Source organism: Pipistrellus kuhlii, unplaced genomic scaffold (assembly GCF_014108245.1).
Source record: "Pipistrellus kuhlii isolate mPipKuh1 unplaced genomic scaffold, mPipKuh1.p scaffold_m20_p_5, whole genome shotgun sequence".
Classification (NCBI taxonomy): domain Eukaryota; kingdom Metazoa; phylum Chordata; class Mammalia; order Chiroptera; family Vespertilionidae; genus Pipistrellus; species Pipistrellus kuhlii.
In genome coordinates, this window is record NW_023425551.1 from 13101453 (window position 1) to 13204434 (window position 102982).

General features: G+C 40.9%; 2 protein-coding genes and 1 pseudogene across 5 annotated transcripts; all 3 read right to left on the reverse strand.

Annotated features, from left to right (window-relative positions):
- Positions 1-17307: 17307 nt before the first annotated feature.
- LOC118706293 lies at positions 17308-17406 on the reverse strand (annotated as a pseudogene).
- A 24097-nt stretch (positions 17407-41503) lies between these two features.
- Positions 41504-56571, reverse strand: KIAA0408 (KIAA0408 ortholog). Its single transcript, XM_036414374.2, has 6 exons — positions 56437-56571; positions 54042-54398; positions 53876-53955; positions 50182-51517; positions 45463-47170; positions 41504-45241 (listed from the first exon to the last, which is right to left on the reverse strand). The coding sequence occupies exons 1-5, from the start codon at positions 56569-56571 to the stop codon at positions 46997-46999; spliced, it is 2082 nt and encodes a 693-aa protein (XP_036270267.1). The 3' UTR covers positions 41504-45241; positions 45463-46996.
- A 15369-nt stretch (positions 56572-71940) lies between these two features.
- Positions 71941-102496, reverse strand: SOGA3 (SOGA family member 3). Of its 4 annotated transcripts, none has more exons than XM_045572785.1 (6): positions 101020-102496; positions 100324-100548; positions 98341-98499; positions 76782-76853; positions 73941-75134; positions 71941-72049 (listed from the first exon to the last, which is right to left on the reverse strand). In XM_045572785.1, exons 1-6 carry the CDS (start codon positions 102178-102180, stop codon positions 71984-71986), a joined length of 2877 nt encoding a protein of 958 aa, XP_045428741.1. In that variant the 5' UTR covers positions 102181-102496; the 3' UTR covers positions 71941-71983. The 4 variants fall into 4 exon arrangements, with proteins under 4 accessions (XP_045428741.1, XP_036270266.1, XP_036270265.1 ...); XM_036414373.2 differs by lacking the exon at positions 71941-72049 and adding an exon at positions 72085-72223 and having other exon boundaries at positions 73950-75134; XM_036414372.2 differs by lacking the exon at positions 71941-72049 and adding an exon at positions 72092-72223 and having other exon boundaries at positions 73941-75131.
- Positions 102497-102982: the final 486 nt, after the last annotated feature.

The following is a 102982-nucleotide window of genomic DNA, read 5'->3' on the forward strand; positions in this document are numbered from 1 at the left end:
AATCTGAGGACTCCGAGTAGATATACACCAGTAGCAAAAGAAACTTTTGTTTTGTAGAAATAGTCCTGAAAATGTTTGGTTTCTCTCTTGTTGCTGTGTTGCATTGGCATTGTGAAAGAAAAGAACCACATGCTAACCTGACAAGCTCAGGGGAGCCCTGCGTGGCAGTCTTGCAAACTTAGAGACCTAAAATAACCACAAAAGATGGTTTGAAAATTAAACATCTAACTACAGACAGGTTATAGTGGGTAGTCATGTTCTAGGCAGATATTTTCCCAAAGATCAACTTCGATCTTTTTACTGAGCCCATTTGCCTTTTTGCCTCTAAGATAACATATTTATGAGATGTCTAGGTAACTTGTAACTTCCCTTTATCCGGAGCCCCTGGGGCACAACCAAATGTGGTGGGCAAAAAACAGATGCCTCAAATTCCTTCTTTATCATATTAATTGTTCCTGCACTCACCTGAGTGAACGTCCATCATTTTACTTTTTATCCAATCACAGGAGTTTCCCACCTCTTTGCTTTCTCCCGCCTCTTTACTCCATCACCAATGAATTTCATGTAACCCACCTATGTCCCTCCTTTGATTTCAGTGTATAAATAGAGAAATGTAACCCGCCATTCTTCGGAGCATTATCTCAATCCCTTGGGTTCTGCTTCTCGGCATATGTCGAAAGTTTGGCTCAAATAAACTCACAAAAATTCTTTACAGGTTTCATTGTTGTTGTTTTTTTCGTTAAAAGCATTGTTTTGTTAATAGCCAGAGTTTTGTTCTGTGGACGTGTTATGCCCAGACTTCATGATCCCCAAGGACCACCAGGGAGCCGAGTCCGATGCAATAAACAAAAGAGCCTTCACCATGCTAGCATAGGCTGCCCCACTCACGCCGGCAGCATGGCGGAAGAGAGTGAACTTCTCCCAGTCCAGGGGTTTTACTCTGGTCCGTGGTGATGTCACTGCCTCGGCTAACCCTGATTGGTTGGGTGAGGGCTAGGGATAACTCCGCCCTGTGGGGCAGAGTCGGGAGCTCATCCTCGCCCCGCCCTGCCCTGCCCTTTCAGACGAAAGGGACCTATGTTAACCTGACTAATTCAGGGAAGGCCTACATGGTGGTTGTGCAAGCTCAAAGATCTAAAAGAACCACAAAAGATGCTCTGAAAATTAAATATTTAACTAAACAGGTTAAAGTGCTGCCAAAACAAGGCTTGAGTAACAAAATAGATTTAAAAACTGACAAAATATCTTGATTTAAAATATGTTGACCACTCCCCTTGCTTTGCTTTGTGTAATCTGACTATAAAGTAAAGCTTCGGCTTACAGGCTGTCACTGTTTCCTTATCCAGGCAGTGATCCCAACTGGCCCCAACTGTATTCTCTTGTCTGTCTTCTTTAATCATTCACGGCCCCTCCTCAGGTTCACCCCGGCTGTGCTGGATGTGGTTCAAGAAAAGAACATTAAATTGCTTCTGTGAACAAAAAAGGGCCACATGCTAACCTGACTAACTCAAGGAAGGCCTGCTGGTGGCCTCAGAAATTCAAGAGACCTAAAGTAACCATAAAGGGTGGTCTGAAATTAAAACCTTTTCATTAAAAAGAAGTTTATAATGGGCAGTCATGTCCTAGGCCAGTATCTTCCCTGACAAAGATCAACTTTGATCTTTACTCAAGCCTATTGTCCTTTTGCATCTAAGATAACATACCTGTGGAATGTCAGGGTAACTTGTAACCTACCCTTTTCCCGGACCCCTCAGACACAACAAATGGCACCAGGGCAAAGATCACAAATTCCCTCATGGTTAGTTATCTTGTTAATTGTTGACTGTTAACTATTCTGTACCCACCTATAAAAAAGTAAAATGATCTACACATGAAAGAAGTATGTGTAGTATGTGTAGTAATCATTTTACTTCTTATCCAATCCCAGAGGTTTCCCCACTTTACTTTCTCCTACCTCCCTAATCTATCACCAATGTATTTCATGTAACACACTGACATCTTCTCCTTTGATTGCAATATATAAAACAAGGTGAAAAACTGCCATTCTCTCAAACATTATCCCACTATGTAGAGATTCTGCTGTCCAGTAGTTGTCCAGAGTTTGGCTCAAATAGACTCATACAAGTGAACTTATATGAGACCTTGACTGCACTGTGAAAAGCCCACTTAATAATGCAATTAAAGCATGCACCTTTATTGAAAAAGCAAAGCAGGCAAATCTCTCTTATTCCGTCCAGTGTGGAGGGCAGATGGGTTTTCCCGACAAATTCCAAAAAGCCAATGTCTGGAGCAGGCTCTAGGAGTGATATACCCTCCTGCCTATAGGTTTTAAAGATTCTTTTGCTGAATATCTGGGTAAAGATTATGTCTCAAGTTCTCTTTATCGTGGTCTTCCCAGAATTCTGGTAACTTTATCTTGCCAAGCCCTAAGACTGCTGACTTGGCCATTAGGGAGTAAAACTGTCCTTTCTCCCTTTCCCCTTCCCTCCTCCCTTTCTCCATCCTTTCCTTAGGGACATCTTGAACAAATTGCTCTCAAGGTTCCTTGTTATTCAGCTGCAAATTGCTCACACAGTTTGGCCTTGTTTTAATTTTCCTGTCTTAGTTTCCCCTGTTCCTCCTGCCCTGGAATCCTGTAACAAGACTGACTGAAATGAAATGAAGATCAAAGTTTGGGAAATCTGGAACTTGAGAAATAGTGAGGCCAGGCTTTCTAATGACATATATATATGTCATTATATATATATATATATATATATATATATATATATATATATATATATTCGGGGGATAAAAAGAAAAAGATAATTGTCAATCTCGTATTAAAAGTTACGAAAGAAGATGATGTGGGAGGGATATTGTGTAACAACTGGGAGACGCTGCAATAAAGATTTGGAAAGAATAACATAAAATTTTCAAAATTATATTTCATCTTTAAAATTATTTTGATATTTAACACAGAGATACAATTTGTCTTATTTTGTGTTACCTACAACTATAAATATTTCTCTCTTTTCTGAGTCCAGGGCGGCTAGAGAGTGGTCTGGTTCCTGAGTAGGGGCGATGGGGGATTGAGAAAATGAAAGAGGCAGACACAAATACAGTAGGGACAGCTGGGACTGGGTGGGACCACTGTCCTCTGATGGAGAGACAGGGACCCAGAACCAACACAGCATGTTTATTTTATACATAAAAAACCAGGAAGTTTTACTAAAAGTTGAGACGAAGGAGATTATGTGCATTCTTGGGTGGGCCCGAGTCATATTCATTCCTGGTGCTTGGCCAGATTTAGAAAACGAAACCCTCCACCTGGTACCTGGGCTGAAGGTCAAGCTGACAACACTCCCGCCTCTGGCAAGGTGTGTTTTCAGGACGTGGCTCTGCCAACACCACTGGAGTCAGCTGACAGTAATTAAAGAAATGCTCATGTGCTTTCCCAGGCCCTGTCTACACACAACATCCGTCTTTCTGATTCCCACAGAAGGAACTCACCTGGGAATAAGCTCTTCTTTAGTGTTAACCGTTGTTTTAAGGTTTGCTGTGACAACTGTTGGAATTTTATAGTAAGCTCCTATTAGACTGTCTGTTGCCTAAGTTGACCCTGAGTGTTGTTTCCATAAAGTATTTGTTCAAATATGAAAACAATAGGCTTACTCTTTCATCTATGAAGGCATGCTGGGAAGCAGTCTTTACATTTTGAACTCTTCCTATCAGCAATCTAATTATTTCAGAATTACAGTTAAGTAATCAATTACTAAAACAGTATTTCAATGTGACTTCAAGACTGAGTGCCCTGTCCTATGACACTGATGATCTAGCAGGGAATAAGGTTTCCATGAGGAGGTGGAGGTGACAACCATTGAACAAATAGTCACAAATGTGATTTCTGTTGAGAAAGAAGAAATGGAGATTTTTCTTGTTTGTTTTACATAACTTTTTAGCTTATTCTAAGCGGCAAGAAATAGGCAAACAGAAAGATTAAGAAAAAACAAATTATTTTCCTGGCAACATCTACCTGAATTCCAAATGAATAAACATCGCAGTTTTACTTAATGATTTATAAATATAACTCTAGGCCCATGCACAAAAATCATGCATGGGTGTGTGTGTGTGTGTGTGTGTGTGTGTGTGTGTCCCTCAGCCCAGCCTACACCCTCTCCAATCTGGGATCCCTCTCACAATCCAGGACTTGTGGTTCCCAACTGTTTGCCTGCCTGCCTTCCTCATTGCCCCTTACCACTTCTGCCTGTCAGCCTGATCACCCTCCAACCACTTCCCTGCCAGCCTGATCGATGCCTAATTACTCCCCTGCCAGCCTGACTGCCCCTAACTGCCCTCCCCTGCAGGCCTGGTTGCCCTTAACTTCCCTCCCCTACTGGCTCTGTCACCCCTAACTTCCTCCCTTGCCAGCCTGGTCATTCCCAACTACCCTCCTATGCAGGCCTAGTCTCCCCCAACTGCCCTCCCCTGTAGGTCTGGTCACCCCCAACTGCCCTCCACTGCCAGCCTGGTCACCCCTAACTGCCCTCCTTTGCTAGCCCAGTCACCCCTGACTGCCCTCCCTTTCAGTCCTGGTCCCCTCCAACTTCCCTCCCCTGCAGACCTAATCAGCCCTAACTTCCCTTCCCTGCCAGGCTGGTCACCCCTAACTGCCCTCCCCTACAGGCCTGGTTGCCCCAACTGCCCTCCCCTGTTGGCATCATTGCCCACAACTGCCCTCTTTTGCCAGCCATCTTGTGGTGGCCATCTTGTGTCTTCATGGGGGTGGCCATCTTTGACCACATGGGGACAGCCATCTTGTGTGTTGGAGTTATGGTCAATTTGCATATTAGCCTTTTATTAGATAGGATAAAAATGCTTATTGAGTATCTACTATGTATCCAAGTGGTTAACATGCATGAACTCTAATTGGTGGTCATCAAAGTCACCTAAGGAATGCAGTTGAGCGTGACTACTTATCCAGGACATTGCTATTTTCTATGCAAATGAGGTTAAGGCCTTACTCACTCCCCCACCTCCAACCAGCTTTCCATCCCTGAGTCACTGCCATATATTGATAGAAATCCTGTACTCAATGCAGGTGTTATTAACTTCATTTTATAGGTGAGGAAACAAGTTAATTGAATAATTGCCAAAGCCTGACAGTTTATAAATGCAGAATATATAATCTGAACCCAAATCTTGTAGGGATTTTTTTTTCTTTATAGAGCTTCAATAATGGTTACTTTTGTTCTTTGTGTCTATATTGATCACTCAGCCATATTAAAAAAAGAAAATCCCTTCTCCATTTGGTTTCTTATATCATATTTAGAGCTTTTTTTCTTTATTTGGATTTATGTCTGAGTATTCTAAGACTGCCAGCAAACATTTTTGATTTAAGTTGCTATACAGTCTGGCTAATGCAGAGGAGGGAGTAGAGAGTTCAAAGCTAATATTCCCACTCCTCGTTTATATAGTCCTACTTCTTGTTTTATATTCCTGTACAGGTCCTGGGCCAATTTGTCCTCAAACACTGTCTTGGTCTGCTCTGTTTTGCAAAAGGATGAACCCCATGCCAGTTGGTTTGTTGACAGTAACAATGACTGGAGAGAAACTGAAGAGTGGGAGGAAGGTGCAAGCCCTGGCTTCTGTCCATCTCCTTGCCGCAGTTGGTGTTGTAATTGGCAGCAGTTTTCTAATGTGGCTCCAGCTTCTGCCAGATGACCCTTGTGCTCTGATAATGTTACTTCTGCCTTTTGCCTTTTAGACTGAGATGGGGAAAGTAATTAGAAACTACTGTTGCTAATCCCTGAGTCTTCTTAACGGCCCCCCTCTGTTGGGCTTATCTGTTTTTTGTTGGTGTTTTCTTTTTAACCATTGCTCTGCAGAAAGTCCTGCTGTTTTAAATACTAGATGAGCAAGGAACAGACTGTTGAACCTTGGAGGGAAGGCAGGGGAGGATGATGGGAAGAGATACAACCAGTGAACCTGTTTGCCTATATGCATCACCTCTGGACAGACAATGGGGCAGGGAGGACTTGGAGGGCAGGGTGGGGCAGGAGAGAAGAGGTCAATGGGGGAAAATGGGACTTATGTAATATTGTACTTTCAACAATAAAGATTTCAAAACAAATACTCAGATTTTGTTTTTGTTTTTCTAATCAAATATTTTAATATACCCCATATACTTTAAATTTCATTATAAAGATCAGTGCACTTGTGAATATCTATTTAATAAATGTCTTCTTTGCCAAGCTCTTAGTTTCATAAGGGCAGAGATCAGGCCCGTCTTTTTCACCTTGGTATTGTGTAGTGACTGCCAGATGAGAAGTGCTCGAAAGAATGAATGGATGAATGAGACATGCAAAAAAGTTTTTCTCTCCTCAAACCATCTGTCTTGTCCTCACTTCTTATTGTTGTCCTGAAAAAAATGAGGTGAAATAGCAGCAGAAAAAGCAAAGCTGTTCTTGTTTTGTTTTGTATTTCCTCAGCTGGTTCAAGCACCAAGTCAAGTCACACACACAAAAACAGGTAACATCTGCTCAAATAAAGTACAAGTGGAATATTTGAATGTACAAAAGAAAAAACTTTATGAAACTAACTTGAGAGGCGGACAGTGGGGATGTTATACCTGGTGTGGCCTTTTAGAACCAGAGGAAAACCAAGTGAGCATTGAACAAGTTGTATTTTAACTTGAAAGTTGTTTTTTCTGCCCCCTTTTTTTTTCTGTCAAATGACTCAGCATTTTGAAAAGCATTAATATTTACTTAATTCGGTAGGAAAGAAGGAATAATTAACTTTGAAGTTTCACAAATCATATATATATATATATACACACACACACACACACACACACACACACACACCATATTTTTCAGACCATAAGACGCACCGGACCATAAGACGCACCAGTTTTTAGAGAAGGGAAATGAAGAAAAAAAGATTCTGAAACAAATAGTGTCCTAAAATATTTTATGTGCATTAAAACCCAACATCACAGTCATAAACACATGTAATCAACCCTGAAAAGTAAACAGCAGCATTTAGAACCATTTTAGAGCCGGGCAAGCACACAGAGACCACACAGAGCCGGGCAAGTAAAAAAACTTTTTTTTTAAAGTATATGTGTAGGCTATATTTGGACCATAAGACAGAGGGACTTTTTCCCCCCACTTCTAGGGGAAAAAAAGTGTGTCTTATGGTCCGAAAAACACGGTGTATATATATATATATATATATATATATATATATATATATATATATATTTTTTTTTTTTTTTTTTTTTTTTTTTTTTTTTTTTTTCTTAAATTGATTTCAGAGAGAGGAAGGGAAAGGGAGAGACAGAAACATCTGAAAGAGAACCATTGATCGGCTGCCTCCTGCATGCTCCCTACTGGGGATGGAGCCCACAAACTAAGCACGTTCCTTGACTGGGAATCAAACTGTGACCTCCTGCTCCAGGGCTCCCACACTCAACCATGGAGACACACGGGCCGGGCACAGACATTGATTTTTAACAATGCTCTCTCCAGAGGTCATGGTTTGGACAGCCCCTGCAGATTTTTCAGATCTGTTTTCATCATGAAAGAGGTCACTGTGTATCTCCCTGGCATTTCTGGAGGAATTTCTGTTCTTTCTTTTCCTTCTTTTTTGGGGTTAACAGGAGGGAACCAGTTAAGGAAAAGGAGGGAGTTGTCAGTTCAGTCGTTTGTTGCCATGATTGTGAGAAAGTAACTCATTTCCTGCACACACACACACACACACACACACACACACACACAAAGAGTGGAAGAAAGTGAAGAAGTATTCAAAGCAGGCAAAAATCACCTCATCAGCATCCAAGAGCTGTGAGCTGAAAATAATGACTTTGTGTAAAAAAATTGCACAACATTAAGTATTCCTCTGGAATCCAAATTCTCTTATGTCAGTAACATATCTGAAATGCTTTTATGCGGTGTTCTTAGGATCAACTTAGGAGAAGGGACAGAGAAATTCCAGCTGCTGTTTTCATGGAAAATATCCACACAAAATTAAAATAGGTGAGCGGCAGACAGCCCGGAAAAGAGCATGACCTAGTGTGTCACTATTGTAGTTCCAATTAGAACAGGAGATGTGAAGCCATGGAGGACTATAGAAAAGGAACTCTCTCATAGCACATTTTATAGTACACAGCAGTATGGTTTGGGCGGGGGACTGGAAATACAGCTCTGTAACTGAAGTGGGAAAGCATGGCCGACACCTCCATGCCTACTAAGCTGCCTGCATTTCTCTTTTCTTCTTTATTATAGTTGTTGAGCATTTTAGAGTCTGGAAGATTGAATTATTAACTCTATTCTTTTTTTAAAAAAATATTTTGTATTGATTTCAGAGAGGAAGGTTAAGGGAGAGAGAGATAGAAACATCAATGATGAGAGAGTGAGAGATAATTGTAACCCCGGCAATGTGCCCTTGACCAGAACAGGCAGATGCTCTGTCCATTGAGCCAAACCAGCCAGGACTATTAACTCTATTCTTATCTCTCCCTGTACCCACCCCTGTGTCATGTAAGCGAACATTTCCTTTCTCTAAAGCAGAGTGTGCTTCCCAGCGTCCGCTTTGGCCTGTAGAATGCAGGTGGATGAAAGGCAGGCAGGAAGCTGACATACACTTGAGGATGTGGATCTGACCTCTTGCTTCTCCAAATCTCTGCTTTTACTATGGGGGGAAATTCTTTTGAGTGGCTGCTGCCTCTTTTGCCTGGACACCGGAATGGACACACAGGGCTGAGCCACACCGTCTGACCAACGGATTCAGGGGTGAAACACATGCTCGTTGATTTCAGGTCACTGAGACTCTGCAGTTCGTTTTTGGGGCAGTGATGGTTGCAATGGTTAGCTGACACATAAGGAAGCAATACATAACACCTCTTTTTGCTGCACAATTGCAGAAACAGTTGAAAGAGAGAGGGAGAGGAATTGGGCAAGTAGAAAGCAAATGCCATCTTTATTATAAAAATCCTTCTTTAAAGGATTAGGCTTAGGTGTGTTTCAACACTCACTGGCTTTATAAAACCACTCAGGAATCACATCCAACTATAACTGAATTGGCACGGAGAGGCAGAGCCTTTTCCCTTGATGCTCTGCCAGGAAGCCTGCAGAATGGTTGTACTTGGCAGGCAGAGACTAAAGGTAGGGGCGTGAAAGGAGGTGAGCTATGTGTAGTTAGTTTCCACTCTCAGGTGCACCTATAAGATCGTTTCCATCTTTAAAACCGACTAATCAATTAATCAGGGTCCTATGAGGGTTAAATTAAGATATAAATAAAGAACCAATATAGGCCCTAGTCATTTTTGCTCAGTGGGTAGGTAGCGCATTGGCCTGTGGACTGAAGGGTCTCAGGTTCAATTCCAGTCAAGTATCTTGGTTGCAGAGAACTTGCTCAAGTTTAAAATGTTTTTGAGCTGGTTGTACTTTTGATTACAAACATTTTTAGATAGTTATAAACCAAAATAGTATGTAGGCAACTAAACAACACGGTTATATTTCAATTTTCAATGCATCTCTCTCTCTCTCTCTCTCTCTCTCTCTCTCTTGATTTTAAAAGTAAATGTTGAGGATTGACACAAGAGAAAGTATACAAAAGCTCAGCACAGGGCCTACATGAAATAGTTACTCAACAGCTGGGTGAAAAGAAGAAAGGAAGGAAGGAGGGAGGGAGGGAAGAAGGGGTGGAGAGAGAAAAGAATAAATTTGAGAACTGTTACTTGGCTGGGTGATATAAATGTGAAAAGGGCGAATAAAGACTGCTTGTTCTGAGAAAACAAAGGGACACCCAGTCCCACTTGCCTTAGAACAGGGAGTCATGAGCAAGGCCAGGGCATCGCCTGTCACATGATGGGGGCGAGGGAGCCATCAGCTGGAGTCCACCCACAAGACACGCTGTGTGAAGGTGATAAACATGAAACTTCTGAGGCCATCTCCACTTGTCATTTCCAAATTACTCATGATCCAGAAAAAGCAATGGAGTGAGGAAACACTAAGATAACTTCAAAACTTTATGTACCAAAACTCTTTAGAGCGGGGAAGCAGTAGTCACAGGATGAAAATTTCAAACTATCATCAACGTGTCTTTGGGAAGCCCTTTATTAGGGTAAGGTATTTCCCAAGATGTGAGGAAAATGCGTGGTTTTGCTCTGTGACTCATTTTGTTAGCCTTTAAAGGATGGAGCTCCTTTCACCCCCTTTTGCACACAGTCTTCTCTGGAAGGTCTCAGCACCCGGAGCATTGGGAAAGGAAAGGCAAGCCTTCATTCTGCAAGAGCAGCAACATCTACTGCTGGTAGGGAACGGCTTCCCTGATCTTCCCATATTTAGTAAAGCAGAGGGTAACAGAGAGAGAGAGGCATTAACGACACTGGCAGGTTTACACAGCAGCTCCCGAAGGAAAAGGAGGAAACAGTGGAGTACAGTGTGCATTTTAGCCAGATCAAAAGAAACATTTTATTTGAACTGTTTAGGGAGTACTTTTTGAAATATACCCCTGACAGTAGCAAATATTAATTTCCAGTGTGTGGGAATTGTGATTTGATCTGTCTCTGCTCTGTGTGGCTTGGGTTCATTGTGATATCATAAATGGCCTAGAATTATGGGTAAATATATATAGATATAGATATAGATATAGATATAGATATAGATATAGATATAGATATAGATATAGATATATATAGATATATATAGATATATATAGATATATATAGATATATATAGATATATATAGATATATATAGATATATATTAGAGGCCCAGTGAACAAAATTCATGCAAGAGTAGGCCTTCCTTCCCCCAGCTGCTGGCACCAGCTTCACTCTGGCACCCGGGACTGGGGCTTCCCTCTCAGCCCCGGCTTCTTCCAGAAGTTCATCCAAAAGGACATCCAGTCTAATTAGCATATTGCACTTTCATTATTAAAGATTGTACTGGTCTCCTGAGTACAGTAACTGGAGGGAGTTGTGCTCTGCTTTATTTCAATGAAGACTTCCACTTCCTCTTGTCTGAGGAGGAAACCTTGAAGCCATCATACAGAATACGCAGGAGGGGGTCAGAAGCAAACTAAAATGAGTTTACCCACAGCCCACAGCCAGCTCACTCAGCAATATCATTGCAGTGCATATCTAATGCATTTTATATTCTTTAAAAATATAATTTTGTACTGACTTCAAAGAGGAAGGGAGAGGAAAAAAATAGAAACATCAATGATGAGAGAGAATCATTGATTAGCCCCCCACTGGGGATAACCTGGGCATGTACTCTGACAGGGAATCAAACATAGGTCAATGCTCAACCACTGAGCCACACTGGCTGAGCCATTTTATATTCTTATCCAGCTTTTCCCTAGTTCTTGGTAAGAGATCTAGTCTATTAGTATTGCTATGAAGGAATCAAAACTCCATGTAATTCAGTAAATCTTTTGCTGAAAAGCTTTGTTCTCTGTGTGTAAGTCGGCACAGTCCATTCTGATGATTATCTCTAAACTGGTCAAGTGGAGGTCTGGTTTTTGTGGTTGAGAGTCAGCAAGTCTCTCAGTTGCTAGAGGCAGCGAAGCTAGTTCCTAGAAGTCTTACCCAAATAGGCCGCTTACCCACAGGTTACATATTAATTAACAACTCATCTTTAACAAAACCCTTTTAACAGAAACAATATTAAGAGAATAGAGGGGTGGGTTACAAAAGGAGTGAGATTTCCTGGCAGCACTAGCCTTGCATATAAGATTTCCTTTTGGTTAATTATGAATGATTCATTCAAATTGCTGCTTAATTGCTATTTACAAGACTCAATGATGATGGTTAGTGCTTATGCTGCACCTTATACCACTGAGGATGCTTTTCTCTCTTTTTAAAAAATATATTTTTATTGATTTCCGAGAGGAAAGGAGAGGGAGAAAGAGATAGAAACATCAATGATGAGAGAGAATCATTGATCGGCGGCTGCCTCCTGCATGTCCCCTACTGGGGATTGATCCCGCAACCCAGGCATGTGCCCTTGGCTGTAATTGAACCTGGGACCCTTCAGTCCGAAGGCCAAAGCTCTATCCACTGAGCCAAACCAGCTAGGGCCCACTTGGATTCTTGTTCTCCAAAGTCATAGTACATATTTGCCACCAGCCTATTAAGGTTTCTATTTATCCACATCCTTTTCAACACTTTATTTGTCAAATTCCAACTTCTGTTTTATCCCACACATGTGAAAGTGTAAGCATCTTTGGTATGTTCATAGCTCATTCTTTACCTCTCTGTGAACTATCTGTTCATGTTCTTTCCCCCCTTACTGTTTTTTGTTTTTTGTTTTTCCTTTTATTGATTTGTAGGAAACACTGTATTCTGGGTATTAACCATTTATAAATTATGTATTGTCTGGAGCTCAGCTCAATTAGGGGAGTGAGCTGAGCTGGCAGGTGCCAGAGTAATCGATTGAAACAAGTCCCAATGGAAAGAGCCAGGCTTTTAATGACGTACCGCAATGGGATAAACAAGAGGCTAAAAAAGCCTGAGAAAGTGCTGACTCCCTGCTTCCCTCCATTTCCTCCTCAGTGGGAAGGTGCCCTGGTCAAGGGTCAGGAGGACCAGCCTAGACACGAGAGGTTGCGAGGGTGGAGTATGTTTTTCTGACGAGGGAGCCCTCAATACAAGGCTCAGCCCGTTGTATGAACCTTGGGATGGGGAGAGGGGGAAAGTGAGGGGCTAGAAATAAAAAATACTGAGTCACTGTGAGACAAAATTCAAGGTTTCCTCCTCCTCTTCCAGATAAGGTCTTAGCAGAGAGAGAGAGAGAGAGAGAGAGAGAGAGAGAGAGAGAGAGAGAGAGAGAGAGAGAGAGAAAGAGAGAGAGAGAGAGAGAGAGAGAGAGAGAGAGAGAGAGAGAGAGAGAGAGAGAGATCTAAGCAGGAAGGGAAATATGCACAGAGCACCATCAGCCACAGGGGCCTGTGTCCCTGACTGCAACTCCCTGCAGACGCTGCCATGCAGCAAATCTGGTGAGGGAAGACGGCCTGTCTTCTCCAGATGACCGGTGGGTCAATCCTTTGTCATTGCCTGTGTCAGGCCTGAGAAATCCCACATAGGTTTCATGTTTAAAATATATGAAACTTATATATTTAGACTTAAGCACTTTGTTGTTTGTGGTCCCGCACACTCTGCACATACCTACAATAGGGCATGAACTTGTTTCGGTTAGACTACCACCCTCAGAGGATAAGGTTAATCTTACTAGCTCCCATTTCTGTCACAAGACACTTCATCAAAGTTAGTTTGGTAAATAAAGAGAAGGATGCATGTGTTAGTAGATGGAGCCAAACTTCATGAGTTTGGCTGCGTTATGTGACAAACAGTCCCCAGGTGGGGAGACAGGTGCACTCAGAGACTCAATTGGTAAATAATAAGGGATTCTGTGAGCTGGTTGATAGCCCATTGGTATCCGGACATTGACCGTGATAGAAGCAATGTACACCATGGAAGTCAGCAAGTGCTGCAACAAGGGTGTTTTTGTTTTCTCCAGAAAGCCGTGTAAAATATTTGCCCGCCCCCACATTCAGATCCCTTATCCTCATGTCAGATATTTTCACATGTCAGATCTTGGAAGGAAGGAAGAAAGGATTTGTGAATAGGCACGGCAGGATCCAGTTTCTCCATGGCTATTTCGATACAGACCCAAATCCCTCACTTAGACAATCAGCTCCCTCACTCCTTTCCACCAAGCCCAGGCTGCGAGGGCACTGATTCTAATGCTTGGCAAACTGCATTAGCCACGCTAGATGCCTACCAACAGATGCCTGATTTTCTCACGTGGACGAATGTGTGGGAAACCGCCTGTTGTCTTCACTAGCAGAGAGGTGTGGACAAGGATCCCAGAATGCTGGTGACCCTTAAGCCCTGGCAAAGGTCAGGGCTGTACACCCTCTGTTTAGTTGAGACAATGGTAGCTGAAGCAACTTCCCCACCAGATAGTCATGTAAATCCTTACTGATAAGATAGTCTGTCTATTACTGGAAATTGCCTAAAGGCTATAGGTGTATCCCAAACTGAATAAAAGGATCGCAAGGCCTGAGCCCAACCAGAGTCCTTCCTCTTGAGTTGGGCTCCTGCCTGGTCCCCCAATATTTCCAAGTTACTATTTTTTGACTCTTCTCTTTCATTTGCATGCAGCCTCTCTTCCAGAGTCTGAACCCTGAACCACGAGGGACGTGGGACTTCACAGGAATGGACCAGAAAAAATAATTTGTTCCGCAGGATGTTTGTGGTTCCTTGCAAGTTACATTACTTGTTACTTTTTTGTCAGTCTGTACTTCATTTTCTTCATTTTTTATATTTGAAACGCAGTTTTTGAGTAAAAGTCATGATCTTATGCTCATAGCATGGGCTCAGGATGAATTTGGCTGTACACAGCAAAGGAACTGACTTAGGTTTAAGATTTAGAAAAAGAAAAAATTGTAAGGCAATGTAAATGGAAGCCCTAAAATAAATAAGAAGAAAATAGTATTATATGAACAATAAAGATTTATTTTAAAAAAATAAAAAAATAAAAAACTGATCTCAATATGTTCTCCCATAAAAAAAAAAAGAAGAAGAAAATAGTATTAGTAGCCATATTGTGAAATACAAAATTAATTTAGCCAAGTTGGCCAAATAGACCATGATGAGGATGACAGGGTACCTAGGTCATTAAATCCTTCACTCAGTAAACAATATTGGCACAACTACGGTATGTCAGGCCCTGTGCTAAGTGCATGGGATTCACTGGTATGCACATTAGTCGTGTTCCATTTCTCGGTGAAGCTTACAGTCTACTGGGGGTTTTGACAAGGAAACATACAATTAAGATAAATAGAGGTGTAGTTAGGTGTCATCTTTTACAGATATAGCTTTTAGGAACCTTAACTTCCTACTTTTGGGTTGGCTCCCAGGAAAAGGTGACTTCAGAAGGTGCTGAAAGCCGAAACTGGTTTGGTTCAGTGGATAGAGAGTCAGCCTGTGGACTGAAAAGTCCTGGGTTTGATTCTGGTAAAGGGCATGTACCTTGGTTGCAGGCACATCCCCTGTAGAGGTTGTACAGGAGGCAGCTGATCAATGTTTCTCTCTCGTTGATGTTTCTGGCTCTCTATCTCTCTCCCTTCCTCTCTGTAAAAAATCAATAAAATATATTTTTTTAAAAAGAGCCAGGACTGGTTTGGCTCAATGGATAGAGCATTGGCTTGGGGACTGAAGGGTCCCGGGTTCGATTCTGGTCAAGGGCATGTACCTTGGTTGCGGGCATATCCTCAGTAGGGGGTGTGCAAGAGGCAGCTGATTGATGACTCTCTCTCATCGATGTTTCTAACTCTCTATCTCTCTCCCTTCCTCTCTATACAAAAATCAATAAAATATATTAAAAAAGAAAAGAAAAAGAAGGTGCTGAAAGTATCAAGGTTACTACTAGTAAGAATGCATGTAGTGAAGTAGCAGATAAGCAGATATGCTACACTGATCGGGGTGAAGCAGCGGGAGTGAAGGTGGAGAGCTCCTGCATAGCATTGTTGCTCCTGATGCACCCAGAAGGATCTAGCCATTCGCCATACTCAGGACAGCGTCACTCAGAACTCACTTCCGAAGCCCCTTTCTGAAGCAGGAAGCCGCACAAGCTTGTGGAGTCCACGTAGACCTCTCCTTGATATCAGTTGCATTCTTCAGACCAGCTCAGCTCATTCTGTCAGTTCTTGTTTTGCACACTACTGTGACTCACACCAAAAAATGGATACTTGAGGAGAAGAAAATAATAAAAATAATCTTGTATAAAACACAGGATTCTTCCCATGGACCCTGGGATGTGAAAACTTTAAATCTTCTGTAAATTGCTTGTGTTGTCACCCTAGATCAGGGGTGGAGAACATCTGGCCCATGGGTCATATAAGGCCTTCAAAATCATTTGGTTAACTAAATGTTTGACCAGATATAGCAGGCTAATTTTTAAGCTGGTAATTTTTTATGGCCCTGGAATGATGTCATAAATATCCAAGTATCTTGGCAGGAGAAACATTTCCCACCCCTGCATAGTGCACTGGGCTGGCCAATCACCAGTCAGCTAATACCTAACTCATTCCTCTGCATTGTGCTAAGGGTCAGCAAAATTCCCCAGACAATCAGGGATAGTGTGAAAGTTTATCCCTTCTTTCTTTCAGAGCTCCTTACCTTCCAATACTATCCTATATAATAAAGATGTAATATGTAAATTGACCATCACTCCAACACACAAGATGGCCACCTCCATGTGGTCAAAGATGGCCGCCCCCATGTGGACACAAGATAGCCAGCAGGGGAAAGCAGTTATGGATGATCAGGCCAGCAGGGGAGGGCAGTTAGGGTAACCAGGCCTGCAGGGGAGAGAAGTTGGGGGCGACCAGGCCTGTAATGGAGGGCAGTTGGGGGTGACCAGGCTGGTAGGGGAGGGTAGTTGGGGGGGACCAAGCTAGCAAGGGAGGGCAGTTAGTGGTAACCAGGCCAGCAGGGAAGACAATTAATGGTGACCAGACCTGCAGGGGAGGACAGTTAGGGGCGACCAGACTGGCAGGGAGGCAGTTAGGCATCAACCAAGCTGGCAAGGGAGCAGTTAAAGGTGATCAGGCTGGCAGACAGAAGTGGGTAGGGGCAATCAGACAGGCAGGCAGGCAGGCAAGTGGTTGGGAGCCAGCAGTCCTGAATTGTGAGAGGGATGGCCGAATGTCATTGGAAGGTTTCCAGATTGGAGAGGATGCAGGCTGGGATGAGGGACACACCCCACCCTTGTGTATGAATTTCATGCACTGGGCCTCTAGTTTCTTATATTTTTCCAATGGAAGTTGGGTTCCATTGTCTCCATTGAAACTTGCTAATTACTAAATTTGCTTTGGGTACAACTTTCCCCCAAGGCTCCATTAATAACCTTTTTCAAAGAAATGCCATCATTTTCTTAAGCAGTTTTAACTATTACTTTAGTTTTAATATTTATAGATTATTGATAGGTATCCTCACTTCTTTACCTGTAGTTTAGGCATCTCACGTTAGCGCTAAAAAAGCAATTAAATAAGTCTGATTGTCTATTCTCCCTAACATTTAAGTTCAGTAATTCCAGATAAAATTATAATTTTGCCTTGAAAATTCACTTCTGTTTTGCTGTTATTGTCTGTGGTCAGTCAATGCCTCTAAATACTTGTTTAAATAGTTAGATATTAGGTCTGACTGTGAAGTTAGATGTACACTGTGACATTTCATTGGCTCTCCAATGTCTCTCCATTGCCCTCAGGATAATATATATCCTTATCATGCTCTTTTTTTATTTTTTATTTTTTTTTATGGAACGCTTCACGAATTTGTGTGTCATCCTTGCGCAGGGGCCATGCTACTCTTCTCTCTATTTTTAGTATATGTGCTGCCGAAGCGAGCACTCATGGTCCTTTTAATTGGTCCTTACTAGTCTATATAACTCATCACAGCAGTCCTGTTACCAAGTAGTAAGGAGCTAGTATCTTGCAAATAATGCTCACATTTTAAACAACATTTCAAAATACATGACTCAAAGGCAATCACCTTTTCAACCTTTTTACACTTATTAAATTAAATGCAAATAGTTGCCTTGATTTGTTAGCATGTCCTATTCTTCGGGTACAGCTTAACTATGATTTGACAAAAAAACAACAACAAACAAACAAAAAAAAACAAACCAAAAAAAAAAACCTGTGAAATGACCATGTTTCCAAGTATGTTTTATATCACATATGATATTTTTGGATTTATGGAATTTTCTATGCTCATTCACTGGTTATAAATATATCTTAAAGAAAATTTTAAGAGTGAATTAGAGCTCTCCCTGTTGTTCAATAGGTAATCAGAGGGTTTGAGAGTGTAATTGTTGTGAAGGCTGAAACAAGCTCTTGCTTCCTGGATTGACCTCATGATTATTACTACATCAACTTGGCCTGTCTTTTTTTTTTTTTAAATATATTTTATTGATTTTTTACAGAGAGGAGGGAGAGAGATAGAGAGCTAGAAACTTCGATGAGAGAGAAACATCGATCAGCTGCCTCTTGCACACCCCCTACCGGGGATATGCCCGCAACCAATGTACATGCCCTTGACCGGAATCAAACCCGGGACCTTTCAGTCCACAGACCGACGCTCTACCACTGAGCCAAACGGTTTCGGCAACTTGGCCTGTCTTGCATCAAGAATAGTGGTAACAGCGGGAGTTAGCAGGAATCTCTCTTCTAACTGCTTTCTCCACACACTGCCCGAATGGTCACTACTGTCTCCCTACAGATCTGCGCATATCTGTTTGGGCAACCTACATCCCCTTCATAGTCTCTTTTCTCCCAGTCAAAGCTGAATCGCAGGCAGAGTTGTTGTATAAAGAGCACATTGTACGGAATGCTGGGCGAACAGCTTTTGAAAGCTATTCTCACTTAATCAGGTAATTAAATAATAACTGGCTTCCTCGAGTTTCTTGGCCAGAAACCAGAATAGCAACAACTTTGCAGGGAATGCTTCTGAGAATATTCTCAGCAGAGATGCAAGCCCATGCTCATTCTTCTTATTGCACAGCTTTACATCCGGGCTGTGCCCGTCTGAGAAACCCCGGCCGCAGTTCCATTTGTGAACTGATACAGAACGGTGACCCAGTTCTCCGGGCTCTGCTGCTTGGCACCTGGCTCCAAACCCATTTCTTTTGTGAAGCCCTTTGGCACAGAACAAAATAATGGGTACAGCCTAGTAACAGTTATCATTCTACTGGGTACAGAAACTAAAAGGGGAGAGAGATTTCTCATAACAAAATCTAAAGCTACTAAAAAAGGAACTAACATTTATTGATGCCCAATCTGTCCTTCAGTGCACTAGGAGTTTGACAGGTAACCACATTAAATCTTAAAAAGGATATTTTCCATGCAAAATAGTTTCCTCTTTATAAGATGATGAAACAGGTTTATAGAAGTGGCCACTTTTCCTATTGCACAGAGCTAGTAAGGTGCAAACTTAGAATTCAAAGCTAGAGATGCCTTATTTTAAAAATCACACTCTGTCTACCACGTGACTTTTTTACAAGATTTGTCTTAATTTTGGTTTTAGTTTCTTTCAAAACCTAAAAATCTCACTTAAAATTAACCCCCAAGGTTCATAAATTACCAATTAACTGCTAATTCCCTTCTGAGATAAATAAAATTTAATACAATAATATTTATAAGAGCTTCATGCTGATGTCATCCATTGCATAAATTATTTTGAAGTGAAGAGAAAAACTTGAACATGCCAGTTTTTAAAAAATATATATTTTATTGATTTTCCACAGAGGAAGGGAGAGGAATAGAGAATTAGAAACATTGATGAGAGAGAACATCGACGAGCTGCCTTCTGCACACCCCCCAATGGGGATGTGCCCGCAACCAAGGTACATGCCCTGGAGTGGAATTGAACCTGGGACCTTCAGTCCGCAGGCCTACGCTCTATCCACTGAGCCAAATCGGTTTTGGCAAATATGCCAGTTTTTTTAGATGTTGAAGAAAGAGATATATGGCAGAACATATTCCTGACTTATTAAATATTTCCATTATATAAAAATGTAGTAACAACGCTTCCCTTCTAACCTAATTCAACATCTCATACAGATTTTAAATACCGTATTTTCCGGCGTATAAGATGACCCCCTAATTTTACAGTTAAAACATAAGTTTAGGCCTATATTCGCTGTATAAGACTACCCCCCACTTCCGAGGCAACGCCAGTTGTTTTTTTTTAATAGACCGCCTCTCTGACTCTGGCCAATCTGAGCAGGCTTTTTTTCGTTTCAAAAGTCGTCTTATACGCTGGAAAATACGGTATTCTGTTCACTAAGAACTAATGCAATTTTGAGAACTAGTGATCTCAAAATACCTTTCTTGAGAAGTCAGAGACAAGCCAAAATTTTTCTTTGAATGAGAACACATACTTTCTAGGGCCAAGAAATCACTGGGCACTCTGATGTGACTGAATAAGGAACTAAAGTGGGCTAGAGAGTATCACACTCTTTTGCAATGCTGTTGCGATCTCCAAAACTAAGAATGTGATGTGTTGGCATCATCACATCGGCAGGAACCCCTTCACGTACAGACAAATCGCAGGACAGGCATGCACCTCATTGCAGTGACTGCGTGCTAGCAAGCTCGGTGGACATTGCACAGGAGGAGGGTCACCCCACCTCACACACAGCCCATTCCCCAGCCTGTCCAAAGCCCACAATGCCTTTGAGTGGCTCACCGCTAAGGCCACACCTGTGTAATGTCAGGAAAGATCTGTGTGAATATGTGAATTCCATAAAATATATAGGCTTTTGTAGAACATTCAAGGTATTCGTTTACCTTCCCATTCACAGATCACAAAAAGCTTTCTTTTCCCTTCTCATTTGGATGCCTGGAATCATTTACATATGATCCAACTCTTATTCAGAAATTAAAAACACTCCTTTCTTACAAAGTTCAAATTGCCAGCATGATATCACTGCCTGGATATAAATAAAAAACACACATATCAATTATCCTGCTCCCTCTTGCACACAAGGCAGATGACAAACTCTGACCCCTTCTTTCCAGTGGAAGCTTGTGCTTTGGTATTTTTCAGTTTATGGTTTAGGAAAGATCTAATCCAACACCGTTCTTCTGTCTTTCACTTTTGCAAAAACTGAGCCTCGGAGCCATAAGAGCTAAGATATTTTAGCTCTGCTGGGCCACACTGAGAGACCCAGTCTTCTGTGGGAACGCCCAGCACATGGTTTCTGACATGGCTTCCTACTCAGGCCAGGTGGCTCATTAGACATGTGGCTTCTCTCAGCTCCACCATTGCAAAAGTCACCTTGTATTATGTAACTATCAACCTCAGAACCCTTTATCCATGGTACAGACTGGTGATTTTTAGCTGGCAACCCACCGCGTAACCTGTGTTGTCATTATAACCCGACATTACCATTGTTAACATTAGAATCACAATATTTTATAGCTGGAAGGATGCCTCAGAATCATCAAAGTTTCTCTTCTTCATACTAGTCTAGGACATTCTGTGAAGTTGCTGTTACTCGGCAGCTCCTGTGCTGAGCATCATAGCTACCGGCCAGCCTGGTTGGTTGGTCAGTTAGTTGCTTAGGCACATATATATATATATTGCATTTATTAAATTTATGCTTTATATGATGCACATTCCACATCCTGGATGAGATACAGTGATAGATATGCTCCCTATTCTGAAGGATTTCACAGTCTCCTGTGCCAGACAGATATGTAAGCAGATAAATGACCATACCAGGATACCACAAAAATTACAGAGCTACTGTTGGAGCACAGGAGAGACTATTGCCAACTCTGCTTGGGGACATTTGGCACAGAACTTGAAGAACGAGAGAACTTGGCCAGACAGAAAGAAGAAAAATTCTCCCTTGCAAGTAATAGCATGTACAAAAGCACAAAGTTATAAAAGGGACCTGTGATGTTTGGAAAGGGATGTTTCACGTGGGCAGAATAAAGAGATACTTTTGATGTAACATCACCAGAATTTTTTGGGATAGATGTAGTAGATGTAAAAAAAAGAAGCTCCAAACTTTCTATCTTAGAAAACAGAATAAATTGTGCATATTGTAGATACATTTTCAAACAAGTCCAAGAATATAACATAGAGTTCAGTTGGAACATTGAGAATGTATGAAATCTAGAGGTCATTTGTAGGCCATTCGTTATCATGCCTTTTCTTTTTTTTTCCTCTATATTTTATTGTGAACATTTTCCAACATTCCTAGAAGTAGAGAGAAAAACATAATGAACTGTGATCTTACATCATCCAGCTTTGATAATATTAATAGATATTCTTGCTAATCTTCTGATATGCTTTTTTAAAAATGAACTTGTTGGGATATAATTTACACACAATTGTTATGCCTTTTCAATTATATAAAAGTAATTTCACAAAAACAGGTGGTCTTGCTTTGTTCTCAATAACAAGGAGATAAAAGAATAGTCAAATACAGTGGATGATACTAATTAAAAAAAAAAAAAGACTTCATTTCTGGCTAGTGATAGCAATACTGGAAAGCTGGGCCACAGTTCTATTGCACTAAGTTCATTGACCAAGGACTTCATTAAAAGTGTGGTCCAGCTTTCCAGTATTATCAATTTTTTAATTAATTGAAACAATTACACACGTAACTTGTAATATTTGTTATTAAAATGACTTGAAATAGAATGAATGCAGATGAATAGAGCCTGCATGAAGTTGAAGCACACATATAAAAAATAAATTAGATCTTGACAGTGGAAATAAAGGAAAATAAAGCCTTTATACAAAAAAAAGTTAATTGACTTACATTAGTGAGTAATTTGGTTTTCTGCTTATTTGGTTCAAATGCCTATTGTTTTTTGTATGTATCTACATAACCAAAGTATTATGTACCATTGGGTTAGAATAATATATGTTCTTTTTTTAAAAAAGTTTATTTTTAAATTATTTCAAATTTATAGACAAGTTGTCAGAAAATTTGAATAATTTATGTTACCACAGTATAGTCATCAAATTTAGTAAATTTAGCATTGATACAATAGTTTTATTAAATCTACCATTTGTATTACAATTTTGTTAATTTTCTCATAATGGTCATGTAGTATTTTTCCCTTCAGTACAAGATCAATCTAGAATTATACATTGATGAAAGTTTTCTTGTCCCTGTATACTATCATCTGGAATAGTTCTCCAGTCAATGACATTGAGATTTTGAACAATACAGGCAAACTATTTCATAGACATTCCTAAATATTTATTTTTCTGATGTCTTCTTATAGTTACATGTAGGTAAGAATGCTGCAAAAACAGTGATGTTCCTTTTTAGAGTGTCATATGTAAAGGCACAGGATATCCATCTATGCCCTCCTTGGAGATATTAATTTTTATAACTATTCAGAGTATTGCTTGGTTTCTGACTATATAATTACTAATTTTCCCATTGAAACCATTCAACAATCTTTGGGGAGATACTTTGAAACCATGAAAACACTGCTGTTTGTCAAATTTAATTGTTATACCCTGCCTTCATATCCACCCATTGATTATTCTTGCCTAAAGCAAATTTACTGTCATGGAGGCAAAATGATGATTTCATCTCTCTAGTATTCCCTCCAGGCTTATCAGTTGTCATTCTACTCTAAGGAAGAGCCATTTTCTCTCCTCTACTCATCCATCTCCATGTGGATCCATAGATTCCTATTTTATTTGAAGATATTTCTGTTCTCATAACTAAAATGCCTCAGATTGTCAAGGGGGATGGCACTGCAGGCTGGCCTCTCTGTTATTTAGTTATGCCTCCATTGTGTTTTGTTTTTGTTTGTTTGTTTTTGTTTTTATTTTGGCGAACACTTCTTAATTTCTGCTACAATAATGGGTTCCAGGCTCATCTTGCATGTTCTTTGCCAAACTTGAAATCAGTCATCTCATTTTATCAGCTTTATGGAGCCATTTAAAAGATTTTATTAGCTGCCAGGCTGGGAGCGGCCATGCCCGGAGCAGCCGGGTCTGGTGCGGCCAGGCCCGGAGCAGCGGTTGCCAGGCTGGGAGCGGCCAGGCCCGGAGCAGCCGGGTCTGGTGCAGCCAGGCCCGGAGCAGCGGTTGCCAGGCTGAGGCAGCCAGGCCCGGAGCAGCGGTTGCCAGGCTGGGAGCGGCCAGGCCCAGAGCAGCTGGGTCTGGTGTGGCCAGGCCCGGAGCAGCAGCTGCCAGGCTGGGAGCGGCCAGGCCTGGAGCAGCTGGGCCCAGAGCAGCCGGGTTGGGTGTGGCCAGGCCTGGAGCAGCCAGGTCTGGTGCGGCCAGGCCCGGAGCAGCGGTTGCCAGGCTGAGGCAGCCAGGCCCGGAGCAGCGGTTGCCAGGCTGGGAGCGGCCAGGCCCGGAGCAGCCAGGTCTGGTGCGGCCAGGCCCGGAGCAGCGGTTGCCAGGCTGGGAGCGGCCAGGCCCGGAGCAGCGGTTGCCAGGCTGGGAGCGGCAGGGCCTGAAGCAGCTGGGTCTGGTGCGGCCAGGCCCGGAGCAGCGGTTGTCAGGCTGGGAGCAGCCAGGCCCGGAGCAGCCGGGTCTGGTGCGGCCAGGTTCGGAGCAGCAGCTGCCAGGCTGGGAGCATCCAGGCCCGGAGCAGCCGGGTCTGGTGCGGCCAGGCCCGGAGCAGCGGTTGCCAGGCTGGGAGCGGCCAGGCCCAGAGCAGCTGGGTCTGGTGCGGCCAGGCCCGGAGCAGCAGCTGCCAGGCTGGGAGCGGCCAGGCCTGGAGCAGCTGGGCCCAGAGCAGCCGGGTTGGGTGCGGCCAGGCCCGGAGCAGCAGCAGCCAGGTCCAGAGCAACTAGGTCAGAAGCGGCGGCGACCAGACCCGGAGCAGCTGGTTGTGGAACGAACCAGAGCAACAGAGGCCAGGCCCGAAGCAGCCAGGCCCGAAACAGCTCGCTTCTCGCCTGCCCCTGCCCCATGGCGGCCTCTCAGACATGGCTGGAAACTTTTGTGGGAACTTGAGGGTCTGCTGAATCAAGTGATGAAGGCTTAGATCTGGATGTGTTGAGTTAGTATAGGGCTGGGGTGTTGATCTGTGAGTGCCTTGGGTGGGGCCTGGATGAGGCTGGTTGACCTATTTGGAAATGTCTTTTGTGTGAAATGTATCATTGGGCATGTGGTGGTATTATTGATATGAGAAAATGCTAAGTAACAGATTTACTATCTGAAAAGGGATTTACTATTGGGGAAAGGGAGGGAGGAAGAGACTGAACATAAACTGTGCACCTATAAATGAGGACAATGGGGGATGGGGAGGGGGCGGAGGGTGGGGTGGGAACCTGGTGGAGGGGGGAAGAAATGAGGAACCTTTGTAACAATATGAACAATAAAGATTGATTTAAAAAAAATTAAAAAAAAATTAAAAAAAGATTTTATTAATACTTTTTAACATTTAAAACATAACGCATTATTCTGTCATTTTGGATATATTCCTCATTTTGCTTGCTGTGCTAATGAGGAAATATATTAAAATGTTCTAATTTTATCAAATGAGCAGCTCATTTATAACATTTTATTTATTCACTTTCATTTATAAAAATTTTAGTCACATTCCTGTGGATTAAAATAATCAACACTAAGAGATCTCTAATAGAACTTGTAAATTAAATAAATGCTATGCTGGATCGAATATTTTCCTTGGCCTCTAAGGCATGTTAACAAGGACTGAGGCGCTAATCACACAGTTAAGTATTGCTGAAGTGAGGGGAGCAACTGTAAGATCTATATTTGTCTGCCTGACATCTGCTGAGCATTAGCTCAGCACACCGATCAGTTCTGGTGATACAAGTCTTTGCATTCTGTTACAACAGTCAGCAGTAAAAATTTGCTTTTATCTCTGATTTTTAAGTAATTTTAAGTAGCACTTGTTATTTTTCTTAATATGATCTTTTTGTTACATGATCCAATAATGACTTTCTGCTTTTCAAAATGAAATAGTGTATATTTATTGATCAAAAATATTTCACTTAAGTTACATTAGAATACAATGATGGGGTAAGTTTGGGAGTAATAATAACCATTTCATAGGATTATTTTGAAGTCTGAGATAAACTAATGAAAGTGCTTTTAATATTTTGAAGTGCTACATGTTTACTATTTTTTAATGTTAACATTACAGGTTTATCTTCATTATGTCTGGATGGTCAGTTAATAACTTTGGAATCAATGTGCTTAGGAAAAAAAAAATATATATATATATATGAAAGGCTAATATGCAAAGTGTCTCCTCGGGAGTTTAACCAGGAGACCGGGAGTTTGACCACCAGGGGGCAGCGTGGAACAAAGGAAGACCCTGATCAGCACTGACAACCAGCCAGACCTAGGGACCCTGCCTGTGCATGAATTTCATGCACTGGGCCTCTAGTAGTAAATAAATGATAATCATAATAAAACACCTTTAGTAAGAATTTCATTCCATCAAACACTATCAAAATACTTTTATAAATGTTCATTTATTCTGAACAACCCTATAAATTATCACTTATTCCCATTTTACAAATGAGAAAAATGAGTAATGGAAATGTTAAATAATGTATCCACGGTTTTTAAGTGGCAAAGCTGGTACCTGAACTAGACTTCTGTCTTCATCAATTTCTGTCTTCAGTGTTATCTTTGTTATGTGTCTTGCTCACTTTCATTCCCACCCAGAAGAAACCTGAGACATTGGAAGAAGAAAGAATTTCTCATGGGCTATAATAAACTGTGCGTGGGACTGGGAATGCTCATTGGTGAACTTTATTGTAAGCAACTGAAAATATTATCAGAGACAATTACCATGAAGGGGGAAAGGCCAAGGAGAGCCTAAACTCAAAACTCGGCTTTCTGTTTTTTTAGGTGGTGGGACTGAACCCAAAAGAACCTTGAGCCAATGCTCTATAAAGGGTTGTTCTTAAAAGATCAGTAAAGAATGCAGTCCCTTGTTTTCTTTTTTTTTAATTTTGTATATTAAAACAAAACATATCTACCAACCAACAACAAAACCTAGAACCAAATCATTATCAGTTACTCTGGAAACAAAAAAAAGTCTAATTACTAAACTCTAAGATACATAGTTCTTATTAAAGAGATAAATAACAGCCCAGTCTGTGTGGTTCAGTGGTTGTGCATTGACCTATGAGCCAGGAGATTACATTTCAATTGTTGGTCAGGGCACATGCTTTGGTTGTGATCAAAGGTTCTCTTTCGTCACTGATATCTTTATCTCTCTGTCCCTCAACTTTCCTCTGCAAAATCAATTAAAAATATATATTTTAAAAATAGAGTGAATAACAAGAGGAGATTAATAGTATATTTAGAAGTTGCTTACTGTCCCATACCATGTTGAGTTAAAGCTCACAAGAGAGACAACATACATGGTTGTGGTTAGATTTGCTTTAACTTGTTCATTTTTATTTCTTAGGCTTAAAATGTTAATTTTCTGATTATATCAGTTGGATTTTTGCTTTATGGCAAACCATACCACTACTGAGCACCATAAAGCAACAAACACTTATTTGGGTTTATGACATTTTGTTTGTGCTTCATTGGTCTGCAGGTCTTTCGAATGCCTGCTATCAGCCCAGTTTGGCTGGGGTTCGGTCTGGGAGGTCTCAGCTGTCTCTTCTCTATGAGACCTGTCATCCTTGACCTGAATAGCCTTGTGTGCTTGTTCTCATAGCCAAGCTCCAAGGTGCAAGTGCTTGTTATATTGCAATGACCTGGGTTCAGGAAGAGAAAGGATCTGTGGCCATTTTTGAATCCATCACATTGACCTATATTTCAGTATGAATAATGTAAAATTATAAATAAATTACTAATTATAAATACTTAATCTTTTATGTAAGTACAGATAACAGTGAATATATAGGGAGCAAGCCTATATAATAAAAGCCTAATATGCAAATCAACCAAACTGCAGAATGACTGGTGGAACAAACCGTCTCTATGATGTGCACTGACGACCAGTGGGCAGATGCTCAATGCAGAAGCTGCCCTGTGGTGGTCAGCGCGCTCCCACAGGGGGAGCGCTGCTCAGTCAGAAGCCAGGCTCATGGCTGGGGAGTGCAGTGGCAGTGATGGAAGCCTCTCCTCATGGTAGCGCTAAGGAGCTGCGAGCCAACCAGTAAGGAGCAGCGAGCAGGCAGGCAGTAAGGAGCGAGAGGTCACAGACTGTGAGAGGGAGGTCTGATTGCTGAGGGGTCCTGGACAGCAAGAGGGCACAGGCTCAGTTGAGGGATCCCCCCCCCCCCCAGTCCAGTGCACATATTTCATGCACTGGGCCTCTAGTAAAAAAAAAAAAAAAAAAAAAAATATATATATATATATATATATATATATATATATATATATATATATATAATAAATAAAAGACTAGAATAAAGCTTTAATCAAATCCATTATGGTGAGTGAAATTTCCTGGGAAATATACAAAAAGTACATAAAAATTGGAATATCTGTAATACTTTCAACAATAAAGATAAATTTTTTAAAAAGTATAAAAAGAAGAGATCTGAAAACTGTGGGCCATCTACATTTAAGGGAAGATCAGAGGAAGGGAAAAACATAATCTTGCAAGAAGAAGGGCAATGTCAGTGTTTTTAATGACTTATGCTGCAAAGAGAGGAGTATAATTTGAAAACTTTCCAAATTAATTCCAACAAGGAAATTACTGAAAGTCCTGGGGAAGAATATGTTTATAGAGTTAAAATGGGTGCATGCCAGAATGCTGTGCATCAAGGAACAGCTGCAAGGCAAACAAAGCTATAGAAATCACAGAAAGAGGAAAAGGAGAAGACTTGGGGCATGGTGCACGTTGAGTTGGGGGACATGCTTTAAAAAGAACATATTTGAAGACTCCCATGAAAATGACTATAGAGAAGGGGAAATTTGGGATACAGAAACATGACAGAGGACTTTGGAGATAGCGTTTAGGGCACAGGAGATGGAGGAAGGAGTCAAGGCTGGGTGGCTTGGCGTGAGTGTGGAAAGAAAGGCGATCCTGTTCTGGCAGGATAGCCTCTATTTTTTTTTTTTTTAATTTCAATCACAAATGAGGTGAGATAAACTGCTGGAAACAGGAGGGGCTATGAAGTAGAGGGTTTGGGAAAAGTGGAGGACTGAGATGTCCATAGGGCAGTTCAAGAGGGATGACTTGGGACAACCAAAGTCATGCCAGGCACTGAGGCCCAGGTAGACTTGATGGTTGGATGAGGTTCCTCATCAGATTCTTTCCTTCAGTCTTTTCACTACCTGCTGAGAGCTACACATAGCATTTTAGAGCGCAGGCAGAGGAGTCCTGTACCTTAGGAGTACCTTACCAATCGTGGTATCCTTTTGTCTCCCACTTGGACAAACAACATTCTCTTATAACAGCTGGTCTGCTACCATGTCAACAGCTTTTCTCTCTCTCTCTCTCTGCCACATCCTCGGCTGCTTGGCTTCCTGGCCTCTGACTCGACCTGTTAAAAGTTCCTGACTGTCACCACTGGGCCCTGAGCCTGGTGCCTTTGCTTTTAGTGGCCCGAGTCACCTCTGTGAGGTGTTGGTGCTCTCGAGCGAGCGTGGCCTTTTCGTTGAAGTACCTCATTAGCACTTGCTTAAGGGCCGTGTGTGTGTGTGTGTGTGTGTGTGTGTGTGTGTGTTTGCCAGTGTGCCATCGGATGGAAACCTAATTGTGTCCTGGATACAACCCTGATATTTTAACACTCAGGAAATACTTCTCCCATGAGGGGGTGTGTGCATGTGTTTTTTATTGGGTACAAGGCAGCAGGCAGAGACTGAGAAAGCAAGCAGACTTACTGTCTTCTTTGCTCCTGTTACCAATTTACCTTCTCCCCACTCAGTGCCAATCTCGCTCTGCTCTGAGGCCTGTGCTGAGAAAGTGCACTGACCCTCACTCTCCTCACTCCCCTGCAGTTCCATGAGAAGTTCCCACCCTACACAGATACCTCAGCACCTTTCTCCCAAGCATCCCATTTCTCCTGGGAAGGAAACTCACCTCCCTGTCCCTGTGAGCAAACCCCAGGCCCTAGCCTACACTCATCTGCCCTAAATGTTCTAAGTCCCTGGGTTACTTCCACACTCTAAGTAACTCCAATTAAAAAGAGAGAGAGACTTAAGGCTTTCAGGTTAGAATCATTGGCCAGATAGTTCATAGCAGTGCTGTGTGTAAAGATGGGGACCTATCTGACAGACACTAAGCCACTTACATTGTCTTCCGTTTCAGGGAACTCTGAAGTCCTTGGCTTCACAAGCTGCTCATTGACTTATAAATTAAATACAGTTGTGTGTGAAAGTAGTTCGGGGGCTCTCTCTTTGCTCTTGTGACTTTCATTTAGAAGGAGATTCTTCCTAGCGTTTCAGGTTTCTATGAGGAAGAAGGTTTATGGGTCTGGTGTTCTGGCAACTCTGAGACCATGACACGCGATGCAGGTTCTTCCCGCTCACAGAGCCGGTATTGATTCAGAGCCCTCCCGGCCTCCATAGTAACGCCGTAGGGAGGGACAAATCAGGGCAGAGCCTGGCCAAAGATGGGCTTGATTGAACCTAGGCTGCGGGATCCTGAGCCAGGTTCTTAACATCCTGCTCTGGCTCCCGCTGTGTTCTTCTCATGTCTGTTGAGGGAAAGAACTGAAGGACCAGTGATAACTAAGATTACTCTATCATCTCCCCTGTCTCAGAAGTAAAAGGAAAAGGGGAGTTACCCCAAACTAGCTTTAGCTTGCTCACTTTCTGGCATTATCTGAAACATGTGAAGTAAATGTGTGCTATATGACTTTTTAAATTTCAATAAGGTCTTATTTAATTAAATACATACAAAATATTATGTCAATATACAACCAATAAAGATTATTAATGAGATATACATTCATTTTTTGGTAGCAAGTCTTCAAATTGTGTATTTTATATTCAACACATCAAAATTAAAGCAAGAAAAATAAATTTAATGGAAATGTATGCTTATTTACTAATTATGTTTGTCTTTATTTTATGACTCAATGTATCACCAGTCTATAAACAGAATACCAAACATGAAACAGACTTTCAAGTCTTATAAACAAACCAGAGTTTTGCAATTTTGTTGTTATGAAGGTATGTGACATATAAATACGGACCTCCATTTGTGCTTTTGTCCCAAGCCCCACCAATGTGAGGGGTGGAACTGGTTACTTCCCACCATATGACAGGTACAGTGGCAGGAGAGTCCACAGGCAGCCACAGGTGTCCTCTGAGACAGTACTGACCACTGAGCTTTCCTAAATATCTTCTCACATTCCTCCAGTGTCCTCAGTCTTTTCTTTCCTTTCCTTTCCTTTTTTCTTTTCTTTTCTTTCCTTTTCTTCTTTTTCTTTTTTTAAAGACATATTTTCATTGATTTCTTTTTTAAATATATTTTCATTGATTTCAGAGAGAAAGAGAGAGGAAGAGAGAGATAGAAACATCAGTGTTGATCAGGTGCTTTCTGCACGCCCCACACTGGGGTTCAAGCCTGCAACTCGGTCATCGAACCATGATCACCTGGCTTATAGGTTGATGCTCAACCACTGAGCCATGCCGGCTGGCAGCCTTTCCCTTTCAAGGAAATACACATTTTTTGACTAAATAAATTGATGTGGTGTTTTTACTTCTGCAGTCTATAGGGACTTTCGCATGCATAATATAGCTGGTGTCTAATGCATTCTGTGAGATCGGTAATAACAGAGAGAGAATCAGGTTGAGGAAGTTTAAAGTAATGGCACCAGCTGAAACCGGTTTGGCTCAGCGGATAAAGCGTTGGCCTGTGGACTGGAAGGTTCCAGGTTCGATTCTGGTCAAGGGCATGTACACTGCTTGCGGGCACATCCCCGGAAGGGGGTGTGAAAGAGGCAGCTGATCGATGATTCTCTCTCATCCATGTTTCTAACTCTCTACCCCTCTCTTCCTCTCTTAAAAAACAAATAAAATATATTTTAAAAAATAAAGTAATGGCACGAAAATTTAAATTAGTCACCCAGGGCTTCTCATTTTAAGTTCTTGCTCTTTCCCCTTCATTTTGTTGCCTCATTTGGGGTCTGATTTGGCCCAGGAGAAAGGGGAGTTAGAAAAGCATGCTAAGTGCAGCAAATAGTATGAACAAAGAAACAGCTGTTCAGTTTGACTAAAGCTCACTGCCCGTGTTCAGGAAAAATGGAAAATGGAAAAAATAGAACGGGGCTGTATGGATGAAGCCTTGTGTGTTAGGTTGGGATTGTGCATTTTACTCTGATGATTTTGCAGTGTGTTTTTTTTTTTGTTTTTTTTTTTTTTAGAAAAAGTAATTGAAGTAAAGAAATCGTATTTTTATAAGTTGGTGAGTGGGAGCAGGAGGGAGATAAGCAGTACACCTTGCACTTTCTAATAATAAGCTGCTGAGGCCTACACCTTCCTCTCATTTCCCCGTGGGGGCAGGCCAGCTAAGCCCGACCAGCTGGCTCCTCAGGGTGCAGCCTGGAGGGTGGTGGGCTGGAGGGGTGGGTGGGTCCCCTCCCACACTACCACCATTTTTCAGCCAAGTGCTCAAGTGAGGGTGAATTTCCACTTCTGTGTGTGTGTATAAAGGACTAGGAATTTTTTTCTTTTCCAGTTGATATACAGGAGTGGGTAAAAGCAGGTTTACAGCTGCGATGACTCAAAACACAGTTTATTCTTATATTGTTATTTATTAATTATTCTGTTATTTTCCTTATGAACAACTGTAAAGTTACTTTTGCCAACCCCTGTATAATACTTTTATGGACTCATTGCTTTCATGGCAAAGGAGAATTTTGTGTTTCCATTAAAACACACACACACACACACACACACACACACACAAACAAAAACAAAACAACTCAACATAACAGTCAGAGCAATACCTTTAAAACATTGTAAGATCATGCCATTCCTTGATTTAAAGCCCTGCTGTGGCTTTCTGTTTTACTTGGAGGAGAAAAAACATAGGTCTTCACACCCACAGAGGTCCTTACACCACCCGGCTCCTCATTACTCTTTTTTTTTCTTTTTTTTTTTTCTATTTCTCTCTGTCTTGCTCGCTCCCTCCTACCTAACCGCATTAGCTTCTTTTCTGAGCCTGCAATACAGTACACACACTGCAGCCTCAGGACATGGGCACTTGTTATTCCCTCTCCCTAGAACACGCTATCCTCCAGATACCTGTACAGTCCGTCCCCCTGAGTTCTTACGCTCCTTACTCAAATATCGTCTTACCAATGACACCTGCCTAATCACACTATTTGAATGGAATCCCTGCTCCAGCACACCCTATCCTCTTTCTGTTTCATTTTCCAACATACTAGTTATCGTCACGTAGCACCCTATCTCTTTTACGAATATATCTACTGAGGGAAGGGATTTGATCAGTTTAGCTCATGGCTGGACTTGCCAAGACCCATAACAGTGCCCAGCACATAAAGGTGCTCAGTAAATATTTGTTAAATGAAATCAATGATGCCATTTATTCTCTGATAATAGTTCCGAGCATGTGGGGGATCTTTAGGGTTTGTTAAAGAAACTACTAACCTTCTTATGGATTTCCATGAATCCAGAGAAATTTCTTCCTCCCTCTGAAAATTTTGAATTACTGTGGAGAGATTTTCTTTTTTTAAGACTGACCAAAGATGACCTGTCTCTTCTAGGTCTAAAAATGGGGCTTGCCAAAGCCTGGGACCTTGAGAAACTCTCCATGTACTGGCTGGGATGTGGGCAACATCTGTGATCAGAAATATAATTACTCAAACTACCTCATCTGCCATTTCCACTCTAATTTTGTTTTATATGCTTGTATTTAACTTATGCTAATAGGGTGGTATTTTATGCTCACAGACTGATAACCCTGGAAATGCTTTGAAGATATGGGCATGCTATTTTCTTTGTAATCAATTTTTAAAACTTGAGGGTAAAGGGCCAGGTTTCTATGATGTCTAAATTGGTGGTGTACAGAGGCTCAATAAATATAGCTTGACTTGGTGCAGTGATGACTGCCTTTTAATTAAAGGAGCCAAATAATGCCAGAGAAATTATAGTCTTATCCATGGGTGTTAATTATAACAAGCTTTTCAAGATCCATTTAAGAACAAATAACTCCTGCATGCCCTTAAAATATCAAGAAACATAAACTCAGAGAATGGAAGGAAAGGATTAAGTGAAAATCATTTTCTATTAGATTTTTTCAACATTTATTGACAATATTTGAGTGTTGAGAACATTTTCACAATGCTAATTAGTTTTATTGACCGTGGTGTGTCTTGCTTCTATATGTTGTTATAAAAGTATTTGGTCTAATTTTCATAAGAATGAATCCATGGCCGAAACCGGTTTGGCTCAGTGGTCGCTCTGCGGACTGAGGGGTCCCGGGATCAATTCTGGTCAGGAGCATGTACGTTGGTTGCGGGGTGGGGGATGTGCAGGAGGCAGCTGGTTGATGTTTCTCTCTCATCGATGTTTCTAGCTATCTCTCTCCCTTCCTCTCTGTAAAAAAATCAATAAAATATATTTTTAAAAAAATGAATCCATGGACAGAGGGTAGTATAGCAAAGGTGGAGATTTATTGAAGAACAAGTACAGACTCCCACGTGGGGAAGTGGAGGGAAAGAGTCCTACAGAATGGACTCCCACGTGGAGAGGAGGAAAAGGTCCCATGACTTCTTATTTCCATGGTTTATAAAGGCTGCAGTTCCTCTGTCCTGACATCCAGTCTGATTGGTTAATATTCCCTTTTGAATTGGTTACCATAGTGATTCCTGAGGCCCTCCTCCCTCAAAGTCCTTACATTCCTTCTGGGCTTTCTTCCTTCTCTTTATTTTGTAAACATGGACCTTTTTGGGCTACTTTGAATCCCCTTGTCTTATGGGATTGTAGCTGCACCTGGCTTCCTTGTGTCATGGAGGTGTATCTTCTCCCAGTCTGTAGCCCTGTGTTTTTTCCCAGGGACCCCCAATTCTAAAAATTCTCCAAACCTGCCCATATTTCCCTAAAATTCCTGTTTCTTTAGGACCCAGCCTGGAGTCTCTGACTGCAAGGTAAGCTGTAATTCAGCCTGTTGGGGGCTGGCTGTGAATGAGAACACAGTGGTTTTAGTTAGCGCTTTCAAGCAGCTGACACAAGTGAACAAGCTGGAAAGTAGGATGGGAAGAGAAAAGATGCTTTGTTTTAGGGACCTATTTTTTTTTTTTTTTTTTTTTTTTTTTTTTTAATCCATTGATCGCAGACATCAGTGGCTGCCTCAGAAACTCAGGTCAGTGGAGTCTCTAGGTTTACTTTAGTAGCTCTCCAAGAGTAAACACAGCAGTTTGGAACAGAGCAAGAAAAATATATAATACAGCCAAACATCGTATTTGAAACTCCATCCTTTGGTTATTAATATGAGGTTATGCAATCTGTTTCTATATCCTATATAATCCTATTTAAGACTAATATGCAAATGAACCAGACAGAGGAACAACTGGTCGTTATGATGCATAGTGACCACCACCAGGGGGGCAGATGCTCAATGCAAGAGCTGCCCCCTGGTGGTCAGTGTGCTCCCACAGGGGGAGCGCCACTCAGCTGGAAGCTGGTCTCACGGCTGGTGAATGCAGCAGTGGTGGCGGGAGCCTCTTCTGCCTCCATAGCAGGCGGACTTCCCCCAAGGGGTCGCAGACTGCAAGAGGGCACAGGCCACCACTAGTATGATTATAAAATTATTACAAGTGTTCATTAAGGTTTCAAAGCATAATTGAAGGCAACCTGATATTCACCTAGTATTTCTCCTCTCATCTTTTTTTTTTTTTTTTTAAATATTTTATTGATTTTTTATAGAGAAGAAGAGACAGGGATAGAAAGTTAGAAACATTGATCAGCCACCTCCTGCACAGCCCCTATTAGGGATGTGCCCGAAAACAAGGTACGTGCCCTTGACCGGAATTGAACCTGGGACCTTTCAGTCTGCAGAACCACGCTCTATCCATTGAGCCAAACCGGCTAGGGCTGTCCTCTCATCTGCTGTTGGGTTGTTAGTGGTGGCTTGTTGTACTTCCAATGAGGGCAAAGACGGTAGGGAGAGAAAGATGGATGACGGGGTTGTTCTTTATCATGACTCCCAGTGGGTTTGAATTCTTTTAATTGCTATAAAAAGAAAAAATTATTGAAGTCAATTTAAAAATCTTAGGCACTGTACAATTGCTTGAAGAACAAGAGGATGAAAATTCTTTGATAAAACATTTTTGTTATTTAAAAAAGTAACTTGTAGTGATTCAGCAACATCTATTAAAAGCTTTAAAATGTTCATTTTTATTTACTCAAAAATCTAAACCTAATAATAATGTTTTAAAAGAATATAGCATATCTGAACCAGTAAAAGTTTTATTCACCAAGATATAACCAATTGTATAAAATGAACCATAATGCAAACATTAAAACGCTGACATTAAGAGTGATATTTAGCCGTAGCCAGTTTGGTTCAGTGTATAGAGCATTGGCTTGTGGACTGAAGGGTCCCAGTTTCAATTCTGGTCAAGGGCACAAGTCAGACATAAAATAATGTTTATTTGTATGATTAAAACTATAAAAACAAACAAAATAATATATAAAATATTAAAAAATACATCAAAGTGCTAATGGGATTATATTCAGGTATAGGTATCAACTCTCCTTAACTTTTTGGTAAGGGAAAAATACAATTTAAAAATAATAAAAGTGCTTTATCATCTTTTGGGTTGGAAAAATATTATGAACTAAATTTCTTGAACAATTTCAGATTTTATAAACTGAGTTTCATTATAATTATGAAGATAATTTTTAAATAAATTTACAATAATATTTTCCTAATTGATAGTTTCTTTGTCTTTTTGTTAGCAATCAGTTGATAACTACTTTATTAGTTTAATTCTACTGTAAGCTATATACTTCTCTCTGCTCTAGATTCTTTTCACTTGGAAAAGTCACAAGAATTCTTTTAACTTGGATTAGTGACAGACATTCTTTTGACTGTCATTTTCTTCTGAGCTGCGTGTTGTAAGATTTCAAGCCTGGAAAACACATGTCAGTACCATCTTGCTACAACCAAGAGCTCCACTAGTATCCCACGGAGATAAAATCTCTGCTTTTCAAACCATTTTTTTTAATTTATTTATTAGTTCTGCTTAGCCCTTTCTTTTGTTACCAGAAAGGGACTGGGACCCAGGTGGGTCTGCCTTGGCATCTCGAATGGGTTCTTGACCTTGTACAGGAAAGATTTCATAACACGAGTTCAGGTGATTTCGAGAGTATGTTTACTAAAGCTAGGGATATGAAATAAAGGAAGGGTTTTAATGGAAGAGGCAAAATCATATCGACAGGAGTGAGCCTAGGCAGAGCTGCCATGCCCCTTTGGAAATGTGCGGAAGAGTCAAGCCTAGGCCAGGCTGCCTTGGTCCTTTAGAAAGAAAGTCACAAAGGAAGAGGTGAGCCATTTGGACTGCAGGGACTCAAGGAACAAGTGACAGAGGCAAGAGGAGGGCCCTTGGGGACCAGCTGCCACTGCCTGCTGCTCCCCTGGTTACAAATCTCCTTGATACACCAACAGTGAAACTACAGAAACAGAGACTAAAAAAGCAATTCCATTTACCATCACACCAAAAAAATTAAGATACCTAGGAATAAATTTAACTAAGGAAGTAAAGGACCTATTTACGGAAAACTACGTAACACTGAAAAAAGAGATAGAGGAAGATGGAAGGAGATGAAAGAACACACCATGTTCATGGATTGGTAGAATCAACATCATCAAAATGGACATACTTCCTAAAGCAATCTATAGGTTCAATGCACTCCCCATTAAAATACCAATGACATATTTCACTGACCTAGAAAGAACTCTCCAAAAGTTCATTTGGAACAATAAAAGACCCCGAATAGCCACAGCAATCCTGAGAGAGAAGAGTAAAGTTGGAGGGATCTCAATACCAGACTTCAAACTATATTACAAAGCCACTGTTCTCAAAACAGCCTGGTACTGGCACAAGAACAGACATATAGATCAATGGAATAGAATCAAGAACCCAGATATCAACCCAAATCACTATGCTCAATTAATATTTGACAAAGGAGGCACGAATATACAATGGAGTCAAGACAGTCTCTTCAATAAATGGTGTTGGGAAAATTGGACAGACACATGCAAAAGAATGAAACTAGATCACCAACTTATACCATTCACAAAAATAAACTCAAAATGGATACAGGACTTAAACATCAGACAGGAAACCATAAAAATACTAGAAGCATCCACAGGCAGCAAAATCTCAGACGTATGCCAAAAGAACTTCTTCACTGATACTGCCCCTAGGGCAATGGAAGCTAAAGAGAAAATAAACAAATGGGACTACATCAAAATAAAAAGCTTTTGCACAGCAAAAGAAACCATCAACAAAACAACAAGAAAGCCCATGGTGTGGGAGAACATATTTGAAAATAACACCACTGATAAAGGTTTAATCTCCAACATCTACAGACAGCTGATACAACTAAATAAAAGGAAGATGAACGATCCAATTAAAAAATGGGCAATGGACCTAAATAGAATATTTTCAAAAGAAGACAGAAGGAAGGCCAAAAGGCACATGAAAACATGCTCAAAGTCACTAATTATCCGAGAGATGCAAATCAAAACAACAATGCGGTACCATCTCACACCTGTCAGAATGGCCAACATCAACAAATCAACAAATGACAAGTGTTGGCGAGGTTGCGGAGAAAAAGGAACCCTCGTGCACTGCTGGTGGGAATGCAGACTGGTGCAACCACTGTGGAGAACAGTGTGGAGTTTCCTCAAAAAACTGAAAATGGAACTCCCATTTGACCCAGTAATCCCACTTCTAGGAATATATCCCAAGAAACTAGAAACACCAATCAGAAAGGATTTATACACCCCTATGTTCATAGCAGCACAATCTACAATAGCCAGAATTTGGAAACAGCCTAGGTGCCCGTCAGCAGATGATTGAATCCAAAAACCATGGTACATCTACACAATGGAATACTATGCTGCCATAAAAAAGAAGGAATTCTCATCATTTGCAGCAACGTGGATGGAATTGGAGAACATCATGCTGAGTGAAATAAGCCAATCAATGAAAGAGAAACACCACATGACCTCACTCATTTGTGGATGATAAAGAACATTATAAACTGATGAACCAAGAGACAAATATAGAGACAGTAAAGCAACAGGCAGGCTGTCAAATTACTGTGGGGAGGGGAGGGAGATCTGGGGGAGATAATAGATCAACCGAAGGACTTGTGTACATGCATATAAGTACAACCAATGGACATAAAACTCTGGGGAGGGAGGGTATGTATGGAAGGGAGGGGGGCACAAAAAAAATCAATAAAATATATTGAAAAAATAAATAAATAAATAAATAAATAAATAAATAAAGTTTTGATATTTTGCTGATCGTGAAAACAAAACAAAACAAAACAAAAAACCCAAAAAACAAATCTCCTTCCTTGAGCCTTTAGATTAAGCTTAGGAGAAAGAAAGCAAAGATACATGCATGAGGAAATAAAATCTCCTATTTTTTTTTTTGGGGGGGGGGGAGGTGGGATGGTGGGTGGATAGAATACTTTTGTGGTGATTTATTTTTTGCTTTTCTCTGTCATACAAACAAGTTAACATCCTGAGCTCTCAATAAGTGATCTTACTACATATTGAGATGATTTTATTTTGCCCTAAAATATTGGGATAAACAGGAAGTTGCCCAACAGAACTATCTTCTCTCATTTTTCCTGATATTTAAGGAATTTGTTCTAAAGAAGCATCTTGCTTGTTTCCACTTGCCTTTGTATCCTCTGCCGTGTGGTCCGGTCTGGGAGATTACAGACTATATTTCCTAGGCTCTGTTGACACTAAAGACCAGAATGATACAGGAAGAGAAAGAAAGGCTTCTAGCTTCTGGCTCCTGCCCTAGGCAAACTGCTGGTAGTTTTGCAATGGTAATGAGGTGAGGTCATTCCAGACTCTACAGTACAAACAGAGGCAGCGTTCTTCTTTACAGGATGGTCCTTCCTTCGCATGTCCCTTCAGCCCTGACAGAGCTCCCAGCTGCGGAGCACCAGATGTGTGCTCCCAGCCAGGAGTATTAGCAACACCCGATCTCTTTGAAATTCTCTTTTTCCTTCTTGCTCCTATAGCCCCCATCGCATTTTGTTCTTCCAGATATTACGGTACCTGTGTTATCAATTTCTTGTTATGTGTTTAGATTCCTACTGTTATTTCTGTTCTCCTGATTGGACCCTGACTGATAAGCCACTAGAAATCCTCTACTACACACGGTGCACCTGTCTTTGACACCAGGAGGAAGAGGCACCTCAACAATGATACTCCTTTTGGAAGTTCCATGGTTTTACAAAAATGATGCAGTATATTCATGCTTCTGAAATGACAATGCGGTGCGGTGCCATACTATAAACTCAGCACCGTTTTTTGGAAAGTAAATTTCACTTGAAGATTGTATTTCAAAAGACAATGTATTTTTATTCTTAAAAGATTTGGGGCAGATCATTTTCGAGTAAATTCTACCAAACACCTAAGAAAAAAATTAACACAAATTCTTCACAAACTCTTAAAAACAAACAAACAAAAAACAGAAGGAGGGAGAACACTTTACATTTCAGTCTGTGAGGCCGATATTACCCTCAAGGAAAAAAAATCTTGGTCATGCTCCCTGGTGTGGTGATGGTCAAATACGTTTGGGGTTTACAAAGAAACTGGCAAGGTGTAAAAGACATGATGCTAATGATGCTCCATAGTTCTAACCTGCAGGAAGGGTATTCTGAGATGACTGGTTGAGAGATGAATGCCAATCTTGCTCTTCATTTTTAATGGAAACACAATTTTATTAGATATTGGTCTTTGTTCATTAATTTTATAAGGATACTTTATTTACTTATTTATTTTTGTTGTAGTTAATCCTCTCCTGAGGATAATTTTCTATTGACTCTTTTTTTAGGGAGGGAGAGAGACAGAGAGAAAAAACATTGATGTAAAAGAGAGACATGGATTGGTTGCCTCCTGAATTTCTCTTGATCAGGACCAGGGATTGAGCCTGTAACCTGGGTAAATGACCTTGACCAAATCGAACCCGGGACCCATCAGTCTGCGGGCTGATGTTCTATGCACTGAGCCAAACCTAGCTAAGGCTGTAAGAATAACTTATAGTAAAATTACCAAAAAATGAGTTTCAAAAGATAAGAGCTGTACTTTTAATAAATGGAAAAACCCACTCTGATTGGTGCATGCAGGAAAACAAGGTTACAGTGCTGATATTGGGGAAAGTCTCCTCTCAAAGCCTTGGTCTTCATTTTCTTTGTGTATCAATGGGCTGGAAAGAAATGCTGAGTTTTACTGAAAATTAACTAATTTTTTAAAAATCCTTACACGAGGATATTTTTCCATTGATTTTTAGAGAGAGTGGGAGAGAGAGGGAAAGACAGAAAAATATCGATGTGAGAGAGAGACAGCAATTGCTTGCCTCCTGCATGAGGACCGACTAGGGCCCTGGCCAAGGAGGAGCCTGCAACCGAGATATGTGCTCTTGACTGACTGGAATCGAACCTGGGGCCATTTGGTCTGCAGGTTGATGCTCTATTCACTAAGCAAAACCTGCTAGAGCAGAAATAATTATTTAGATGTCTATCTTTTTAGATATATATGCAAAGAATTAGAAAATTAGTTTGAAAACTTGCTCTTTAACAATTATGTGCTGGCTTAGGCAGAGGAAAATGAAGAACAGATTTTCAATTTAATGGAATTACTCTTTTTAGAGAGTTGAAATGTGTTATAACAATGTTTAAAACATGGGTTAAAATGATAAAATCATTGCTTTGCCTAAGGATAAACAGTAGTTCTCAAAGTTGGCTTATTCAGCAAAAACATTTTATGGGTGAATTCTTTAAGAGTGAGAGCTTTTGCTGGGTGTGTTAAGACTGCAGCAGAAATAGTGTGAGAATTGTGAAGAGTTGACTTTATTGACAATGGACTTTTGTAAACTTTAATTCAATTGTATGTGATAAAAGTCCACATATATACTTTTCTCCCTTTAAAAAGGCCCTTCAACAATTTTTCCCTTATGACAATAAAAGAGGCAGCCTTAAAATATTTCATATGACACGAGTCACTTGATTTTTCAACTAAAAGATACCCAACAAAATTTCTTTTAGTGCTCTGGTATTTTGCCTTATGGGTTGGATTATACTTATAAAGTCTGCAAAATAGTAAAAAAAAAAATAAAAAAAAAAAATAAAAAAAAATTACAATTTGCATGCACAGTTTTAAGTGGATTCACATTCTCAAAATATAAGGATGCTATGACAAGAAGCGAAATTACTATACAAAGTAAATTCAGGTTGGCTCAATTTTAAGAAATAAGTACATTCAGCCAAGCTGTGATTAAATAAGCAAGCAGAGAGGGAAACCGGTTTTGTTTTTCTGGACAGCACGCTTAAAACATTTTAAAATTTTGTTAATTTATTCAACAAATATTTATTTGAGCCTACTATCTGCCAACACTTCTGTAAGTACTTGGCATGATCAGTGAACAAAGACAAAAATCCCTACTTATAGACTAAAATTTTTCAAGTTAAACATTTCCCAAATTTAAAGAATTTTAGACGCCATCTAAGACGTTTGGATAGCCATTTACTGTCTCTGTTCTTAGAGAACTTACTGGAAACATTCCAGAAACACTAATCTAGATGCTTTCTTATTTCTATACATATGTAGGTAGTTCATTTGAGGACTAGAAGGCTGCTTGAGTGAGTGTCGAAAAAGTGAGCTGATGGAATTAGGTAACCTTGAGGGATATGTGTGACATAGATCAATCTGAGTGAATGTCCTGCTCCCATGACAGAACAGAACAGATCTGGAAGGAATTTCATGTTCTCAGACTCTGGTCTTTTCCACCAGACAGCAATGGATCAACACTAGATATTCTTATTCTTGAGTATCTGTGCTCACCCACTTCATGTATACTATTTTGTGATACTCTTATTCTAAAAATGGTCTTACTATTTGATTGTGTACCTATTTTTAATTTTTATTGGAGAAAAATATTACTTTTCATTTCTGGGGTGTCTAATTTTGCTCTTGTCTATTATATGAAGGTATAGATGGCCTACTTTATATATTTGATTATCTGGATACAATTTTAGATTCTTAAAAGAAAATAACAGTAACAGGAGCTGAAAAGAATAACTGTCTTCACCTCATTATCTTTGCTTATCTTTTTAAGTCCTCTAAAGTTTGGTCCCCTGATGGTCGCCTATCAATTCCAGTTCCTACAGATATCCCAGATGAGAGCTCAAGCTGCACAGACCCTTCACTTATTTCAACTTTGTGGTGATTACACTTCTGGTTGCCTCTAAGTGGGTCCTTCGCTGGCTACCCGAATCTTCTTGGTTCCCAAAATCCGTAAAGATTTTTTGTGGTGGTGAAGACGTCTCCATTCTCAGTCCTAATGGAAATGTCCCTCCCCACCAATAGCTGCATCTCCTAACTTTCTTGCATGCTGGATTCCAGGACTGGGCTTCTATATCTAGCATCACACTTATGCCAGTTTTGTTCCCTGGACACTTCATTTCTACCCTGGTCCTGGACCTACTCTCTGGCCTCAGCTCCTTTATGAAGAATATCCTTGAAGATGACCACCTGCCTGAGTTCTGAGCATGGTCCTGGAGTCTTTGATGCTGTGCTTTTCCAAGTCTCTTGCTTTGCCTGGGAAAGCCTCGTATTTGTATTTGTTAAGTTGGATTCATTTAGTGTTGGTTTCCTGGGCTATACCACCAAGGGCTTCTTTTTAAAGAGGTGATGTGCCTGGTCTCAACTTCTCTCTCCTTGCCAGGAATTTCCTAAGAAAAATCCATTATCCCCAGTGATTATCTTCTGAATCTTAACAAATAGAGACTTATTGTCCCCTTTCACTCCTACTGGTAACTTACTTTAAAAATAGAATAAATAGTCCTATGGCTATCATTGAAAATTAACTATTACACTCCAGATATCATTAACTCAGACAATAATTTAATGAGCTAATTGTAATACAGAACTTCTTGCAAATATTGAAATAAAAAACACACAACATATTTTAGGAGATGCCAGGTTGATTTGCATACATTTTGAGTTCAGACTTTATAAAAACTTTCAGCTTTAATGATAATCAATGTAGAAAAGAAGAAAAATAAAAATATTCTCACCATATTCAGATGCCACAGCAGGTGTTTCCACATCTATCCTATTTGGTAGCTTCCAATGACTGAAGGAGATCTCAATATCAAATAGTGGTTTGTCACAAATATGCCTCAAATAATTTAAAAAAATATTTGTAGGGAATCAAATTCTCTTTTCTTAGGTCCAGATGTGTTTTCAGAATGACATATAATCTGGCTAAATCCTCTATGTAGAAGATAATCATGTTTCGTGCATGATAATTTGGCCATCTTTATTGCAAAAACAAATAAAAATTATAAATAATTTTGATGAAGTGAATTATGCAAATACCATTTATATTTTTATATTTGGCTTTGACATAAGGGTTTATAGAGAACTTGTGCAAGTGTTATACACGTGCACACACACACACACACACACACACACACACACACACTAAAAGATTCTTCTCTGCCGCATTCTTAGTCCTTTCTGAGATAACCTATAATTCCAGTAATTTTCAGTTGAAATAATTAAGATTTCCCCTCCAAAGCCTGTTAGGGAAAACATCAATGAACCCAAGTGTTTCTAACCAAATATTTCGGAAACGTTTGCAAATCCCTTAAGTCACACAATGATGGCATAATGAAGGGTATGGTGTTGGGAAGAAAATGCCCATCTGAAATAAAAACTAATGGTTAAAAATCACAACACATCAAAAATATTTTTCAAGGGTAATTTCCTTAATAAGTTTTTCCATTAAAATTTATAAAATACTCTAAAAGAGAAAACTGAGCATTCATATAATCTTTGTTTTAGTTATTTTATCTTTACAACCAAGGAATTGTACTAGATGCTAAGTTTTCTCAGCTCTAGTTTTTTTATGATTTTTAGCCAACATGTTAAATTGTGTTCCATTATTTAAATCAATTGTTAATAGAAAACATGGCTTAAATTTAGAAAGCCTAATCTATAACCCTTTTAATTTATAGATAACAAAGGCAAGTCCCAAGGAAGTAACTTGGCTACCCAATGCTACCCATCCATTCGGGTATCAATGCCACTTCTTCCCTATCTTCCTAATCATCAAATCATTTTGCCTTTTTATTTGTTTTGTTTTATTAAAAACACCGCATTCCCACTCCCCACACATGGAAAATCTGCTTTAGTAATTATGGGGTGAGGTCCGAAATCTAATTTTGTAAGAGATCCTCGATATTCTGACTTGTAGGTAAAGGTCAGAACCACAGATCCACAGCCAACTGGGATATAGTGATGCAGAGGCACAGGTAAGGGGCACAGTTCTTGGGCAGGCTCTCCGATATCACACAGCAGCATCTTCCTAACAGGTCCATCATTTTCTGCTACCACCTCCCTAGTGTTTTCTCCCTTCCAGGTGAAATGCATATTACATGAATGACTCCACCTGTGTCTAGGTTATTTTTCTCTGATAGCCTTCCTAGGGTAAAGGATATTCCTAAAAGAAACAAGAATGAAAAGAGTAGATCGATATCATCTGCTCCAACCTCACATTCTAGAAACTGTGGTCGGCAAACTGCAGCTCGCAAGCCACATGTGGCTCTTTGGCCCCTTGAATGTGGCTCTTCCACAAAATACCACGGCCCGGGCGAGAGTCTATTTTGAAGAAGTGGCATTAGAAGAAGTTTAAGTTTAAAAAATTTGGTTCTCAAAAGAAATTTCAATTGTACTATTGATATTTGGCTCTGTTGACTAATGAGTTTGCCGACCACTGTTCTAGAACTTTAACTCTGCTCAACTCCTAGAAACTCCCTTACTGGAAAGTATAAATCTGTCCATCACCATGCAACAGTCTTGAGCCTGTTAAGGCAGTCTGGGATTTGGAAATTATTTACTTCTGTATTATGAAGTGAATTTCTCTAAATTGCTAGAATATATCATAAGGAGAAGGCTCTTTGGATACTTCTGTCATAAGAATTTCTTGACCTTTTTGGTAGTGAAAAAAAAGCTTAAATAGACTTAATATCTAATAATATAGTTGGTTTTATACAGACACAATGGAGAGCAAAATTGCTTCTCGGAGATTCCATGCACCTCAACATTTATATATCTGTCAGTTCCCAATACAGATTTTATGTGTCCACAGTATGCAAATTGTGGCAAAAAAAATGTTTCCACCCCTAATGCTACCCATGGGTGCCAAAGTTTAGTTTAAGGCTTTTTTTATGTAGCACACTGGAAGAAATACATTACAATTCAGCCCTCAATAGAACATCATTTCTTATCTTCCTTGTTCACAAAGAAGTAAATTAATATTTTATTTACTAATTTTAGGAAAAAAGTAAATGACTTACCTCTAAAGATGAGAGACTCCAAATAAAGTAGCTGAACTAAAGCTTACTACAATTCTAATAAAGGGTAGAATTCAACATCATTTCATTTCTTTTTATATCCTATTTAAAGGACATTTGTGATTGAATTTGACAAAACAATTCATTTTTAAGTCATGTTGTTTATAAGGCAGTCTCATGATACTGGCTCTGAGGATCAAGTATATATTTAAAGCCACAATAGACTACCAAATGGCATACAAAAGCTTTTGTGAACATTCTGTTTGCTTTAGAAGGCTGATTGAACCTGTGACAATTTTATTTATTTAAAAGAGTGAAATAGGAGATCAGTGGTATTATCCTTATATGAGTTAAGAAACTATTTAGGAGTTGCACATAGAAATCTACCAATGTTAGATATGTGTATAATTCTTATTTTTCAATGTAGTTGGGCCAAGGAAATTGTTAATATATGTACTTCAAATGCTTTTAGTGGATACCTAGGAAAAGGTATACAAAATATAAATAGTACTGTATATTTTCAAAAAATTTAAATAAACACAAAGAATATATAGGTGTACATGTTATAATTTCAAAGTCAACGCTAACACATACGTTTTCTTATCTAAATACACACTAGGATACTTCCTATTTCGACACATGCACCGACAAACACACGGCCATGCACATAACCTTGCTTCCTGCCACTTGGAAGAAAGTTAGTATATACAATATAGTACACTGTTCCAACTTAAATCATATTGGAAAATTAATGAGGATGGTATTAAAAAATTCTGGTCTAAGAAATCAACATGTAGGAAGGTAATCATTCCATACATTAAAAACACTGAAGACTGATGAGAAGCTAAGATTTAGATTGTCCCAGAAATCTTGAAAGACACCGTAGAGACAGGAGTGCCTGTAAACACTCAGAATCATCTGTTTGGCAATTGGGATCTTTGAAATCAAGCAATTCAGGCCAGAGACTCAGACCATCGGTGCTTCAGATCGCAGAGCAACAGTATAGCTTTGGGCAGTTCTCCGCAAGGCGGGGGGTGCTGATGGAGACCTCGACGCCCATCTGGACGGAAGACGGCGATTTGCTGGTCTAGCTGGACGGGAAAATCCTTTTCCGGGTGAACATTTCACTGCCATGGATTCCTACAACACCAAAGGGAACATTCATCTCACTATCCCAGCACCAGCCTTTGGTCTTGATATTTTATGATACAACAATGGGGTTAATGTATTAGCATATTTATAGGCAAGAAAAAGCATCACAAACTAATAAAGATTATCTAATATTTGTGATCTTGAATGTTTTCATCAAAGCAACTCACTTATAATGAGGGATATGACATTTAGTAATCTCTTCACATCGACAAATTTTAACACAACTGGTCTTTTTTTACAATAGATCTAACATTCAGTATTTAGAAGTTCATGTTAGGCAACTTGGATATAATGAAACTGCAGATGTTTCTTGGTGGAATTTCATAATGGCTTAGTGTTATTTGAAAACAAGGTAATTTATAGAAGCAACTGCATTTTTCTCAAGTTACTGACATTTTTAGAGGTCATAAGCAAAAAGCACACAAACCATCGAGTGATTTATCTGATGCTTTCGTTCTCCTCCACTAAGAGCCATTGTTACAAGTTCTCAAAAATTTCCAAATTGCTAATAGTTACTATCAATATTGGGCATCATTTAATGACATTTTTTTTTTTCCTTCCCCCCCTCTTCCCTTTCTTTCACGTCTTCCTTCTTGGCTTTCTTTTTATTTTAGTGGAAGAAAAAGCATTTTTAGATACTTGCAATTAAAAAGAAAATTAAAAAGCTTATGTGACCCATTTTATAACTTTGGTTGTTACTGATCTTTTTAACAAAGCCTTTGCTCTTTTATCTGGGGTAGGTAGTGAAAATGGCCTCAATTTCTATGATAGTAACCTGCATTTTCTTTGGAATTTGTTTTTCTGGAAAGAAGAAGGACCTTAAGGATCTACAGTAGAGCACTCCTCCCAAGCCTCCAGTCAATGCAAAAATGGTAAGTACTTAGTAATAGTTCTTGTTAGCTAATGAGAACTTGACTGGTTATTATATACACTAGAGGCCCAGTGTATGAAATTTGTGCACTTGTGTGTGTGGAGGGGTCCCTCAGCCTGGCCTGCACCCTCTTATAGTCTGAGATCCCTTGGCGGAAGTCTGACTTAGCACTGCCTTCTGTGGGAGCTACTGCATTGAGCATCTGCCCCCTGGTGGTCAGGATGCATCATAGCAATCGGTTGTTCCACCATGGGGCCAAAACCAGCTCTCTGGCATCCCCTGAAGGTCCTGGATTGGGAAAGGGTGCAGGCCAGATTGAGGAACCCCAGTGTTGCATGATCAGGGCAGGAGAGGGATGCAGGAGGTTGGCCAGTCAAGGAGGGACCATGAAAGGTGTGTCTGGCCTGTCTAGCTCAGTCCTGAATTAATAGTTACAAAACAGTCAAGGGGATGTAAAATACAGCATTGGAAATAAAGTCAATAACATTGTAATAACTATGAATGATGCCAGATGGGTACTAGAAATAATAGGAGGAACACTTTGTAAAGTATATGATTGTCTAACCAGTATGATGCACACTGGAAACTAATACAAAGTAATATTGAATGTAAACTGTAAATGAAAAAAATCTTTAATGTACCCGTATTTTCCAGCATATAAGATGACGTTTGAAACTAAAAAAAGCCTGCTCAGATTGGCCAGAGTCAGAGAGGCGGTCTATTAAAAAAAGAACTGGTGTTGCCTCGGAAGTGGGGGGTAGTCTTATACAGCGAATATAGGCCTAAACCTATGTTTTAACTGTAAAATTAGAGGGGTCGTCTTATATGCCAGAAAACATGGTAAAAAAAAAACAAAGATACAAAAACAGGATAATCATTTGTACATTGTGACAACTTGTACAAGTCTCTGATAAAATGAATGAAAACTGATATTTTTTTAGGGTTTGAAAGCCACTTAAAATATATTTTTTTACACAAGAAGAAAGTAATCTGCATAGGGTAGAACTATGCTGCCTGCACACTGCATTATGTAAAACAAGAACTTTTAAAGCATTAGCTAATGATTATAATATGTCACCTTATAAGCTTTTGTAAATTATGCATACAAAGGGACTATTGGATAACTCTTCATTGTAAATACCAATCTCTTCTTCTACATCTTTGTCACCTATAACTAATGAGGATTATACTCTTGCAAACTATCTGGAACAAAAAAAGAATACCACTTATTCAAATACTTTTTTTCGGGGGAGAAGTGGGGACAACTTCCATGCAAAGAATTTATACAAATATCAATGAACTTAACATTTGTTAAATGATATCATTTTTTTTTTATTTCAATGTGCTGCCTGTTAGCCCCACACATAAGATAACTTTGTAAGATGCTATTTTAAATGATACATTTTGCCCATATTTTCATTTATGAGGCCAATCTCATGAGAGAAAAAAAACATGAATCAAGTGCTGGGAATAATGTGTTAATAACTAAAAAGCACAAGCTATTTTTTAAAATATTTCCCACATACTTTAAAAGAATGAAATTCTATAAATCAACAAACGCATACTCAGAATACCTTTTCAAAAACCTTAAACATTTGATCTTCTGGATGTTCTTAAACTTATCTATATTATAAATGGCTAATATGCAAAGTGTCCCCTCAGGAGTTGGACCAGGAGATCGGGAGTTCATCCACTCCCTATGACCACCAGGGGCAGTGTGGAACATGGCAGGCAACCAGTGATGGTGGGGCACTGAGAGAGGGAGTGAAGGAGGGCAAGGAGGTGGGGAGGCAGGGAACCTGATCAGCTCTGATCACCAGCCAGGCCTAGGGACCCTACCCTTGCATGATTTCATGCACCAGGCCTCTAGTTTATATATTTATATTAGCCCATTTCAGAATTTTAAAAAGTTATAATGTGCTAACCCCAGTTTTGAAACTATACTTTGAAAAGTTCCTTTGAGATACAATCCTAAGGTTCATAGTTACGAACAAGCGCAGGATCAAAAAGTTAAATAGATGCTAAAACATGCACCTGCATTCTATTTATATGAATGTCAGGGACTGAGCCCTGAGCCATGGCTAATTGCGAATGCAGTTCTACCAAAGTAGGATCATTGCTTTCTCACCTCTGTTATCTTTTTCCAGTCCACTTCTTGCTTCACTTGTTGTGCCCTACACATAGCTGTTTTTCCTTGGAGCTCTTGTTCAATTTGGAGCATTTCTAAATGCTGACTTAATGTGGCCCCAACACTGACATCAGAATTACATTTGGTCCAATTAGCCTGGCAGCATTTAGAATTTTGCAACACGGGCCCTGTTGATGTCTCATAGGTTTTCAGCAGCTTTTCCACAACACCATAATTTGACCTAGGATCAGCTGATCTTGGTCGGCCAGACAAATTGCTAGGTCTCCAGTCATGCTCGTGGAGCATATTCCGATAACTACTGGGAGTTATGTGCTCCTGTGTTTGTCTGCCGGGGCCTGTTGTGGGTTTTTTGGAGGGGTTATCAGGCACATTTTCTCTAGGCACAGGCATGTGGGCACTGGATTTCAGAATACCAGACACACGGTCATTTTCTGGTATACTGCCTATAGGAGTATTTAAGGTATCACAGGGCTTAAGACCTTGAGACGATTCTGGGTAGCTTTGGTTTTGCTGCACTGCACGGCAATTTCTATCCGTTCTGAACACGGTTCTATTAAATTCATCAGTCTTTGCTGCCAGTGTTTCATTCCTAGTAGTCTTTTCAAAGCCACAACTGAAACTTCTATGCGGGCCACTGCTCTGCGTCACCAAGGAACTATAGTCATTGCTTACATGAAGGTCAGAGTGGAATTTAGCAGGATGATCTGGGGTCATCTTTTCATATTTTGACGTATTGGGAGTAGAACAGGTTTTCTGAAACCACAAGGTAGAAGGGCTGTTTTCTGTGCCTATCACAGTGTCGTAAGACCACATGCCAAATCCAGCATCTTCACGACACAGAGGCTTGTTAGCCATTTTGGCTCCAGATGCCAAAGAAGAAAACAGGGTACTATCCTTCAAAGTCTTCCCTTCCTTTAGACACAGTGAAGGCATCTCATCATGCCTCAGAAGGACATGTGGACTGCAGTTCCTTCCTCCTTGATCCTCTTGGACCACCTGGCTATTGTGGTCTAAACTTTCCTTCAAACTTTCATGGGCTTGTTCAGGATACACGCTGGGAAAACTCCGAGATGTACTTCTGGGAGGAGGAGCTGGTGGAGTTTCATTTCTTTGTATTGGATCAATTGTATCAACTCCACATTTTTTCATAAAATTGCTTTGGAGCATGTCAGCATAACTCAGATTCTTTCTATTTTTCTGTTTTTCTCTTTCTAAACTGATTGGAAGAACGCACTGGCCATTGTTGACCCCGTGGTCTCCAGGGGGCACGTTCATTTTATGTGGCATTTCCTGGAGAGAAGAATCTGACTTCATCCTAAACAATGATAAAGTGTGATATATTAGTGAAAACTTTATTTAGGATAAGCTCAAAACAACACAACATGGCGTAAGCAATAGACCTCTGCTATAAGAAAAGGAGTCCCAATTTCCTGAAAATTTTTAGGGTCAAAGCCTCTAAGTCTTTTTTACTGTAGGACGAAGCCCACCTCTCAGTGCTGCATTCAAGGCTCTGCTTACTCTGACCCAAATTATCCTTGCAATCTTGTCTCTCATTTTTTTCTATGTCCTAAAACTTCATCTATACTCAGACTCTTGAGTGTCTGCTATGTTTCCCCGAAAATAAGACATCCTCCAAAAATAAGACCTAGCGCATAGAAAGATAAGACATTCTCTGAAAATAAGACGTAGTGCAACTTTGGGAGAAAAAATTAATATAAGACACTGTCTTATTTTTGTGGAAACAGGGTAGCATTCCCATTTCTGCAGGTTTTCTTTAGATACTTCCTTACCTCCACTCTGCCTGCTGAATTCCTATGCATTATATCATCTGAGCCCTTGAATGTGAAGTAATTTTCTAGATAGTGTGACAGAAATCTGAATGAAAGTGCAGCAAGACCTGGGTAATACCAAATGGAAGGTGTTATTTGGGCTTGAAAGAAAAGTAAGAATTTTTTGGGTGAATCTAGGGTAAATCAGCAAAGGGAGCTGCAGAAAAAGCAGTGTGGTTACTCAAAAAACAGTGAGTACTCTGGTATGGATGGATTATAAAGCTGAGTGGGGAGAATGATGGAAAATAAGTGAGAAACATTAGGTAACTGAATGTTTTTGAATTACATGTTAAGGATTTTGAAATTTTTCCTAAATGCCATGAACTAACAAGGAGAATTTTATACTGATTTGTAAAAGAAAATTGGCAAGTATTCAGAGTTTATTGAAATAAAAACCTAAATATAGCAACAATGGGGATTCACAAATTAAAATTAATCATATTGATAAAATATAAATCATATTTATATCTCTTCAACTTATAAAATACTGTCTGCTCGTTCACAATAAAGTATAGATAAATACTAATTAATAGTAGACAAAAGCTAAATGGGCAAGTAGAGAGCAAAATTATGGATAAAACAAGGTTAAAGAAAATATGTTTTAAGTCAGTACAAAAATTCTCTCTAAGCTTCCGAAGAGCTCAAGAGAAATAAGGGTACACAGTGCTATAGCTTTTTTGTTGTTGTTGTTAATCCTCACCTGAGGATATTTTCCCATTGATTTTTAGAGAGAGTGGAAATGGAAGGGGAGAAATAGAAAGAAACATCAATGTGAATTGGTTGCCAGGGCTGGGGATAAAGCCTGCAACAAAGGTATGAGCCTTTGACCAGCATTGAACCTGGGACCCTTCATTCCACGGACTGATGCTCTCTCCATTGAGCCAAACCAACTGGGGCACATTGCTATAGCTTTCTAAGAGAATCATCCTGCCTCACCAGGAGATAAATGTTGATCCCAGGACAACCCACCATTACCTAACTTGTAGAAAATTCCAATTTATTTTTTAATTTGGCTAAAACTTGTTTTTACAATTATAGAGGTATTTCTGAATTGAAACACTATTTTTATAGCACTGTATAAATGTATACACATATTTCCAATATGTTCTGAAAATTATATATGCTTCCATTAACACATAATAAACTAGAGGTCTGGTGCACAAATTTGTGCACAGTGGGGACCCTCAGCCTGGCTGGTGATCAAGGTCTATCGGAGGGCCAGCCAACTGGTGTGAGGGACTACAGGAGGTTGGCTATGGGAGTGCCCTGACTACCAGCTCATTGAGTGTCTGCCCCCTGGTGGTCAGTGCAGATCATAGCGATTGGTCAACTGGCCATTCAGTCATAACTGTCACTTAGGCTTTTACATATATAAATGTAGATAAATAAATGACCCTTAGGTATAAAACATTTTAGTGCAACATTATTATGTAATTAAAACACAATGTTATTAAATCTGACATAGTTTGACCTTGTATTTAACTGGATTAGCCCAGTTGTATACTCTTCCATTGGCTAAATATTCAAAATGAGAGGGGAAAAAACCCCCACACTATTTAGAAGATACTTGCTAGTTTATGATGGATGGCATCTTTTAACTAAACACCAAAAGAGTAATGTATTCCTAATAGTCAAATTACAAAGAGAATTATAAGACCTGTTTTAAGAATTAGCAAACAGGGAAATAAATAATGATTAGATATTTTATCACTTAATCTAAGACAGCAGATTCCAATAACTCATTTCTAATTACCACTAACAAAGTGTACGGAATTCACTGACTGGAAGCAGTATTTTTCTTGATTTCCCAATGTAGATTTCCCAAGGTAGATGTCCCAGCCTACCTTCTATGGTGAGACCTCTTTCGGATTTCCTCTTGGAAGCAGCACAATTCTTCACTGACTTTGGCAAGTTCTTCAAGAGCCTTTATGTGTATAAGCAATAGCGTGTTAGCACTTTGAAATGTGAATCATTCCTTAGAAACAGTTCTAGGCCAGTCATGTTACTTACTGTGTTGAGGGCGCCAGAGCAGCCCTTGCTCACGTCCTCAGAAGTCCTCAGGTCAGGCCAGGCCTCACATTCCTTTTGGCTGTCTGTGGCCAGGGGATCCGCAAACCCTACCTTTTTGGTTGCTTTTTGTTCCTTACACATTTGACTTCCTTCACTGAGTAAGCTCTGCTCCGTTCTATTTTCTTTTTCCAGGCCATCCCTGTGGTTCCCCCCTGTAAATTCGCATTGTCCTGAATTGGGGTAATTTGGAGAAGGTTCCACCACTTTATCTCGCCTGGCTTTCTCATGATCAAGATCAATGACCTTGGCACGTTCACTCATGTTGAGCTTCCTCCGAAGCTTTACTTCCTGGCAAAGCTATAAGGAAAACAAAAGTAAGACTTTTTCCCCTCCTTTATTTACTTCGTCATATTTTTTAAGCTAAGCACAGTTGAGTTCTCTTTGTTATATGACTATATACTATATATGAAGAAAAAAGCAACATTACAGCCCTTCTCTCTCCTTGATGCAGAAAGGAACAGTATTTCTATGGACTATCAATCTAAGTTTAAAGTATGCTTCATGCCTGCTAATTGATAAGGCTAATATTTACCATAGATGGAGTCTACAGAGCTCTCAGAATAATTATTTTACAATAACAAATTTAACCAGACAGCAGATTGTGTTCATGACATGGCTTATCCCATTGGTTAGATTAATCCTGACATTATTTTGTTTGGATGCTAGAATTATCTGAGACTGTTACTAACTGGACCTTCCAAATTTTTGGGAGCCAATGACCCATGACTTCAGGTTTCTGATTGGAGCTGTGGATTCTGATTTGACCTAGGCATCTCCTTATTGATCCAATATGAGTCTCGGGATGGAGAAATGAAGAGTGAGCAAGCCCAGCCAGTGTGGCTCAGTGGTTGAGTGTCAAACTATGAACCAGGAGATCACGGTTCAATTCCTGGTCAGGGATCATATGTGGGTTGCAGGCTGGATTCCCAGTGTGGGGAGTGCAGTGATTCTCTCTCACTATTCATGTTTCTCTCTTTCCCTTCCTTTCTGAAATCTATCTATCATCTATCTATCTATCTATCTATCTATCTATCTATATATATTTTTTTTAAGAGAGGGAGCAAACACCTTTTCCAAGCTATCCAGAGATGAGTAAGGGATTCTCCGTTCAGTCCCTAATTATACACTACTAGGTACTTGCCTGCCTTCTCCCATCTACCTTCGAGGAATAGTTTAATAGCTACTCTTTTAAAAATGTTTTCTTGTAGCATGCCAATTTGTATTTTATTCACAACCAATTACACAGCTGTTAATATAAAAATATTTTCACTACAAACACATAAAGCATCAGCTTTTATTGTCTCTGAATAAAGGCCAAAAACTCTATGAAAATAATTGCTTTGGCAATGTGCACCAAACCATGTACCGTATTTTCCGGCGTATAAGACGACCCCCTAATTTTACAGTTAAAACATAGGTTTAGGCCTATATTCACTATATAAGACTACCCCCCAGATTGGCCAGAGTCAGAGAGGCGGTCTATTTAAAAAAGAACTGGTGTTGCCTCGGAAGTGGGGGGTAGTCTTATACAGCGAATACAGGCCTAAACCTATGTTTTAACTGTAAAATTAGGGGGTCGTCTTATACGCCGGAAAATATGGTAAGTCAATACCACCGATGTTACCAGAAGAAAGCAAAGTAAGTATGAATACTTTGCAGTTGTAACAAGCTCAAATACACATCAATGTGAATGCTTAAAGGGAATATTCTGGGCTCAGCATGCTGACGGAAGGTTAACAGGGGACTAAATGACTGTATTGGGTTCACATCATGCCATTTTTCATTGCCATGGTAAATGGGGCACAGCCTACCAGAATAAATACCATGTCCATTGCCTTTTTCTGTTTGAGAAATGGCTCTCCTTCTGATTTTACTGAATAACCTAATATATAATTTCCTTTAGTAGACATTACTCGTAAATCATCTCAGGAAAGATCTGCATTTTAATGCTCATTTATAATTTGGCTAATTTGTTTTATCAATTATGTCTTTCTTACATTTTCCTCCTGGATTTAATATTTGAAAATCATGGAAAAATACACGCTTACTTTTGATACCAAGACACTCTAGTCAGAAAAATAATAAAATGATATACTTTAGAGTGACATTTCAAGTTCTCAATTTTCATGCCAGGCTACAAAATAAGCTTAGAACACCTGATACCATTGGGTAAGGTGACACTATTTTTGGTGCAGTAAATGTCACTGAGACAAGCATCTCTTACGTGGGATATAGAAAATAAAAATAGTTTATAATGTTAAAAAAAAAATCTTCAACAGCATTTTCATTCTGAGCTTTAAGTTTCAAAATGTATTCAAAACAAATCAACCTGTACCTCTTCTATCTTCTTCTGCATAATCTTCCATTGGGTTTCCCATTCCTTCCTTTCATTGTCAAACTGGTCCAGTAACTCCATTTTTTCCTTGTGCCAGGCAGTCCCTGTGTTCTCCCACTGCTTGTGCAGGTCCATGGCAACCACGTGCGTGTGAGTGAAGCTGTGTTTCTGCTTGTCTCTGCCTTCTCTTAACTGTTTCTTGGAAGCTTAGAGTTGTTTTCTTTGAAGCAGTCTTACTTGCCTTTAAAATAAAGCCTATTATAAACACAAGAAGAGAGAGTTCCAAACCCATCTGCTTTCTGGCAATATTTTAGCACTTTGTCAAGAGCCATCGACATAAATTATAGGAAAATTGGACTTAGAAGAAAAGATATGGCCATCTATTAAAGAAGAAAAAAACACAGTAAAAAATAAATAAATAAATAAGTATTGCCTAAAGTTCTTCCTCCACCACTCCTGAGACCAGACAGCAAAATTAGAGTGGATAAGATGGTTAAATGTATTTGTGAGATATAATGGCTCCTTTAACTAACCGCCTAATCCAAACATAGAATTTTTCATGGGTATCTAAGCGCGGAAGCCTAAAATTCAATTGCATGGTCACATCTACACAACCATAGTAGTTTCTGCTGCAGCAGAATGACGCCTTCTGTTTGGATTACACAACAAGATTATATATTTCTGTGACTTAAAGTCCTGAGACAGTGCTGACCTAGAGTCTCAATTTTATATGCAGAGTTCAAGCCCATCCCAAATGTTATTAATAAGACCCCAAAGTTGGTAAGTCAATCTAGGACTGGTATATTAGCAAGAAACCAAACTAAATCACACAAAAAATATGTTCATTATTTTACTTCAAGAAAAATGTAAAAGCAGCAAAACTATTCTGAGAGTCAAATGTTAAAATGTATCTATGTGCTCTTTTCCTTCTAGTAGATTATAAATCAGAACCGTTTTTAGGACACTGAATACAGAGAACTAAAGAAAATATTTTGCTCAGTTTGCAGGGAAATCCTCGATCACATTAAACAGTACCTAAAATAATTAGATTTCTAGTATTTAGGGTTTAAACATGTAATTTAAAATATCAAATTAAGCCCAGTTGGCCTGGCTCAGTAGTTAAGCACTGACCTATGAACCAAGAGGTCAAGACTGGATTCCCGTCAGGGCACATACCCAGATTATGCAGCTCGATCCCCAGTGTGGGGCATGCAAGAGGCAGCTGATCAACGATTCTCTCTCATCATTGATGTTTCCATCTCTCTCTCCCTCTCTGAAATCAATAAAAATATTTTTAAAAAATACCAGATTAATAACTGTTACAGGTCATCTAAAATTTCTGAGATGGGGCTAATCACGGGGTTGTTCTAAAGATTAAATGACAAAGTAGTTTGAGAAATTGAAAACAGTTTCCTTTTTTTTTTTGCTTTAAAAATCTTTCTATGGCTTTCACTAAATTTTTTTTTATTTGTATAGTCATATACATGTTTAATGGGTAGAGAAGTATGTTTAAAATATTTGAATCTCAGTCTAAGATAATCGTTCCTAAAAGAAATATAACTCTTCAGGTTTCTAGGTCATGACCAACATGTCTTAACTTAGCAAGTGGCACTTTATGCTAATGATAAGCAATGGTCCCAAGAATTAATAGCTGCCGGGGTGCTGGAATTGTGGGCTAAAGCCAACATACCTATGCATTTAATTTAATAGAAGATGGTTGCATATCATAGCGCAAATATAAGAAAAACATTGAATCCTAATTTAAATTTTTGTCAAACTGTTCTGAACACGCATATCTGAGTGGTAAACTGTTCCAAGCATCTATTGAGTGAATTACTATCTAGCAATGAACTATAATAGACTAATAAGGATAAAAATGTTAGTGCTACATACAACACTCCACCTTCAAAAACATCCCAATAATATTGGGATCTGTATTATTATTTTTCCCCCCAACAACTTGCTACATACTTGGATCATTTTTACCTATTTCTGTGGCACATCAACATGCCTAATGCACTGAAAAAAAAAGAAGTATCTTCATATTTAACCAATGAAGTTTTTTTTCCAATTAGCCACGCTTTTCTTCTAACCTCATTTTCCACCCTTGACATCCTTCCTTCCTTTTTCAACCTTCTACACTTATGAGCCAATGATCATAAGTACCTGCTATAGCAAATATAAGTTGACCCCAACCAAATACATCAATGAAGACCTAACAAAATGAAGATAGTAAAGAATATACAGAATTTTGGTTTTTGTTTTGGTGCATCTGTCACTGATTTTGATCACATAGTAATCTTTTAGGTTAATTTAATAACTATGCACAGGATACGCAAGCAGTGATTATTTTTAGAGTCTAGCAGACTGCTTTAAAGCTGCATGTAATCAACTGTGAGCTGAAACTATGTTGTTTACTGGTAAGTATTTAACATTGGAACTTCTTAGGAAGAATGGAGTGGCTTAAGACATTAAGAGAGAGTTGCACATTTAACCCAAATCATAGAAAGGGGCCAGACTAATTTCAAAACACCTGGAAAAGATGTGTTATGAGAGTCTATATTTCATCCTGGTAATCTTTAAACACTGGGATGGGTAAGAGGTCACCATAAAGTTGCTCCTACAATTACATGGCAAGTGGCTTCAATTTTTCTTCCTATTCCCAGCTCTTCTTGAACCATTTCCAGACCAGGGTTAAAGGTGACACACTCTTTTCTATTTCACCTAACTGAAGATCACACAGGCAAACTCCAAATCAGGTGGCTCCTGGTAGGAGGCCGATACATGAACTCAGATGCATGCTTCCAAAGCAGACATAACCCTGCACCCAACTGCAAAGAGCCAAACTCATCGCTTACCATGGAGAAGGGCCGGTCTACAAAGCTTCCCAGAGCCAGAACAATTCTAAGCACCAGGAAACGTAATGGTTGTGGATAAAAAACAAGCCTTTGACAGAAAATTCCTATAGAGCAATATCTGCGCCAATTTGGTGGGGGAGGGGGATTTATCTTGCCCTCTTAGCATCTGTCTTACAAATGTCAAAGGTAAGATGATCAAACATGATGCTTTCAGCTATAAAAATAAAGTGTGGGGCATAGAGTTTTGAGGATCAAGTGAGCGAGCGAGAGAGAAAAAAAGCGTTTGGGATCATAGCAAGTGTTTGAGAAATGTCTGTTTCTTGGTTTCTTCTTTCTATCCCTTTCTCCCTCTGTCTTTTTTCTTGTCTTCCCTCCCTCACTGTTTTTTCCCCTAAAATGAAATTTATGGTTTTGATCTTTATTTAATTAGACAATTGATAGAAGCAAGTCTAATGTGTGAACTCTCATATTTTCAATAATTTTCCTATGAACTTAGTAGTTTTCTACAATAGTATTTTAAGGATTCATGGAAGGTTAAATATTAGAAAAAATTTTATTAGTAAACATTTGAATTAAAAAAATCTTATATAAAGCTGCTTTTGTTACTATTCTCATTAAGTATATATTTTATAAAAACCCAAATAATAAAGCAACTTGTAGGAACATAATGTTCTATAATGAGAAGTTATGGGATCAAGTGGTTCACCAGATTCAAAAACTCAATTTCAGTGTTCCACCGAGGCAAATATAAAAGTCCTCTTTGTTCCTTATTGTCACTCTTTTTCACCCACAGATGTTGGCATCCGTGTGGGAGAGAAGAAAGGATTTATGCTATGTGTACCCCTTCTTATTTCATTTCATCCCTCCCAGAATTTCATTCAGAATAAAAATTAATTAGGGCAAATGTAAAAGAGTAGAGTGAGCCGCACTACTCAGTCATGCACAAGCTTTCCCCCCAACAGCTCCAAGTCAGCATTACACAATCCATCTAAGCTACACCCCCTCCCCAAGGCTGCAAGCCAGAGCCGCAGAGCTGTGCGTGGGTTGCGGGTGACGGGAGGGAAATAGTTCTGTTAACCTTCCGGCCCAGTGCTCAGACTAACACAGGAATCTCCTGATAAATCATTGTCATTTCCTAATTTAGCCTCAACGGGTTGTGGCACCACTTCTTTGTCTGAGGGGAGCTCCATCCCTGCTCCTCCTGGCTATCACTAACTACCATGTCAGTCTCCCCAGAGAACACTGGACGTTAGCCAAGCACAAGAAACCCTGGTAGGGAACTTGACTCCATTGCTCCTTCTCTCTTCTGAGATTTTCTTTCAGAGTACTTGTTTCTTGCTCTCCTAGTTCCTCTTTCTAAACATATCGTGGACATTGTTTTCATTTGTAGGAGGTTACAAATTCCAATAGGAATACCACACGCAGTAGGTACCATCAATCTCACGATTCCTAGAATCATTTGCCCTGGAGATGCTCTGCTTCCTCTTAGCGTGAAGGGCTTAGACACTCCCACGTCAATACCCATCAGAGTAATGCACACTTACCTTGAAGATGCTCTAGCCCTATCTCTGGGCCATTAGAAATCGCTTGCATCATTTCCACTAACGAACAGACCTTGTTCCTCCCTGATTGCTCACTGGCAAATACATCTTTCCAAAGACAGCCACGGTTTGATTTTGTTACAGGGCAAAGGGGAATAATTGTTCTTGCTGTTTCAACATGTTCCTTGTGTTCCAGTAAGGTCAAAGATAAGATACTACCACATGCAATTCTCAAGAAATCAGTTTTGCCTTCTCATTTTGTGATCTTTTCTCCTTCCTCGTTTTCTCTCCAGTTCTATACTCAAACTACAAAACACCCAAGATATAGATGTACTGATCTTACATCTCCCATAAAACAAAGCTTTGAAAGAAACTGTTGGCTTGAGTACACAAAACTACCTAAAATTAACCTCCTTAAATGGAACATGTGGTGGTCAAGTTCCTAAGTTCCTACCTACCCACAGATTAATCCCTTATGAATGGCACACTCTTCAACTCAAATGACAGAAGCACTTATCATGCAATGAGCAAACCAATGCCTTGGATGAAACTACATTTGTTTATTACGTTTCACCACAATTTCCAAATACCAGCAACCTCAAGGGTTGTGAGATTTACTTGGCAAAGCGTAAAAAAAAAATCTTCACCCTACTGAAAATAGCAGGTTAGTAAATAAAGTCAGTGAACTCCGTGGCAGGCAAGGTGCTATTCGAAGTACTGAGAGGCAGTGTCTGAAAAACAGTGTCTGAGAGCGGATGGCCCTATCAGTCAGTCCTGAGTTGGGAAATCCGCTCACAGCAGCTGAAGCCTCTGTTACCCGGGAGTCGGTAAAATCTGTTAGGAACCCCGCCCCACTGTCTTTACGGCCAGACACAGACACTGAAACAGGCAGATGTGGAGACCAGCCTCCAATCAAACAGTATCCATAGTTTCAAACATGTCAACATAGCTTCAAAACAGACCCTTTACATTGTGCCAGAATTAGTCACTGGCTTTCCAGCTGCCAGAAAGACACATACCTTTCTTGCTCTGGGGAGGAATCCTATGGATGTCCGGCCACTGGCCACTCTGGCCGTGGAGGGATAGCTAGTTGTTTTAAGAGAGGAAAGTGTCCGCCTGGTGAAGCGTGCTTCTTTGCAAGAAAGGGAAAGGCAGAGTAAGTCCAACCATTCAACAGAGCGGTACTGACAGGTCCCTCTGAAACCTTCAGCACTCTCACAAATCAGAAAGCTGCTGGGCTCAGTCTCACTGCCACAGCCTGGACTCCTGTGACGTCAGGGACGGGGGGGGGGGGGGGGGAGGTGGCCTCCGGGCCATCTCTTCCAACCAGAGCTCTGTAACTAGAGCAGCTCCTTCCCTGGGTAAACAACTCCAGGTCCAGGACATTTTTAGCTCTTATAACGGAGCTCAGTATTTTCAAACTGGCTGAAAGAGCTGGTGCCAATTTCACGCGATGACAATGGCCAATTTTAGATTCCTTTTGTTTAGAAGATTCAACTCTTTCTTTTTTTTTTTTTTTTTCTTTTCTTTTTTTTTTTAAATAAGCAAGAATTATCTCCTTGCATGCCTCTCTTCCCCCTTTTTGGCTAGCATCAGAATGTGGGTGTGGCAGAACATGTGTAGCAATGATACACACACACACACACACAAATACAAACACAAACACACAAGCACACAAAACCTCAAAAGAGTTTTGAGAATGTATCAAATTTATATCTTTAAATGAAGCAAAAACGGGACACGTTTCAAGACCCACCTCCCAGCTCCCTGTGACTATGAGAGCGTGCATCCAGCGATAGTGATGGCTTTCTGCTGGAGGAAATCAGAGCCCCCGGGGAAAAGATGATCCTTGTTCCTGGAGGAAAAGAGCCAATGAGATACCCACCTGCTGTTTGCAACTGCCCAGGGCTACAGCAAGGCCCCCTGAGCCGGGACCAAAGGGTTCTGGCCTGGGAATGCCAGGAAACCTCTTTTCTCCAGCAACATCTCCAGACTGTGTGAGAACTTGCATGTCCACCCATCTGCTCATATTTGGTTTAATTACTTAAGGAGATGTCTAGGCCAGTGGTCTGCAAACTCATTAGTCAACAGAGCCAAATATTAACAGTACAACGATTGAAATTTCTTGTGAGAACCAAATTTTTAAAACTTAAACTTCTTCCAACGCCACTTCTTCAAAATAGATTCGCCCAGGCCGTGGTATTTTGTGGAAGAGCCACACTCAAGGGGCCAAAGAGCAGCATGTGGCTTGTGAGCCTTGGTTTGCCAACCACGGGTCTAGATCAATCCGGTGTCTAATTTAGCAAATAAGCTAGGTAATGAATTCAATAACAAGGCCTTATCCTCAAGTCTGTGGTTGTTCACCTTCTCACAATTTTTGCCTGCTTCCAGGTAAATACTTCCTGGAGAACTAAAAAGTTTAGTGATAGCAACCTGTTCATAGTAGGACTTTAGCATATTGGGGGCAACCGAACAAAATCATACTCTATGTTTTGAAAGCCTGGTATCATAATCTCAAAAGCAACAACAGCAATAATAGTTCTAATAGTGACTCAATGAAGAGACCGCTGTTGGCAAGGCTCTGTGCTACGTACTGTGAATATATCTTCCTTTTAGGCTATTCTCCCAGCAATGGCGTCTCTAGAAACCATTCACCCAACCTTCAAATGAAACCACAGCTCAGAGAGGTGCGGAGTATTGCCTAAACTCACAGAAATATGCTTATGCAGAAGAGTGGAACCAGTTTTTCCAACAGAAGACCCTGGAATTTTGTCACAGAGATCTTGTGACTGATCTGTGTGAAATGTGAGTTTCAGCTTCTCCCATGAAGGGATAATTATATTTCCTTTATGAGTTTGTTGTAAAAGCGTGAGAGATACTGACAGTGTGAGACATACAAGAAATGTCACCTCATTTCTGCCTATATGATTATGAGCACAGGAGGAAGATCTTGTGTGTGTGTGTGTGTGTGTGTGTGTGTGTGTGTGTGCACTGCCCCCAAACAGCATCTATACAGAATTATCTAGTAACACCATTCCCCCTTTCCCACTCAAAAACAAAGAAACAAAGAAACAAACAAAAAACAAGTAACATAGTTAGATGATAGCATACGAAGGCGATATTCAGCACAGGTTTCTTTTTAACCTTTCCACTAAAAACTTTGTTTGAAGAAAACCTTGCTGTAAGGAAAAGTCTCTGCTGCTATGCACATGAGTTAATGGATTTAAAGATCGATGCTGCTGCACTCAGCCCTGCAGTGGAATTCAGACATTCTGAAGTGCGGGACACTTTCAAGCCGCTGACTGAATGAATGGCTGAAAACTGTTTGGGGAAAAAATGTAATTTGCTGTATAATCCAGGCTAATTTTAAACCATTTAAATATTTAAACCTCCAAATATAAAATTGATCCAAATTATTGCTCTAGTGCCGTGATTGGCAAACTGTGGCTTGTGAGCCACATGCAGTTCTTTGGCCCCTTGAGTGTGGCTCTTCCACAATATACCATGGTCTGGGCTGGGCGAGTCCATTTTGAAGAAGTGGCATTAGAAGAAGTTAAGTTTAAAAATTTTGGCTCTCCAAAGAAATTTCAATCATTGTACTGTTGATATTTGGCTCTGTTGACTAATGAGTTTGCCGACCACTGCCTAGAGTAATTGCAAAGAATTTGGAAAAGTCATTCATATCAAATACATTATTCCTATTTCGATTGCTTACAAATATTTAAGAAGTGTGTACTTAATGTAAAGTAAATGACAAGACAGCAGCTGCTGTCAAGACACAAACAAGAAAATCCTAGAAAGGATTTGAAAAGCTTTATTTATCTGAGGGGTGATATGAAGCCACAAACTAGGACAGCTTGAAAAGAGTGAGAGAGGAGCACTGAGCACATCCAGACCGACAGACCTTCACAGCCAGAGAGACCTCTGGAATCACCCCGCCAACCTTCTCGTTTTACAGCCACAGAAAGAGGCCCTGATGTTGAGTCATTTGCTCAAGGTCACAAAACCATCTACTAGCAATGCCAGGAACAGAATCCAGGTCTTCTCATTCTTGTTGGGTGCCTGGACATTTAAAATTCCAGGGCATTCAAGGGAAGGGAGCAGAAGCCAGGGATAAGAGTTTGGGGTGTGAGAGGTTGATTTCTGGCTTTGTCAAATTTCAAATTCAGCTTTCTTATGAGTCCAAACAAGGAAGACGAGACTCCAGCTCCCAAGTGTATGTAACACAGGAGTCTTGGAGCAGACTAGTTATCTCCATGCCTACTTATTGAAAGAGGCTTGTGTCCTTAGATCATATAAATCCTAGGTCAAAACACAAGAACAAAAGGATTTGAACGTAGGGGTTGGAAAAAATCTGGGAATAAAAAAAGAAAAACAGATTTGCCTTTCACACGCCAGTACGCACTTACTTTCTAGGTTTTTGTCTGCAGGATGATCGTGAAGCATCACAAAGCAATTACTTATTTCATCTTTTTATGTTGACAACCCTAGCAGGGTATGAGACTGGGTGGTTTCTGACTTCTTGCTTGTGTAGTTGTTCAGTCCTCTTTTCCTATACTTTTTAAACATGTTCAGCAGAAAAAAGGGCTATCCTATTTCTATTTTCACTAGCCAGGAGATAGAAAAAAATGAAAAAGTGACTGGACTCTTTTTTATGCACATTAAAATGTAGAGGCTGCTCTACGTGATGCACCTAAATGAATCCTTCCTTCTAGAATCATGTTGCCCCTTTGCAATTTTCCAAGTACTGTAGGGTACATGATCTCAGTTGTTTAGAACTCTCTAGAATCCTAAATTACCTTCCACTTCTAAGGAGAGGTCTTTGGCCCTGCAATGAACACTTCATTTAATAAGTACCTGTGAGCACCAACTCGGTGACAGGTGTCGTGTTAGATCTGAGGACTGGAAGACAGGTCCTGGCCCTCAGCAAGCTCGGCCCACTCACAAGATCCCTGAGTACAGCCTGCAGCATGACCGCCCGCATCCTGCATAGCTCACTGTCTGGAAATCAGTCCATAAGCTAACGGGGAGAGCCGCCCTGCTGGTCCCAGAGCATCCCTCCAAGGGGACGGCCGTTCAGCACGACTCCCAGCCTCTGCAGACGCCACAGCCCCTCGGGATTATTGTGAAAGTCCCTGAAGCTATCACCTTCCCCCTGACTTTCCGACTGAGACCATCCAAGGGTGACACCTGGGCTTTTTGGTTTTTATCAAGTTCCACACCTGATTCTGTCCAATTTGGTCCTGTGTCGTTTTGAGTTCTAGAATGGCAGAAAGTGGACTCTGTACGATAAAAAAGTAGGAGAATTTTGATCCTTTTAAGAATCTGGTTTGGGTTATGAAATTCTGAGAGTCACACACACAGAGCTACAAATTTAGATGTTGTTTTTCGGCTTATGTGCTATTGTCCCAGTGCGGGCGTTTTTCCCCTGGGAGTCATGAGATGCTGGCTGAGGGCTGGTGACACGTCAACAGGTTTTCTTAGGCAAGCCGACCCACCTCGGGGCCATGTTCAGGAATTTCCAGATGACAGAACTATTCACAAGAAACGGTTTCAAACGGTGTTCTTTTTAAGAACTGATGCGTATTCTGAAGAAATAAAACATTTTAGAAATGTGGGCTATTTAAAACTAGAGTTTTACAAAGCATTTTCAAAATGTGTTTTTAGCATCTCATTATATTATTTCCAGATGCCTGACTTGAGAGAAATGGACAATGTTGACAACAAAATGTAAATAATACGGGGACTGTTCTGCTGCTGCATTTTATTCCAGAAAAGAGCCTTGGAAACGCCTATTCACCACCAGGGGGCCACCCTGAGTCACGTCTCTCGGGAAGTTCTGGCAGTAAGCAGGAATAAGAGAGGCTATTTAGTGAGTATAAATGGAAGGACACAGGAATTAATTCCTATTCTCTTTCACTCCCTAGATAGTTGCTAGCCAACTATATCTTCTACCAGAACTGTTCAATTATGCGCATTAGGTGATAGCATTATATTTTCAGTAATCGTCTAACAAAATGCCATTGACAGGAAGCAGTCGCAGCGTGGCACAGAAAAGAACAGCTAGCATACACAAAGGACTGGGAGAAAAACATGTCAGTATAAGCTTTCGTTAGAGCTCAGGAAAAGAATCTGTTTTATTCATGGGCCATGGAGTGGGGGCAGGGCGGGGAGATCAGAATGAGGAATTTTGATCTGGGTTTTGAGGGTTTAATGTGGCATCACGATGTGAGAGGCTCAGGCAGAAGATCTGGAGGTGAGGGCACAGGAGGGAGGCTTGAAGTCACACCTCCAGATAGCCGAGGACCCACTCCAATTAGAGGACGTCAGAGTCCGCCAGACCCATCGCCAAACTAGGGTTTTTAGTGCGTCCACCTGAGACTGCAAACACAATACCTTAATGGCTGTGCTGGCCCTTACACTGTATTCTTTTGTTGTTGCTGTCATTGAAATATTTTGAACAGTAGGAGTCCCACAACATCTTTCTTCCTTATCCAACACATTATATTCCCTCTAAAATGGGGAGCATAGTCAGGGACATACATTTCTCCTAGAGACCTTCTCACTTGATTTGTGAGTTCCAAAGCTAGGCATGCCCACTTTTTCTTCAATGATCTTAGGCCACTTCACTTGTGTGTTTTTTTCCACATAAGGAGTCTAAGCGGTTAGGGTAACGTTAACACTCTCCGGACAGTGCCCCTCGGACCTCTGCTGATACACATTTCCTTTCAGGCAAAGGAGCTCAGATTCCTAGGAGTCACCTAAAAATCCAGAATAAATTAATTTTGCTAACATGTTAACCTCTCCATCTGGAGTTCTAAAAGACTGATGTGGGCTGACACGTAGGATGTTCTACTTAAAAAGTCTAACTCTGGCCTGGCCAATGTGACTCATCGGACCTGCAGGGAAGGGAAGTTGGGGGACCCAGGCCTGCAGGGGAGGGCAGTTAAGGGCAAACAGGCTGGCAGACAGAAGCAGGTAGGGGCAATTAGGAAAGCAGTTGGGAGCCAGCAGTCCTGGATTGTGAGAGGGATGTCCGACTGCCCGTTTAGGCCCAATCTCTATGGGACATAGGGATCCCTCAAGGGGTCCCAGATTGGAGAGGGTGCAGGCTGGGGTGAGGGACACACCCCACCATGCACGAATTTTGTGCAGCGGGCCTTGAGTTTTGGAATAAGATAAAAACTTTTAATTACTTCATCTATCTAAAAATGTGCTGATAATTTAAAAGAAAAGTAATCAAGAGAAAAGCAAAATAATATAAACTGGGATTGAAACACCGTACCCAGGATGTTTGAATGTTGGCTACACCAGAATTCCTAACACACAAGTCAGTAAAGTTACATGGATATTTTGAATAACTGCTAGAAACCAGTGATATACAGGGTGTCCCCAAAACTGTATACACACAATTGAATAATTACAAAGGTAGTGTTTATTAAAACACATTTCATTTTCAAAACTGAGCTATCAGCAGTAAAGTGTATGTACATTTTTTGGGATACCAGTATATTCTTATGCCATAAATTTTATAAATTTATAAAATCATGCAATTTTATTTTCAGATGTTGGATTTTGATGGTGCCTTATTGTGATAAATAGCTAATTGTGATTAAACATACACACACACACACAAACACACACACAACTTGCTCTGGCGGTTTGGCTTAGAGGATGGAGTGTCAGCCTGAGGACTAAGGGGTCCCAGGTTCGATTATGGTCAAGGGCATGTACGTTGGTTGCGGGCACATCCCCAGTGGGAGTTGTGTATGAGGCAGCTGACTGATGTTTTTCTCTCCTTGATGTTTCTAACTAACCCTCTCCCTTTCTCTCTGTAAAAAATCAATAAAATATATTTTTAAAAATGTTTTATTGATTTTTTTTACAGAGAGGAAGGGAGAGGGTTAGTTAGAAACATCAAGGAGAGAAAATCATCGATCAGCTGCCTCACACACACCCCCTACTGGGGATGTGCCCGCAACCAAGGTACATGCCCTAGACTGGAATCAAACCCTGGACCTTTCAGTCCGCAGGCCAACGCTCTGTCCATGGAGCTAAACCAGTTCCAGCAATAAAATATTTTTTTAAAAACCCTAATAACTATAACCTAAAAAAACCTTTTCTAGTTCTAACAATGAAACTGAATAACCAGAAAATGTCAACACCTTTAGGCTTATAAACATAAACATCTGAGATATAAACAAGGCTCTTTAGAACAACACAGCCTGGTTTACCACTGGAGTGAGACAGGTGGAAACTTCCAAAGTCTCTCCTTTTTGAGAGGCGAGTGTTACACTGGCTGCTCCTATTTTCTGATCAAATGAGGCTTTAAGTGCCATACTTGAAGGTTGTTCCTGGTGGTGTTTTAACAACTACCCATCATTTCAAGAGGACAGCTGCAGAGTTATTTTAAAACTGAACTGAATACTTGAGAGTGAGTGAGCAGAGAAGGTGCAGACTGAGACGTATTAAGTTACATGGAAAGGACCGTTAGAGATTCAGTGATTTTGTACACACTTTCCGAATGGCCAATATTTGAAGTAGCTCCCTCCATGTCCTTCTCTCCCAACTGATCAGCACGAGTACTGAGAAGCATTAGTTTGCTGCCACATTTAATACAATCACTACAAAGGTTTTCCTGCCAAGCCCAGGCCATAAAGCTTTCTTTCTTTAAAAAAAAATATATTTTTTTTAATGATTTTTTACAGAGAGGAAGAGAGAGAGATAGTTAGAAACATCAATGAGAGAGAGTCATCGATCAGCTGCCTCTTGCACACCCCCTATTGGGGATGTGCCCACAACCAAGGTACATGCCCTTGACCAGAATCGAACCCGAGACCCTTCAGTCTGCAGGCCAACACTTTATCCACTGAGCCAAACCGGTTTCGGCCATAAAGCTTTCATACTCTGTATGTATTTCCCTCTGAAATTCCACAAGGAGGCTGGTGAGCGTACCAGGACCTACTCAGGAAATGTGTGTTCCATCCAAATGGGCATGTGATCACTTCACCTTGAAAAGCTCAATCAAAATTACACACAGAATTACACTTTCCTTAGTTCTAACTAATCTAAATATGATTTAAGCAGCAGCATCTACACAGATACAGTTTCCAATTGTTCCAAATACCAAGAGTTGAATGAACAGTCCACTTTTCTCACTTTCGAGCATTGTCCTCCACCACTTTTCTCTTCCATCCTTACACTCAATGAGGGTATCTGACCCATCGCATGACCCTGCCAGATGAAAGGGGGCTGTGGTTCTGTAAGAACAGAGCGACACGCACTGCGTGAGTGTTGGAGGTGAAGGCTGAGCTACCAAACTTCACTGGCAGCTGATTAAACAATCGTATCCTACTCCACCAAGCAAACACTCAAACGGGAGTGAAGGATGGGGAATGCAGGCCAATACACATTCTGGGCTCAGCACTGAATCTCCCTTTGTTTTAGAAGTTTGAGTTAGTTATGCTTAAAAATAGTCAACTGATTTTTTTCTTTCTTTCTTAAATTAGTCCAAATTACAAAGATATGCCTTCCTACACCCAAGGAAATTTTCTACAATACGGTTGGTTTGTTTGAATTTATTTTCAACGTGATGTTTAAATAGCACGGCTTTAAAGTGCAAATAGGGGAAGATTCTTTGTCTAAATCATTCGGGGATTTTGCTCTCTCGATGAACAAAGAAGCCTGGGTGTTCCTGTTTTAGAACTAGCTTTGCACAATAAAGATACTGTAATAGAAGTGACCGGATGAAAGGGGAGAGGAAGCAGATACAGGGAATTCTTTCTGAGGTCCTGGGTACTGTCTTTGTTAACTTCTCTTGGCAAGCCTGTAGCCTGGGATGCAGGGGAGAGACGCTCACAGGATCCCCGATGCCTACAGAACAGCCTTAGGTTCCAGGCAGAGTAAGGCAAGGGTCAAGGTCACTGCATGCTGCTGGCTCATTGCTGAGGCCACCTCCTAACAACTAACCCCCAGCAGGGGCAGTCCCCTCAGTCAGAAGCAGGTCTGAATTCCCTGACGCTGGTACACCACTCACTGTACACGTCAGTGCGGTAGAGGTGTGTGAACACGCAGGCACAAACGGGGAAGCCAGCTATGCGGTGGGTTGGGCAGAATTGGAAAGGGCTTCCCTGGACTTTGATTTCACAGAAAAATTGCCTCACTGACTTCAGATGAGCTGCCAGAGTGACCTCAACCCCCAGAATCTGTGAGCAGTAGCCAAGTGAGTCCTGTTTCTTCTCCCTAACATCCTACTGGGGTTCCCTACGTAGAGTGCCTGGAGAGAGTCTAAGATTCCATCCAGAAAATCAATACCTTTAGGAGCACATAGGTAAAATTAATACCCCCACTGCTCGAATGACAGGAAGTCCCCATAAGAGACCTGAAGAGGAGGCTGGTGTTTCAGTTAGCCTAGACCTGCCCTGGTTAGCCAATCCTTCCTAATTCTGGTCACAAGATACCACTGAGGTACGTGTACCACCCTTGCATGCATTTATGGCATCATTCTATCCAAGATGCCTAAGAATTTTTATTTTATTTATTTATTTATTTATTTATTTGTTTGTTTATTTTTTAAGGAAAATCTAACATGCTACATACTTGATTCGCAACATATAACAAAATATAAAATATAACAGTTTGGTTGAAAGATGGCCACATGCAGTAGGATGGGAATAATTATTTTCTCAACCATCTGAGACCTAATCCGCACTCATGCTTCAAAGCAAATCTTTTTAAACAAAACACCATCAACATTGCAAATAATTACTTAGTTTCTATGAGGGTCCTATTTCATTCATTCACCAACATTTTCATATATATAATTGGATGTCAAAATTACCCTGTTAGTCTGATATAACTAGCAAAACCTACATTATTTTTTGGAAATGTACCCAACCTGTGAGTGAATGTCTAGCTTTTGAATTATCATTAGTCAGCTAATGAGAAATAACTGATTTAGCCAATTATGATAGTCATTCTGCCAATTACTTATTAAGAAGAATAGAAATGAAGACGTAAAAGACAGAAGCACAAATTAAGATGATTTATAATAAAAATAAAAAAAGTCACACTTTCTTACCTGAAATATTTTAGTCCCTGGGCTTCTTACTGAATTTGATAATGGTGAGATGGGTCTTTTTAAAGAAATTAAGCAGTCTTCAGTGTTTTTATAGCATTGGTTACTACAGAAAGTATACTTCTTGTACTTCTTGTCTTGAAGGATGAACAAAATAAACAAACTGAAAATACTACAATGAATGATAAATGGTGAAATATTTACAGTACGAAAAACAGCGTAAAAAGGAAGACAAGTTTAAATATTGTTGTGTAAGAAAGTGATGAAAATAATACAAGAATGAGGATGAGTAAAATGATAGGCTGGAACATCTGGGAAGGTAAATGCAGAGACAAAGAGAAGAATTAGTAATAATTTTAAAAACTTAAATTTATATAAACTAATCTAAGTATACATTCAACCTCAGATAAAGGAGAATCCCCCTTATGCCTCTATTGACGGAATCTGAAAGTTTGCTATTAAACACAGTGCATCCTCTCATTCTGAGTCTCTTTTGTTCCCAAAGGCACAGGTGAAAAAACACATGCTCAAAGTACCCAAAAAAAGCTGCAACGGGGAAACTAGAAACCAATGTTTAGATACAGTCAATAGGAGGAAGAAGCCTCAACCTTTAAAGAATTCAACAAGTTTTATCATAGGACTATTTTTTTCTTCCCAGAGCAAAGCAGAGCGACATGCAAGATCAATAAGCAATAAGGTTGCGATGTTTCTAGTTGTGACTAACAGGCAGCGAAATGAATGTCATGCTTCTGTGTATAAACTGGTTTTTTAATTTAAACCTCTGGCATGTCTTAAAAGCCATGCATGCTGTTGTAGTTCCACGGGTTTTCCAATGGATACGGGATCCCAGGCTTGCCATGGGGCTGTGGAGTGTGGGGTCGTGGGGGGGGGGGGGGCGCTGTCTGTTTTGCTTTCTAAATTACCTCTAAGGTGGTTAACTCTGACAAAATGCATTGGTCTTTGGCCACCATACCTGGCTAGAGCAGCTCAGTCCAATTCATCAAGTGTGTCTCTACAAATTAGGATGAAGGAAAAGTGCTGGTTTTCCCTGTTCGGGAACAGTTATTACTATTTTTTTTTTTTTTTGAATGAGTGTTGCCTTAAAGTTAAAAATAAATAAATAAATAACACTCCTTCCCCAGTCCTGAGGTTCTCCACCGCAGAGCCAACAGTGATATTTTCTAGAAGTAGCGATGATGTCACTTCAACTGGTGGTAAAGGAACAGCTTCCATTTATTCCTCTAGACACAGTATCATCTCTTTCCCCCGCCGGCTTCTACATTTAACGGTCCTTACGCATCAACTCAGTGACTTAAAAAATATATATATATGTTTTAAACTCAATTTGAATCTTGGCTTGGAAATTTGCAAATCAGCCGAAACCCGTTTGGCTCAGTGGATAGAGCGTCGGTCTGCGGACTGAAAGGTTCCAGGTTTGATTCCAGTCAAGGGCATGTACCTTGGCTGCGGGCACATCCCCGGTAGGGAGTGTGCGGGAGGCAGCTGGTCGATGTTTCTCTCTCATCAACGTTTCTATCTCTCTCTCCCTCTTCCTTCCTCTCTTTAAAAAAATCAATAAAATATATATTTTTAAAAATCCGCTAATCAACAATTGAATATTCCTTATTAGTGCTCTTCTTGCAGCTCCTTCTATTATAATCAGTGGAATCATATTGAAAATGTTGACCTTTGATAATGAATAATAATTATTATTATAAATCTAAAAAAAACCATTTTTTTAATCATTACACAGAAAACGGGGCAGGGGATGTGGATAAAGTTTCCCTTTAAAAAGAACAGAGGGGACATAGTCCCTGGCAATCCGGTGATGACAAAAACCTCAGGCCTGCAGGAGGACAGTGAGAGGGAACAGGTGCGTCCCGTGGAGCTCAGCGCCGGGACTTCTCCAAAGCGGGGCGCGGAGGCGGGTGCGCGGAGCCGCCCCGCCCCGCCCCACCCACCGGGCCCCGCAGCAGCTCCGCGCACCCGCCTGGCCATCGCCCGGGCTCGCAATAGGCAGAACTGTACCTGACTCACGGATATGGGTTCCTCGGCTCCGCCGCGGTCATCCGCGGACTTGGGCACCTCCAGGCGGTCGATGAAGGTCTGCAGCTCCTTGCGGAAGGCCTTCATCTGCGCGTTGATGCGGTAGAGCAGCTCGTGCTCGCGGATGCGGCTGCCGTCGTCCTCCTCGTCCATCAGGCCGAACAGGTCCCCGTTGGCCACGTAGATGCGCGCCTCGGTGATGATGGTGCTGGTGTCGGCGATGAGCCGGTCGATGGTCTTGCCCAGGCGCTCGGCCTCGGAGCGGATGTCCTTCATGTGCTGCCGGTCGGAGGAGAAGCTCTTGGGCCAGGGCCCCGGCGGCGCGGGGTAGAAGGAGCGGGTGGGCGTGAGGCAGCGGATGCTGCGCGCCTCCTCCGGGTCGCTCTCGCCGCCGATCGGGCCCTCGCGCTTGCGGTGCGGCGGCCGCGAGTCGTCGTCGCTGCCCTCCTTCTTGCCCGCGTCGCTCTCGGCGTCGCTGTCGCGGGGGCTGCCGCGGATGCCCAGGTGCGAGGCCAGGTCGTAGCGCTGCATGTTGGACATGAGCACGCGGTTCTCGTACTGCAGCTGCATCACCTTGCCGCTCAGCTCGTTGATCTGCAGGCGCGCCGCCTTCAGCTCCTCCTGCAGCGCCTCGGTCTTGGCGCTGTCGTGGTGCCGCGCGTTGTCGTGGCCGCCGCCGGACTTGAACTTGTACTTGTTGAGCTCGACCGTGATGCGCTTGTTCTGCTCCTCCAGGTCGGCCACGTTCCTCCGCAGCAGCTCCGTCTCGTCCTCCACCAGCTGCAGGTGCTGCCGCAGCTCCGACAGGGACTCGCTCTGCTCCCGCATGAGCGGGTTGGCTCCCGAGCCCTTGAAGTCTTCGCCCCGCAGGTCGTCCAGCTCTGCCTTGAGGCCTCGGTTCTCCACCTCCAGCTCCACGATCTTCCGGCCCAGGATGTTGGCTTCCTCCTCCACCAGCCGCAGCCGGAGCTTGAGCTCGGCCTCCCTGGTGCTGGGAGGGCCCCCGGCTTCGCCTTTGGGCAGGGGGCTGTCCAGGTCCCCGTAAAAGGATCTGTACTTCTGCAGCTCGTGCTCAAACCGGTCCTTCTCTTTATCGATCTTGGCCATTTTCTTCCTCATCAGAGCGGCTTCTTCTTTCACGAACTGCAGCTGGCATTTCAAATCTTCATTGTCCTCCTCGTTTGGGAAAAGAGAGAAAAAAAGAGCATGGGAGACCATGTTTACGTAAATCAAGAAAACAACCGGAAAAAAGGACACCTGCATAAACGTTAACATGAGAAATACAAGAGGACTTGAATGAAAAGAAAAGAAACTGCTGACTAGAGCTGACTTAAGATTTTAGATCAAGCATCTTCCCCCTGAATAAGGCGGGGAAGAGGAATCATGGCGACATGGGGGATGGTTCACAGCAAAATACCTAGTGTGAGGTAGCTGACGTTATGCCAAAGACAGTGAGAAAGCTGTAGCGACAGAGCATTTTGAACTTATCAAGGAAACTGAGAAAAATGTACAAAATGGAGTAATGATTTTGGTATAAGACTGGTCTATAAATATTCTTGTGCAAGTACCCATAGAAAAATTAACCATGAACAGAATAGGTAGAGAATGGAAAGAGAGAAAACAGACATTTAATATGTTATGCTTTTTAAAAATATTATCAAGCCGAGACAGGTTTGGCTCAGTGGATAGAGCGTCGGCCTGCGAACTGAAAGGTCCTGGGTTCGATTTCGGTCAAGGGCATGTACCTTGGTTGCGGGCACATCCCCAGTAGGAGGTGCACAAGAGGTAGTTGATCAATGATTCTCTCTCATCAAGGTTTCTAACTCTCTATCCCTGTCTCTTCCTCTCTGTGAAAAATCAATAAAATATATTTTAAAAAAATAAAATAAAAATATTATCAACATCAACTTTTTTCAATTTTTGTATATTTATTTATTTTTTAATAAATCTTTATTGTTCAGATTATTACAATTGTTCCTCTTCCCCCTCACCCCCCCCAAAGCTTCCCTCCACCTGGTTCCCACCCCCATGCTCTGTCCTTACCCCCCACCCCCACTAAATATTGCTTAAGTTAGTTTCTACCTAATAAGAAAGCCCCATGAAATAATTTTTTTAAAAAAAAGCATGCTATAGTACTCCATATTCCAACATATGCATCTAGCCAGGTGTTCTTGGGGAGCCATTATCATCACTTCTGCCTCCAAATATTTCCTCTTCTGTTTTAAAATCTCCTTCCTTACATCTCTCAGTACCTTCTGCTCACCCTGAAAGCAGAACTAATCATTACTGTGGCCGTGTTTCTAAGGTTCTCAACAAGCCCAAGTTGAATCCATCTTTGAAATGTTATTTTTATTCTTCTGCCTTTTTTTTTTTTTTTTTTTTTTTTGCTTCCCTAATCACTAGTACAGCAAAATACTTCAGGACTCTAAAGCCATCACAAGCAACTCTCCTCTGCCATCCCTTCCTGCCACATTGCTTTCCTTATTCTCCCTGATACCACAGGGACAGCTATTCTCCTGGCCTTATTAATTATGAGCGGACAAGATTAGCACCATGGGTACAGTTCTCAAATATTGGAACACAGAAAGTACTAATGACATTTTGCCATGTGGAAATGCGATAATAACAGGAATGTTAGTGCTTGCTTTGTAGGTGAAGATACTGAATGTTTTGGACTGCCTGTATCTATAGCTACATAATTGATATGGACAACTTAACATTGTTTTACAGGAGTATGTCTGGCTGTTATGTCTACTTACAGAAGTAGCTTATATATGCATCTAGAGGTGCTTGATGTATTGTTGAAATTTCATTTCTACATACCTCTGTGGGAGTCTGTTGAGTCTTTTTTTCAGATTTCGGTAAATCTTTGCTTCCTCTTCTTTTTAAGGAGAGCTGAAACAAAGCATGAATATATTTGTTAGCTAGACTATAGTTTTAATTCCATTTTATATTTTTAATGAACTCATGTGATATGACAAAACCAAGCCAAATGACGTGTCAGATCAAAAATCATAAAGGAGAACAATAACCCAAGTCAGATAGATTTAGGTATATTTTTACTCTGGACTGAGATGCACATTACAGTAGAAAAGGAGCTGGCCATGATTTAATTAATTGAAAAAAATGTAGGAAACCTGCTGTGAAAATGCAGAAAAATAACTTGCACAAAATGTAGATCGATGACTCAATATGCTAGATATTTCAAATGAAAGCAGATTCTCATTAGCATTCTACATTATTGAAGAAGAAAAAAGGAATACGTTGGGGTTTGGTTGTTATAAGTTTGTAAAGGCAAACTTTCAGTAGATTTATGTAGAATTTGAAGGATTTCTTTCCTGACCACAAAGCCATGCAAACACACACGATACAATATACACATACGCAGCTGGGTAACAACAGGGAATGGTAGGGGTTGTAGCCAAGAGAGCACACTCGATGTAAAAGAGCAGACAAAGTGGGAATTCGCTTCAGCTGACAGGTGTCATACAGAAATGGGCTCTTCCAAGAGAAGCTGGAAATCTGGAAAATTATGTAAATATCTCCCACATGTTATTGGTTGGTCCTAATGAAATTAAAAGACAGTTTGTATGTTAAATGTCTGGCGCCAAGTCATTTTATGGGCTAACAGTCCATGGCCTCTGGAGATCAGTTCTATTTCTAAGCACCAATATCACAAGGAGGGCCTCTCTGTATAAATAATCCATGTGTATAAATATCTAGCATATACCAGACATTGAGCTGGAGACTCAAAAATCAATCAGATAATGCATCTACCATGAGGGCCCCCAATTTAGCATGGGAGACAAGGAAACCATCAATGACAAGACAAGCTGTTACAGGCCATCCTTTAGGCTCTGTGAAGCAAGAACTTTGACTGATGTGGCATCACAACAACAATACTTGCCACATGATAAAGGGTGGGGAAATTTTGTTGAACTAATGAGTGAATATAAAATAGGAGTTTCTGAGATAAAAGAGGAGGATGGGAGCAGAAATGTGTCTTCTCAAAAGAGGAGTCTTGAATTTGCGAAGAACTGCAGATGAAATTGTTCATGTTAATTTCTAACCCATATCCAGTATTAAATGCAGGCATATGGTCAGGCACAGAAGGAACAGAAGCACATCACCACAGTTCTATCATTCAGTATGAAACGGAAACTACACAACCAAATGAGTGGTCCATGTGCTTCTGTTTAGTTCCTACAGAAAAATGTTTTCTGTGTTGCTTGAAGCAAAAGCTGTGGGACTGACTCACCAAAACCAAAAGTAATTTAGGAACCAATCAGCAAAAACAGTCCCAGGAAAACCAAGACTAGAGCAAGCTGTACTAGGGAATCCTGGAACATTCTGGGTAGCGGCTACTTGAATGCATTTTATTTCTTATTTATTGAGTGCTTTTACTTTGAATTTATTCCATTATAAATTCAGCATTAACTAATGCACTTCATGAAGTACCTATGATAAAACAATAAGAAAATGGATGTAGTCTCTGCTTTTCATCATAGTGTGATGAAAGCAATGATAAAAAAGAAACAATATTAACTGACATTGACTGAATACTAATTCATGTCAAACACAACTAATTTTTTTTTAAACTATAGTTTTATTGATGTCAGAGAGGAAGAGAGAGAGAGAGAGATGGAAACATCCATGATGAGAGAGAATCATGGATCGGCTACCTCCTACAAGCCCCACATTGGGGATCAAGCCCACAACTTGGGCATGTGCCCTTGACCAGAAATCGAATCGTGACCTCCTGGTTCACATGTCAATGCTCAACCACTGAGTCTCGCTGGTCCCGAGATGACAACTAATTCTTAAAACACTGCAGTTAGCCTTGTTTTGCATATGGCAAACTAAAGCTTGAGGAATTATCTAAGGCAGGAATATCAGCAGTGTCACTTGGTAACTCATTATAAATGCACATTTTCAGGACCAATCCCAGAACTACTGAATCAGAAACTCTGGAGATGGGGCCCATTGGGCTATGAATTACAAACTCTCTGGGTGATTCTGATGCACGTTTGTGAAGTACTTGGTCTAAAGTCCCTGCTCAGTAAGAAGCAAACTCATGTCTAGACCCAAGTCTTTCTATTCTTTATTAATATCTATCAGATCACAAAAGAGAAAGGCTTAATCCCATCCCAGGCTGGAGATGGTACAGGGAACTAAAGATGATTTCCAGGAAAAAAAAGTAACATCTTGATGGTAGATGAGGAGTTAGACAGTAGAAGATGGACAGGGGAGGAATGGAACATGCATTCCATGTAGAGAGACCATTTCTGGGACACAAAGAAATTCGGTATGGCTGTAACATAGTGTGAGGAAGGGAGTGACGTGGGACTTGGCATAAGTCAATCTTAAAGGACACTGAATAAAGTTTGGGTTTCCTCTCACCAAGGTCAAATTATTGCTCTAAGGTCAATTAGTAGTATTAAAGGGTTTTTAGTAAGAGGTGTCCATTTCCAACTGTCCTAGAAGAATACAAAGCCACAAAGGTGGCAATTCAAATGGCCCTGAGGTAAAGGGATGGCATGCAAAGGAAATGAAGAAAAGCATGCGCTAGTTCTGAGAACTTTTATTTTTCCTGGTCTTTGTGTTTCACTAATTTCACAGATACTGTTGAGTTCTGCATATATATGTTACCCTATGGCACACAAATATGGCTAAGAAATATTTTACTCTCTCCCCCAAAAGCTAATTGTCTATGATGATAAAAAAAAAAGGGTGCAGATCAACAGCTAAAACACAAAACAGAATTAACCAAGGGCATGAAATGAAGAACAAAGAATTGAGAGAGCAAAGAAGCATCTCTAATTCTCGATCGGGGGAAATCAGAAAAAACCACCCAGGAGAGCTTATTTTTGAAGAGTGTGCAAAATTTCAATAGAAATAAAAGCAAATAAACAGCAGAAGCAAAGACTCGGGGAATGAATGTCTTACAGACTTACTGACCCCTGAAAAGATATAATGGAAGTAGAGACACTTTAGAGATGAGGTAGAAGACGACACTGAAAGGATCGAGGTCGGCTTGTGGAGCTGAGCAATTTAGGCTATCCTGTGGGCAATGTTAAAATGAGGCCTCTGAATTAATATAGGAGAAACGCTAAAACTAGGCCATTCTTTCCTAGAGGCATTTTTCTACTTCACCTTTATTTAAATTTCACTCAGGTGGGGTGCCAAACTCAGATAAAGCTCTGAAATAGTTTACTGCCTTTAAGGTGCCTCAAGGACTATAAGTACCTTTAAGTGTCACATTTAAATTTTTAATAAATATTTAATCATCTTTTCATATTCCAGTGAGTTTTTATTAAATTTCTGACTCTAATAAAACAAAGATGCAAGATTCATTTGGGTAGAGAAAGTTGGAGAAACAGGCCCTTTCCTGTGAGGATAACATTTCCTCACCTCCCTCCTTGTCATCCTGCCCCACCTCCATCTACGGTGTAGAAGACACCTCGATAAGGGGAGCAGTCTGGGATGCTAGAACTAAATCTCAGATTTTCATCTTTGTTTGTGAAGTAGGCACTTCAGATGCTTCTCTGGAGAAAAGTGCTGAAAACATGCTTTGTCCACATCTTAATTCTTTGCATTCCCAGCCTCAACTTGTCCACAGAGGCTGCTATTCTCTTTATCCACATGAAAGCAAAGAATTAGAGAGTTCTGCCAAAAATTATGTTTGCACAGCAATCACATAAAATGGATTGTTTGTGTGCTAAAAATGTTTTGATTCTGCCTTTCTTCCTCAATTGAAATTTGGACCACTTCTTAATAAGCAGCATGTTTACATTTTCAACAATTAAACAGCAGAGAAGAATCTGTCACAAATGCTGCTGAAAGACACATTATGCACATAAAATTCTTTTATGTTTTTGGTGATATTAGAGAGAAATCCCTTTGTATGATGATTAAATCAAGAAGAAAACTGTATGCTAAAACCGGTTTGGCTTAGTGGATAGAGCATCAGCCTGCAGACTGAAAGGTCTCAGGTTCCATTCCAGTCAAGGGCATGTGCCTTGGTTGCGGGCACATCCCCAGTGGGGGGGTGTGCAAGAGGCGGCTGATCGATATTTCTCTCTCATCGATGTTTCTAAGTTTCTATCCCTCTTCCTTCTTCTCTGTAAAAAATCAATAATATATATATATATATATATATATATATATATATATATATATATATATATATATAAAATAAATAAAGAAAGAAAGAAAGAAAGAAAACTATAACTGTATATATCTAGAATTGATTGAGCACTAAATATTGTACCAAGTAAGATTAAATGAGTGAATAAGTATTAGCTTCTCAGAAAAGTGCATGACACATTTTTTTAAAAAACATTATTTTTATTGGTTTCAGAGAGTAAGGAAGAAGGAGAGAGAGATAGAAATATCAATGATGAGAGAATCATTGACTGGCTGCCCCCTGCATGCCCCACATTAGGAATTGAGCCCACAAGTCAGATATGTGCCTGACTAGGAATTGAACCGTGACCTCCTGGTTCATAGGTCAAAGCTCAACCACTAAGCCATGCCTGCAGACTGAAGGGTCAAGGGTTCAATTCCGGTCAAGGGCATGTACCTGGGTTGCAGGCTCAACCCCCAGCCCCAACTGGAGTGTGTGTGGGAAGCAACCAATCAATATGTCTCTCTCACACCAATGTTTTTCTCTCTGTGTCTCTCCCCTTCCCTTCCACTCTTTCTCAAAATCAGTGGAAAAATACCCTCAGTTGAGGATTAACAACAACAACAAAAAAGAAAAGGTAAGGCTAAGTCATGATCTTGAGGGTGATTGTGTCATTCTTCTGCCATTTTCCATTTCACTCCGGGTCACAGTCCTGCTGTACTAAGGCACAGGAGACCTCAGCTTCACACCGAATCCATCCTGCTAATGTTTTATAAAGACTTGACCAGGCTTCCACCCAGACCAATTAAAACAGATTCTGGAATTGGGCCCAGACATGTTGTCCATAGCTCCCAGGGTGAGTATAACAAGCAGCTGGCTCTGAGAACCATCACCCTGCTCTCTGTGGTCAGCCACATCCCACTCCACACAAACTCTCAGACCTCATCTCCCACCATGCTCCCCTCTGCTTCCTGGCTCTGGTGTCACAAGTATCCTCTGGAGATGCATGCCAAGCATACTCCAGCTTTGGGCTGCTCCTCTGCCTGCAACACTCTCCCTGTCTATTATCAGGACCCACTCCCATAGCTCTTTCAGGGTCCTTAATCAGAGAACTTTCCAGACCACTTTATATGAAATAATAAATGTCCCACTCTTTTGCCCCTTGTATTCCCTTGTGTTCCTAACCCTGTCCACAGCTCCTCTCACCATTTAGCTTGGGCATTTGTTTCATGCCGGCCTCCTGGTTCTGGAATGTGAGCTCCACCTGTGCAGACACTTTGCGTTGTTCTGTGTTAGAGATCCGGCTCTTAGAGATAGGCCTGACCCAAAGTAGTTGCTCAATGTCAGCTGAACTAGGAAATGGCTTTGTCATCCTTATTTCTTACAAAAGATTTGCTTTTGAAGCATCCTAATCCCCAAAAGTGGGTAGCAGATTAAAACAGATAAATAAAAGTCCATTTTCAAAGTTCCATTCAAAACTTGGAAAAATAAAAATGCATTACAATGAAAAGACTGAAGGGCAAAAAACATAGGAGCTGAAAAGTATTTAAAAACAGGAATGATTAATATACCTTTATTCTGTTCTACTACTTCTGTTTTTTTAAGTGTTATTTATTTATTTACTTATTTTTTAATCCTCATGTGAGGATATTTTTCCATTGATTTTTTTTTAGAGAGTGAAAGAGAGAGGGAAACAGAGAGAAACATTGATGTGAGAGAAACACACTAATAGGTTGCCTCCTGCACATGCCTTGATCAGGGCCAGGATCAGGGAGGAGCCTGCAACCAAGGTACGTGCCCTTGACTGCAATCGAACCTGGGACCCTTTGGTCACAGGCTGATGCTCTATCCACTGAGCCAAACTGGCTTGGGCTACTACTTGTTTCTTATTTGTACCAATCTATTTTCCTCAGTGTCATAAACTAAGATTCTGGGTCTCAAAATCATTCTGTAAATAATACCTGGTACCAACCTTCTTTGATGGCCTGTGTGCCTTCATGGCTTTTATTCATCAACTCCTCTCCCACGATTTTTCTCCTGTCTCTAACCCTCCAGGTCACAGTTCTCCAAATTACTTTCTAAAGTGCCCTATTCTTTACTCTCCTTCACGGGCAGCAGAACAGCTGACGGACCGTCCGGATGACCTTCTGGACGAAGCTGGGCTGAGAGGGCTGAGTCGGCTGCTGTGGCTGTGAGGCCGAGCCCCTTGCAGGAATTTTGTGCATCGGGCCTCTAGTCTCCAATAAATAGCTCAATAAATAACCTTCTGCTAAAAGGTTATTCCCATTCCTATTTTCTGAGTTATGAGGCTTCCAAACTTATTTTTTTTAATCTCTAGTGAATGCCTAAACAAACACATTCAAAGGCTGGAAAAGCTATTTTTCTGCCATAAAAACCTTAAATCAATGACAAATTAAAATGGTTGGAATCATGTTCTTTGTTGTTGCTTTTTTTTAGATAAAGGGATCTAATTAACTTTCTTTTCTTGGATCCTCCGTCTTTCTCCGTTTATGCTGATGCTGATATCTACAGCAGAGGCATATGACTTAGTTATACGCATTCTTTATTGCTAAGAAATATTGATTGAGCATTGTAGAACATGATGCCAAACCAGAACATCAATGAAAGAGGACACCTTTGACTCAGTCTGTATGGGAATCAGCGCTGAAAAGCTTTGAATGGCTCTAGAGTTACATAGTGCCTTTCCCCTTTAAAAGTCACTCCCCGATGCCAATGATTACTTTACACTTCTGGTCTTGTGCTAGCAGACTGCTTGTTTATGGCTCTTAAAAGTTTTTAGATTGGAACTCACTTTCCATAATAGTAGAGTGAAATTAATATAAACCAACAATTTGAAAAATAAAATATTGAATTTAACTCCAAAAATATCTACCTTCCATGGTCTTAAGACCATGGATTATCAGAGAGAAGAAAAGAAAGGGAGACGTCTCTTTGTTAATGAGATGTGGTTGTTATAGAATCAGAAGAAGTAAAATGGGAAGCAAACCAGGATGATATTTAATAATGATATTTAGTAATAGGTGAGACTTTTAAAATCTTTTATGAAAAATATTCCTTTCAAAGGTCAGGTTTGGACATAACTGCCTGCCTTCCATTATGTGGTTTATATCATATTGTCAAATATCTCTATACTTTTAGGGAGCAGTAGCCTTTTTATTCCTTAAGCTACTCTGGATCCCCAAAGGGCTCAAGGCTAGTGGTGAGATAGTTTCTGACACCAGAGACTCTTACATCATTGTAGAAACCCACTTTTGGACCTGAGTATAGTTTGTTAGAGGGTTTTCCAAATTACCAGTAATGAACTGATCCCAAAAGAAGACCATCTTGCTTTAAAAAAGCAAAGGCAACATGATAATTAAGTGCTTCTCTAATATTCATATTACATATTCCACTTGAATAATACAAAGGCCTTAAAAAGCTCCACATAAACTAAGAGACTTAAGACTGGAAGCTTGCTCAGCTGCTATACATAAAATTAGAGAACCTGGTTAGTGACTTTTAAAATAATAAACATGAAAAATTATTTTATGCCTTAGATACTTGATCCACAGTAAATGTATGCTGACTAAGCTATGAATGTCATCAGCAAATGCAGAGATTTACACTCCCTTCTAATTGTTCTAGCTAATGAATTGGGTTCTAAGCACCATTGCATTTAGCAATTAAAACACATTTAGGAACATATGGCTGAGCACTACTGATAGCCAGCATTCATAAGTTTAAATGATGAGTTGTCTAGTGTTTTTTATGTTGAGTCTGAACCAGCTTCTATCTTATTAATGCAGAGATATTAACATTATTGTTATATCAGGTTCAGAATCTTGTAAGAAATCTGCTAAAAGTGGCAAAATGGCAGGACAATAAGGGTTGGGTATTCTAAGGTGCTATAAAATTATGTTTTATATATTATACAGTAAGATATTAGTTATAAAGTTTTTTAAAAATATATTTTTAATGATTTTTTACATAGAGAAAGAGAGGGATAGAGAGCCAGAAACATCGATGAGAGAGAATCATCGATCAGCTGCCTCCTGCACACCCCCCACTGGGGATGTGCCCGCAACCAAGGTACATGCCCTTGACCGGAATCGAACCCAGGACCCTTCAGTTCCCACTGAGCCAAACCGGTTTCGACTTAGTGATAAAGTTTTAATAGGTAAAAGTATTAAATAATTCCCAAAATGCACTGTAAGGGAATAGAAGCACATTTCGGGGGGCAATTCCTAGACTAGCTTCAAAGGTGATAGCCTACAATTGTGCTTTAGTAATTTTGGAATTAGGTACCAAATTCTAAAATGTGGACAATTTACATTTCAAAAATCAAGATTTCTAGTTCTTAAAATATTAGAAGACCTGGTAAAGTGGGGTCCTGGTTACAGTATGGACATGTTGGGTTGGAAGTGAACATTGAGATTTACCATATCCAGTTTGTCCCATCATTCTTAACGCAGATGCTTCACTCACTCATATAACCTGCTTGGCCTCTAGTAAAGTGGAGTGTTCAAACTCTGCCCTGGACAACGAGGGTTTTATATGTGGAAGGAGCTCAAGAAACCCAAACTTTCAGTTAGTATCTTACAATAATCATTTCTGTACCACCTAGACTCTGCCTGTTCTTTACCATGAGCTTGCTTTTATATGAGGTAGGCAACACAATCCCCTTTACAGATAACTGTAATGTATAAAATTTTTTAAAAATTTATTTGAGAGAGAGAGAGAGAGAGAGAGAGAGAGAGAGAGAGAGAGAGAGAGAGGGAAAGGAGAGAGAGAGAGAGAGATGTGAAACAGACACATTGACTGGTTGCTTCCCACACATGCCTGACCCAGGACAAGGATTGAACTTGCATCCCAGGGACAGTGCCCTTGACTGGGAAATGGAATCTGAGTCCCTCAGGGGTGCAGGCCAATGCTCTAACTACTGAGCACACCAGCCAGGGCATCATCTGATTTTTCTTGATTACTACTAAGGGAGATTTTCTCTAGATATTCTTTTATTAAAGTATTGACAGATTTTAACTAGCGATACAGTTAAAATAACTTGAAAATAAATATAAATGAAAGATTGAGTTAAATTCTTATTGCAGATTTATGAAAACAAAAAAAAAGATTTATGAATAAAGCATGACAAGCACAATCTCTGCAACCTCTATCCATGTACCAAGTAAGAAAAAAGTCATGAATTAAATATAATTATAGAGTGTTTTCTCTGCAATTCTTAAATACACAAGAAAAAAATCTTGTTGCCATGGAATTATTCAATGATAATCCACTATTCCTGGGAAATTGGCCCTTTTTCATTTTGAAAGATACTGAAAGGAGAGCCACAAATAATTGGCTTAATAAAAAATTCAGAGTATATTTGAAAAGGCAAAGAACTGAATCCAAGCTTTTATAGTCAAAACAACATATCCATGAGCACATTTTGTTTGTACATGTATGTGCACATTCATGGAACAAATGAGCATGAGTGCATGCCTATATGCAATGTGCATATATTGGAACATGCATATGTAGACACATATGTATGTGTTTGAGGTCCTGAAAGAAATTTCTGCACATCTTATAAATTCCTTAGTGAATTCTAACACACAAGGACAAACAGAATTACTGTAACCACTATCCATATACCAAAAAGATAATTTGAAATCTATTACAAATATTATTGTAGAACACATGCTCACCAGAATACATCATTTGATTTTACTTTAAAGGTATCCTGATAGTCATTGAAAGTGTATTATATTTGGTCAAATCAATCACATCATTTCAAAGTTTTATGGGAGTAGATGGACAATCACTAAATTTCTAAAACTTTAATTTCAACAAAAACAAGTGCTATACACTGTCTGTTTCTGGCCTGGAGCGATCTGTTTGGAGCTATCAGAGATCTACAGCTCGTGGCTTCCTCAGCTGGGCCTGGGTGTGTGTGTGTGGAAAGCACCAAGCTGCACACCTTCCAAGGTCTGTTTTACTAGCCCTGCCCTGGAGCAGATCAGGAAAAGGCTCAAAGCACCCAGAGATCTGCCTCTGCCTATAGGGTGTCTGTTAGTCTCAGCCACTTAATGAGTTTCCAGCTGTAGTCCTCAGCAGGGCTTAAACTCCACAGGGTGGGGTGAAAGGAGTTCCAATGGGTAGGGCTATTGCTTCCCTCCAGGCTAATGCTGCATGGATGGGAAAGCTCTGCTTGAGGAAGATGGCTTCTGCAGTGTGGGGATGACTCAGCACAGGGTGCAGATTGGGGTTATGGATGAGAACTGAAGGTGATGACACATGGGGACTAGATATCTTTTTGGGGTGACAGAAATGTCTTAAAATTATATTACACTGTATATAGATGGTTACACAATGACATATTTACTAAAGTCCATTAAATTGTACATTAAAACAAGTGAATTTATGGTATGTATATTATATTTCAATAAGGCTGTTAAAATTTTTGGATCAGTAAAAAGAAATATTTGGCTAAAGAGAAAGAAAAAAATAAAGAGTATATGTCTAAACTTATTTACTCTGAAAAACAGAAGGCAGCTTTAGAAAATATTGTATTCTTAATAAGGTAATAAATATGGCCACGAGTAACTAAAAATAGAAGGTCATAGAGGAAACTACTAAGCTCTGAAGAACAGAGAGCTGTTGGAAATAAGAAAACTCACAAAGGACACTAAAATTCAATGCAAGAATTAAATTTTGCACTGGTCTTTAAAGAGCACAACTGACATGGCAAAAAAATTAATTCAATAATATTGAGAACAAACTTGAGAAATTGTCCAAGGACACAGGTGAAAAGGCTAAAAGGAAGACAAAAGGATAAGAAGATAGTAGTAAAGAGTACAAGGTGAAGAAAATATAAGAAGGAAGAGTAGAGCACATGTGATTATTAAGCCTATACTACAAAAAAAAAGCTCCTCTGAGATTATTAATTAATAAATGTTAATTTTCAGATCAAAAAGTCTATATGTTCTGGACATATTATAAACAAAGACATCACCTAGATATGCTCTGGCAATATATTTAATAGCTACTTATTCTCCGTTAGCTACCCAAAGGCATTCTTGCCCCTTCTCTGTCATTCTCTATGCTTCAGGAAGCTGATCTCTGTGTACTGTTTTACCAGGCATCCCTCCTCTACCAGTTGCCTTCCAGCTGGGTTTGGCCAGTAGAAGACACTGGCAGAAATGCTGAGGGATGAAGGGTAGGAGAAAAGTTCAGAGTATTTCTCCTCCCTTCCTCACTTTTCCACCACATCTTAACGGCAGCTAAGACTCCTCCAGATGCAGCTCCTATTGGCTGGACCTTCTTCCAGAGTTCCAGCTTTCACTGGCCCCTATAACACTATGTCCTCAGCAGTGTCTTCATCTCTAGAGGTGGTGATGGTTTCCTTGAAAAATAATACTTTCCATATAACAGATCCTTCTAAATTCACACAGATGGCTATCACTTGATAAAGGCCTATGAAAATCTCTTCTTCCATGTGCAAGGAGGCAGTGGATAAAAACCACATACCAACTTAGTAGTAGCTCACCATGCACTTAAATAGAATAACCAGTTATATTAATTATTTCTACTATTTTTCAAGATTCTTGGCCAATGTAATGGTAAGAACACTTATTTTGTGAAGGAAAGAAAAATAATATAGTTAATTTTATTAGCCACTTACCACTATGATTAATTGGTCAGAAAAATTGAAAGTAATTGAACTAGCAAGAAGATGAACATAGAATACTTTGAATTTTTAATTTTAAGCACTTTTCAGTTGAACCATGCTGAATATAAATGATTCCATTAAGTGAAATATATAAGTATGAAATGGAAAATGTCAGGAGAGAAACTAAATGACATCTTTAAATGTCATCTTCAAATGTCTTTTACAATCCAAGGAAAGATCAGTTTAACTGATCCTGAGATGTAAAAAATGGAATTTGAATGGAGATATCAAATAAGTGATGTATTTCCATTAAAATGAAATCAAGTCTAAAATCTTTGAGATACAACTAAATTTTCAATTTGGAAAATACTAAAATTGCATGTTATATTTACTCAAATGCAACATTAAGTATTAGAAAACAAAGGAACTGAATAAATACTAATTTAAGGAGCAAAAGATGAACTTCTCTGCCAGCAAGCATAGCTTCTTAACTGCTCCTCTTGCCCAAGCATTTATTGATAGTCTTTGTATGTATAACAATCTTTGCATGTGAGTTAAATAGAAATATGGTTCTTTTTTATTGATTTTTACATCGATGAGAGAGAATCATCGATCAGCTGCCTCTTGCACACACCCTACTGGGGATGTGCCCGCAACCAAGGTACATGTCCCTGACCGGAATCGAACCTGGGATCTTTCGGTCCGCAGGCCGACGCTCTATCCACTGAGCCAAACCGGTTTCGGCTAGAAATATGGTTCTTAAACTCAACAACCATGGACTTTAGATGTGGAGTCAATCAAAGCTACAGAACGACCTAGCATAGCTTGTGCTTGAATGCAATAGCCCTATCACTGCTAAATGTTTAATAACATATACAGAGCAGCAAAGGAAGGAGTCACACACTTACCAGACTGACTGGAGTCCTCAGCCCCTTTGATGAATACAAGAGTAAAGGATGCAGCTGCTTTGTCTGCACATCCTCCCAAACATATGCAAATGTGAGCCACCGGTGGGGAAACAGTGAGAACTAAGGACATGCCTCAAGGGAGAGGGAACAGGGCCGGTGAAACAAGTTAGAATGACTTACTGTATAGTGAAGTAAAATGTAAAGGGGGAGCCTTGGATTAGTTGACACTCATGGGAAGAGACAGCAGTGTTTCCAAGGCCTGTATAAAAGAACTGGAGTCCTAGATAGATGAACTTTCAATCTCATGGATTTAAAAATTCTTTCTAGGAGTGAAATCTTAGTTAGCTAACCTAGAGCTTCGTGGGAATAATAACAACAACAGCAATAACATTTGAAATCTACATTGTACCTTACAGGTTATGAAGCACATTCACACATATTATTTTGTACTATCTTTGTGTATACACTGGATAAGGAAAATATTTATTTTCTTTTAAGAGGTGATTAAATTGAGAGTCAGATATTAAGTGACCTACCTGAAAAACACAGGGGACAGAGTCAACAGACCTGAAAATATTTTCCTAGTTCTATGTTTTTAGGTTGGTGTTTGTTTTTTGTTTTTCCCAAGAAGTTGCTTTTTGCGAGATAAAATAGTTTTTTCCTATAAGCACCTTGGCAGTCTCAGAACATTCCCTACATGTATGCTAAAGATACAGAACTTGGAGATTCTCAGAATATTGAGGTCCCTAAAGAGGGCAGGTCAGTTGTGGGTGAGGAAGAACATGGAAGTGGCTGTGGAAGGGGCAGCCCCAGGGCCTGCAGGGAGGTGGTGCAGCACTGGCCAGTGGAGACCATGGGCTTGGAGGCAGACAGATGGTTGTGGAGCCAGCCTGCTACTCCTGATATTAACCTTCCTGGGTCTCTAGTGTTCATCTCTAAAATGAAACTATTAACAACATAATTATACATAAAGAATCTGGCACAGTGACTGCCTTCTAATTAGCACTTCATACAGGGTTATCAAGCAACTGCAGCCCTGGGGTAATTTTTCATATCTCTTCAGCCAAATTAACTGCTGAATGGACTAACCCAAACACTGAAGATTTAAAGCAAATCCAGCTGAATGCCTTTGGAATGACAGCATCTGCAGACCTCTCTTGTCTGAATCTCCATTTCACCTGGAAGCTACATTGCAGAGTGTCAGGGTGTCAGAAGTGTCCCTTGTTCTTGGACTCCTATCCTTCCCCTTCCCAAGAAGCCTACAAGAGCTTGTTGCAGGGAAGATGTGTTGCTTCTGTTAATAACTAGGGTTTGAGAGCAACAAGGTGGAGGACTGGAAATTTCTGTTGGGAAGAAAGTCTCAGGAGACATCTAATTCTGGAAGCATGGCAAGTTACTCATTGGCTTCCTTCTCATTTTGTTTGCACTGAGCACCTTGGAAAGAGGCCTGGTGCTGAGTCATACTTCTCATTCTCTGCAAAAGACAGCCTGAAACACCTCTCCCAACTTTCATTCATTCTCTCATTCAAAATTAGTTACTGTTTATCAATCTTGTGTTAACAAGTTCTGTTGTGGACACAGTGATGAATAAGACAGATTCAGTCCTCACTCTCAGGGAGTTCAGTGCAGGGGAAAAAAATATGTGCAAATGAAATAACAGTTGTTACAATTCCTATATAACAAAAGCTTAATATGCTAAGTGTCTGGTCGACCAATCAAAGCATACTATGCTAATGAAGTGCTAAAGTCACTCAACCACTAGCGATGATGTGCACTGACCACCAGGGGGCAGATGCTCCCGTCTAGTAGGTTAGCTTGCTGTGGGGCATCCAGCTGATTGGGACTGAGTGAGATGGGCTGGACATGCCCTGGAGCCCTTCCACAGTCCCTCCCCAGCTAGCCAACCTCCCACGTTTTTCCCAGATCATCCACTGGTGGGGTCCCTCAGCCTGGCTTAGGCCCTCTCATAATTCAGGAACCCACAAGAGATGTTGGAGAGACCCTGCATGAATTTGTGCACAGGGCCTCTAGTATTACAGAAGAATGTATCTAATTACTATATGCCAGCCACTAAATTGAGTGATCAAAACAGGTATGGCCCTGTCCTCATATCAAAGTATTCAATACAGTACAAGGCTGTCTTATCTATAAAAAATCTATTAACTTGAAATCAGGGACTTTTCTCATGGTGACACTTACTGTTATCCCCTTACAAACACTATCTATCTATCTATCTATCTATCTATCTATCTATCTATCTATCTGCCTACCAATATTTATCTATATATATTCAATAAATGTTTGCTTTAAAAGGTGGCTAATATAAAGTCAAAGGTTTTGGTTTTTAGGCTCAACAAAAAGGGTGAGACAGAGAGAGACAGCTATTTGTACTGCTAAGGGAGGCCCTTCTCCAGCAGCTAAGGGTGGCCAGGATAGAGGGGAGTGGGAGAGAATAGTGTTGTTAACTAATGCCCCAAAGCTGAAAGGCACCATCAGAGCCCCCGCCTCAGAGTCCCTTGAGGAAGGAGCTAGGTTGTTAAAGTCAGTTCTATATGAGTTTTTTTTTTTTTAATTGATCTTTTACAGAGAGGAAGAGAGGGGGATAGAGAGTTAGAAAATATCGATGAAAGAGAACCATCAGCCGAATCCGGTTTGGCTCAATGGATAGAGCGTCGGCTTGGGGACTGAAAGGTCCCAGGTTCGATTCCGGTCAAGGGCATGTATTATACCTTGGTTGTGGGCATATCCCCAGTAGGGGGTGTGCAAGAGGTGGCTGGTCGATGATTCTCTCTCACCGATGTTTCTAACTCTCTCTCTCCCTTCCTCTCTGTACAAAATCAATAAAATATATTTTAAAAAAAGGAAAAAAAAAAAGAAAGAGAACCATCGATCAGCTGCCTCTTGCACACTTCCTACTGGGGATGTGCCTGCAACCAAGGTACATGCCCTTGACCAGAATCGAACCTGGGTCCTTTCAATCTGCAGGCCAACGCTCTATCCACTGAGCCAAACCAGTTTCGGCTCTATAGGAGGTTTTTGTCACTCACACACACAAAGGCCAGGTAACCCCAGAGAAATTCTTACCCTTTTGTAAAAACTTTCACCTTCAAAAACATCAGGGAAGTCACAGGGGGATAAAAATAAATTAAATTTCAATAGTAACAAAATACAAATGTTTGGATATTTACTCATAACCTGAAATCCTTCCTCAGATGCCACACCTGCTACAAAGAGCCTGGTAGTTATCCAAGGGCCAATTTCATCCCAGAGACTATCTGGTTTCACCCCAGAGAAATATATAAAGTCACCTCGGAGACTATCTGCATGAATCAGCGTGTCCAGGTGCCATCCTACTACTGGGAAAGATGCTGAATTCGTTGGAGGCCTTTGTGCTTCCTGGGGTGAAGAGCTAAAGCTACATCAAAAGAGTGGCTCTGATTATTGAGAAAGCTCCACTGATCCTCAGCCTAGCACACCGGGTTTTCAGTTCTGATTTTTTTCACTAAACCAGGCCTTGAATGCTGAGCAGCAGCAACAACCAGAGCATTGTAGGTCTTTGCTAATTTATCACTCAGCATTTTTTATTTCTTACATGCCCTATCAAAACCAAATATAGTTACAATCAGTTTTTATTTTATATAAGAAAATAAAAAGGTAATTATAATTATGCAGGGCAAACATTGGTTTATTAATGTTTTCTGTCTGCAAAGAGAATCTGAGTATATAGACAGATATAATTTGTACAGTAAAGACCAAAATCAAGAAACGAAAAGAACAAGACCCAGAGACAGAAATTTATAGCATTCATTATTTTTTGTTCTAGAATGAAAGTTCGTGGTAATACCGTGTTTCCCCGAAAATAAGACCTAGCGCATGGAAAGATAAGACATCCTCTGAAAATAAGACCTAGCGCAACTTTGGGAGAAAAAATTAATATAAGACACTGTCTTATTTTTGGGGAAACAGGGTAGATTGGCTATATTAAGCAAATACACAGAAAATAAAAATCCTAAGATAGATGGTGCTATTGTAGTAGGCCAGTTAAGAGCCCTCTAGAGCAAAGACCAGGAAAAATTAAGAGAATCATTTTCTTTTAAGACTCTTATGTGCAAGTGAGGGATGAGACAACACAAAGAGTACAGATTCTGAAACGTAAAAGATCTAATAAACCATTCTCATCATCATCGCAGTTACTTTTTTCTCTTTCCATTTTCAAAGGTCCTCTGTTGGCCATTTATTTGCTCAAATGGCTTTTACTCGATGCTTCTCCAAGCACCAGACCTTAATGATGGCATGAGAAGGCCCTCCTTCCTGAAGAGTAGAGGAGTTTCAAAGCTTTGAAAATAAAGATTCTTTCTACAGCAGCAGGACTTCATGAAGAGCAGTGATCCTCAATTAAATGAGGTGAAGACTCACCCTTCACAGACCCTCACTTTGTGCTATCTGGGCCTCAGCTTGACCTCGAATTCAATAAGCTGGTCATACTGTCCATAAAATAACGTCACTGTGATTGTTTGTGATGCTAAAAGATAGACCATCACTTTTCCCAGGTTACACAAAGGTGAAGGCATTTTTCTGCTGCGAGAAAGCATACTGCTAGTAGCCATCAGTGTTTTATAATCGGGTTGAGAATGCCATTAAGGTTCTAAGGCAGCATCCTAAGAGGTCCCTCTTGTTCACAATTGGCAGACTATTAGCTATTTCAATACAAGCAACAAACTGCAATAAACATATTTAATTACCTCCATCCAGTCTCCATATAACTCTCCTTATTCCCAGGAACCTACTGCATCCTCTCAGGGGGAGGAGATAAGCAGATGGATGTGAGCAGTTGCACAGAACTTTGGGCAGCCACCACCAGCCCTGAGAGCATTTGGTCAACACCCTTGAAGCCAGTTAAAATCTCAGCAAATGGTTCCCAACTCCAACAGATGGGCTGTTGGTCCCAGTTGTGCTATTCAACATCTATATGACTCCATATGAGAAACTAAAATCTGGGAGTTGGAAGATTGCTTCTCTCCAATATATTCTATTTAATATTTTATGATTTTACTCCATAACTAGTATCTTCTCTTTATAATGGAAAGCTTGGCCTGGGTCTATTTTCTCCACTGGTAGAATGCCACAAAGGGATGACAGTCATCTGGTTAACACTCACGAAGGATTTGAATATGGTTTCATTTTACAACCAAGGAAGCAGATGGTTAAATGAGATCGTTATAATCAGATAGGGAAAAGTTACACTCCTACCCTACAAAGTGAGACACTAATTACTACAATTCAGTTTTAATATTTATATTCTTGAAGGACAACAAAATTAGAATTACAAAAGTCTTATTTAAATGAAACATTTCTGATTCCTAACATATTTTTAAACTACTTTTACTAGTTCTGACACTTTTCTAAACGTTAAAAAGGTCAACCCAACATGAATTATTATAGAACTTTCTGACCAGGATATTTTTCATTACTACTATATTATATTCAGAATCCCTCAAATTTTTATTTTCCATTCTCTTGCCCTTCCTCTCCATTTCTGTCACCCCCACCATCTTCTCTAACTGTAAATGCTATTTTAGAACCCATCTTTTTTAAAAAATATATTTTATTGATTTTTACAGAGAGGCAGAGACAGGGATAGAGACTGAGAATTATTGATGAGAGAGAAACATTGATCAGCTGCCTCCTGCACACTCCCTACTGGGTGTGTGCCTACAACCAAGGTGCATGCCCTTAACCAGAATCAAACTTGGGACCCTTCAGTCCGCAAGCCGACGCTCTATCCACTGAGCCAAACCAGTTAGGGTAAGAGCCCATCTTTTTAATAAAAGGTTAACTTTAAAAGCTGATGTGCTGCATACCTGGGTGTTTTTTTTTGTTTGTTTGTTTTTTTCTTTAAGGGTCTTCATCTTTATTTGGTTTTATGACATCCATCTTCCATTGAGATAAGTGTTCACTCAAATATTAAATGCACAAAATCATACAGCATCACTGCGCATACCTGTTCTTAAAATTCTCTACACTTTAAAAAATATATATATATTATTGATTTTTTACAGAGAGGAAGGGAGAGGAATAGAGAGTTAGAAACATTGATGAGAGAGAAACATCAGTCAGCTGCCTCCTGCACACCTCCTAACTGGGAATGTCCCTGCAACCAAGGTACGTGCCCTTGACCGGAATCGAACCCGGGACCTCTCAGTCTGCAGGCCCATGCTCTATCCACTGAGCCAAATCAGTTTTGGCAAAATTCCTTACACTTTTACTGTTGTAGTCTCTAATCAGGGATTGGAATTTGGCTTTTATAACTTCAAGGAGAAAGCAAATTACCCCTTGGGCAAGAACATATATACCTACACTATTTGGTGCTGCAAGAGTTTTTTCCTAATCCAGAGTTAGAGCCCTAAAAGAGGAAATAGTCATTGGAAAGGGTGTGAGGAACAGAATCAAGGACGCTGATTCTGAATCACAATGATTCTCTTGAGGACATTCCCAGGTTCCAGCTCTTCTTACCAGTAGCCATGTTATTTTGGCTTTTATGTTAAGACTAGAGGCCTGGTGCATGAAATTTGTTTATGATGGGGAAAAGAGTCCCCTCAGCCCAGCCTGCACCCTCTCCAATCTGGGACCCCTCAAGGGATGTCCGACTGCTGATCAGGCCTAAACCAGCAGTTGGACATACCACTCACAATCCTGGACAGTTGGCTCCTAATTGCTCACCTGTCTGCCTTCCTGGTCATCCCTAACTGCCCCCCTGCTGGCCTGATCGCCCCTCACTGCCTCTGTGTGACAGCCTAATTGTCACTAACTCCCCCACCCCCACCAGCCTGGTCACCCCCAATTGCACACTCCCCACACCCCCAGCCTCGTCATCCTTAACTGCCCCCTATTGGCCTGGTTGCCTTAATACCCCCCTGTTGGTCTGGTCACCCCTCACTGACCTTTTGCTGGCCTAGTCGCCCCACACAGCCTGCTTGTTCAGTCATTTGGTTGAAATTACACTGTCAGTTTTTATAAATTTCAACTGTACACCACTGTTGAAGAAACATATATCTATTCCATTTCACATTTGATCTCTTAACTTTAGAAAAAAAAAAATCTATGCTGCTTCTTAATGATAATGTCCTGGATTTCATGATAAAAATCTATGATCACCACAGGAGATGTTGGGAATCCTAGAAAATAACATTTCACTGCTCAATTAACAGAAGTCACCCAGTTAGTTACCAGTGAAGATAGTTAACTAGCTCCCAGGCTCCATGATTTTCTACAGTAGCACACAGCCACCTTAGATATTAGCCAAGAACTGTATGTCACCAAAATGTCATGCTAGAAATGTTTAAAGTCAGGATAGTAAAAGAATAAGCAGAGACTTAGATCACAAAAGAGTTTACCTCACTGAAACAGTTTTCTACAATTCCTGACACATTCTTTATCAGACTGTTGATAATTTCACTGTTTCACGGAAGATAAGCACAGCAAATAGAAACTACATATCTCAGTTAGTCCATGGAAAGATTAAGATTTTCATTTCAAACCTGCATATTTAGCCCTGACCAGTTTGGCTCAGTGGATAGTGTCAGCCTGCTGACTCAAGGGTTCCAGGTTTGATTCCAGTCAAGGGCATGTACCTTGGTTGCAGGCCCTTCCCCAGTAGGGGGTGTGCAGGAGGCAGCTGATTGATGTTTCTCTCTCATCAATGTTTCTAACTCTCTCTCCTTCTCCCTTCCTCTCTGTAAAAAATAAATTAAAAATATTTGAAAAAAAAATCTGCATATTTAAACACAGAAAATGTTCAGAAGACCATTTGTGTAATTTGGTGATTCTCAATGGTTTTCACAAGTCATACTGAATCTCTGAGGCTGTTTTAAAAAAATATTATTTTAACTCAAGTTGTTACTTATTACAAAGCTAATTATTTACTGATAGATCGTTTCTGAGTTTTTTTGTTTTTGTTTTTTCCCCCCCTCTTTCAATTATTTTCTTTGATGTTGAGTTTGGGTTTTTTTTAGAAGATTCAGGGACACATGGTAGGAATCTTAAAATTGCTGATGTGGAAGAGAAATCTGACTCTTCTACTAATTAAATAGACTTCAGCTCAAACAAAGGAAAACTTTAAAATGAGGTATGCTGTGATAGAATTAGCTGCTGTAGCAGATTTTTTAAGGGTTAGTCACTGCTGATGTTCTAAGCATTAGACCATTTGTAGACTGTTATAAAAAGAATAGAGGCAATGATTGGGTCAGATAGATTAGATTGTATTATATTAGATTAAATGTGCTATCTGGCAATTTTCATCCTAAAAGTGCCTGGTTCTATGAACTCAGTAGTAGTATTATAGAACCAGTTCCTCCCTTCTGCTAACACAAGGCTTATTCCTTCAAATGCTTGACACCCTTTGTGTTTGGAAAAGCTATGTAACTTATTTCATTAACATATGTTTTGATGGCACAGGCTGGAACATTAATCACTGCTCATATATATCAAGTAAATGGAAGGGCTGAAGTCAAATTCTCATATATCAGTACAAACTCATCTAACTGTTATTATATTGGGTGAGGGCAACAAGCTGTCTTATAACCATGAAAAAATAAAAATATTTTAATAATCATATTAGTCCTTGGAATTCTTTTCTAAAGAGCTAAAAATAATTAGCACAGCATGAAATAATTGAACACTAACCTCCTTCATTTTTTCCAGTTCATTCTGTAAAGCTTGCTTTGCAATCTCAACTTCTATAAGCTGTTGCCTCAGTTTCTCATTTTCATCTTCTGTTGTCGTTCTCTTTTCTTCCACATTTTCCAATTCATGGTGAAGTCTCACAGACACATCCTTTGCAACCTAAATTAAAGTGTGTGTAACAACAAAATATAATTAAAAGACAACAAAATATGTGGGCCAAAGTTATATTCATACCACAAGTAGCAAGAGCCAATACCTATATGCTATATGCAGGCATTATTCCAGATGCTTTCCATATAAGCCATTCACATACAACAATCCCATAAATAAGAGGATTATAATTCCTGTTTTACAGATGGGGAACTCTAAGTCTTGGATATGTGAAGTAGTACACTTAAGGTCATATAGCTAACAAGTGAGCAGGCAATCTGGCTCACAACTCTGTTCCCTTAACCTCTACACTACACTATAGTAAGAAATATTCAATTGTATCTATCATGGGTAGGCATTTTTGCCTCCTGTTCTAAAATTATTCTGGAAATTTTAGGGTTTGGAAAGGTGGAGCAGTCTTGGGTAGTGGCTCGGGCGCAGGCTGTGTTTGAGATGGAGTGAGGAGCCAGCCTGGCCAGCTACTAGTGGAGGCTGGGCACCTAACCTGAGAAAAAGTTCAGGGTAAGAACCTGTTCAATGATGTTATTAATAATCCCTATTTTATAATTGTTGTTTTTTTCTTGAGAAATATATGAGATAATAATATAGGGTGTCCCAAAAAATGTATACACACACTTTGGATAATGATAAAGGCAGTGTTTATTAAAATACATTTCATTTTCACCGAAACCGGTTTGGTTCAGTGGAAAGAGCATCGGCTTGCAGACTGAGGAGTCCCGGGTTCAATTCCAGTCAAAAGCATGTACATGGGTTGCGGGCACATCCCCAATGTGGGGTGTGCAGGAGGCAGCTGAGTCAATGTTTCTCTTTCTCATCGATGTTTCTGACTATCTGTCCCTCTCCCTTCCTCTCTATGAAAAATCAATAATTTTTTTTTAAATAATGCATTTCATTTTCAAAACTGAGCTATCCACCGTTAAAGTGTGTATACATTTTTTGGTGGACACACTGTATATATATAACAATGTTTGCCACGGAGCCCAGTGCATAGTACCCAACAAAGGTTCAAATTAAAAACGAAGGAGTAATAATATACTGACTTTCATAAAGCGTTTTCTCCAAAACAAATGGAGGGCAATTACATTTGATTTTCCTATCTTGAAGTTAGTATAATTAAAATTATATTTTTGATTATTCAAGGCCTTGCAGAAAACAACTGTCTTACAGTCAAACTGAACTAAACAGACCACACCTGCCTAAAAACGCATTTCAAAGCTGAAATTTCTCCACTGGGGGAGACTCTTAAGAAGGGACTTCCCATTAAGAAGAATGTGAAATGTTTATTTTACTTACTTCACTCTCCCTTTACTCCCCAAAGGGGTCTTACGTTGGACGGTTTTCTTTTGGGGGAGTATGGAAGTGGTAAGTACTGCAAAGGACCCCTGGAAGATAGGGGCGGGGACTTGCAGGGAGAAATCTCAAATTCCTCCCAGTGCTGCTCCTATTCAAGGCTTCAACTTCTCTACTCCTGAGCGCCTGATTCCACCTGGCCTCCACTTGCACTGCAGCTTCTGGAGGCCTGCCCAAGGCCTGAGCCTGCGCTCTGCCACACCCTGGTTTCCGCCAGGAAGCGGGGCGCCCTCTCCCCACCGCCTCCATGAGAGCCACGTCACTCCCAGGAGCGCCCACATAGCTCGCTCTCTACCAGGCCTGACACACGGGGCTCTTCCCATCCACCTGTCAGTCCTCCCCTTCTCCTTCCGGGACTGATCCTCAAAGCTCTGCGCCAGCCATCACTGCAGGCCTTTCAGGGTCCCCACCCGCCCTGGGCCGTGGCCCCCGCCCGCCGCCCCGGGTCCCCGCGCCGCGGACCTTGAGGTCCTGCTCCAGGCTGCGCAGCAGCTCCCCGTCGATCTCGCCGGTCTGCGCGTAGCGGAGCCTCTTGCGCTCGGCCTTGCGGAGGCGGTACTGCAGGATCCGGCAGTTCTTGTTGGCTCTCTCCAACTCGTGGCGCATCTCCTGCAGCTGGCAGGCGTCCTCCTCGAAGAAACTGTCCCTCATCTCGTCCATCTCGGTCCTCAGCTCGTCGATCTCGTTCTGGGGTGACAGGCCGCGGGTCAGAATCCCCCTCGCTCCCCGCCGCCCCTCGGACACACACCTCAGGCACCCCATCCCCGATGCCAAATTCCCGGCGTGTCTGCCCCCTCTCCAGCGGGCAGGAATGACGGAGAAAACTTAGCAAAAACGGGCACTCTGGAGGCCTTCTCGCGCGTCCCTACTCCATCGAGCCCTCTCCATGAAAATGTGGGCAAACCATGGTCCTTAGGGAAACGAAGGTCCAGATTTGGATTTTTACGTGAAAAACCGAACGCTACCGATCTCTGGCTGTGTAAAAACCGGAAAAGGCCTAGGATTTCCCCCCCCCCCCCCCCCCGCGCCCCTCGTTTCCTGTTCCCCTCCCTCCTTAAGGCTCCCTAACAGCTTAGCAGCCTCCCTCCCATCCCCGCCGGACACGCCCTAATCCTCCGGGGCCCACTCCTCCCCTCTCCCCTCCCGCACCCCCGTCACCTTGAGAGTCTCGTTTTCCTCTCGAAGCTTCTCCATCTCCTCCTGCATTTCTTCCTGCTCCTGGCACTGCTGCGGGTGCGGCTGCGAGGGAGGGGGCGCCGCCGCCTGCATGCCGCCGCCGCCGCCCGCGCTGCCCTCCGCGCCCTGCGGGGGCCCCTCGGCCGCCGCGGCCATGGGGAAGGGGGCCGGGGCTGCGGGCGCTTCGCCCACGGCAGGGGCGCCGGAGACCGGGGAGCTCCGGGGGCTGCCGCCGCCGCCACCGTTCTTGGTGAGCATCTGAGCCGCGGCCGCCGCGGCCGCCGCCCGCTCCTTCTTGAGATGGAACTGGATGAGCTCAGACTGCAGGCATCCTTCCTTCCAGTAGCTCCCTCCGCCGTGGCTTCCCCCCACCAGGCCGCTCCCGGAGCTCCTGCTGCCGGGGTTTGGGCCTAGGGTTTTGGCCGCGGAGGAGGAGGAGGAGGAGGATGGCGAAGGGGAGGAGGCCCCCTCCCCGCCGCTGCCGCCCCTCTGCGGAGCTCGTCCTCCTTTCCCTCGCCAACCCCTGGGCGGCGGCGGCGGCTGCTGCGGAGCGCCCCCCTCCCTTCCCCCAGAGCCGCCGCCGCCGGCTCCTCCTACTTCCCCACCCCCTCCTCTTTCTTCCCCGAGCGGAGGGGGTTCCCCGAGCTTAGAGGGCACGGGATCTGGGTTCCCGGGCGGCTCCTCCGTGGGGCCAAGCCTCCGGCCGCCCCCCGGGGCCAGGGCTGCCGCGGGGGCCACTTCAGCACCGGCCGCGGGCTGGACAGCTCCCGGCGCAGCCCCTTTGGGAGCCGCGGGCGCCGCCTTCTCCGCCCCGCCTCCGCCGCCGCCCCGGCCGCCGGCCCCGGGCACCGCGCGGCCCGCGGTCTTGGTGCCCTGCAGCTGCTGCTGCTGCTGCTGCTGCTGCTGCTGCTGCTGCTGCTGCTGCAATTGCTGCTGCCGAGCAGAATTGAGCTTAGTGCCTGCCCCCACCGGGGACCGGGTAGCTGCTGGGGTCTGGCGGCCCGTATTGTCCCTCAGTCGAGCGGGTGACTGAGCCCGCGGCTGCTTCCTGCTGCTGCCCTCCGGGTGCAGGCGAGCCTCGGTGGCGGCGGAAGCTGCGGCGGCGGCGGCAGGGGCAGCGCCCCCGGTCGGTGGCTGACTCATGGCTGTCTAGAAGAATCTACTGGATGTGCGATTTAGAATGGTCCATCACCAGATCACGCTCTTCCCTCCTCACCGCCATCAAATTGCCTTTCTCTAATCTGGAACGGAAACAAAAGGAGGGAAAACATACAAGCTGTCTGCATTGTTACAGAGCAATGCAAGAAAAGCCCTAGAAAATGAGGGTTTGAAGGTGTTTAATAAGAGGCCTTGACTTTAGGAGTAAGAGGCAGAATTGTCCATTCTCGTTTTGCCAAGGGAGGGCGCTATCTCCAACCCATTCCATTAAAATGATGACGATGGGAAAGCAGCTGAACCTTGCATTCTCAAAGTAGCATGTTTTTTTTTGTTTGTTTGTTTTTTTGCAAGGGTGAGACATGGAGCCAGAAAAAGAATGGAGGGCAAGGAAGATTTTTTTAAGTAGAGGATAAAGTCCAGAAGAAGTTTCAGAGAGAAAGGAGAGGTCTACTACAGTTGTAAATACACAAATTTTTCAACTATGGTTTTTCTCTCCTCAAATCTGCAATGTATAGCATAATTTAGTGGAGAGAGTTCTGTTTAATCAATATTCCCAGTGTCAATTGCCGGAAAAGGGCTATGAAGGAGGCGTCTGAAGAAAAATTGCTATGGGTCAATGATACTTTTCTCAATATTCTTCTTAGTTCGAAAAAATATACCAAACTTCCTTTTTATTAGAACTAATATATATATATTCTAAAAATCAATTTCATTTTCAAGAAAAATAATGGCACTAGAAATCATCTATGTAATCATTAGCAGCTCTACAAGGATTTTCCCTTTTAAG

Bases quoted from the DNA above. Each gene is read 5' to 3' on its own strand.
- SOGA3 (XM_036414370.2), bottom strand. From the start codon at position 102,180: ATGAGTCAGCCACCGACCGGGGGCGCTGCCCCTGCCGCCGCCGCCGCA. The intron at 100,549-101,019 runs GTGACGGGGGTG...CTGTCACCCCAG, and splicing joins AGGAAAACGAGACTCTCAAG to AACGAGATCGACGAGCTGAG. The intron at 76,854-98,340 runs GTTAGTGTTCAA...GCTTTGTTTCAG, and splicing joins AACTGGAAAAAATGAAGGAG to CTCTCCTTAAAAAGAAGAGG.
- KIAA0408 (XM_036414374.2), bottom strand. From the start codon at position 56,571: ATGGACCTGCACAAGCAGTGGGAGAACACAGGGACTGCCTGGCACAAG. The intron at 53,956-54,041 runs GTAAGTAACATG...ATACACATAAAG, and splicing joins GCTCTGGCGCCCTCAACACA to GCTCTTGAAGAACTTGCCAA. The intron at 47,171-50,181 runs GTGAGAAAGCAA...TTGGTGTTGTAG, and splicing joins ACTGGAAAAAGATAACAGAG to GAATCCATGGCAGTGAAATG.